The sequence below is a fragment of the Rhipicephalus sanguineus genome, chromosome 1, assembly GCF_013339695.2.
Source record: "Rhipicephalus sanguineus isolate Rsan-2018 chromosome 1, BIME_Rsan_1.4, whole genome shotgun sequence".
Lineage (NCBI taxonomy): Eukaryota > Metazoa > Arthropoda > Arachnida > Ixodida > Ixodidae > Rhipicephalus > Rhipicephalus sanguineus.
Genome location: NC_051176.1, coordinates 248,782,901 through 248,927,079, shown reverse-complemented (window position 1 = coordinate 248,927,079; position 144,179 = coordinate 248,782,901). Strand labels below are relative to the sequence as shown.

The 144,179-nt window shown below is 45.8% G+C and overlaps 3 protein-coding genes across 7 annotated transcripts; 1 reads left to right on the top strand and 2 right to left on the bottom strand.

Moving 5' to 3' along the window:
* Window positions 1-14,112: 14,112 nt before the first annotated feature.
* LOC119376941 (mitochondrial inner membrane protein OXA1L) lies at window positions 14,113-37,404 on the bottom strand. 2 transcript variants are annotated; one of them, XM_037646604.2, is made up of 9 exons: window positions 37,207-37,404; window positions 35,052-35,204; window positions 31,542-31,764; window positions 28,211-28,354; window positions 24,099-24,184; window positions 23,807-23,971; window positions 20,362-20,466; window positions 16,015-16,180; window positions 14,113-14,374 (listed from the first exon to the last, which is right to left on the bottom strand). In XM_037646604.2, the coding sequence occupies exons 1-9, from the start codon at window positions 37,288-37,290 to the stop codon at window positions 14,208-14,210; spliced, it is 1,293 nt and encodes a 430-aa protein (XP_037502532.1). In that variant the 5' UTR covers window positions 37,291-37,404; the 3' UTR covers window positions 14,113-14,207. The 2 variants fall into 2 exon arrangements, with proteins under 2 accessions (XP_037502532.1, XP_037502537.1); XM_037646609.2 differs by having other exon boundaries at window positions 31,542-31,761.
* An 8,778-nt stretch (window positions 37,405-46,182) lies between these two features.
* Window positions 46,183-83,014, top strand: LOC119376897 (probable RNA polymerase II nuclear localization protein SLC7A6OS). Its single transcript, XM_037646571.2, has 7 exons — window positions 46,183-46,476; window positions 46,584-46,746; window positions 51,758-52,045; window positions 53,767-53,918; window positions 59,059-59,222; window positions 70,306-70,389; window positions 82,882-83,014. The coding sequence occupies exons 2-7, from the start codon at window positions 46,597-46,599 to the stop codon at window positions 82,953-82,955; spliced, it is 912 nt and encodes a 303-aa protein (XP_037502499.1). The 5' UTR covers window positions 46,183-46,476; window positions 46,584-46,596; the 3' UTR covers window positions 82,956-83,014.
* Window positions 83,015-83,052: 38 nt separating this feature from the next.
* Window positions 83,053-115,035, bottom strand: LOC119376919 (uncharacterized). Of its 4 annotated transcripts, none has more exons than XR_007414518.1 (5): window positions 87,553-87,709; window positions 87,346-87,486; window positions 85,241-85,297; window positions 83,490-83,607; window positions 83,053-83,428 (listed from the first exon to the last, which is right to left on the bottom strand). XR_007414518.1 is itself a non-coding variant. In XM_037646589.2 (5 exons), the coding sequence occupies exons 1-5, from the start codon at window positions 114,989-114,991 to the stop codon at window positions 83,276-83,278; spliced, it is 534 nt and encodes a 177-aa protein (XP_037502517.1). In that variant the 5' UTR covers window positions 114,992-115,035; the 3' UTR covers window positions 83,053-83,275. The 4 variants fall into 4 exon arrangements, 3 of the variants coding, with proteins under 3 accessions (XP_037502517.1, XP_037502525.1, XP_037502521.1); XM_037646589.2 differs by lacking the exon at window positions 87,553-87,709 and adding an exon at window positions 114,927-115,035; XM_037646597.2 differs by lacking the exon at window positions 87,553-87,709 and adding an exon at window positions 106,305-106,720.
* Window positions 115,036-144,179: the final 29,144 nt, after the last annotated feature.

Below are 144,179 nucleotides of genomic sequence, written 5' to 3'. Positions count from 1 at the left end.
GTGTTAATGTGTACTAACGAATTGAGGAGTGAAATTTTGTAATTTGTCACTTTCCTCCTCATTGTAGAGAACATTGAGAGATTTGTTTGGTTATTTGTTTCTTTTTTTTAATATTTAGAGCCATGACCATCAGCGCTAGTGTAAAGGGCTGTGAATTGTTTTAAAGGAGATGTTGGCTAAGTTAAAAGCCTCCGATTAAGATACCTTTGTTTTGGTATTTAGAAGCGCGACCGTTAGGACGTGTGAGAAGTGCTGTTCGTTGTGTTTACAGAGATGAAGGCTGAATGTGAAAAGCCTCTGTTTAACATGCCTTCTTACGTATTTTGCAGTACGTGTTGGTATGCGCGTCAGTGTAGTATTAACTTTTCACTGAATGCGAAAAGCCTCTGTTTAACATGCCTTCTTACGTGTTTTTCGTTACGTGTTAGTATGCGCGTCAGTGTAATTTTGGTTTCTCCTTGATTTGTGTTAAACGCGTGAGTTTCATTTTCAGTTTATTTCGTTTTGTGTTAAACGCGTGAGTTTGATTTTCAGTTTTCTTTCGTATTTAGTTTGAAGCGCTTTGTTTTCTTAATGTAATACTCATTTGCCGAGTGCAATGAGCGAGAGCGTTTCAGCGCAAAACTAGTGTTGTTTATCTTGAGATGTTTTGTTGACAAACATTTAGAGCGCTTGCGAGTGGTGCCAAGGCGCACGATTTAGGGAGCACTTAGTGAAGTGTTTGTAGTTTTGGGGCAAAATTGAGTCTTCCCCAGCTGCTTCGATCGTCCCTAATCCGCCGATGTCACCATTGAGAATCGCTCGCGAAGAAATTCTGATTGGTTTTAGCAGTGTCACGTACTGACACTTAGCTAGAGGCACGTCCTCACATTGGTATTCTTCCTGAGATACGTTGCTCGTGATGTTTTAGTTTTAGCTTAGCGTAGTCTCTAGGAAATGTTTTGTTCTTTTATGCTGGTCTGGCGATTTGATCAGCATTTGGAGGGCGCTTGCTTTGGCCAGAGTGGTTTGGCTTTGTGTTGCTTCTTGGCAGTTCCAGTAAACTGCTGCTGGGCCGTGGAGGTCACTCCTCAAGGAAAAGAGCTGTACGACCACAGTTGACAACGGTCAACCAGCATCGCATCATCCGAGCTGCGTTTGACAGCTCGAACTCTGGATGCATTGTCTTGTGGCGGGGGTGCTGTTGTGCCAGAGCACCTGACCGAACGGGGAGCCAACACCTGCGGCCGGCGGATCGTCAGGTTAGAAGACAGCCAACACCTGCGGCCGGCGGATCGTCAGGTTAGAAGACCGTCAACACCTGCGGCCGGCGGATCGTCAGGTTAGAAGACCGTCAACACCTGCGGCCGGCGGATCGTCAGGTTAGAAGACCGTCAACACCTGCGGCCGGCGGATCGTCAGGTTAGAAGACCGTCAACACCTGCGGCCGGCGGATCGTCAGGTTAGAAGACCGTCAACACCTGCGGCCGGCGGATCGTCAGGAGACTAGAAGAACGTCAACACCTGGGACCAAAGAGCCACCCTAACAATGGACTGGTCCCCTATTTAAGACCGGCCTGGTCCGTTGTTAGAGAGACGCCCCAGCCGACTTGGTCGTGCTGGCAGGCTCTGTCCTGCTATAACCTGCTATTACCTGCTATACCTGCTATACCTGCTATACCTGCTATAAACGTTGTTACTTGTTTTATAAACGTTTGCCTCTTTGATCTGCCCACAGCGATAGTCCGACATCTCCGGCATCATCGGCTCGCCAGCCTCCTGGCTTTTCATCGACACGCAACCCCCATTCGTAACACCACCATAGTTCTATGAGTGTTGCTGCACGCTGCATCAGCATGGTATTTAGGAACACTACAAGGGCACAACATCAGCCACCGATATGTATTGACAAGGCGCCAGAGCTTGTGTAAAGAATCAATCAATCAATCAATCAATCAATCAATCAATCAATCAATCAATCAATCAAACGAATTGAAAAGTTTTCTTCAATTCCACAAAAGATTGTAACTATATGGGAGCGTTACGTATACGTTGTCGCGTAGCCTGTGTACGCAGACGAAGTCCCCGTGAATCCATCAGCTCATCCCAGTTCACTTTTTCTCTCTCAAAAATTCGGCTCGACACGTGACTGTACGTACGTTGGGCTGACTCGGCCCATGTGTGTTCAGTTCTTCCCAAACGGCGTTAATCAATGAGCACAAAAAACTAAGTTTTTCAGGAGGGGGAGGGGGAGGTCAACCAACCTTTATGTACGTTCGTGCGTGTGTTTCTATGTGTGCGTGTATATACACATGCAAAAATTAAAGCTTTATGGGGGTTTCAGCTCCCCCAACCACCCGAGCCCCCAGGCTACGCCAATGCGGCAAAGGACAGAATTTTTTTTTTCTCGCAGTAGTAGTGCAGGAGGGCAAATGGTCCACAGAAATGATTTTCCATAATTTTTGAACAGAACTTCAGGGGGTCGAGCTCAATGTTTGGGACGTTTGGCATGGAACTGAATGACCCTAAAACATCCGGACACCTCCCCCCTCCCCCTCATTCTGGATCCGCCCGTGAAGCTACGCGAAACCATTGGGAGGTTATAGAGGTAGGATAATCTAAAATATTAGGTAAACTTCAAAAGAGTGCCAGCAACACACTACCATCTGGCCCACCATCTCCTCACGCGCATTAGGAAGAAGTATTTCGCATGTTAATTCGAATGTCTATATTTGTTCATTGATTCCCCAGACATATGCATAAGTCCCTTTTTCGGTTTTCAAAAAAGCGACTCTATTCGCATTCTAGGGCTTGATTATACCTACTACGGCATATTAGCCTCCGTGTAGGTTTCAGTAATCGAAGATGTAAAACGACGCGTCCGGGAAGCGCAAGAGCACGACTACCCACTGTTGGAAAGAAGGTACTTAGCACAGACTGTATTTTGCGGCCGCGCATGGTACATTTCTCATGTCGTACAGCCCCCGTGGCGAATAAGCAGGTCATTGCAATCCCTTCTTGGCTCTTTTTTCTGGTCAGGTGGAACTGAGCTGGTTTGCCGAGCGGTGCTTGGGCAACCACGCAACAGAGGTGGATTCGCGTTCCCATCCGTGTCTGTTCGCTGCCTGTTGCTTGCTCTGCGATTCTTGCTTCGCTTGTTACACGGTGATCAGTGTCCCGCGTCTGATCTTGCCTGCTCTTTCTTAGGCACTAACATAAGCTATTTGTTACCGGGAGCACGGCTTAACTCTGCGCCGCAAGCACTCAACATGCCTGCATTTTACTCCACGGCAGTAGCGTTTTATCGCCACGCTCGGCAGGTTTGTCCTGATGTATACATTCTAGAAAACCGTGTTGTAGATACAATAGCAGCCCTGCTGCTCCCTCTGGTTCCTCGCACGTTCCAGTCGTGTATCGTGGAGCGCGATAACGGCATCCTTTCTGCTTGGCCATCTCCACGACTTCATGTGGCGTTTGGGATGGAGAGTACTCCCAACACGAGACAGAATGCAGAGGTGGGGCATGGTCCCATCTTCCACTTGTCCGAACTGTCCGCAGCTGTCCGCTACAAGAGTCCAACCAGCATGTGCTGCAGCAATGTGTAATTGCAAGGGTATTTTGGAGAGCCGCTAACACTGCTTTCCGTGGCCTCGGAGTTAATCGTTTTGTCACACCTGGTTCGTTGCTCGCGCAGTCGCTTTGCACGCCTTCTAATTGCTGCGGGGGCTTTTTGTTTGTGGCGTAACAGGTGCGAGGCTGTTGCGGCGGGTCACCATCATTGTGCCCTGTTTCCGATTCTGGAACGATTCCGAAATACGTACAGCAGTTGTTCCGATTCTGGAACAACTGCTGTACGTATTTGCTGGCATGTTTACCAAGTCATGCATATTGTGTATATACATCGTCATGTACATACATTGTGTATATTGTGATAAGTGTGCGTATGCTAGTTCTTAGTAGCATGCATTAGGGACACCCTGTGGACTTCGACATTTCTCTTAAAACGTTTTATGTATATTGTGCTTAGTCATTCGTGTATGTTAATTTTCTTGTTGTACACACACTGTTTCCAAGTGTTCCTAGCGTCCTACGATGAAATAAACTTTTTCTAAAAAAAAAAAACCGTTTATGACTGCATCTTGCTGCACATAGCATACTCAGATTAAAAAAAATTCCGGCAGATCCCACGCATCGTGGGAATCGATGTTATGCGAAGCAGTTCACGGTGAGCTGCCTATGCCGCACTGCAGCTCCAGCGTTACTACATTGCCGTCTTTGCGTAAATTGAGTTGCGTGCATAACGTGGGCTTACTGGTCTGACGACACGCCGGCACCCACATACAGGGCCGTACCCAGGAATTTTTTTCGGGGGGGGTTTGCGTGTAGAACGGCTGCCATTTTTTAAGATTTATACTGGCTTATTTTTGTGAATAAATCAAGTACATCGCTTACTTGTAATAATTCGATGGTACTTTTCAATTATTTGTACCCAAATAAAGAAATTGGTATGTCAACCTCAAATTCTGGTTAAAGCAAGAAATAAGTTTGGACAATAGCACCACCAAAGCCGGGGACACCGCGACCAACGGCTCCTGATGAAGTAACACAATGTAACCACGGTACAAAAACGGTATGTATGTGTTACAAGCTGCCACTCTAGCGTCGCCAGCGCGAAGTCGGCGACGGGAATGGCAGCAGGTTAGGTCGTTCCGTACGTAAGCAGAGACAGTGAAGAGATCAGAGACGTGTGTGGGGAAAAACAAAACTCTAGTGATATTGCAGCACGAGGAATCTAGTACAACACTTAATACCAACTAACAAAATACATATAAAATCAATAAATCAGCTTACAAGAGAGAAGTATTACAAACTACACAAAACTAACCAACAATAAAACTACAGATGAGAAAGTCCGAAGGTATAAACAGGTGAAGGGATACCTGTGATGACCGGCAGCGTTGAGTCCACGACGATCGGATGCAAGAAGTCAGAGAGAGTTCTGGCACAACTGCGATGTCGGCGGTGTTGCAGCGCTGGTGTTTCCGGTAGGCTAGTGCTTGAAGCCGATCTCGGGCAGGTTGAACTTACTCGAGATTCAAGTACCGATGCCTACGTTACAGACGTTAATTTCGCGTCACAACTAGACGAATGGCTAAGTTTAGGTGGCCAGCCGATACGGAGCCACAACCACTTAAGGGATACTTCTTGATCTCCTTCTACACCATGTTGGTCAGCAACTAGACTGCTTAGCAAGGCGAAATCCTGCGCTTAAATCGACCTCCGTGTCCCCTCATTCTCGTCCTGGGGGAAAAGAGACCTCTACATGGGTCCAATCATGCACGTTTCATTGTTAGAAACTCCACCCTAAAAATATATTGACCGCGTCCCTTTTTAATTAGGAGAGGGTCCTCAACTGAGCGAGAGTGACAACCTGTTGGGGTTCTCTCATACGGCTTGTCCACAAGCAGTTTTGCCCGTGGGAATGGTCAGTTTCCTTGGTTTCAGCCGGTGCGTCTTGCAGTCTACAGCTGGTTCGGGGTGCATCGCGGCCTTTGACGACCCTGCCGACGCCGCCGTAGGTACAAAGGATCAAACATCGGCGACTAACGTTTGAAGAAGAACACCCCATTCAGTACTTCCCTGCACTAAAGACCAGTCTTTTCATGAGCGAACGGTTCCACCGGTCAGCGGGGGAGTGCGGCGCCCGTTAATTTGCCGTTACGCCGGGTCGCAAAAATGGCAGTCCGTGACAGTATGTATGCAAGCAAACAAACAAGTCGCCCGACATTCCGATCTTCTTGTTACCGTTCGCACATTCTGCTTGCTGGATAGTTTCCTCGTAATTGCGAAAGAATAGAAGGGTTGAAGCTTGGGCTAGCTGGGTTTAGCTTTTAATCGACTCTTGAAACATAGAGGGAAGTTTAAACGAGGAAGTTTTTCCTTCTCGGCAACTTGCAAAATTCTGTGAGGACTTGTTCTGGGGTCACTTGAAGTTCTCGATGGATGCTGAGCAGTGCTAGTCCGGTCAATCTGTCGTTGTTCATATGATTTCGAAGGTAGCTCTTCAGCCTTCTCAGTGTGGAAAAAGTCCGTTCCGGGGTCGACGTCGACACGGGTAAAGTCGCCAGGATAGAAAGTAGGCTGTGGATGTTCGGAAAAAAGTCGCGGTTGCACATCTCTAAGGCCTGTAAAGCACAAGCTGGGCGATTCTTTTCTTCGATCTGGCAGCATTTGTTCACCCACAGTGTGAACTCTGCTTCGATGACATTAGCGGAAGGAATGTCGCCAAGGTAAAACTGCACTGCATCATCAATATCAGAAAGGCTAGCCGATGCGCAGAATTTCGGCAGCAGCATGTTAAGGCCAACCACGACCTTCTTATGGGCATCGAACCGGTCTCTTAATTGATTTTCGAAGTCAGCCAGCAAAGGCAAATACACATTCCTCCGGTAGTACTCTTCGGGAGTAGCAGAAGGTACGTTGCTTCTTTGCATCTGCCTTCCAGTGATGCGTGGTAGGGCCATCTCAACATTTGTGATCTTCAGCAAAGAGAGCGACTTCAGAAAAATCTTATTAAATTCCGTTTCCGCACTAGCCCTTTTTGTGGAAAGAACGTCTATAACATTCTTTACGTGATCGCACGCTTGAGCCAAGTCACAGTCAATTTTTTGAAGAAACTTGCAAAGTGGCAGTGTCAAAGAGAAGAGGTCGCTACAGATCTGAAGCGAAACGACAAACTCGGGCTTCGTAATGGCATTGAGCAGTTGAGAAGCTTTTGATGAAGTATCAGATGACGCGGCCTCTTCTTCCAAATATTCGAGGAATTGTACAATAGGCACGTACAGTTCAAGGAAACGCTGAAGTGCATCGTGACTCTCTACCCACCTTGTTTGGCAAAAGGAGAGAACTGATTTTCTTTTTTCTTGTGTTAAATCTTCTACTTTGTCTCGCAGTTGGTTCGTCCTCTGTGGCGAAGCTCTCACAAACGTACAGGTTGAGGATACAGTTCCCAAACAGTTGCGGATGCTGGGGAGTTTGCATGCGTGAAGCAGAGCAAGGTTCAACGAGTGGGCGCTACAATGCACGTACAACGCTTTGGGCGCTGTTTGACGAATGAAGGCTTGAACACCGTTAAGGTGGCCGCTCATTGATGCCGCGCCGTCGTATCCTTGCCCGCAAAGTAGGTTCAGGTCAAAGCCATGACCTCTAAGGCTGTTCAGGATTGTGCTCGCCAGCGCCTTGCCAGTGAGATCGTACACGGGAACGAAATCTACAAAATCTTCTTTAAGTATGGGCACTCCCGACGTGTCGTGTCCAACGTACCTTACACATAGGGAAATGTGGGCGGTGCGAGATATATCAGTGGCCTCGTCAGCTAGAACTGAAAAACACGAACCTGAGTTGACGTTTTCAACTATCTTTCTTTGTATGATTTTACCACAGAGGGTGATCAACTCATTTTGAATTTTTGGGCTCGTGTACAGCGCATTCGCCGGAGATGTTTCCATGTGAGCTCTCAAGGCGGCATCTCCACATTTTGCTCTCATCCTAAGCAGTGCGCGGAAATTTCCATCATTTTTCAATGGCAGCACTTCAGACATATTTATCGGACCAGAGTCGTCTGTGCCGCGAAGCGGTACTTCTTGCCTGCCACAGAAAAGGATTGTTTCTATTATTGGCAGCAAGTTCTTGCGGTTTTCTTCCGCCTGCTTTTTAAGACCGTGGTCAAGTTGTGTTAAGATGTCATGCTGTGAGCGGGACCGGACTGCTAAAAAGTTCTCCGATATCGTTGTTGACATGGCGTGATAACTGCTGGATGCGTGGCTCTTAAAGGCGTCCATGGCTTTCTTGTAATTGGTGAACTCCTTAGTTACAAAACAGCCCAAGCGCTGGTGCTCCCCTTTTCCTGCACACTCGCTTGCGAAGACTACGCAATATTTGCATAATGCTGCTTGAAGCTTCTCTGAATAAACAAGCCATGGGTAACGATCTACCCAGTGAGGTTGGAACTTCAGGTTCCTTTTCCCTGTGGCTGGATAATCATAGTTAGCCGGAGGGGTCCACGGATTGAGCAGCAGCTTCTCCGTCGTCTCTGGATCATTTACATTATTGCTTTTCGAGACAAACAGTCCCAAGTCCAAAATATTCGCACTCGTCGCACAGAGGGGAGGCGAACCAGAATGTGTAGGTGCCATGCCACTCACCTTCCTTGGGCATTGCCCAGTGGTAAAGGCGTCACTTTGCCCAGCGTTGACTGTAGAACAAAGGTCACTTGGAGTTGCACTGCGGCCACCATCATTTTCCGGCGGCGCATGGGTGTCCTGCTTGTGTTCGTTCTCAGGTGATTCACATAAACCGGTGCATTCTCCTGAGTCGCTACAGAAGTTCCGACGCGCTTGGCTTTCCACCAGTGCTGAGGAGGGCGAAGTTTTATCCTTCGAAGGAGGCGGTTCTTCTCCGTCCGCTTCATCGGTTCGAACTTTCTTGAAGTAAGACGCAAGACTCCTTTGCTTCGTTGTTGCAGAGTGTCTTTTCATTTTGCTGCCGCAATCCTGTGCACGCACACAGAAGTGGCCAGTGGCTCCAAAAAGACGTTTGCGACTGCTTCGACTGCCTGGCGTGAACGGCGGGCGATGTTTTCTTCCTCTCTTATCCACTTTACAGTGGCTAGAATGTAGAAGTGTGATGAACGCGCCGGCTCCCGCGTGGCGCATGTGTTTTCTGAACGCCGCTACAGCTGGTGTGCATGCAGGACCATTATTGTACTCCCGCTGCAGCAAACTGGATTAACGCTACTTAAAGACCTTTTCACAGAAGACTCCATGGGCACTCCATACTCCCCTTAATATACGTGAACCCCCCAAGAATGCACTGCCGAGACATTTGCACTCCCGTGGTACAGTCCAGAAAGCAGGTGTTGCTCCGTTCCTGTGAAAAAGTCACCTTTTCACAGACGGCTCCCTGGGCGCCTGCATAATTCTCTCTGGGCTGCGCTAATTAAATAGCCGTGACCCCCCAAAAATGCACTTTGTAGGCTGTGACGTCAGCCTCTGTACTCCCGCGCGCAGCCCAGCTTGGCGGCGTTTTTTCTCTCCTGTGAAAGTTGACCGCTGGTGCCGGATTGTGTGCCGGCTGTATCCTCGCTTTGTGTGCTTTGTAGGGAGGCGCATATACCTTGTGTGTACAGAAGAGGTAGATTTCCTTGCGTGTGGTTAAGGTTGTTCGAAGTTGCTCGGATATGCCAGTCTTTCAGTAGATGTCATCTTCGATGATTCGTTTCGGTGGCGAAGACTACAGTTTGAGAAAAGTTTACCCTGCAGCCTGCGTCCTCGGAATGCGCCGCTGAGTTTTTCCGCTTAGGGGTTTCGTTCCCTGGCAAATTTGCGCACGTCGTGTTGGTGTTGCCGTTGCTGTCGAACTGTTTACTTTCACAGAAGGAGACGCGCTTTTCGTAGAAACCCAAAGCCGACACGTGCGGTCCGCACAGACGGATAACTTCTCCAGCGGCAATGCACAAGGAAAGCATCTGGAATCAATAAAGGAGCTGCTACGGGGTGAAAGACGAAAAAGAAAAGACTCGAAGGAACGCGAGGGCGAAGTGCAAAGCTGTACAAATAGGGCAGGTGCGCGTGCGGGGGAGGGAGCGCTGAGGTGTTCTGGTAGGTTTGAAGAAAGGAAGAAGAGGGAAGCAATGCCAGGAAAGTTGCAGTGTAACTTTGGCAGCTGGGGGTCGCTGTGAAGGCGTGTAAATATTTTAGTATCACCCGAAAAGTTAAAGCATCAAAAAAATTTCGGGGGGGGGGGGGGTCAGAACCCCCTCAACCCCCCCCTAGTTACGGGCCTGCCCACATACATTTATTTACTACCCCTACCGCGTAGTTGGTTACCTTTGGCCGTTGAAGCACGCTTGTCTGCTTGTGTGATGTCTACATTAAAATCACCGGCGATAACAAACGGTATGTATGTCTCTCTCTTGTTCAACCTACGCGAAGCGTGTTCTTTAAAGTCTTCAATGTGTATTTTGGGTGTTCCTGTGTTAATATATTTGATATATAGGCTGTTCCACTATGTGTGGCGCATACCCACGTACACCGGGCCGTGGTATGCGCCACACGTAATTTGGAGGGGAGGCTTTCATGACGTGCATGGCATGCACATCATGCTACCAATGTCGTGACCTGTCATTCTTGTTCGTCACACACTCATGTCGCAGTAATAAACTATGCCAATTTTGGCAACAACGAAGTCACGGCTACGACCGCGGGAGCACCCAGACGTAGCGGATGGATGGATGGGCGGACGGACGGACAGACAGATAGTTTAAACTTCCCCGAAATCTTTCAATTTTGCACGTGTATATATACACGCACACATACAAACGCACACACAAACATACACAAAGTATGGTGGAACCCCACCGAACCCCACCCCCCTGCCCACATCCGAAAAAAATTTCTGGCTACGCCGCTACTCCCGCATCCTTCCTCGCAGTAAAAAGCAGGGGGTGCTTGCGCTCCACTTTCCGTCCACGCGTCGGCTTTTCAACCTTTTCTTTTCCTTTTCTCTTTCTTTTTATGTGCGTCAACTCGCAGAATCGACGATGTTTTCGGCTGGCGAGAACTCTCCTGTGCAGTCATCAGAGGCGAGGAGGGCGGGTGCGGGAAGGCGAAGCTTTGGACTTTCAAGATGGCGGTGTGGGAAGGACAAAAGGCGCCTCCGCGCGAACACCACTGTGTTTGCGCATTTCTGCGCTCCTGTCTCTCCGTTCGCGCTGATGATTTTTTTAACTCAGAGTGCGTTTAAGACTAAACTGTTTTTTTCAACATAGCTTCGACTTTGCAGACGTTCAAACCAATGATTCTGAAAAAGCGATTTCTGCCCCCGCAATTTTCGGACTCCCAAGGCCCGTATCCCCCCATAAGCAATGCGTACGGGCTGCTTTCATCTTTGCAAGCAATGCGCACTGGTATTGTTGTTATCACCATAGGCGTGCGCAGGGTTCCCCATCAGGGGGGGGGGGGGCGAAGGTTCGTCGCAGCGCCCCCCCCCCCTTCCCCCCTCCTACTAAGTCAATGTACGAGGCAGATTTTGCCCTCCCCCCCCCCCCCCCGCCTCTTAGGTGATTAGTAGGGTCAATGTATGGGGCAGATTTCGCGCCCCCCCCTCCCCTCTTAGGTGACTAGCCCCTCCCCCCCCCCCCCCCCCCCGTGTGCACGCCTATGGTTATCACTGAAAGAGGCGGAAGAAAAAGCTGGTGCACTTCAGTTATCGCAAATTATTAGCGTGCAGTACGCTTCCGACCGCACTACTATGCGCGTGCTGTCAATATTGCGATGCTCGCGAACGGATTGGCGGCGATGGCTGTGAATGCGATGTGTATAACGACCAGCGCAGCGATATGCCAGTGCAGGAAGGGAGCGCACTAGCGTTTTTTCTTGTGACACAGACGGGCGAGTATTGCGGGAAAGTTGCCGCGGTGGGCGGCCACTGCTCTCGATCGCGAGTTCTCGGATGCACACGAGATCGAGCGGCCGGAGAGCGTATTATGCGATCTTAGTTTGGCAATAAACTCAGCGTTGGGTGCCGAATAATAGTGTTTTCCAAGAACGTTTTCATGTTGTCTTGCACTCAAGAGATTTAAAGGGACACTAAAGAGAAAAACAATTTTTCGCATATTAGTAAAGTGCTCTTTCACGATACCAAAAACACCACGCTTGCTGCGAGAAGACGCTCAGTAAGCGAGAAAACGCGCAAAAACAAAATGTGGGTGGCGCCGCCACCTTGAAGTTTCCGCACCATTCGCCGTGACGTCACATGTTTTGACGGCGCCTACTAGAGACTACGTAGTTCCTAATATGTAAAAATGAAGCACATTGTCATCTGATGGGGCCATTGACTTAACATACCAAGTTTGGAGTAATTTTGTTGAACCAATGGCGCCAAAATACGATAAATACACTTTGAAATTCGTGACGTCACGCGAGATTTCGGCGCGAAATTGAAAAATGAAACTTTGAACTTGATTTTCTCCTCTATTAATAAACCCCATATGGCGAAATTAACGACATTAGGGTTCTCAGAGCACAATTTATCGATCTAAACCGATTCATTGTTTCTCTTTAGTGTCCCTTTAAGAGGGGCCCCAACACGACCTCCGATAATTTTTTAACATTTCAAGTAAACGCGCGCACCGAGTTCAGAGTGCTGTCACGATCAACAATAGCGCCAAACGCGGCAGCGCTACAAGCCGCGGGCGCCCCACCAATTCCACGAAACAATCCGTCCTCCTCTCCGTGCCTTTCGGCATTCCTCATCCCCTCAGCGTTCGCCGTGACGTCAACATGTCGTCAGCTCGTCACCTACAACACGTGTTTGTCCGCTCGCAGGTACGCGCGCTTGCTGTTCTTTCTCCTCGCACGGTGAGGAGGAACACTCGGCCAAGAGGAGAGACGAGCCGACGACCTAAGGAAAGAGGGAAACGATCGAGGGCCTCTTTCGTACCATCAAACGCGTGTAACTCCGCTATTACGACACCGTCTCGAAAACTTCTCACGGCTGTGTGTTCGTTCTACACTTGTGCACAACTGCAACACAAGTAAATTGACTAAATTTTGACCTCTGGATGGTTTTGGGGCCCGTTACAGTAAGTGTGTGCTCATATGAGTTGGCAGCACGTCGCGACATCGCCACTGGTATGACGTAGATCGAGGCCCCGTGTTACATTCACATTCCACCAGTAAAGCGAGCGTCAGAGATTTGCGGGGCGCGCACAATACCATGACTGGCACCTTCGCTTAAGCGTACGTGATCATAGGCACGCCCCCACTATGGTGCGCTAGTTTCTAACGATTTTAGACAGTAGAGAGAAAGGACATAAATAAATTGTGGGAAATATAAGGTCATTCTGCTGTAAGAGGCAGAATGCTCGGCTGTGAATTTGTTTGTTTTTCCTATGGTGGATCGAATAATCGAAATAGACAATGTATTAGGCCAACTTGAAAAAAAAAGTTTTTTTTTTCCTTTTGTCAAGCCTGGTGGTACCGTCATTGCCCCGTTACAAAGGGGACGCTCGTAGCACCCATCCATCCGTTTAGGCGGGTGTTTCAAAGTGAAGCTAAAATTGGTCACAATTAACGACACTAGCATTAACTATATGATGCGTTAGACAATATACGATTCTATTTCGGGATTACCAGACACAATGCTACAAATTACAGCAAAAGAGTCACAAACAAAAATTTTGCTGTAAGGGGTCCTTTAAGTCATTCTTTGTGTGTCGGGTCACGAACGTTGGTATTAGGAAATCGTACGAAACGGGAATGCATCAATGATAATAATAATAATATCTGGGGTTTAACGCCCCAAAACCACAATATTATTATGAGAGACGCCGTAGTGGAGGAGGACTCCGGGAATTTCGGCCACCTGGGGTTCTTTAACGAGCACCTAAATCTATGTACATGGGCCTCAAACATTTTCGCCTCCATCGAAAATGCAGCCACCGCGGCCTGGATTCGATCCTGAACGCATCAACGAGGTTCTACTGTAACTTTAGGTAGAAGGGACAAGCATTTAATTCAAAATACCTATGCGTAGTAGTTACATGAGCAATGAAAAAGTACTAACAATATGAACGGAGCCAGCATGACTCTCTTACAATGGCGGGCGCACCGAGGTTGTACATCTTGTGGTTGACAGAAGTTTTAGGGTGCCCAGTGCAGTGTCCACTGCTACGCCCCTGTTGCTGCGGAAACACGTCAACAAAGCGAACACAAGAAGTGACACGGACAAGTGCTTGTCCGTGTCACTTCTTGTGTTCGCCTCGTTGGCACTTTATTCCTTCTGTAGTTACAAGGACATGACGTGCAAGATACACCAATCTCGTGTCACGTCAGCTACGGCCTTGATTTCAAAAATCGGGTCTTAAGTTCACAAGACCTTTCTAACACAGCAGGGCTGATGATCAGCGAGGCAGAACGTCAGTGCCAACATCATAACGTCATGATAAACAAAGTAGTAGAAAAAAAAAACAGCATTTATGAAAAAGAAGTTCCAAGTTAGGACTGTAGTTGAAAGGTAAGAGCACAGTAGGCAATGCCCATAGTAATGAACTAAATCACAGAATTGCTACTCAGGTTTATATATTTAGTTTATTTACAAGCAGCTACTGCTGAAATATTCAATGAGACTAAAAAGGGCACCTTGGAGTCCTGCTGTTCTAAGAAACCTTAACCATTGATTTTCTGACTTGAACCAGCTCCTTTGGCAAAAGCCTGCTTGGTAGGATCATATGTATAAGTCTTCACCACTGGACCTATCCCAGCTTTCTTGAATCGTACCTCGTCTGCCTTAGCCCTTTCTTCAATCTCACGGGCGATGCGGGTGTTTGTGAAGGCTGAAAGTGAAAAAGAAATCAGTAATATCAATCTGTGAACAATTCTATACTGTGACAGAATCTTAGTAAGTCAGTCCATACTTACTAACACCAGGTGACAGTGCTTATTAGTTTACTGAAGTCCCATTAGGGCACATTCAAGACTGTGGGTTCAGGCCCCACTGATGGCGAGTTGGTTTACATATTTGCTTACCCCCAGGGTTACTTACACACACAGAAATAATCAATGTGAATAGGGGAATGACTGCCGCCATAGCGCAGTTGGTAGAGCATGTCATTCATAATGCAAGGTTTGTGGGTTCGGTCCCCACTGGCAAAGAGTTATTTTTTTGCCCACTTTAATTTACTATTTTGCCTTTATTTCAAATTACTGCACTTCAATTAGAAACAACAAATAATATCTCCTGAGCTTTCCTGGCCTTCATTACCTTTTGGTCGAATCAAAACCGAGCCCCTCAATACATTTAGTAACGGTAACTGTTTATATTTTCAGTCTAGGTACCAAAGACATTTCCTTTTGTAAACCTTTTGTGACAGCTCCACTTGGATTGCAAATGTAATATTTCATATGGGTGCTGCTTTATATCTGTACTATCTGACACTAGGCTTTTTATAAGGCCCAATATTTTGTTCAAGTTATGCAATTATGTCCGAAATATTCTTACAAGTAAACGGAAGCAAAGCGGCAACATGAACTTTTTATTTTTGAAGTTTCAATTGCACTATTTGTTTTCTTGAATAGTGAAGTATAGCTTTGCACAGCTAGCCACACATATTAGTCATCTCAAAAGGCCCAGGCTTTCTACAATTTTTACTATGCACTCTGCCAAGACCGCAGAATAAAGTGTTGCCCTCATATCACTGTAAATATATTCCTAGACAGCTGCTTTAAATGTGGTTCAGATAATACAGCAGCGTGGAATCACAGCTAGATTGTGAACACTTTGTTAGATGCAAATTATTCTGTGCATGTACTGAGAATGCAGCATTGCTTTTCTGACGTTTAACCTTATTGCGAACACACAGCCATTTAGTCTAAACAAATAACGATTTTTTGTTTCTAGAAATGTATTAGTCAAGCTTTTAAAAGGCCCCTAAACCACCCAGAGCTCTAAATTTAGTTGCAGTGTTGCAGTTGTGCACGAGTCTACAATGAACGCGTGGCCGCGAGAATTGTGCGACATGGAGCCGTAATGACGGAGTTGCACTCATTTGATGATTGAAATGGGGCCCTCGCTCGTTTCGCTCTTTCCTTCGCTACGCTCAGTTCGTTGGCTCATCTCTCTTCCTCGCCATGCAAGGAGGAAAAGCAGGGAGCATGCGTACCACTGCAGACTGACAAACAAGTTCTTGCTGTTGCCGACATGACCAGCTTCTCCTGGTGACGTCGCGACCAACTCTGAGGGTACCAAAAGGCCTGAAGAGGAATACAAGATTTTTCTTTTGGCATGCCCGCTGCTGCCTTTGGCACTGTTGATCATGACGGCATACTGAAGTGGATGCATGTGCTTACTTGAAATGTTAAAAAAGAAGTACCGGAGGAGGTTTGGGGGCCCTTTAAGAAAGCTTTTAAACACAACACCGCAATACAAGAACATGCACACTTTCAGAAAAGAGATTGAAAGCTTGTGCTCACTCACATTCTCTGACACCTTCCACGAATCCCTTTTTCGAAAGTTTTAATTCACTCTTCGGGTGCTTGATCAGTGCTGGTATGTCTAAGCGCTTCCGCACTGCTTCAATGCGGAGCACACCCACTTGACACAGGGTGAACACGTTGCTTGTGACCCAGTAGCACAACAGAGCCTGCATGTATTATTAAACATTGCACTGCGGTAACTGAGACAGTAGAGGTGGATGACAGATAAAGGCGAGGTGGATGGTCACGCGATGCTATGACAAGATGCTGATTGCAAACACAGGGAGAATGAGTGCGGTGATTGCATGAGAAGGTAGAGCAAGGAAGTTGCGATGAGGCAACCTGTACCATCTGTCGCATAAACCATTAAATAACGAAAGCAACCACGTTCCTGTGACAGCATTTACAGAGACAACATACCATCACCGCCCGTAGTGACATTTGGTACGTAGGAGCGCTACCAACTGTCAAGTCCGTTGCTCCTTGCATAGGCGCAGCGTGCGGCCTCATCAAAATAAAGCTAGGGTCATGACAAGGGCGGCTAGATTTTCTAACACGATAGCGTTGCGGTGCACGCCAGAGCAAAAAGAAGAGACTGCATTTTTGCTCATTTACTTCTGGAAAAACTTCGTTAAATCGGGTTTAGTACTATGATAGCTTCGTTAATTCTGAGTTGAAGACAACATTGAACCCTATGGGTACCTTCCGGGTAACGTAAATTTCTTCGTTAGATCGGGAAATTCATAAAATCAGGCTTCGTTAGATTGAGTTTCAACTGCATTAAGTTTAATAATTCCTGTTCCTGTCCTATGTGTGTTCAAACTTCCTGTTTTCGACACACATTCAGATTTCATTTCTGGTCACGCATTTTGTGCCACCTATGACGCTCATAGAAAACAGGAGCAAGGGTGCTTGTGTTCAAGCACTGGCACTGGAGTTGGCCATCTTTGAAACTACAAGGACACCTGTTCAGACTCCCTTTTACATAAGCAGGTGGCGGGAGGGAGCGGTGGCCGGTGAAATAGAAGCCGTGGGCAGCATTTCTACCGCCGCCTACCGTGGGGAGAACCCAGAAGTAGACATGTCTTAACCACTGGCAGGCTTACGACTATGAGCCCTTGTTAAACTCTGAACTGATGCTGTAAAATAACTTTACCAAAACAAGACAAGCACCAAACGGATATCTTCAGCATATGCAGATGAGAAAACACATCCTGCGGACAAGTAACATGGCCAAATTTTGATAGTCATGCCACAGAACACAATGACTCCGTTCTAAAACGCCCTTTTTCTGAACCGAGGCCCCCTACCAGCGGTGAGCCAGCTGGAGGCAGCTATTCTGTGACGATATTGGGCAGATATTGGGCAGATTCCCCTAGAAAATTGTTATTGGTTGACGGTTGACATGACACAGGCAGAAAGTTTGGATCGGTGCACTCCTTCCTACTATTACCATGTATTGGAATGGCACGATTAACTAAACAGGCTAGAGTGCTCAAAGATATGTGCTTCATATTCTGACGAGAACTGCACACTTCCAAGAGAAATTGACAGTTGTCTGCTCACACTGACAGCTGTCCTCTGGCCCCCCCGATAAGAATAAAATGCAACACCTTAGGACCCACTTCATCAGTAAGGAGGATGTTAAAGGGAAACTAAAGGCAAATATTAAGTCGACGTTAATTGTTGAAATAGCGGTCCAGAAACCTTGTAGTGCTACTTTTGTGCCAAGGAAGTGCTTATCTTAAAATAAAATCACGTTTTAGTGGTCCACATCGCGTTAGCGCACTTCAAATCACCCAAATCACCCACTTGAAAGCGGTCATTCTCACGTCACTGTTGCCATGTCCAACGTTGCCCACCTTTACTGCGCGGCGGCGTGCACCATTCGGGCATCCGGCAACATCACATGCATGCGGAATTTTGTCGAACTTTTTGTCAGAGCGACTTTCACGAGCACGCAAAACACACGCGGCAGTACGCGATACCGAAACTACCACTGAGACGCGACCACGTGAGCGAAGCAGGGTGCCGGGCGAAGCGCAGTTCGGCGAAAACGGAACCTTTGAACCATGCGCGCTGTTCGCCATGGCAACACCAAAGAGGTTCCTTTTTCCACGAATCAAACAGAAACGAACAAGCAGCATTTTATTACGTCTCTTGATGCATGGAGAGTTCTTTTTTTATTGCAACTAGTTTGATTACGAGTGATTAATTGTAGTCGGACTCTCTCACGTCATCGGGATCATTTACAAAATGTCCCGCTCGTAGCACTTACCGTGTGATACATACAGCTTAATTTCTTGGTAAGTGGGACACTGCTGTTGATAATATTGCCGTTTTAGACGTTGTCATACATTGAGCTTTCACTCTGACATAAATTGTTATTTGTGGGCTTGTGCGAATATTCGAAGACTTCAAATATTCGAATGAATAATACAGTATTTGAATTCGCTTCGGTTCGAATTTAAATTATTGAAAATTTCGAAGCATTCGAAATGAACGAATAGGTGCATATTAGTCCGCTTATAACCCCCCCTGTAAAGGTAGTTTCACTGCAGTAGAGGGGTGCTATACCGTGAATACATCTTTCCAAAGAAAATCCGCACTGTCCACTTGTAACCTCCTGTAAAGGTAGTGTCACTGCAGTGGAGGGGTGCTATGCCGTGAATACACCTTTCCAGGAAAAATCCGCACTGCCGCGAAGCCCCACTTCAAAGTTAAATGAACATATTACCCTCACATCGATTCATCATTTTATTGCGATAGCAATTATATGGTCAGTCTCGGCTGATTTTTGCCGACCCCGTCGCCGCCGTCATGCACCGTATATGTATATGTGTACATATATATATAAAAGCCACAAACAAAAATAATTCAGAAAAACTTTCTGATGCGCAGAATCGAACGGATGACCTCTCGCTTCGCAGAGCGCGGCGTTAGACGGTTAGGCCACGAACAGTGCCATCATCCAGCCTGCTAACAGCAAGCTATTTATATACACCATTTACTTCAGCATGCTTTCTTAGTCACCACATAGATGGCACAATGTGCGCGCGTGGCGCACTTTAAAGATTGTCGCTCCGCTCCTGCGAACGCCGTTGCTCTTTGCCCTACAGGGCGTGGTCGCCTCCGTGCGCTTATCTCGAGGAAAGAAGGGGCGGCCAGTGGGGTGGAGCGGGGGGTACGAAGGTCACTTCGCTCGCTGCAGCAGCCGCGTTTGCGAAAGGAGCGCACTGTTCAAACAGAAATAAGTAACAACTGTGACAATTACTTCGCGCTCGCCCTGTGTGTACCTGTTCGTTCGTTTCGTGCGTCCTGCTTTATGTTTGAGCAGTGCGGTTCAAAGTGTCGAGCTGTGACGCATTAGTTCGCGCTCGTCCTGTGTGCGCTCTTTTCGTGCATCCTTTGGGCTCGAGTGACGCGCTGGCAATTTCGAGCTGCTTTCTGTTCTTCGAGTTACATTCAATTTATTGCTATCGCATTCATTGCTTCGCCGTTGCGGCGAAACTGTGACTTTTTTTTTTTAAGTTTAAGAACTTGTTATACCGGCTTATATGCTCCAAGTATAGTAAATTTTAAAATTCAATATATTTTACACGTTATTATTTGCATTCTACCGAAAGCCAAATCCTGCTACTATTCAAAGTTGCTTCCACTTCCTTTGAAACAAAAAGAATGACATTTGCACATGCCTTGTTGCAATTAAAAAAAAATGTTGTGCAGGTTGGTTGGGTCATGACAAATATGCTGATTTTTCTTTATAATATGTGATATATACTAGTATTCAAATTCGATTCGAAATTATTCGACCAAAATCACTATTCTCTTCGAATTCGCTTCGAATCTAAAATTTACTATCTGCACAAGCCTAGTTATTTGCCTTTAGTGTCCCTTTAAGAGAGTTTGGAAAAGGTAAACACTGAGCTTGTAATATCTCTGTTCAACTAGGTCTCTTAAAAAAATTAACATGTTCCTGGGGGCCACCTTACTCATTTGAAAGCATTTTTGAGACTACAAAAGATGGTGCTTCAAGGCCCCTTTAAAATCAAGTTATGTGAATTTTATTAGTTATGCTAGTTCACCTATTTATTCAACAATAAACCATGTATAAAACTGCACACATAAAAAAAATTATCATTTAATTGTCACCAAAGAAGTTTATCCACTTGTATTTTCTTATGTAATCCTTATGAATTCCTATCTGTTACATCTGCAATCAGTGACCCTCAGAGCTTTAGGGCACTAATTAATGAAACCAATACTATCACATATGTCTAGTTAGATAGTTGAAAACACAGGAAAACATGGACTATTAAGAGCATAGTTCCCAAAGTACTTGGCATACCGATGGGAAATTCATGGTGATGGGGAAAATAGCCACTGGCAGACACCGGAAAACATATCTTGTCCATTGCAGATTGTCAGCTCGGACACCACTTTCTGCACCAAGCTAAAAAGACAATGACATATGAGACTCTGTAATGGCCCTTTGCACAGTATTGTCGGAGACACTATGAAATACGTATATGAGAAAAGGTGAGTGAATGCTTGCTCTATGTTTTGACTAAGAGCAGTTAAAGGGACACTAAAGAGAAACAATGAATCGGTTTAGATCAATAAATTGTGCTTTGAGAACTCTAACGTCGTTAATTTCGCCATCATAGGTTTATTAATGGAGGAGAAAAATTAAGTTCAAAGTTTCATTTTTAAATTTACCACCGAAATTTCCCCGCGTGACATCATGGGTTTCAAAGTGTATTTATCATATTTTGGCGCCATTCGCTCAACAAAATTACCCCAAACTTTCAAAGTTTCATTTTTAAATTTACCACCGAAATTTCCCCGCGTGACATCATGGGTTTCAAAGTGTATTTATCATATTTTGGCGTCATTCGCTCAACAAAATTACCCCAAACTTGGTATGTTAACTCTATGGCCCCCTCAGAGGACAATGTACTTCATTTTTACCACTTAGGAACTACGCAGTCCCTAGTAGGCGCCGTCAAAACATGTGACGTCACGGCGAATGGTGCGGAAACTTCAAGGTGGTGTCGCCACCTACGTTTTGTTTTTGCGCGTTTTCTCGCTTACTAAGGGTCTTCTCGCAGCAAGCGTGGTGTCTTTGGTATCGTGAAAGAGTACTTTACTAATATGAGAAAAATCGTTTTGCTCTTTAGTGTCCCTTTAAATCTCTTGAGTGCAAGACAACATGAAAACTTACATGCAAAGTTTCCTAATTACACACAACACCAAAATAGTTCTCAGAACTAAATTTAGTGCTGAGTGCCTTTTTCTAGTGGCAGCCTTTAAGCCCTAGCTAAGAACAGGTGCAGCTCACCTAGGCAGTTATTAAGATTGAAATGATTGCCAAGCTTTCAAGGATGTACTTTTCGGCCAGTTGGCTTGTCATAGCACTGTTTTCCCGCAGCACAGAAATGGGACAACCAAATAATAAAAAATTGTGCCCTGCCTTGTCTAGCACATTTGGTTAGCCACTTTTGCACTTTGGGACATGTGCAGAAAAATTCAGTTATGTTGTTAAAGTGTGAGTTGAATTATTTGCCTCTCCTTAAAGATCTTACGGAATGAAAAGCAGGAGTATGACTGACGGCAAACTGCAATAACCAACAAATCCAATAAACACCAACCAAGGGTTTAAAGTCAAAGTACCTAGGCTTTAACATGACAGTCTCGATTGCAATCGCGATGAAAAACCAAGTTTATCATCTTTAATCTTAGACAATGACTGCCCTGTTTCATTCATTATGAATCTTCTCGACAAGACAAGGCTCCGTCCGACTTGTGACATCAAACTGCATTACTGTTGACTGTTGAAATCACCTGCGTTGCTTGTGAAATTGAGTGCACTTGCCATAATAAACCAGATATGGAGGCGTGGATTGATTTATTATATGTGAATGTTTTCAATAAGTGGACTTACACCAAGGGATGAAAAATGTGACAATATTTTGTGAAGAAAAGTCAGTAATGCAGTTGTTGTCTCAATGCTAACTTGGAAAATAAATTTTTCCAGACTGATTGGAGCAGACAGCTGTTTCTCTTGGAGAGCTCTGCTGCAAACAATTCATAACAGAGATGTTAGCGAAGGAGCGTGACAAGGGAGGGTGAGTGGGGAGGGGAATGTCAGCTCTGATTGGCGCAGAACGTTGTTACAGCCTCTCTGATTGGTTCAAAATTCCACCATAACAGAATTTGACATGATGGCAGTATTTGACAATGTCCAGATAAGCACCCCTATTCACATTTTGATTTACCCAGTCTTAGTTGCCAACTTTTCTGACCTCTTCCTCCATTCAGTGTACACCCTATTAAAGGGGTGGTGCCATCAAATTTTGAGGCTATAACAAACCTTTTGTGGGCTTGCTCTGTATGCAAGGACACTCCACACGATGAGTCGGACACAGCAAACGTTTAGAATATATTTGAATTCACTTCTGAAGTGCACCTAAATGCCCATTCTCCCGATCGAGACCCATCGCTAGCGCGCCAACTGTGACGTAGCTCTATAGGAGGGGCAACTAAAGTTGTAGTGACATCACACCAGATCTGCTGTAGTGACTTGGGTGTCCTACGGACCTCCGCCACCTCCGCAACGTACGTACCGGCTATAGTGAACTAGAATATATTCTAGCCGTGGGCAGCATTGATTGCTACATCACTCGCTGAGTTTCGGTCGCTTCCTGGCTAAGTGCGTCACAGCCTTGTGTGGTCACGTGACCAAGCCCCCTACACTTCGTCACTGCCCAACCTCGCCACCCAGAAACCGAAAGTTGTCCACATAAAAAGGCGATATTAAATTATTTAGCGAGAATATGTGAATCTTGGTGCATGTATCATGCTTCCTGGAGCTATAGGAAACACTTACAGCAAAGAACGCGCAAGCCACAAATTTGGTGGCAACACCCCTTTAAGGTATACTAGATATTTGGCCACTTTAGGCACACAAATTGATCTATGCCTCAGTGACAGTGCCCTCTTGATGAAATATACAGCTCTTAGAGGTCAGTGCTCTGCTAGCTGCATGCAGCAAAAGCGACTCCAGTAGCCAGAATCACGTCATAGATGTGTATGGCATCATAAGTAAACGAGTTAGGAGTGTTACGCTTTTATTTCCTTTTGTCCTCCTCTTGTACACTGTGCCAACAATAAAATCTCCGCTGACTGTTTTCGCCAGTAATGTGCCTCTCTTCCATTGTCTAAAAATAACCACCACTCACAGCCTATCTCTTCCCTGGAGTGCTACCAAAAGCTCATTAAATAAATGAGGCCAGATAAATGTGCACTACAGTAGCATGCTTACCTTCAGCAGAGCCACTCCAAAAGCTCATCAACTTTGAGCAGCCATCGAAATTGTTTTTATACTAAGGATATTTATGGCCTCATGAAAGGATGCCACTAATACAGACATCAAACAGATAAACCTGTTTTGTTTAAGTTAATGCACACGAAATCATTTGGGTAACTTGAGCCACTGATAACAGTTTAATTAAAGGTTCTCCAGAAAAGCATTGGCAGTGTCATGATGACCAGGTCACTGTTTTCCATTCCTCAGCTTGATCTCGATTACCAATTCAGGTACACTAATGACTATGAATCCAACTGAAGCCACTGCAGCAAAGAGCCTGGATAAAAATTTTCAAGCAGTATTATGAGCAAACCACTGAATATCAGTTTCTACCGAGGAGTACTTGCCACGAGGACATCGGTGCATTAAAACCGTGTTTCCTCCCACGTGTGCAGCCGACTTCTTTGTGGAACAAGCAACTCACCTCAAGAGTGCAGAACAATGAAACACTGGTGATTAATGGCAGGATGTATAAGGGATCTGGCACAGTAAGGTCCGTAAACCACAGAAGGCCACCAGTCTTGAAGCTTTCCATGGGCAAGTTGGCCATTCCCCGCAAAGCAAAGAAGAAGCTGATGAACACTGGAGCCTGCGACAAAAGTCACCGGAAAATGTGAATAATGAGATTCTTGACTAAGGGACACAATTATATGCAGTGATATGGATCCATTTGCAAAACCCCCCAAAATTCCAGCTAATGAAGTGACAGCACATACCTGAGCCAATGGTATGATCATGCTCTTCAAGGGGTTTACATTTTTCTCTTTCATAAACATCATCAATTCATTAGCAAGACGGGCAGCTAAAAGGAGAAAAAAAAAACATTGGAAACACTGAATCAGAATGTAAGTCACAGTGGTAAAATGAACTCCCAAATAGCACAGCAGATGGCAAAATGAGTCAGAGAAAGTGTTAAGACATCACAACTATGGCAATGATGCCCTGGAACCATGTGACCACCTTTTGTGTCATGAAGTTATTACTTAACACATGCACCTCCTAGTAAGCAAAAAAGGAAAACCAGTTCATTAGAAATGCTTTGGAAAGTTATTTAGGGCACTCCTGAATTTAAACTACTTTGCACTGGCAAATACTTGTGGAAGTGAAGTGACACATCTAAGCCCCAATTTCGGCTAGAGAAATCTGGAATTATCATTTTTAATGAAATAACCTTTTCACCTTATTACTTAAGTTGCTTACATATGCACTCACTGCTTTGCACAAACCTCTGGCTATTTTATTTTCAAGTTTTTTCATCTGTATATATGTTTCAATGTCTGTAATCAGGCAATATTTACGGTGGTGATGATGTCGTCTGTTTATTAAACTTCAAATTTCTTTATTAAGCCAAGGCTTTTTAAAACATTAACGGAGGTTAACTGTAAACTATTTTACACACCGACATAAATAATCCTTTCAAGCACTGCAGGCCCCACTGGCACATTCCATAACATGTTGATAGCAGAAGCACCAATGAATTTAAAGGGGCCCTGCAACACCTTTCTTTGTTATATTGGAATAGTCCCATTATTGACGTATGACTCTTCACGAGCCATATGCCGCAAAAATTTTTCGAATCCGTCAAGTCTAAGTGGTGTTACCAAATTATAGAGATCACGTTCCGCAGCTTTCTCTCTCAACTCAACGCAGCGAGCGCGCGGAAAGCTGCGCGCGGCGTGAGGGGAGGGAAGGAGGGCGGAGGTGCGAGGAGGCGACGTCAGCGCCGGCGGCATTTTTTTCATTTTTTTCTCTCTGGCGTCTCGGCGCAACCACGTGGTCTGTGCCGCCACTTCCGGTCGGCTTGCGTCGTTCTCGTCGAGCGGAGTCGATCGCGCTGTGTATCGCGCGTGCTTGAAAACTGCGCGTCGGTTTGGTAATGTTGGGTGTGCACCTCGAACGCCGTAGTGTTTTCATCGCTCTGCCAACCATGGAAGCAAACGTGCGCGCTCGTTTGGAACGAATGACAGCTGAGATCGGTTTCGGCCCATACTCCGATACACCGCCTCGTAAGACGGCACTGGCAGACGACCCGAAGCGCCGCCATTACCGGACGCCAGCATTGTTATCGGAGACACGCTGCGCCCGTGCCTCGGTCGGTCGTGAGAACGTGCCGACGATGCAGTTCTCAGCTGACGAGGCAACACTCGAACGGCTGCCACTCTCAACGGCAACCGGCGATGGTCAAAAGCACAGAAATATTCACGTTTTCGGCACTGCGCATGGCGAAGAAAAAGGAACCACGCAACTACGAGCAGACGAGCTGTCGGTGAGACCGGAAGTGCTAATATTAATGTTTGTTAGGTGTTTTTAACGCGATAACATAATATAAACATACATATTATCTACTTATTGAACTAAAAATTAACAACGAAAGTAAAAATGAGGGTGCTATCGTGATCATAACATCAGCCAATGGTGGAACGGCCGACAATCGCGTCATATTTTGCGGACTAATACATCATTTGTCGAGAGAAGAGGGAGCGATTTTCAGCTGACTTTGAGAATTTATTGTAAATTCCAGGCCGTGCGCATCGCTATAATATTTGGCTCGCGTGTTCTCGGGAGCCTCGACTACCGATCGGCAGCGCTTTTTGAGCATGCTCGAAAAGTGTTGCAGGGCCCCTTTAATGGTTTACAGAATGTGCTGCATATAGGTACATATTTTGAGGTAATTCTAATCGGACGTGCTGCAAACTTCTAACCTACCAAAGGGTATTCGCGAAAACAGTTGGAAGGTACACATCTTAGTGTTGTCATGTGTGCATGTGTTCATGCAGTGGGCTGACAAGTTTCATTGTTTTGACACAAATGACTTATACGAAGCAAATTTCATAATTTTTATGTATTTTACAAGCAATAATGCATATTAAATTACCAATTCTCATTCCTACATCTGATGTTTTTCAAAATTCAGGCACAGGTTGCACATTTTGTGTGCTCAGTAGAACAACACTGAAAAACACCCGCAATCCGTTGTGCTCTTACATGCTTTCAATAATGGTGAATATGTAAGCAATACAGTTAAGCCCCTTGATAAGAGGCATGCACTGGGGAACAGTTCTAGTCCTTTATATGAGGTGTCTCTTATAAGCAGGGTACCATGTTCTCATTTTCTGATCAACTCCTATTTCAATGTATGCACACTGGTGTCTCACATACCCAATTGTCTGTTATATCAGCGCCTCCTATAAAGGGATTTAACTGTATGTCAAAACTAAAAAGAGGAGGAAGCACTGCTTCAACACACACTGCTTAACATTCTGCCCATTATTTTGGTGGGACTATGCAGACATTTTGCAGTGAAAAAAATGTTAAGAGAAAAATACAGCTTGCCAACAGTACAGTCGACGACCGATAACTCGGACTCCACAGAGAACGTAAACAAGTCCGAATTATCGAATGTCCGAAAAAACGAATGCGTCAGAAATAAATACTTTTATTTGACACTTCAGGGTCCCGGTGGCCGAAAAAAGTTGTCAATGCGTTGCTGCACGCACTTCCGCTTACGTGTAACCAAGTCCGCCTGTATCTCCGCCAGTGTGATGTGATCGCTGTACGATGACGAGCTGGTTTTGTTCGTGAAGGGAACGCGTCTGTACGGCATACTTCGTCTGTACGGCGCACCTAGCGGTCGCACAAAGAGGCAGCATGAATGGCGGCGCGCCGCGTTTGGGTTCTCGCATATTAAATGCGTGCACTACGCATGCAACTGCACCAGGTCACATGCACTACGGAGCAGTTGACTGAAGATGCTTATCGTAAGGCTTGTCAGCGATTGAGCCGTACTGGCGCGTTTGCCACCTGCCGCCATCACGCCTCCGTGCATTTCCACTGCTTATCCGTAAAGACATCGCCGCACGGCGCCGTGATAGCGGCCCCTTTGAATTTCTGGTCCGCTTCACCCCATAACACTTCGGCATTGCGACAAAGCTGACTTTCGGATTCTGCTACTGTCGCAAACAGGTCGACTCACGAAAGCGCTGGTTCGAACCTCCGAGATGATAGACGCGGCAGAGGTGGGGGCTTCAATTATTGCCTTTCGGACCTGCAATTTGGGCAGAAAGTCCGAAAAATCGGACACCGAAGAGTTTTAGCGTCCGAAATTTCGGACGTTTTTGTCCATTGACATTATGGGGCTGGTGACGGTTCCGCGAAAGCGTCCGAATTTTCGAGCATGTCCGGAAAATCAGGCCGAAAAATCGGGCCGAAAAATCGGCAGTTGACTGTATCTGCTGCGTTTCGTTGTCGTCGGCGCTGGCTGTGAGGGCACCGTTGGCGCCATTTAACTCAGATCTTTTGAGACAGCAAAGCGTAAAATAAAGGAAGTCTCAAAATAAAAATGAACACACGCGCAAAACGCTTTACCGCGGACACGTTCGACTGAATGGCGGCGATAGCCAGTGCAGCGCGGGGATACAGGAACCGGAATGTAGGATGTTCGCGATGTCGATACGATTTCCCACAGTTGACCAGTGCCTCCAAGATCGGCATTTCCAATTACAAATCTCTGAGGCATAAAGTAGCGATCAAAATAAAGCCTCATGGATCACCATTTATCTTTCGTTTTAATCTCTGAGGCCATACTTTGTATGGTACAGGTGCTGGAGGAGATAATGGCTGGCGATTCGGCGGGCGCGACAATCTCGGACAAGGTCCGGATTATCGAATGTAGGTCTGGCAGCTGTCCGAAATATCGGTTGTCTTTACACGTTACTTCTATGGGATCATCGGCGGTGCCGCGCGACTGTCCGAAATAATGAGCATGTCCGAATTATCGGTGTCCGATTTATCGGTCGGCGACTGTATATAGTTTAAATGCTGCATATACCTTCAAGTTGGTTGCCCGTGTTTCTAGCCTCAGTCATTTTGGCTTGTAAATGCTGCATCTGGGGAAGGTTGTTGTTCATATGAATGGAGTTTTTCTGGCCTTTGATGATCAAAGGCAGAAGGAGCACTTTGACGAACAGTGTGCCTATATAATTAGAGGACAAAAATGAAGAGGAAAAAAAAGGGGTGGAATTAGACACTTCGACACAAGCAAGTCAATAAAGCACATCAGTCACTTGATAGGACTAAATTTTTGTGTACGAGAGTTTCAGAATTCTGAACAGATTATGCAAACAGGTATACAGTCGAAACCCGCGATAACGAAATCCCGAGGGAACGAAATTCTCACCGCAACGAAATATTTTCGGAGCACCGGCCAGCGCCCATAGGAGTCAATGCATTTCGTAACTCGCGACTACGAAAGATATTCGTACCGCAGTCCCTCATTAACAAAATTTTTGAAACACGAGTGCGCAAATAATCTATTCTCGCAACATTACCTACATTCGAAAACTGCTGAAATGCATTCATACTACACTTAAATTGTGCAAAACTATCGCTACATCGCACTTGAAAACCAGCCGCCATCATTCTGTACAAAAAAAGATGAAGCTGGCGACAATGGTGATGATGATGGCTTGCTGAAACACCTGCTCGTTATCGCGGAATACGTAGCCAAATCCACATTCCTCATGGAGTTTCGTTCGTTGGCTTGGCTCCGTGCTTGGCTTTGTCGGCTTTGCGCGCACATGGTCGCGTGTGTGGAGCCACTTGTAGAGCGTTTGCTCGGTCGCTTGGTGCAACGTGAACTGTGTGTTGCGATTGCTTCGTCCGATTTCGCTGACTGCGAAGATGCGGCCTCCAACGAAAAAGCGGAAGTTCATCACGCTGGAAGATTAGGCTGCAATCATCAGTGAGGTGGAAAGGGGCAGGAAAAAAATGGACATCGCCGACAAATCCGGGGTTCCGCGCAGCTCGCTGTCCACTATTCTGCGCTGATCCGTGCTGATCCAGCGGAGCCGGAAGAAGGTTCGCCAGTAGGCGCACTTGATGACGATACTGGTGACAGCGCAGTGCCGCCGTCACTGACCAGTGCATGGGGCGAACTTTGTGCCGTGGCAAGCGAGATTCCCGATCGAGAGGCATGAAATTGCTGCATGGTAAGGCCCGCCAAAGCAAACTCACTGACTTTTGGAAATAAAATGTGTTTTTGTAAACTCCATGTCTTTTCTGCCGCATTCTCGCTCGAACGAAATTCCCGCAAGAGCGAAATTTTGTGCTTTCCCCGCCGATTTCGTTATTGCGGGTGTCAACTGTAATGCACCTAATTCTGGAACAGCAGCACACTGGAACTCTCACCCTACCTGTTTTGCTAAATGGATGAGCCAGTTATAACATTTTCTCAGCATGCGTTTAAGAAAGTGAAGCTGTAAAATCGGTCTCCAAGCCACAATTCAATGACTGATAATGTACAACAAGTAATGGCAGGTGCTTACCGCAATGTTCAGCAGATAAACAAAAAGTGCAACACGTTAAAATGTGAATGAACAGTTGATGAATAAATGTCTGCTATGCATTCACTGTAATGAACAAAGTTGCGCTAAACAATACTCAAGTAGGATGCAAGTAATGGGGCTGTGATGCCATAGCCATAGGGTAGTTGCAGAATGTTCCTTAACTTTTAGTGAGGCGACTTGCTCGCATGTTTGAGTGAATATAGTAGGGTGGTTGTGCGAGTGCAAGACCCCAATTCCACGTAAACTTCAGTAAGTGTACATGGTAAAGTGAAGCATAATTAACGGGACAGAAAGGTGAGACAGACAGGACAAGTGCTCACCTCTCCGTCCCATTTGTTGGGCTTCACTTTACAAAAGTATGCATCACCAACTGGCCCAAACTTCTACTCTTCTAAAGTTAGTCCGCGAACCTGTGAATCTAAGTATGGCTGAGTGATTTTTTTAAGTCCATATGAACCAGACTGTGTCTGGCGTGAGTGGGCCCACCTGAGTGCTAGTGCAACTACAGTGAAACCTCGGTGATACGATCACAGCTCATATGAATTTTGGGGTAATACGAATTTTTCGTTTGTCCCGGCCAAGGCACATTGGCCTGCAATGTAATGGAATACGGTTGTTGCGAACCGATTTTCACCCAGCGACGTTTCATGCGAACGTACGCTTCCGCCCAGGTACGAAGAGGTGCTGTCCGCTCTGTCGTGGAAGACGCGCCAAGCAGGTGCACAAGCATGGGCATGCGCGCCGTACCCCCAAATCGTCAGAATCACGGTGTAAGAAAAACACTTTTCTTACGGTCAGAATAAACCTTCAGAGACGCGTCACGGCCTCCGAGATTGTGTGCGCGAATCTTTGAGGCTCTTATGTGCCTCCGTGTGCCTTCGCGTTTAGGTTACAGAGAACATTAGCGCCATGTATTTTTTTTTTCTAACGCGTCGACGCAGGCTGCTGTCGTACTGTGTTTACACGCGCCTGCCTCGTGCATCAGACATCCTATTAAACATGGACGAGGACTGAAAGAAGGCAAGGACGGTCTTGGCGAAGGAGTCAGGCCTCACAACGTCAAAATGCGCGACCGTTGAGGTCGCACTTGTGCAGGCACGGCCGTAGATCTCCCAAAAAACATACCCAACACCTCCGTGATAACAAAATCATAACACAGGACCGTGGTTCCGTAATTTTGTGGCTTTGATCCATCCCGTCAAAGCGCTCCTTTCGTTACTTTCGCTGCAGTACTCCGGTATCATGCAAAAAAGCATACTAAAATTTGGAAGGGGCTACTGCTGAAGAACGTGTTGTTGGGCGAGTTGGTGCTTGCTGTCGCGGGTCACAGCGCACCTGGTTCATTAAATAAATACGCGCATACGGGCCGTATATTTACGAGTGCTGTTATGATTGCCGACATCTAAAAACTTAACTGACAATCATTCAGGGTTCTTCCTGACGTTGCTGCGGCCCTGAAAAACAATAAATGAAAATGTACGGCAGCTTTCTTTTGACGCATGCTAATTTTCCATGCTTTCTGGTGATACGAATTTCAGATGATACGAATATATTTGGTGGCCCCGTGAGATTCGTATCACCGAGGTTTCACTGTATCTGAGAGTCAAGAGTTCAGGCAAGTCTAAATGAGCAAGGCTGAGACTAGAAATATATTTTGCGAGACAGTCTGAGCGGGTTCTTTTTATTTTGTGGACATTTTGAAGAAAACTTGCCATCCAGATGCATTACATACACACATTAGCCATTGTAGTTCTTCATGATGATTTAAAGCACTTATTCAGTGCTACTGGGAAACAAAGGATAGGATGTACTTACTGACAGCTATGGTGGCCCACCAAGGCAATCCAGTACTTGTGTGCAGCAGGTCAAGCAGCTGCTGTACCATGCCTGACGGTGACCACCCTCCCAACCCAACGGACTGTAGTGTAGGCACCACCGTGTCGTCTCCCAGGGATTCTACAAAGCTTTCGACAGGCACTACTGTTGGTGCTGGTGGGACTGCAGGGATGACGGTCTCTGCACTTGTCTGTTCCAACTGCTGGTCATGGTAGAGATAATATGATGTCACCAGCTTATCCAGACTAACAACACATAAAATGTACTCCTACAGACACTTGCCCGCTGCATTTACTGATTGGCAAACAGCTGGCACCTCAGCTGACTATGTTGGGGCACCCAACAGCCACAGCAGTCATAGCCCTGCTAGAGCAGAGGCTATGTCAGGATGCCACACAACTTTTGTCATGCCCGCTTCACTGCACCAAATGTTAACGTTGGACTTCTCAGTTTGTATAACTGAATAAAACCCCCTGGCGTTGTTGCCTGCCTCACCTCATCTGACAAAAGTGAAAAATTGACTATCATAAACATAACTCACCAGTACAGAAGTGAGTCGATGAAGAGAAGTAAGCTGGTTTTATTGCACGTTGATAACTATAAACCAGAATAGAGCAAGCAATAATGCCAAGTTTCTAGTGAACATTGTAGGCCATTAAAATGCAAACCTCTTGCCAAAATTGCAGTAAAAGTAAAGTAGCAGGACATCACAAAAAAAAGAAACACACAAATTCTGTAGTATAACATCTGAAAAAGCCTGATTTACCCCCAATCAGAAAATAAAACCAAAAAAATTGCAGGCAGTTTGCACTAAGCCACGCAAAGCTTGGCACAGCGAAACGCGAGTCTGTCGCCGCTCGTGCTCCCAGTCAACCGACACATCTAACTTCAAGATGCACGGCTTCCTCCATGGGCGTACGCAGCAAGGCTATGCACTATAGAGTGAAGGTTGCGCGCGATGTCTCCATCGGTGGGCGTGGCTTAGCTACTGCGCATGCGCGGCTTGGCCAGGTGGTGCAGTATCTGGTCGCTAAACGATGCGATGCTTGCTTCCTCTTTCTTTCCATCTGTTTTTTTTTCTCTCTCTCTTTCACTGATATTCTCTCTGTCTCTCTTTCTTTTTCTTTCTGCATTTCTTTCCCTCTATTTCTCTCTTTCCCATTCTTTCCGTACTATGCTTTACTCTCTCCCATCCTCTTTTCCCCCCTCCTCAATATCACATCTCTCCTTCTCACACTCATTTCCCTTTTCCACCCCCTTCCTATACCGTACAAGGCTATGCTATGCTCTGCAGGCGTGCCTGGATAGCCGAGTGGTCGGGATGCTCGCCTTCGGATCGAGGGTACGCGGGTTTGAATATATAAAGCAAGTTTCAGCGTTAATGCTGACTTGTTCACAAGAAAATTAGAGAACATGGCCGCTGAAAATTTTTATAAGCAATCGTTAGCAAATATTAAAAAGAACATCTGAAGGACCAACGAGGACACACTGAAAAAGCCTGGCCAGCTCCTTCTACTTACTGCATTTGTTCAATGTTAACCGTTTGAGACGCTATGTAGACAATTGTGTACACCACTTGTTTTTGTCAGTTGTATTGACTAGTGGCTAAGAAAGAGCCAGAGGCATTGAGCATTGGATGAAGTGAATCTCCTGCATAATCAATTTGTCTTCATTTAACTCAATTTTGCAGTGTACTATTGCATACGATCGCTTTGCTAAAGGCACTACCATGTTCGATGTGCCACTTCCCGCGAGCCACGTCCAAAGTACAATATTTCTTTGCTCAAAGTTGACATAACCAAAAACGAACTCGCACTATATTTCTAGCCTGAGATACGATTCTATTTATGCAAGAACAAGGCATGAATGACTTCATAATAAATAGATATTTATTTAGAATTTAATTGGGAATAATTACTACAACGCATATAAATTAGCGTATTAGGACATTATTTTTGTTGTATTAGAATATACAGTGCCTTGAAATAATGTATCGATTTGACGCATTCACAGACAATTCTCCATATGTGACATCTGAAAGGGTTAATGCTAGGAGACAATAACATAAATGTAAGTAATGGATCACATTTTATAAATTATACTTAATCATTTCTGCGGGCAGTAACTAGTCACTGTAGTAAATTACATATTTAATGAAGTAATTGTAACCACTAACTTTTTCTGTTATGAGTACAAGTGAAATTAACGCTCTGAGGGTCAATGAAGTAAATATACAGCGCTGCAAACAAGTCCAAAATAGCCAATGCCGTACATTTACGGCACTGCCTGGATGTTTGAAAAACGCGACAATTTTTCAACACAATTTTTTTTTTGCCCAGCAAGTGCTGTTACCCGGCGGGGATGGAAGGAATTTTTTCCTTGTGTCACTGACCTTCAGTTTCCATTCCAAGATTTGTTTAGGCTAGCACACCGACTATTGCTCCCACATCCATTGAGGCGCATGGCAGTAAGTTTAGTTTTGTTTCAGTGGGAAGTTACCAGAAGTTTCTCATCGTTTGGTTTTTCAGACATGCTCACGACCATAGTTTCATTGCGCGCACTCACATGCACAGTGATTACACCACAGGTGGGCCCACTAGTTTCTCTGCTGCAAATGAGTAAACCAGCGATTTCTTCCCCCGATTCACACTAATACTGCCCAAATCCCAAATCAGAATAAGATTCGTTGAATGTCAACAATTAGGACGAGGAACCACTAATGAGTTAAGACGGGGGAATCTGACTGAGGAGCAACTTTTCGGAAACATGAGCGGCATGATGATTCTGATTGCTACATATGATATAGTAATCTGCAGTGCACATTTTATAAGCCTGTGAAGCACATTTTTTCCAATCTTCTACTTTTTTATTCTTCAGTTTCTTTTCATATTCGTGAACATGCGATGCAGCTATACCTATGACAAATATATTTTTCTCACTTTACGGTCAATCTAAAAAAAATTACAGTAAACCTTTTTTGAAATAAGTCACTGTGAAGGCTTTAAATTTGCAATAAAATATGTAACGTGTGGCGCAGTATTTAGCAAGAAAAATAAATAAAATGAAATAAGAGAAATAAATAAATTAATCAACCCTCAAAGGGTCAATTTGGTCCATTTTAACAACCATGAAACCTTCGTTTTCATGGGCTGGATATTCTACAGGATTTATTCAACTCTTTCTATTGCACCGCAATTGTCGCAAGAGGGATTTCTAGACTGTCCAAGTGGGCACAAATAATAACTGTAGGTAAATGTGACATCCAGACTAAAATGATGATAGAATGCTTCTTCCCACCATTCTTGACATTGAAGTATGCAAGTTGCAAATGAGTAAGTAGCCTGCATACTTCAACAAGCTGAACATTGCACAAGATGAACATCTGCAAAAACGAAGGTAATTGTAGAAAATATGATTTCCTGTGCTGAGCTCCCACACAAATCACATAAAATTTTGTTAATATTCTGCTTGAATGGAAAGCATACACACCCCTACTGATGCTGCGACAGTTTGTGCTTTGCCGGCTTCCGATGACACCCATCGTCTTCGAGATGCTTGGCAGTTGAAAGATGTATATTTTATGCTGTTTGACTTGAACAATGGCATCCTCTGGCAGCTCCTAACTGAAAGTAATCTAGCATGCTAAAAAAGAAAACAGAGTTAACATTCTTACAAAGAAAGAAACCATCACAGTTTACCGTCCTTAAAAGTTTTTGCAGTTTAGATACACATACATCTGCCCGCAAAAGTTTTCAGTGGTCACTAAAAAGCTCAACTTGTACCCTACCCATGCATGCCAACTGAAAGATGTGTGGTTATCAGGGCTAATGATAGACTCAACAACCTTAGCCAGGTAATGTGAAAACACCTAGTTGAGTGCACCGCCCTTGGCAAATCATGATGGAGCTCTGTTCATAGTTTGCCATGATGCTGGCTGCATGCTCGCTCCCTTGTCTAACATGTTCAGTTGACATGTCAGCTAGTTTGCAGAGACTTCTTACAGATGGACCTTTTCATAAAGTGTGGTCCAGCAAATTGCATGTTCCAAGGTCGCCACATGAATATTCACACACTTTATCTATACCAGCCACGGATTGCACTGTCTTGCACTTGCTAGTCACTTTGTGTGCTCACAGTGTTTTTGCAAGACGTTCATTAGGCTAAAAAAGCTCATGCTCATTGGTTTCTTCTTTTCCACTTAGCAGTCACTGCATTGGAGCACTATGCAAGCTGCACAGATAACCATCTTGAATCGAAAAACGGAGACACACCATTATATGGCACCTTAAGTATACCTTCAGTGATGGAAAAGTGGCTTGGGTGGTTCATAAAAATTGTAGACTGTGTTCCCATGATTCTAAGCTGTGACATCAGCAAAAGGTCAGTATCGAAAGAAATGATTTTTATCATAATCGTAATCACTGGGCCGCAGCTATGTGCTACAAGTGCGGAGACTTGCGAAGGTGCATGACAACAATCCAAAGCAAGAGCTTAGTGAAGGACCACATACAAATGCTAATTTTGTCTGCTATAAACAGCTGTTGCTCTCACGAGACACAGCTGACCCAAAGATTGTGGATATGGATCACAGAAAAAAATACTCATGGTCTCACTCTTTCCACTGCTGATATAAAAATCTGTTGTGTGGTCAGTGATAACAAGTGAATGCTTTTGATCAGCCTGTCCTGAAGAGTGCCTCTTCCTGAAAGATGCTGGAATTCGGGGCCCCCTCACACACAAAGCTTTTCTAAAAGCTTTTGCACAGCTTGCATACAATTTCCACGTGACATGGATCAAATGGGTTCAGTGGAAAGAAAAATATGCTATTAACGCTGAAGACTTTTCTGTGCTTGTCTATTCTTTGTAGATTTTCAGGGAAAGGCAATACTGGGCACCTGTCTTGCGGTATGAAGTAGTCCGATTTTTCCGTCGTTAACATGTAAACACCAGCTGCCCGCATACATGCCAACGCCAACGGTGCGCTGATCGCGTCCACTGAGTCGGCGATGACACGGGATGGAAGGGCCCCGAATCCGATGTGGGCAGTATACGACCGCGTATGTTTGAATTCGTCCGCTGGGGGGGAGATCGGCGCTTCTGTCGCGGGCGAAAAATCGAGCTCGCCTCGTCTAGCAGAGTGCGGGAAGAAAAAGAAAAGGCGATCCTCGGGCCCCTCAGCAGAATATGTAAAACAATGTGCCATAATGGTGTCCTCACACACGTCTACGAAGCTAATTCCGAGCTTCTGCGAGCAGTGAGGTGTGAATATGCCGAAGGTGTCTCCAGTATTACAGCGCACCCGAAGGCACGCAGGCTTAATTCTTCAGACAACATCCTCCAAATGAGAAAAAAACTGCGACTGCGCTTTATCATAATTACTAACGGTGATCGTTGAAAAGCCAGCACGTGCACTGGTACTGCGCATCAACACACGTAAGTAGAACAGAAGTGATAAACAATTTAGGACCAGGCAAATGACCAACACGTCCGGATCTCAAACTATAAGCATTAATTCTTAAAGAACATCAAGTACGCATGCCAAAATAGAGCGGCGAAGCAAGCTCACAGCACACATGCAGACATTTTTGCGCACCGATTGCTATGTGCAGACGATCACCGCCACAAGTGATGAAATTTTACTCACTTGACAACGGAGCGAATTCCAGACACTTGGTCTGTTAGTCCAGGCAATCAGAATACCGTACTTTAACGGGTAGTTCGTATTCATCACGCTGTTAATTGTTTTCGTCCAAAGAATTAAGTTACCACTGTACACCTTACGCAACTACCCGGTCCTTGCGTTGAGTTGATGCGGAGACGGGTTACGAGTTAGAGCCGCAGTTGAACACATCTTGGAACCCTCCTTGCATAGAGTTTTCTACCTCCTTGCATACTTTACTTCGATAAAAGTGCAATCATAGAAGGTTTATACTTATACAGCATTAAATACTGCGCATAAGCGTGTCCTTTAGCTTGAAGGTTATTCGCGCTCGGTTGTGCTCTGAGCACGCGCGGCTCTGCAGGCGGGCTATTTGAACCAAGTTGCGGGATGTAAAATTTGGAAGTTTTTGAGTTCGGGCAAAAAAAAAAAAAAACATTTAGGAAAACAGATTTTTCTCTGAATATTCTATCAAGACTGGAAATCCCTCCTAACCGGTCTCAGCATATAGAAGTAAAACTAGCGGCATACAGGGGTCCATGACTGCTTTTCAAAAGTTTCAAAATGACATATTAGGAAACTCTATGGGTGTACCATGTTTGACAACAAATAACACGTGCCAACAAACTGCAAAAGCTAGTGGCTGAATTTTTCTGAAATTACCACGATGTAACAGGAGGGCGCGTGCTTTTGTGTCACAAAGATAAATTGAGATGGAAGATCAATCGAATAGGTGATGCTGCTTTGCTTTGAGGTTGAAACCCGTGCGTTCGGCACTGTCATGGAGACCCACGAAGCGGGAATCTTCTATAAAACGTTTTATAAGGGTTTTGATGCTTCATGGGGAGTGCCTATTCAAGCAGCAAAAAAAAAAAAATCGTATCGGCCATACTTTAGTGCAGGAAAAGCAAAAGCCCCTTTAGACAAAGCTACGGCAGCACTGGAGCTCGGCCAATGTGCTGCGTCATTGCTACATCAGCTACGTCTTAGAGGTCACATGTTCGGCTGATATTGCGAGGAAAAGGGGCTTATGTGTGTGTACGAAGCGCTTGAATGCATGAGTGCGCAAACATGAAACGATGAGTACACGTTCTTTATTTCAGCGTGCACGGCTACATGGTAAAATACCTTTTATCATTTTATATTCGAGCGCGTGCATGTGAAAACAAAGGCACCATATGTTGCAGCCCATATTGAGTGTGACTGCATCAACAAGGGCTCCACAAAAAGTCATTGTGTATTTTGAGATGCTTGTCAATGTGCACAAATATTTGTGCTCTTTGTTCTCAAGCTTTGACAGAAGAGTGCAGACAATAAACAAGTGATCACCACGTATCTTTCTATTCTGTTTTTCTTTAAATGGTTTTTAAGTGTTCATAATGCCTGACAGAGAGAATTTGTTGCAGCATAACGATCGATATAACAAAGTATACATGTCGAGAAAACTTCGCAACATTGTAGACTTTGGTGCACCGAGGTTTTGGTATTTCAGTTTCGCTAATGATGTTGCACATTCCTAAAGCCTTCACATTCTACTACATTTTGCATCATGAATTTATATTAGTATTTATCTCAAGGGAGTTTCTGAGCAAATTACAGATATCCAGGAATCTTTACTGATGGTTGGAGCTAGACGCAGCTGCCAAAATGTTTTGCAACCTCCACGTGTTGCTGCAGTGACAGTCATGATTCGGGTGACTTAACTGAATATGAAACTGAAATGCAGCTGCGGATGCTGTCCAATTATCGTGTCAATTAAGTAACCGTGTGAACAGTCGCCTTCTCCTCATGAACTGATGATTGGGATGTACTGGACATGTACACATAGGCGTGCGCAGGGTTCCCCTTCAGGGGGGGCAAAGGTTCGTCGCAGCACCCCCCTCCTCCCAATGTCAGTGTATGGCGCTGACATTGTGCACCTCCCCCACAAGGTCGCAGCGCCCCTCCCTCCCTATTATGTCAATGTGTGGGGCTGACTTTGCACCACCCCTCTTAGGTGAATAGGGGGGGCGGCCGCCCCCCTGTGTGCACGCGCCTATGCGTGTACAGAAAAAATTGCTGTGAAATAGTGGACTAGTAACCTACCATTAGCCAGCGGCATAGCCAGGGGGGTGTTCAACCACCCCCCGTCCCCGAAATTTTTGAATTTTGCATGTGCACATATATACACGCACACATACAAATGCACGCTCGAACATGCATAAAGTATGGTTAAACCCACCCCCCAAAAAATTTCCGGCTACGCTACTGCCATCAGCTGTCCAATTGCTGCTGGTATGCGTTGTCACAACATATATCTGTGAATTATATCGTCAGTGCTCATTCACAGATGATAAGCCTGAAGCTTATCATACCAAATAAGCTTTGTTTTTTTAAAAGGATTCACTTATCAACTGATTCACTTATCATCATCCTGTCTAATAATTAAAATATGCTTCTAGCAAGTATGCGTCCTGTGTGGCACTGGTACTTCTCAAAATTTTCTTTTCACAGCTTTCGACAAAAGGCTATCTTTTAAAGTTGACAACAAGATTCATCTCACGGTTAGATACATAAACAATTTTTCTATTTCTTTCAAAAAATCGGAATTTATCTACTTTTGCTAAACGTTCTTTCTTTGTTACATCGAAACTGTGGCATAAAACTACTTAATTAAATCGAGAGGAAAAATTCATGCATTACAGTGGCATTGAGAAACAATAAAAAAAATTTTGTTACATTGCAAACTTGGTAATATTGAAAGATGTGTGTTGTATAGACGAATGACTGTCTATCATAAGTTTTTGTGCCATAACTTGCCAACAACACTATCATTTGTTACTCCCTGTGAGCGGTTTTTCTTGCCTGAATAGAATTTCCATGTCCAAAAGGAGATCGCTAGTATTGCTAGTTGTTTATCAAAGCAAACTTCCTCTCAGAACTCATCAAATAAAATTCACAATTAATGTATCTAAAAAATAACATAAAATATTGCTCCCTTCACAGGCTCAAGACAATCTTTGTTCCTCTATTAGATTAAGCGAGCGCATAAAAAAATTATGTTTCACGTAAATGAACAAGAAAAAAACACTAACACGCATGCTGGTCATTCCTACTCATCACGAGCAACACAGCCTATAGCTTTCACTCTAGAATTACGCAATCACTGAAGAAGCCTGCATCACAGCATTGATTTCTCACTGGAAAGTCAAGCTGGCTGTTGATACTTGAGACTCAGTTCCAGTCGCAGTGGAAAATGAACAGCAGTACCACTGACAATACAAATCACCGCAAGTTCCTGACAGCAGCATCTCTGTTCTTCACATGCATTGCTCTTAATTAGCTGCACCAGACAGGATTGCACCTTTGCCTGAGCCAGTACAGAGCAACATTGCTAAAGTGGGGTGCAAGTGATGGTGGCCACTGAGAGATGCTCACTGAGTCTTGACAATGCAGTGACTACCCATACTTGCCAATACTGCAATGGCACTTAATTGTGGGGTGCTTTCTGTCTCTTCTCTGCAAATGACAACAGTAGGGATGGTGACTGTGGGGGCTGGCATGAAGTATGTGGTCATTCTGACAATGCAATTAGCAGTTATACCAGGTAGCTGCAATGGTTGGGTTTCTGTGGGCTCAACTGAGACTGCATTGACTGATCATGCATAGCTGAATGAAATCATACATTTCTCTTTTTTAAATATATATTTGCATGACTGATCGTCATAAGTGTTTGTGTGTACATAAAAGTCCCCAAACCCCCTGTTCCCCACAGATGTCTTTGTGCGTTAAAGGAGAACAAAAAGAGTAATGTATTTGATAGCGCCTCTATAGAATTGAATCCTCCTCAATTCTTGAGATTGAAGAAGAGCCACAAAAACAAAACAAGAAATGAATATAACCATTTGTTACAGCTAGTTGCAGGTCCAATATATTAGAAAACAGTATCGACACCGCCTGAGTGCATCTGAAGTGAAAACCTCCCTGTCAACTGATGTACTACATAAAGGCATGCCTGGCATACGTGCCTGACCCACCATACCATTCTTAAAGTTCAAAATCACTCTAACCCTAGCAAAAATGCCAATAGGATTTCCTATTGGTCCAATAGGAAATCACTATTGGTTCTATAGGACATCTATTGGAGCTGTATTGGTTGTATAAGACTTCTATGGGTACCAATAGACACCAACAGCCACCACCTATTGGTGTCTTATTAGACCAATAGAAGTTGTATTGGCCAAATAGGGGCTGCCTTTTGGTGTCTTATTGGACCAATAGGAGTTGTATTGGTCAAATCGGTGCTGCCTATCTGACTTATTGGGCCAATAGGAGTTGTATTGGTCAAATAAGTACTCCTATTGGTTTCTTAGTGTACTAACAGAAGATGTATAAGGCCAACAGGAGTTTTATTGTTTAAACAGCTACCGCCTATTGGTAGCTGTTTATAACATCTTATGACTGATTGAGCGCGTCGGACCCGATCCCGATCAAATTTCTTGATCATGATTGGCTATATTATACGCAAGCTGCAGACGGGATCAATTCACTTTTGATAAGTCTGATCCCGATTGAGCTTAATCGTACACCCTGAGACACCGTGTGCAGTTAGCAACTCACGCGACTAAAAGAGTCATATAAAAAGGCTGCGTGTCGACCACGGCGGTACGGTGTCTCCGTACATGCCGTGCGGTAAACGGGCACTATAGTAAAACACGCTAAAGAAGAACTTGCGAAGGAATCGACAACACAGACACCACAGAATAATAATAAAGAAACCGCCATGAGATCACAACCGGCATAGAACCAGCCAGGTGACGAACAACAAAAAAAAAAAGTGAGACGGTGCGCGGCGTGGCGACGCTGCATGTGTGAACATTTTTTTTTTACATGTTCCTTGGTTAAGCAGGCTAAGCCATGTGCTAAGCTTTAAGATAAACTTTGGATAATATGTAAAGTTTATAACTATTTATGCTAAGCAATATAAGTAGTGCTGTAAAGATACAGGAGAAAGAATTGTGGATCTGCAAACGCGACCGACCGTGCGTTTGGCGCGCCATCCGCGCTCGGCCGATACGAAGACAAGCCCAGCCTGCGGCCAAGCTAAGCCAAAACGTTGTGTCTGTCGCCATAGCGCGCGCTTTGTGTGATCTCGATGCTTCACGTAAGCCTGCTTACACGATGTTTGCTTTAGTGTGCTTCCGCGACGATAACGTGAAGACTGTGTTCAGCGTGCACCAGATGGAGACGTTCTGAGCCATAAATGTCTTGGATTTTGACCGATTTCGACTCTACAAAATGGCACCAAGAATAATGGCAAGACGAGCAACAAGGCCCATGTGCTCCGATTGTTTGGTGAGTTGAGTGGGCATGGTAGTTACTCCTATTTAGTATTTGTTTGATATCACCTTTTTTTTGTATTCAAACTTGGGACGAAGCTGAAAGGTCGGGAAAACAAGTCCCTCGTCCTTTGTATCCGGTATTTGATGACAGCGAGACCAGCAACGCCTCGATTGCAAGTCCACACGCTCTCAGAAGTTGAATGATTGAGCGCACATATTATTGTAGTTTGTTTTTGTGTTTGTCAGTATGCACAAAGAAACGTAGCATAGATTAGAGGTAAAGGACAGGCGCCCTGCTCGTGAGTGTAGTTGGAGTCTCGCAAGCCCTTTGTAAGTATTTACAACGTGCGTGTTAAGCCGAAAACGCGTTTATCGCCTCATAGTAAAGGCCGTTTCACATGACACAAAAAGTAGCGATTTTCAGGCTGCGAATTCGCTCGCGGCGAAAAAAATGACCGTTCGCTTTCGCCGCAGCGGTCAGTGGCGAGCGACCAACATGTTGGAAATTTTTCGCTCTGTTCGCAGCGGCAGAGCGATTTTTCGGTCTGAACCCTTCGAAATAGCACCGGCTCGGCCGAGCCGTCGAAATTGCGCCAACGAGTTTGTTTTGGTTGTGGCCGTTGTTGCGTATTCCCAAGTGAATTTAGATTGTAAAGTGTTTTTAAATGACAAGACAGGCGCGCTCTTCGCTACCGGTGATGAAAACTTAAGAATATCATAACGGCCAGATTGTTACATTACATTCAAAATTTATGCAGTGTCTGCCACGAACAACGGCAGCAAGCTACTTTGCGCGCCGCGCCAGTCGCAGAGCGAAAATCGCAGACCATTCGCTGTCCATGTGAAACGAAACCGCCATTAGCGGCGGTTGCGAACAGAGCGAATAGAGCGAACCGAGCGATTTTCTTCGCTGCAATCGCGGTATGTGAAACAGCCTTAAAACGCTCTAGTCGATGCTGTTTGTGTGTTGTAGTGCGCGCCAATCGGCTTATCATACTTGTTCGACATAATGTCACAAGAACCACAGAAGGCCACATGATAATTCATTATACAAAATGTGCATAGCATATGTACTGCACTGGTGCGATTTTTTATTTCATATTTTTTATTTTTACATACTGCAGCCCAATTAGGGCTATCGCAGGAGTGGGTTTATTAATGTTGTTGGCTTAATTGCATAAGCACGTAACATGCAGCACGTGTGTTATATCCAACTCATTGCAGCCTGACTGCTGTGTTGGGCTTGCAACGATATGGAATCTAGGCTGCCTTTACTACTGTCTTACATATTACCGTTGCCTCATCGTGAATCTACCCTAGCTTAATTTATTTCATGCCATCTTTAAGTTGAGATTTAGTGGCATGCTCTAGTATGATAGTCGCACCACCATCGTGAAAAGAGCACGTCACAGATAGTAAGTGATTATTGAGTTTGCTGTAATTTAAGGACGAGTTTGCAGTTCATTCTTGGGTACAGCTCAAAAAACACAGGACGCAAGCGTGTAAACGGGATAAGGTGCTGCTTAATTTTTAAAAAATTTTGCCCCTTTCCTTTCCTTCCTTTTTTGCCGCAAAATTTTGCCTATATACTGTTTTCTTCCACGCAATAAGCCACAGTTGGGTGTGTAATATTTCACTCAGTTTTTTGCTATAGTTCAGCTCCTGCAACATTGTGAACATGTGCAGTGAATTAAGGTCTAGATAATTTCTCACTGTGCCGTCTACTTTCTATACATTGCTTTGGAGGTAAACTTTAATTAAACATGTGTTACTGTTTTCTGATTTCATGGCTCTGTTTATTTACAGAATCTTTCAGGCACTTCCTCGAGTGCGGATGAGGCCCGCAAGATCGCCAACATCATCAAGGGCCAGAAGAAGCACTTGTAGTTTTGATTATGAGAATATATTGAACATACGTCTCATTCATCCACTGTGATTATCATTGCAGGGGCGCTGCCACAGTGTGGGCCTTCTGCATGACGACAAGACACCCATAAAACACTTGCGCAAGACTAATTCTAATGGGGCTGAGAAGTGGGCAAATACAAAACTAATACAATGCCAGCAGGCAAATACAGAACCAATAGGCCAATATAATTCCAATTGACTAATAGAGAACCAATACACCAATATAGGTCCAGTAGGCTGATATAGAACCAATAGACCAATAGCCAAATACAGTTCCAATAGACCTATAGAACCAATAGACCAATAGGTGTCAATAACCCAATAGGCTATTGGTTTTTTATTGGGAATTTTTGCTAGGGAAACACTTTATTTGGAGTGTTTTACAAAATGGAAAGGTAATCATGGGGCTTTGCTCTGCACTTTGTACTCTGTGCAAAATTAGCACATTGGCCGGAAACTGGACGTCTTCATTTGGACGCACGTGGGACATGAGAATCTTTCTGCGATGTTGATCCATTTAATTTTCTTGTTCTCTGGCTATTTAAGTGATTTACCTTCCCAAGAACCCCATGACCGGGCCTATTTTTTGGGGGTGTGGGACAGGGGGAACATATGTTTGTATCATTGTCCAGAGTGTGCGCTGCTGTATTCAGACTCATTGCATATGTATAGTCATTTTAATGGTCTCCTTGTTTTGAAAATAAACAAATGTGATATCGTAGAGTCACATCTTAAATGTGATATCGCTAGATGTCACCTGTAGAGAAACAACATTATCTATGTGTGCGCACTCACAAGCTATAGTGTTGTAGTGACCAGAGCATGTAGCTTCCCCATTTTTCAGGGGAAGGAGGGACATACCCTTGTCCCCACCCTGTCACTGAGGCTCATGGCACTGCCAATAAAAAACAGAAGCCATTGGTTTTCACTCCCCATGTGCAACCCACAAATTATGAAGGATATCGCAATCAAATCACGTAAGTGCACTTTACACACACACACACACATATTGAACTCGTGCATTTTTTGCGCATGAAGCCATATGTCAGTGAGTGACTGTGCGAGACTGTTGTTAAAAAAAGAAACTGCATTTCTGATTTAGCATCGGGGCGATGCCCTTTGAGGGAGAGACAAATGATGCGTGTATACTACATGTGGACGACAACGACGATGGGGGGGTTTAACGGACACTGTAGTGGGGCTGCGGATATTCAAGGACGAAGACAACCGCAGCACTTGTGGTGGTGCGATATATATATATATATATATATATATATATATATATATATATATATATATATATATATATATATATATATATATATATATATCCGATCGAAACAGCGACAATTAAACAGTTTTTTAGAAGCGTATACCTTTCTCATATATATATATATATATATATATATATATATAGAGAGAGAGAGAGAGAGAGAGAGAGAGAGAGATGTGGACGAGGTATCACGGCTCAACAATGAAACGGCGCGGCAGGCGTTGCGCGTCGCCCTCTGCGCAGCTATTGGCGCAGCAGACGACGCCCGTGAATGCGGCACTAACGAGCCCGCTCAGAGTAATTTTTTTTCGATGGAGCAGTCAAATTTACGCAAGATTTTGTCTCTCAAGCAGAGCTACTAGTTCTAGCATTATTTTAGAGTTCCTAAATAAATGTAGTCGTACATGATTCTAGTAACGTCAGACAAAGCCGCGCGGAGCCAGATTTGTAGCCGAAGTCGGATCCAGAATGTGCGCCTGGAAACTTCGTAGCGGTTGTCTCTGTTGTAGCGCCGTTGGCGCCGTCAGAGCATATGCACGCGAAAGTGTGATAGGAAACGAGGAATGAGCTATCTTTGCGTGCGACTGCTGGTGAAATGAATAGTGGTCATAGTAAAGTCCGAGCGCGTGCCATGCGGGTGCGTGCGAAAGCGTTCGAAGACGACGAAGTGCTCCATGTCGCGCTAAGCTCGTGTGACGGCTCGTGATAATCCTTTCGATCGCTTGTACTTCGGTCTCTCTTTCGCTGAGCAAGGTGAGTGGTGGAATTATTACTTGGCTACGTTATTTTGCTGGAGAGATGTGCGGCATTGAAATCCAGTTGCTTCACAGCAATTTGCTTCTTCCCCCTATCTTCTCTAGATCCGCAGAAGCCATGACTACCGCCGTGAGGATCAAGCGCAAAGCCGACGAGAGCCCTGCGGATGCTATTGTTCTGGCTGCAAAAAGAGCAAGAGCAACCGAGACCGAAGATGAGCCTGCGCAGAATTTCACATTTCAGTACGCCGGCACGGTCGACACCCTTGTAAGTGCGCCGATATGCAGATATCTGCACGTGATATTCGAGCGACAGTGATAAACTAATTGTTTATATTGTTCTTCGGGCCAAGCTGGGTATACTGTCGCGCTGCTCACCACGACGCGACGGGTGGACCCTCTCGCGTCGCGTTGTCGAAGCGGTTCTCTTTCCTCCATGGGGGCAATGGTTATATTGGAATAACAAAACGTAACGACGAATAGCCACTTTTGCCGCGAGCCCTACTAGATATTCCAGCGCCTCTGAAGAAACGTTCTACATCGCCAGCATCAAATGCTACGGTGCAGTCGGTAAGTTTCTTGGCTTTTAGCGGCGTCTTAAGCTTTATTATCTTCAAAAGTAGCAGCGCATATGAATAACGATAGACGTCAGACTCTGCCCAGGTGGCTCTGCGCCCTCATCGCAGCCCTGGCGCCAACTGGGTAGTGCATAGAGAGCCGCACGGCAGCGAATGTGCGTAAACCACAATAGGCCGCCCCTCTTTTGTTTGTGTCGAGGCACGGTTTCCTGAAAATCAAGACCTGGAAAACGTCTTCCACTAATCCACACTTCAGAAAAGTAGGAAGCTCATCAGAGCGAACTGTGGGCACGATGCAAAAGAAGTTTCAGTTATTTCGGCGCACTGCAACTTGCAAGTGCAAGCAAGCATTGCTTGCATCGAGTACGAGGCAAGCCCTCCGACGTCTGTTCTCTAGCATCTAAATGCATTAAATTTGGGTAAACGCATAATGACAAAGTGATGGAAGTATATACACAATCAATTTAGTTAGTTATGTATCTTATGATCAGTAGTACAAAGCTTGCTTTGTCAGGGACGAAAGGCCCTGGCGATTTCCTCCTTTTCAGTTGCATTCTGTCCGTTCAACTCTCACTTCTTGTGCGTTTGAATGTTTTTTTATGCATCTTCGCATGTTCTGTTGATGGTTCTCTTCCATTTGTATATACTGCAAATGGGGATACGTCCGTGTCCACTTTTGCAGGGTATAACCGAAGCCAAAACAAACCTGAAGGTGGTGACGATCAACATTTTGTGAGTTACTTGTATGACACACGTGTTAGCATTTGCTAGTTAAAACCGGAACATTGAGTCTTCAAAATGTACGTGCACAGTGCTGTGTGGTGATGACCGATTCAGATTATGGGAGGTTGCGGTGTGCGTGATGTTTATCACGCGTCCTGAGTCTGCCTCTAGCTACTCACTGCGTGTTACACGGCGCACACCTTGGTAATACTCTGCTGAGCTTCATAGTCAAGGTTGCCGCGGTTATCCATCAGGGCTATGAAAAACAATAACAGCAGAGCCACATTATCACACTTTCTCATGTGACTGGCTATTGAGAATGCAAGTAATTCGCTTACCCAACTCGTTCAGCGGCCTGTATCCAGTGCTCTCGTTTTTCTGCTTTGTGTGACAGCTATGGAAATTGGTAAAACTGAACATTGTTATTCAGTCCTTTACGTCAGTGGCAATTCACAACGCAACAGTAGCGTTGATTGCGTCGTTTTTTCGTAGCGCGCGAATCTGTCACATTTGCTTTTGTTTTCACCATTGTTCTGGTGACTGATCCAACAAGCACTTCATGGCAGTTCGGACTTGCGGAGGGAAATTTATAGCTCTCATTTTGAGTGTTAAATGCGCAAGACCCATGAAATATTAAGCTAAATTATTGTTTTGTGCTTGCTAGTTGCACCTGGTTCCACAGCACACTTTACAAGGAAGTCGGATTTTGCACTACTCAATTCCTTCCTTCTCGCTCTGACGGGTGGCACTACACGTTTTGTGAAACTCCGGAGTCTGGCGTGTATACAGTATCGCCAATACATTGACGCAGCTTGATACTGAGGCTTTTTTGGAAGGCTGCCATAATTTTTAATGAAATCATGATAGAGGCACCAGTTATCATGATTCATCATGTCACCGGTTACAAGTTATCAAAGGCTGCTATGGCAGTTGTACGAGCAGACGAGCTGCTGGTGAGACCGGAAGTGCTAATATTAATGTTTGTTCGGTGTTTTAACAGCATAACACAATATAAACATACATATTATCTGCTTATCAAACTCAAAATTCACAACGAAAGTAATAATGAGGGTGTTATCATGATTATAACATCAGCCAGTGGTGGAACTGCCGACAATCACGTCATGTTTTGCGGACTAATACATCATTTGTCAAGAGAAGAGGAAGCGATTTTCAGCTGACTTTGAGAATTTATTGTAAATTCCAGGCCGCGCGGTTCGTTATATTTGGCTCGCGTGTTCTCGGGAGCCTCGACTACAGATTGGCAGCTCTTTTTGACCATGCTCAAAAAGTGTTGTAGGGCCCCTTTGAGTATTCCCCTATGCTTATTTCATGATCGCCTCGCAGTATGATCTCCATACCATGTACCAATGATGTGTGTGTGTGTGTCTGTGTACACACACACCTACCTGCACAGCTGTACACTTTATTGATGCATTTTCCATTCAGCTCTCACTTCTTGTGAATCCATAATATTGTCTATTTGATAATGACGATGATGATCAGTTGTGTTTGAGCGCTTTGTAATGTGTGGGCCTTTAAACCACACACTCGTTGCGCAATTCACATGGTGTGACACCTGGTGCCATTCTTTGCTTGGGCCACGCAATAATACGTGTTAACGTGACTCCTCGCACTACGACGCCTGTTTCCGAAGCAGTTTCAAGCATTGACGAGGCTTTGTGGTAGAATACCTGACTGCCACGCAGAATGCCTGGGTTCGATACCGGCACGAAATTTTCTTTGCATTCATCAGGATTTTTAGCTCACAACCGAGGCTGCTGACACTGGAATTTCTGTGACACAGGCTCTTTAACACTATCTTGTTAATATGCTGTACAACACTTCTGTGCCCACCTACACGCGGGTGATCCTCCTCTGAACAGCCGTCTTGGTTTTCTTTACGGCCATGGCACATGGTTATGGAAAAAGAGCAATTTCATTCAATGTTTGATAGGTGGTGCTATTAGCTTCACTTAAAAGCATGTTAATATGCACATTTGTACTCTTTTTACAACTTCATTTAGAACTGCGTTCAAAGTCATGTTTTGAATTTTTTATGTGGTAGTGTCTCCCAGGCATGACAGCTCAGCATCTGTATGCCCATTAGTGCAGTAACATCATTTTTAGTGTGGCAATGAATTGATTAGATAGCACTAAAGAAATGCTTTGCAAATAAACAGCCTTGGTAAACAGGATAAATATTGGCTGTGAAAGTGATCACATTGTTATTATGTTCAACGCAAAAACAGTGCACAGTATAAGCAGCCCTTCAGGACTTGGAATTAAAAAAAGTTAACACCCAATGGGACATACCTATCCCAAAACAATGTCAGGCTTTCATTTACTTCCTTGAAAACTCTGCTTTCCACCTGGAAGTGCCAGGTATGCAGTGTTAAATAAAGGAAAGGCACGAAAAGTATACATAGTTTGGTTGTGGAATACTTTGGGTGCTACATATTGCAAGGTTAACCTGCACAAAAAGACTAACACTGAACGGGACATGCACATTCATTGTTAGTCCTTTTGTGCTGGGTAACCTTGCAATAGACATAAGTGCTTATGAGCCTGCTGAATGAAAAAAGGGGAATTTAAGGGCTCATTTATCTTTGTTAGAAACAACATTAATGAAAACCAACAGACAGAGAAGCTAACGAAAGTATAGGGGATGTTATTTGTAGCAATTACGATATGAATGTGAAGAAATTAACGTGGAAGCAAAGACAACTTGCTGCCAGCAGAGACCGAGCCTGCAATCTTCGGATAATGCGGCCGACGCTCTACCAATTGAGCTACAGCGGAGGTCGTCCTCTTGTCCACTTTATCGGGTATATCTGTGCATGTAAGCCTGGGAGTGTTAGTCAGCGCCACTTGCAGTCATGATAGCGAGTGTGGAACACTTTTTTCTGCCTGCTGCCATCACGTAGCACATGATCTTTTTACAAGCTGGCAGCTGACAAAAAACTCACAGGGTCTCTTATGCATCTGCCCCAGTGGACTCAAAGGTGAAAGCCATCTTCTTTTTTTTCTAAGTCGATGTATTGAACCTCCTGTGCCCCCCCTCCGGAAGCTTTCTGCGACTAATGTGGTTTTGCAATGCCTCCAGGATTGGAAGCATTGTAAGCCTTCTGCACCTTAACTTGTTTTGCACTGCCTCCAGGATCGGCCCACCTTTGACCAAGCAGTGATGTCATGATGACATCATATGGCGACGGCATCGTGATTTTTTTTTTGCATCGCACATGGGACACCGGCCAATTTTCGCGGTTGATGAGGCACCTGAAGCTTTCGCCTTTATAATCCCTCGTATACTACCTGAAGGCATCAAGTCTGCCAGGTCGAGACCCTTGCTATGAATGAACAAAAGAAGGGGAATTTAAGGGCTCGTCTTTCTTTGTTTGACACAACCTTAATGTTAGACACAGCCTGCTGGCAGCAAATTGTCTTTTCGTTCACTTTACTTTCTTCACATTTATATCGTAATTACTACAGATAACATCCTCTACACTTTCCTTGGCTTCATTGTCTGTTGCTTTTCACTATGGTTATGAACCTGCTGTGGTAGCTTAGTGGCTAAGCACGAGGTCATTGGGCCAAATCATGGTCATGGTGGCCCCATTCCGATGGGTGTGAAATGTGTAAAATGCCCATCTAGCATGCATTGAGTGCACATCAGTGCCACCCAAGGGGTCAAAATTAATCCGGAGTCTCCCACTATGATGTGGCTCATGATAGAATTATGATTTTGGAATGTAGAAGCCTAAAATGAAAAACACAAAAAGTATTTGGGGTGTCAAAAAGCGTAAGTGTGAGTCCATGGTTAACAGATATAGTTACCAACTGATCATGTTGCATGCAGCATGTCGCTTTTATGTAGTTTCACCAGCAAGCAGCTGACCATAGTGGCATCAGTGTCAGTCACGTTGCCTGGCTTTTCCTTCAAATGGTCTCTCCACTGACGTTTGTGTGTTTATGCAGGGTGACGTTGAAGCGGCTATCCAGCAGGTGAAAGAGGCAAGTCGTCATAGAGCAGACCCAAAGATCCATCCTGTTGACCTACAGTCAAAGCTGAGAAATGAACATCGTTCAGCTAGTAAACAAAGTCGCCTGCAGTTGCTACTGCAACATCGGGCGATACTCGAGGAGATTTGCTCGGAAGAAATAACCGATGAAAACTTGGAGGCTCCACGTGAGTCGACGCACAGCCTGTTCCGTCTTTACGACGTGTTCGATGAAGACAAAAAGAGCAAGGACACAAAGGAAGATGTAAGTTCGTAAGATGACATTGCTATTGGTGTGCCGTAGATATTGCTTAACAGAAATATTTTGCAGTAGCTCAGTCAGGGGCGTAGCCAAGGGGGAGGGGTTGGGGGTTCAAGTTCCCCCCGAAATTTTCAATTTTGCTTGCGTATATATACACGCACACATACAGATGTAAGCACTAACATACATAAAGTATGGTTGAACCCCCTCCCCCCTCCAAATTTCTGGCTACGCCTCTGAGCTCGGTGTATGGCTGTTTCACATGACGCAATTTTAGCTCTGCAACAAGAATCATCTTTTTGACCACTGGAACTAAAGCTACTGTGGTTGCAGAAATGCAGAGGCTTAGTACCCTCTCTGCACCCTCAGAGGATTGACATATTCTCGAAGAGCTGAATGTGGTATGCAATGCTGACATCTGGCCACTTAGAAATGGTATGATTGTTCCAGTGAACTCAAATGGATGGAAGCAGGTGGACAGGAAAGGCCAGAATAGGTTGGTTTTTCCTGTCTACCTGCTTTCTTCCGTTGTTTTTTGCTGAGAACCTTCATAATATTCCTACTGCAGTACCTATTGCCCAACTATGCACTGAAACTGACCACTTGTGTTTGATAATGCTATGCATATGCACCAGAGACATGACATGACATCCACATAAGCTGTGATGTAAACTAGTGGCATCATTTGTGCAGTTATACCAGCTCTGCCAGATGTAGTGCATCGTTAATATATAGTTGAATGTTTGCATATACCATAGTACACTCCAAATTATTCTTTTCCACTGTTGCTGAAGATTACCTCTCTTTGTGACAAAGCAAATTAAAGCCTCATAAATGGTTTAGAATAATTGCCACATACTTTGAATGGGCTTGCATGTTTGGGCATTAAAGGGGCACTGACACAAAATTTTGAAGGCGAGATAACTTGTGGGGTAGATTTGTGTGGGCACACATGCCATCTACAGAATATCAACGGCGAATATAGCCGAGAACACATCTAAAATCAATTTTAAAGTGTGTTTCGCCTAACTGCACACGAAATGTACGGCATCGGCACCAACTTGGCTTTAGTGTAAACAACCGTCAACCACCTGCATGAGGGGTTTGTGTTGGCTGCCATGATCCTTGCGAGTGTTCTGTCCTAGCAGACATTTTATGGACTTGCACTGGAATACAAAGGCTGATTTTCTTGCCTTGGCAGTGCATTTTTTTTGGGGGGGGGGGGGGGTCACACATATTTGCAACATCCGAGAGGGTATTATAGCTGCCCCCAGGGAGCCTTTCATTGAAAGGAGTTGTCAAGATGGGTACTCATGTGAACGCAGTTTTGTGTGCTTACATGGCCAGCTATGTTAACAATAAAACCACTTGGGGTTCCGCCTCTCTCGGCACTGTCTAAAACCGGAACTGCAACTGGGTGCTATAAAACCGTCTCTAAATAACTGACCATCACATGCTCGAGCAATCGAGGTTTCCAGCCGTGATAAGTGGATCGTTAGCTACTTATTGCAACAGAAAAAAAAAAGATTTAAAATTTTTGTGTCAGAACTCCTTTAACAGTGTATAGCAATTTTTACTTGCTCTAGTTTAAACATGACCAAGCATATAAATCTGAACAGTTCAGGTAGAAGTATTCAGTGCGAGAGATGTAACTTGAGAATCGTGCTTCAGTCACTCATGCGGTGTTTTTTGGGATCTATAAACTCTACGGTGTCTATTCCCAGGAGCAAGCAAAAGAAGGGACTTCAGAAGTTGCATGCAATGACGTTCCCATGGTCCGAGAAGCTGTCAAGGAGACAACAGTAGATGGTGATTATGTGTACGACGTGTACTTTAACAACCTCCTTTGCAACTTCATGAGTGAGGACGAGTTCAGGTGAGTGTAGGCAGCTTGGCAAGCACAATTCTCCTAAGATATTAAGGCACATAGGTGCTCAATATGTGAGGAAGAGAAGCAGCAGTCAGCACTGGGGCTCTACCTTAGGTATGAGGTGCAAGTTTTGCAAACTGTTAGTGCAGACCTCACTGAGACTGCCATCACTGTGCCAATTTTCTGGCTGCCACCTCATGTCAATAAATCCCCTATCCAATGTAACATGTTAGGCCAATACAAGTATGGGTACTTTTCCTTTGCTTCTCCCCTTACTAGGAGGTCTGCTGGTTGCCTTGATATGCCTTATTTAATGTTGGCAGGTTTGGATGTGTTGATAACCTGGACATATGATAGCTTGTAGAAGTATTACTAAGGCCGAATAAGCTTCTTGAAAGCATAAACTTGATGACGTGGTGAAGCGGCTCTGGCATGGCTAGCTTGCTATGGCTGCCACAAATTTGACGTCAGCGGTAGAACATCTACCTTAGATGTTTGCGACCAGTGTTAACTATATACCTGAACTTTAAGAAGGAAAGAGAATGTATATCTTGGGCTGCAAATGCTGCTGCAGCTACAACTGCACGTGCAGGACGTGCGAGACAGTTAACTTGGGACGTTGGAGCATATCGGATCTGAAATCGAATAGAACATGGGTTACCAGATCTTGCACGGTGTAGGAAAAATGCAAAAGAAACAATGCGAAAGTCGTGCATCTGTCACTGAGTGACAAATATAAAGAAACGAAACAAGCGATTGCTGCATATAGTCTCGTTTTTGCTATGTAATGTGCTGTAGGGTTATGGAATACAGACAAGTTGGAAGTTTAGCGCTCATCCTGTTGCCTGTCATTTCCTTCCTTGCTTCTGTCTCTTTCCTACAGGCTCAAACTGAGCTGTGCAAAACGAGATTATGATGCACAAACTTGTCCAGTCTGCAGTACTTGATTGCTGCTGAGCTTTTGGAAGGGCGCAGAAGTAATTCCACTTGTGTTAATTGTAAGCATCATTGCAAAAGATGAATGCTGGTGTGAGTGGTACCACTATGACCTTTAAATGAAGCTAAGTTCCAGATGATGTCCTTGTTCAACTCTGTCTGAGAAAGTGAAGTAACCACCATTGAAAACAAACCTATTGTTGATTGCATTTCGTGATGCTGGAGGCTTGGTGCATCATGTACAATATCCATTTAAACTCTAAATTAATGTGCGGAAACACTTGCAACAAGTGATTCGATGCTGCCATCCTGATTTGTCTTTTGACAGTGGCTTTTATTGCACAATGCGAGGCCGTTGAGGAATGTCTGGCCAAACATCACATTCCTGCTTTGTTACATACCCGTATTCAACCACCTGTTGCCATTTTCATTTTATCTGAAGTTGCCGTTAAGTGTCATGATTGTGCATCCATCAAAACTGCTGTGAGTAATGTGCTGAAGAACATTGCATATGATGCTTTTTCTGCTTGCTTCCATGACATCTAGAAACGATGGCCGCTGTATATAGGTAGTTGAGGCTGTTCTGATAAGAACTGGAGTTCTTGGCTTGCGTGAACTTTTTTTGCAACCTTTATCTTAGGAACTGTAGACGGGTAACGCTCTCTGCCCTTCTTTCAACTCGCATCTCTGGTTGGTGTTGCTTCCCTGCCTCCTTCCACACCCATGCCTACGGGCCTTGTCATGTTCACATAGTGAGCTCCACAACCTCTACCTGTTCCACCTTGTCATGTTCACATAGTGAGCTCCACAACCTCTGCCTGTTCCACAGTAGGGTGTATTTCTACTGGCAGCATTACACATTCTGCATTGGATAGTCCATCTTGTTTAGAAGTATTTGTGTGTGTGTCCTTGACTCTTGCTTGAAGTGTGATGGTTCCCTCGAGAGGAAGGGACCACGGTCACCAGCATAGCCATGCGCAGGGTGCTCATTCAGGGAGGGGGGGGGGGGGGGGCAAACGTTAATCGCAGTGCCCCCCCTCCCTATTAAGTCAATGTATGGGGCAGACTTTGCGCCCCCCTCTTCTTAGGTGACTAGGGGGGGGGGTGCCCCCCTCCCCCGCCCTCCCGTGCACACGCCTATGGTCACCAGTATGAAATTCCAACAGTTTTTGTGTCACGCAGCCACTTCATATTTTGCTGACAAGATGAACACCACATTATCCATATGGCACAGTTGGTTTATTTACAATGCACAAGCACATGTAGGTGCTCTTAGTGCTTTAATATTTTAAAATTTCATTTAGCTCCGCAATTAACCTGCAGTGCTTTGCTTTTTGCTTTGTATGTTGTGGCAGTTTCATGTCCCTGTGGTTTTTGAAGATAAAAGTGTAGACTAGTTGATTCTCTATATTCAAACTAGAAATGGTGCTGAGTATGAGGGCATGTAAGAGGCATGCAAGAAACCAACACAGCACTCCATCTGCGTTTTTTGTGTTCTCTTCTGTGCCCTCATATCTTGAGCAATTTACAGTTTGACGTCTGTGTCATTGCAAGGTTGTTCCAATCAGCACTCCTGCTTGGGCGACACCCTGGCCTGCAATATTTTGTATAAATAAGTTGCAGTGAAAACAAAGCTATTATACATAATAACGCACTTGCGAAATTGTATGTTTTCTCCCATTTTCTGTTGTGCTGAATGTACTTAACTGAAAGGCCAACTCTAGCGATTTTTTTACCATGTTAAAGTAATGGTGATTTTATGTTCCTGGTTCCAATAGCAGAAATACTCAGCAAATTCAAAAATAATTTTAAACAACCTAAAAACTGCATTACGAAGCTAAGACCCAGCCAAGCAGTACTGTCTTCTCGTGACGTATAACATGGTAAAAATCGGAAGTCGTGCAAGGCATGCCGGTCTTGCTAGCACGGAGTATGAAAGCTGCGAAGAGCAGACGCTCAGCGGAAGATGACCACTCAGCCCCAGCTGTACCATGCCTGTGACTAACCGTGCCACGTGCACAAACTCCTCGAAGCTGTTGTACAATGACAGGTGCGATTCGGGTGCACTCGGAGGCCAGTCAAAATCGCTATTTCTCATCAATGAAGTAGAACACGTTTGTGTTGTGCGCGTGCCTGGTTGCACCATTCACTGCCAGATGGCACCACCTGTCCAGACTGCTCAAGTTTATGGCTGCCGTTATCGGGTAAAATACTAACTCTATGAAGTTTGCGAACCAACTAAATTTATTTCATATCGTTCTGGGAAGAAAGCATAAGCTTGTGGATAGTGGCGTCGAACATCGCGTCGATAGGATCGATTAAATTTAATGCAAGCAAAGTACGAGCCACCTTTTTGCGATGCGCAGCTTACCACATACTACAGTACTGCAGTGTACCTTATATGGACAGACCCAGTTATAGTGTACTAGGATATCCAGTACACTATAGACCCGGCATACATCATGGAAAGAGTTTCCGTACGCTTAATTTTGCGCATGTGCACTTTTAATCTGGTATGGTATAACCGTGCTTTTCATACGGTAAACCAACGCTGCTAGCTAAAACACTAACATTGAGACGAAGGGTAAGCGTTAGCTGCGAGTGTTTAGTGACTATATGGGGAATCGTGTGCAGCCCACAACGCAACGCCACTTGCTGCCTGTCGCACGTCCGCTCACGGGGAACTGATGTTTGCATGCTAAACTAGCTGAGCGCTGGCCAAATGCACACAATTATTGACTTGCGGACAGCAAACGCTGTAGGGGCACCTTGGTTCCATCACTTCCATCGCTCAACCATGAATGACGTCACATTAACAATGTGGCCAGTAATTGTGGGAAGCCAGGTGGGTGGCCCGAGGCAATCAAGAAAATTCGTTTGTAAACAATCTGCTTATCTCTCAAGCCTGTAATTTAGCATAAATGACAGAAACATGCAAAGGAATGCACCCAGCTATTTTTATTGAGATCCAGTGACCTCGAAAAATCGCTGGACTTGGCCTTTAAAGGGACTGTCTACTTTCGTTCATTGCCTTTTCAATTTGTGTCGCAATAGAAGGCTTACCATTTGAACTGGCCAACCTTGCAGCGCTTTCTGTGGAAAGCGAGTAGAAATATTTAAAGCAGAATTTTTAGATTTACGTTCTGTCTTCTTCAAACGGTGTAGAGATGCCCGCAACACAGGTGGCTGTATGCGAGGACAGTCATTGTGCTGGTGAAAGTAAAAAACTGAAACTACATGCAGTTCATGCAGGATTAAGTCGTTTTTGTTGAACAATAAAACGAAATAGTGTAATGGTCGTTTAGAGCACGTAGTCTGTCACATAAGGCATTATTACCACAGTCTTTCCCATTTTGTTTAGTAAACATGAAAAACCACCGCAGTCGAGAGGAAAAACTTGGTGTGTTCTAGCAACACTGGCATGGCGGCGTCATGAAACGAGCTATAGTGGTTCCACTCACCCCAAATGTGCAAATAAAACTAACATGCCTGGCAAGAAGGGCCTCACGGGAGAAGGTTCCTGCTGTTTTTCAGTTACATTTAGACAGTTAGGTGTACTGTGTTGCATATCCAACATGACAGCCAACATGGACATCTTTTGAAGGCAAAATCATCTTCACTGTAGAACCCCGGGTAGTTGACCGTGCTTCGATGTGAATTCAGCACCGGTGAATAGTAGTACATTTATATGAACGCAAACTCACAGGCATGGCTCGAAAATTCCATGAAGATAGCAGTGCTGCTCTTTGCCCAGAACGTTTTTTTCTCTTTTGACTGCGTATGATCCGCTGACGCCGGGCGCCATGCTGGCATGGCTCTTGTTTCTCCACTGATGAACTCAAAGGCAACATACACTGGGTGCCACCTTTCAATGAGCAAAAAAAAGAAGAAGCAAATATTACTCTGACACATTGAGAAGCTGCCAGGAGTGCATAAAATACAATTTAAGTTAGGTTTGTTTCCAAGCAAAATAAGTATCTGCGCGGGCTGATCGTGGGTCTCTACTGAACGGTTGACCGACATCACTGTTGGGTTATGCTAGGGGTCATTTTTTCACCACTTTCAAAGCCAAAATAATATTGTAATTCCTTGTTCATTGGGCAAATGCACGCTCGTTGCTGCCGATGCGACAATATTCGAACTTTCACCACAACCCCAAAGATTTTTCCGAGCAGTAGGCAGTCCCTTTAATACTAGTTTCTTTGTTTAGCCTGTTCCGTTGCGGTCCTCCCGATGCCTTTTCACGGGACCACAACACCGCATATGACTCCGATCCTGGCTCTGATGCTTTTGGTGGAGAAGACAGTGATGACAGCAATGCTGAAGATAACTGGAGGAACGACTACCCAGACGAAGAACATCACTTCCGAGAAGGTGAGTCAAGCGAAGTAATACTTTGCAGTTTGATGGGGGCTAATTGCTGAGATTCTTGCGTTTTTGGATTTAGGCCCATGTTCAACATCCTCATGTGGTCAATATACTGGTGTCCTTCACTACAGTGTCCTCTTATGTTCCACTGTGGTGCCGTGGGACATCACATATCACAACTTAATTGAAACAAATTAAAACGTTACCTAACAGACCTTTAAAAGTCACCGTCTCCCTTCGGGAGATTGAAGCATGCTTTGTTTAGGAAACCAGAGCTGGATAGGTGGTGCGCTTAAGAAGGGCACTTGGCGGGGAGATGTGGCATAACTCAGCCGCTCGAACAGACGACCAGCCACATTGTGCCACAGCAAGTGCACACATGTGCATCGTTTCCATGTTAGTCTTTGGCACAAACAGCTCAGTCAGCCATGGTGCCAGTCATTCTGTGCTATGGTTTTGGAAAAATAACTTTTCCTGAAGGCTACTTTCACGAAAAAGCACTCGAAAGCAGAGAAGCTTTGCTAAGCGGACTACGTCCATGTATATGGTGTCACAGACAGTGCCGTGCCATGGCAACGATTGCCTTGTCATTTTCTGGCTGCTTGTTGGGATTCATCACAAGCTGTGCTGGCTGACAAGCTTCCATTGGTAGGTCCATGCTGAGTTGATGCTGTGCTGCTATGTGGGTAGTAAGAGGTAAGCTTCATTTCTTCCCTGAGGATTTGACAGTCCGCGGTAAATATGCTCAAGGAGTTTGATCAAGCACCTTATTTCTAAGCAGACAGAGGCAAGTGAAAGAGGTAAAACAAATGTTAGGCAAATGGAACGATCAGTAAGAATTTTAAGACGTTGGACACTTCTCTAGTAAGGCATTAATTCTGATGTCACTTTGCCACTGTAGCTAATGCAGAAGAAAGCTTTACTGAATCAGTCAACTCTAGCAAGCTAAGCTCCCAGTAGCCTGCTGCTTGATTGATTCGAAACAAGAAACCTGTTCGTAGTATCACGAATTAAGTATAACAGAGGCATCTTGGCATCAAGTCTCCATCGCATGCATATTTTTTGCAACAGTTTGGTGGCTTAGTTGCATGTGCCCCCATGCCCATCTCGTATGACAATGCAGCTTTCCTTCCACATAACTGTTTGCAAATAATGGAGTCTACTTGCCTGTCATTTTGTTCTCTTAATGTGGTAGCATCAGAAGGGGCTTGGCGGTGGTACTCCAACGAAAAAATTTTTGCATATGCCGGGTGGCACATAATATTGCTCATTTTATTCCTGACAAAATGATGGCTACAGATTCTGTTGTTCGGCCGTGGCTCCTGATGCTGGCAGTCTTCACTATTGAATAAATCAGCGACACACAATATTTGCCCTAGAAACTAACATGACGTTGCTAGACAGGAAGTGTAACCTACTCCGCTTGCCTGAATGCTTGGATCCAATACTACCTCTGTTCTTCGCAGCGTTTAGAAGGATGCATTTTCCCCGATTCCTATGTAGTTGTAGCACTCGAATACCTCCTTTTGTTTTCCTTCAGCCAGTGCTGGGCGGTATCGAAGATACATGTATCTTAGATACTATCTTAGATACTCTATGGGTATCTTGTATCTGTATCGCGATACGTCTCGAAAGATGAGTATCTGTATCTGTATTTCCGATACATTCGATAATGTATCATGTATCTTAAGATACAAGATACTTCTGTCGCAACACAACCGTGCGACACAATAATCGCTTGCCAAGCTCCGCTTCTCAAGCTGGTACTGGTGCTACTAAGCCATCTGAATAAGTCTAAGGGCAGTGGCGTTATTTTATTTTTACGCCAGAGTCATCCAGTGAGGGTAGAAAATGAGGAAGACAAGCACGCGGACGTCTACGCCCAGCCCGCGCACCTTTTGTTTTCTCGATTTCTTTTCTTTTTAGTTGCGCCAATGCCGTGACACTTGCTCTTAGCCACTGTACATGCGCCGCATACTCCACTGCGTGCGGCGTCTATCGCGCAAATTCTCATGTTGTTACAGTGTCGTTATTGAAGATTCTCTTGCGTCTTGCTCCGTAACGAAATGTGATGCGTGCAAGAATGGGGTTGCTTTGCGTCGCGTGGATTTTACATATCAGCGATTTGAAGGATCTCGTGGATGTAAGTTTGACTTGCGTGCAATGAATTAACTTATATGCAAATAAGATTCTAACAAATTTAGCACCACCGGTACTGATGCTAGATCTAATAGAGCAAGCGTTTATTTAAGAGAAAAAATCTTAGCGTACCGTATTTTTCATTTCCATCTATATTTATTCAAAGAATTTATGAAATTATAATTTGTTTACTGGCACAAGCGCTTTCTTCGCTGTCATTTTGCATCACATACATTACCTAGGTCTCTGCACTGTTTTTCTGGTCTGGTCACTGCAATATGTATTTTGTAGCGCGCTCCCAAAATAATATTTCTGCTTTAGTCTTCTGTCTGCTTTATTTCTACTACTGTTTACACATTTAGACGTTGCCAAGGCGATTTTGAAAACAAATATATTATTATGTGGGCGTACCTTGAGTATACAGTACAAAATATTCTGCTTACCGCTTAAGAAAATAGCGAAATTGAGTTTGCATTATAATAATGGAAATGTTTAGGAGCCATCTTAAAGATGTTAGGAAGGGGATTCGAGAAACGTTGTTTTACTGAATGCTCCGATTTATTCATGAGCGTCCCAGCGAGCCGTTTCAGGCAAATTTCCGTAGGCACTGAATTTTCTATTCTCTCAACAGGTAAGTGTACAATACTTCATGCTCATAGCTATTAAGAGCGTCATCTGATTGTGTTTCTGTACTGATTCAATGTGAATGTTTGATACACAACCACCTCTCTCTTTTACTTATATTTGTTTTTTTCTGTTCTAGGCAGTCTTAAATATTTTTCCTATCACTAATCGTCACGTAATAAGAGAGTGAATAAGATTAAAAGAAAGGCGGGAAGGTTAACCAGGGCTGAGCCCGGTAGGCTACCTTGCACTGGTGAAGGGGGGGGGGGGAAGTTAGAGAGGAGGAAATGGGAGCTATAAGCGGCAATAGTGCGAATAGCGGCAGTGTCCTGCGACGCTTTGTGCAATTCTATACAATACGTCTGAGACATTTCTATGTTGCATATGTTCTCTCGTTGAAGAAATATTGCTGAAAGATTGCAGGTTAGTGAGCATATCAACAAAAAATTCCTTACGCCAGCAGCTAAGTAGAATCATGGAAATTCATTGCAGTTTTACGTCATCTACGTATACACCAGGGGTCTCAAACTCGGCTTATAGCCGGCGGGCCGCAGTCGCGAAATTTAGCTCCAAGGGCCGGGACAGTGAAGATGGTGGGGTCGGAGAGAGTTTGAACAAAATGACATTGCCATTTGAAAAGATCCGATATCTCATATATAGGTCATTTCTGAAGGGGATTTGGAGTCAGGATTCGAGAAACATTGATACCGATGTACACAACGAGTGAAATCTGGACGCGGATTGAAATGTAGATTTTTTGTTCCAAGGTTATGTTTCAGCACATGGTGACCACATGTTCCTCACGAAAGAAATGCTTGAGACCAGTCATGTCTGTGTAGCTCACGAACATACTTAATTAGAAAACAAACAAATGGGACGGAGACGGTCATGTGTGCTGGCCGGGCCGCTAGCGAACGGTCTCAAACCCCGTATACACCATGCGTTCCCCCCTCCTCCCCCCCCTAAAAAAAAAAGGCCGTTACCAGCATTGTTGCTGCTGTACGCCTGTTCGGATATACGGTATTGTGCAAACCTTCTTTTACGGACAGGGTAAAAGTGCACACCGGTATTTGCGCCGTCGTGCGAAGGCTTCCTATTGACGTTATGTGATTATATGGCAACCCGCTAGCTGGTCGGCAAGCTGAACAGCGACTCCCAACAAATGCAAAAATGACAAGCAAGAACCACTGTCAGCGAAGTGTATAAAGAGTTGTCCTGTGAAGAAGCTAAAACAAGCCCCAATAAGTTGTTTTGGAAGGAAACTAATTCACTTTGAGCAAGAAGGGCAAAACTTTTGAGATAAGAAGACATTTCATTCAAGTGAAACAAAATAGGTCACAGTTAAGAAAGTTTCCAGCAGACATTTTCGTGCATAGGCATTTGCTGCTGCATTATATGGATCTATAACAAATTTGAGAATGTATCGAAGTATCTTAAGATACAATTGCCAAGTATCGTATCGAATACAATTATTGCGGCAGTATTTTGTATCTGTATCTCCAATACTTTTTGCCTGAGTATCTTGTATCGTATCGCGATACAGTTTCAAAGTATCTTTGCCCAGCCCTGCCTTCAGCCATAGAGTTTCATACAATAACCTAGAGAGGAAACTGGCGCTGCGATCGTTCAACCACCATGGGAATGATGGGAAGTACAGGCTTCGGATTAGATAGCGTTAGCTAGCGAACTGTCTACGGATCTTTTTCGACAGTTTCAGTTTCGTTCTTCGCGAGGCGTGGGTAGTGGGGTGCGTTACAAAGCATTCAAGCAGTGCCTTTGTTGTTCAAAGAGGCTGAAGACCGCCAGATCTCTTGATTTGCTGTTTCGTAGCAGCTTTACAGGTTGTATATGGCAGTTTTAGTAAAGTATTGTGCACTCACAGCTGCGCACAGAGGTAGCGTCCCATGCCAGTGCAGGAAATTGCATAGAGTTCACGTCTTTCGATAAGCGCGTCATGCCAAAACTAGTTCAAATCGGCTGCAAAATGACGGCGAAGCTAAGTAGACGCACCGTCACGCTCCTCTGACTTGACTTCACAACAAAACGAGAGATGCGTTGGGGGCAGGCTACTTGGACAGACGCACCTGGCATCGCAGCAGACAGTACGTTAAGTGTTTCTCACTCAATACAGTACTGTTATTTCCATTAATAGATAATGCGTACTTTAGAGGGAAAGACAAGCGCGTTTGTTTGAGGTGTTGTAAAGAAAATAATTCATTATTTTGTGATGCCAAATCTGGAACACAATTGCAGAGCAGTGCATACCCTGGTGGTTGAATTTGTCCAATTTTCACTTTCATCTCACGGTCATGCAAACTTTTTGCAACAAGTTTTACATACAAAAGAATAAAGCATGTTTTAGTTGGAAATAACTTCATATCGCTTTGTTTTACACTCTACAAACAAGCGTCGCGAATCTCAAGAACCTAATCCATCCGAAGCAGATCCGAAGCCTGTACTTCCCATCATTCCCATGGTGGTTGAAGCGCCGCTCAAGGAGTCCGCGTAGACACTAGCGCCAGATTCCCCTCTAGGTATTATTGTAAGAAACTCTGTGCCTTCAGCATTCCGCACCAGCATCGCCTACCAGACGCCACTCTAGTCTGCGGGAACGGCTGAGATGTGCATGTTTTAACTTCCAGGGCGGCGCTGCACGCACCGTGAAAACTCCAGCGCTGCTTCCCTATATAGTTGCTGTATGATTTATCAGAAATAAAAGTGAGGTCATTTGTTCTGTAAGAAAATGCTATCTCAATGATAAAAGCTGACAAAAAAGAGTACTTGTTAAAGTTCGTGTAGTCAGTAGTGCAATGTATTTCACATTGTATCATGGTTACCATCATTATTGATGTTGCACAGCTTATTGTTCATGACACTTCTATGCTTGTCATTGTGGGGTCTGAATATTAGCCGCTCTCGGAACACACGGAGACAGCAGACACTTTCGGGCAACAACCAACACGTGTACATTTATTAAACACTTTTACATATGGCGAGCTCGCCGGCCAAATCTTCTATAAACTAGTCACTTGCTAAATAACCTTATACAATGCTAATGAATACCCGGAAAATATAACACACACTCAAGACAATACAAGACATACAATGCACTGCAAATGCGGCGTCACCGATGCACAACTCACCACGAGGGGCCCACGGGAAATGAGCCGCGGTATCGACCCCCACGGACCCACCGCGGGAGACGTCCATCGACGCACGCTGCCAAATCCAAAGAGACTCCCTGCTGTTTTCTGTCCACCGGCCTAGCTTCTCCCGCAGGCGGCACTGCCGGCGCCACCGCGCTAACCCTAACCCGTGCGAGCACAGCGCCACTCGCTCGCTCGGCAGCCTTTTAACCTGACTGTGGCCTATCCACGGGACACACGTGCACCATGAGGCACAAACAGCTTTAAAGGCGTGATAGCACCCCCACATCACGTCTTTTACGCTTAGTTTACACCAGTGTTTGTTCAGGTCGCATACAGGTCCTGGTCTTTGAAACCCTTGAGGAACCTTGAAATTGAAAATTATGTATTCTAGGCCTACAAGGATCTTAGGATTTTTATGTGTCCATGAAAACCCTTGAATTTCATTAGTAATACCTGTTGGACTGGGTTCCAATGTTACCTTACCTGCCTTCTGTGGTAGATCAGCGTGAACCCAGCATACTCCCAAGATAGATTGGAACCAATGATACAACCAAGCTCTGATGTGTTTGATATAGTTCTGGTAATTCAATATTAGAGAATTGAGGCACAGTTTGGTTCATCCTAACTGCAGTGCTGCTCTTAATGCAATTTGTATTCTTCACCACTGTACCGTAAAATACCGATCTAGTGCCCCCACCCCGCCCCCCTCGATGTGGGGATAATGCAGGGAACATTGGGGAGGGGGCTCTTGCTCAAAACTACCTAAAAATTTAAGATGGCGGCTGAAATATCCCCCCCCCCCTCACCTTAGCAAAAGGAAAAAAAAATAAAGTTCAGTGTGTTGGGGAGCTATTCTTGATGTATCCACCTAGTCGACATCTCCACTTCGTCAGAGCGCATTCAGTTATGTGAACCCGCCAGCACATTCCTAGCATTAAGAGAAAGAGGATGAAATGTGCAGTAATAACAGGACGCTTAAAGAAACTTGGCAAGTCTGAACTTGAGTATGAACGTGTTCAGATGTTTGAGAACAATGCAGGGAATGCAAACCGACCTTCCAGGTGCGTCAGGCGGGCTGCCACGTTAAACCTAATTCAAGGGCTAACGTGATTAGAGCTCATACACGGCCTCCGAGATGTGCGTCCAAAAGCGGATCTCTGGGGGCAGCATTCATTGCGGTGAAACACATTCCGTCCCCCTCATTTGTGTCGAGAGTTGTGAAAGCTTCGTGATGTTAAAGTGGCGTTGCGGAAGGAGGACTGAAAACGGGGCACGCTGCTCGCCGAGCTCCAGCCAAACAGTGGAGGCTGAAGTGGATAGTCCACAAAGTGGATACATTGAGAATTGCACCCCTCTGACTAAACAGCTTTAACGGAGTGCTGACATGATTTTGAGACATCGAAAAAGCGAATGTTTCATTTCTTTGGTATGTAGTGTTAACGCTCACCACACGCCATAGTCAGAAAACATGTATAAAATATTTTACTTTGGTAGTTGTCGTCACTGAGCATCTACAAGCCAGACCCACCACAATGGACATTATCCCGACGAGTCAACGTAGTTCTACTGAGTCTGGAAGCTCTGCATCTTGCATGCAGTCTAAATCACAGAAATCACTGTCACCCCGATAGTGATTTCTGTGATTTAGGCTGCATGACAATTCACTCATCGTTGCTAATGCGCATCACGAACAAGTGACAGATCCGCCGCTAGTGTGTCGCAAGTTGCTGTCTCCCCGTGACGTCACACTGCAGTGACGCGTCACGGAGAAGCCGCCCTCTCTATATCTAAACTGAAAGTGTTTTGTAGCGTTAGCTACACTGGCCGAGGCGGAGCAATTTCGCGTGACAGTTTGAGAGCCATGCTGCGCATGCGTGACGAGCGCTGACGTCACACGACACGCTGGGGCCGCCGCCGCCGTGCGCGCCTTGCCAGTCTGTGCATTCCAGAGGAGTGAGGTCATAGCCGTGGCAGACGCATTGGCACCGCCGCGCGCCCAGCTATGTGCATCCGTCTCGCACTGGCCCTCTGATGTTGTGGCGGAGCCGCTTCATAGCGCCTCTCATTTTGCACGCATACACAGGTGTATCAGTAAGGGTATACATATAGCGGGGAGGAGGAGGAGGAGGATAAGGAAAACGGAAGGACAGGGAGGTTAGCCATTTGTCAGACCGACTGGCTGGCGTTTGCCAGTGTGGTATAGCCATGGAGAAGGAGAGCGCAAATGCTGCTAAGCGACGCAGAAGAGCGGAAAAGCTTGACAACCAAGAAAGCCAAGAATAATCAGCTGAACCTCTGCTAACGCTACGTATATCCTGGCATAGCTGAGCTAAGCCACTGCAAATTTTTTTTTCAGGGTAGCGGTATTAAAAATATATTCTATGCATTCCCAGGCACCACAATACTCGTTTTAGGGTTCTCAACACCAGTGCTTTTATTTAGAGCAATAATCTGAAAATATTTAAAATCCGTGTCAGTACTCCTTTAATCACTTTCAGAGCCAGCAAATGAGTCTTCCGAGTTGAATCCGAAAACGGCCTAGGCACTCTATCTGCAAGCATTGCAAGTTCTGCTGCCACGGCGCCGATGTCAGAGGCAGTGAAGAGCATTGTGAAACTATTACAGGGTCCGGAACACACATCAACTGAAAGACCGGATGGACACATGTATCGGTTTTCCGCCACATGTGTCTGTGCATCGGTACCGCAATCTGCTACCGAGCAAAATGAGAAATGCGCTAGTCACGTGAAGACAATTGTCCTTCGCTAGTTGCGTGAAACGTGTCGCCTACTCGGCTCACGCTGTCAGGGGGGCACTTGTTTGGTAGTAAACGAAAACTCGAACTTGTCATATTATTAGAGGGGGGGGCGCTTGCATGGGTGGGGGTATGTTCGTGTTGCATTAAAGCATATTGAAGGGCCAGTAAACAACCCCACGGTCCAATATTTGTGAGGAAGAGATAACTCCGCACTTGTATGATGTGAACATTGTTTCTAGAATGTATCACCCAATAAAAGAAAGTCCCAACAAGACTTGATATTTCCTATATAATTTCTGCATCTCTTTCGCTACCTGTAGTGTTTTGGAAACATTGCTATAGTAAAGATGTGATTAATGGCGTCCCACTCTGCAACCTTGAAAAAGCTTTGACAGGGTCTTTCTTGAATACCCTAGAATTACTCTTGAATACCCTTGAAGACCTGTATGGATGTTGTTTATACGATTTAGGTGTTGGGTACTCCACTGGGTTGCATTGTAGCATGATTAAATCTTCAAAGGCGTGAAAGATTTGCCCAATTATCTTTGGAGTTAATGCCTGTTGAATAAGAATAGTCTTAATTGATGGAGGGAACAAAGGATGTCACTTGTTGGGGGGAATATGCAGGTTGGGGTAAACAAGTGCAGACTTGCTAAACTAAGGTGGGCTAGTGTGACAAGCTACTCTGGTGTAGTACTTTTGTATTGAGGGAGGCACACAAAAATCTTTCGGATCAAAATTTGAAGTTTCTTTATGCAGTGTCCTTACCAGCAGTATATACTACATGTCTAGAATAAATTCAGCTGTGTGGTCTAGTGGTTATAGCGCTTGACTGCTGACCCGGAGGTCGCGGGATCGAATCCCGGCCGCGGCGGCTGCATTTTCGATGGAGGCGAAAATGTTTGAGGCCCGTGTACTTAGATTTAGGTGCACGTTAAAGAACCCCAGGTGGTCAAAATTTCCAGAGCCCTTCACTACGGCGTCTCTCATAATCATATCGTGGTTTTGGGACGTTAAACCCCAGATATTATTATTAAAGGACCCCTGACAGCAAAATTTTTGTTGATGACTTTTTTACTGTGATTTGTAGCTTTGTGTCTGGCAATCCCGAAGTTAAATCGTAAATGCTCTAGCGCATCGCATAACTCATTCTAGCGTAGTCAATTGCGACCATTATAGCGTCACTTCAAAACGCCCGCCTAAAAACCACAAGAAGCTGGCGCCCCATGCGGGGGAGCGTCAAAGACCACGTGCACACAAGCTGTGGTGACGTTAAAAGCGCGGTTTTCAAATCGGGGCCCAGCGCGCGGCAGAGATTGAAAGTATGTGGATGCCTCGGAAAACTACCTCGAGAGCAGGCCGACAACAAAGCAAGAGGGGTGCTGAACAATAGGCCTCGCCCGGGTGCCCGTCGTCGTATTGTGCACCGCAAACCTTCTGTGACGTCCACAATACTTGCTTTACTCGCGGGGCCTCTATCTACGTCATACCAGGATGTCGCGAGGTGCAGCCAACTCAAGTGAGCACTCCACGCTTACTTTAAAACCAAATTAAGATATCTTAAAGGCAACGTTCATCACTAATAATCGGTCAGATGTGCCCCCGTATACAGGAAAGTCAAACAACACAAACATCTCGAGGTTTCAATTTTGGTGTCAGGGGTCCTTTAATAAATTCAGCTGTATTTAGGTATCCCTGCTCATTAACACACAGTAAAGGTGCACTTCATGCAGCAAATGTGGTGACAGAGCCTCAGAATTACTGCATGATAAATGGCTCAACTGTAAGTACTTTTGCCTTGGAAATTGCTGTCATAAGGCATCAAATTTGCAACCCAGCCATGCAAGTGCTGCACCAAATTTTGCCAAGAAATGCCAATACATGCTACATTGAATGACTTTTATCGCTGCTTATTATTATTTTTTTTTTTTTGCCATGCCTGCACAGAGGCTGCATGAGTGAACCTCCAAGTCGGCACAGTACAGGCTGAATTGTAATGTTTCCGAAAGCGAAAGTGAAGTAGTTGTCCAAATGGCCTAGCCAAGCCGATCTTATCATTAAGCTTGTGCTAATGGTGCATGCACATTGGCTTGCAGGAGTGAGTGTAAAGGTGCCTGCAGTTGTGCCAGCATACTCGGCTATTCTGTGACTTCTTGAAGGGTTTAAGCAGGCAGTGACATTGAAGAACACCAGTTTCAACATACCCGTGTGGGCTCCCGTGTACCTGTTCGCAATACCTGTAAGGATAAAGGGCAGTCCTAAATACTGTGTGTTTTGATGGGCGCCTATAATTTCATTGCACAAGGTTAAAAGTTTTCAAAACCTAAACATTCAGTGTATGAGCCTTGGCCAGTATGTATAGTATTGTCTAATTGTTTTCAATATCTTGCTGTTTCCCTTTTTTTTTTCCTTTTTTTAGTACCTGAGCTGGATGATAGCTACTTTGAGGAGTTGGACACAAACTTTGTGAGCCATCGGCTAGATCACCTGAACTTCTCCGATGGTGAGTACCATTAGCAGTAAAAAATTACAACAGAACCCATCTCATGATGATAGTCCAAGTTAATGCAAGAGACTGGGCTTGTAGAGATGAATTGTTGAACTTGCTTTCTGGTGGCGCCTGGACTGATGTGCACGGTGGCAAGCATGATGACAGCTCTGTTGTTCGTTCAAACTTCATTCAGACCCACTTAAAGGGGGGAAGTGGGTTTTTAGAAATCATCAAGATTCCCTTTACCAAATTTAATGAAAGTGTACAGTATTGTTTAGTTTTCTTTGCTGATTCCATATATGCAATTATTCTTCAGATATGTCCATTAGTTCCGAAGTTAATTAAAATTAATTAGCATTGTTTACGGGAACAATGGAGCAAGGACTACTCATCGAAATCTTGCAAACATAAGCTTCACAGGGGTAGGAATACCTTTTTGATGCGCAAACTATTAACAATTATACATCATATGAAAGCTTTCTGTTCAAGATGTGGCTAGTTAGTTGTTTAATGCACGGACAATTAAAAAAACATTAAAACTGAAATGCAAAGATCTGCTGCTACCCCTGTGGGCAATACTCATGTAGCTCAGTAGTGCAACAAGAATTACAATTCTGTGTGCTTTGATTACTGAAAGACCACTCCCGAAAGGTTGCAAAAAGTCAAAAACTCAGGTTTTGAGAAAATGCAGAAAAGGAAATAATGCCGATTTTTAACCTCATGCAGCACAAAATGTTAAAATTTTTTTGTTAGATGATTAGTAGCCACCAGGGGTATAACCTGCATGAGTACTGCTGCAGCATACATCATTCAACAGCCTCATAGCATCAACAGCTTCATTTTTGTGCTTTTTTTTCATTTAGAATATAGCCTGTTTTTGTGGTATAAATTGATGCTGTGGCCGAAATATCAATCCAAGGTGTAAGAAACTTGGTCAGTACTTACGGCAATGCCTGTATGTTACAAAAATGCTGTTTTGAAAAAAACTGATTTTTTCATGATTTTACATCTTGAGAGACCACTGTCCCCCCTTAAAACGATCCCAGATATAACGATCTGTCACAACCGTATTTTGATGTACTAATGATTTTTCTTTACCCATTGTATACCTGCCAACTCTCCCGAATTTGGACCTAATCTCCCAATTGTACGAATGTCATCTCGAATCTCCCGAAAAGTTGCCACCACAGCAGAGGCGGGTTTTTTTTTCTCTCTTTTTTAAAATCATGCGCGTACGTCAGCCTTTCCTGCTGTGGCGGTGCTGCGGAAGGGCACTCGCCACCGCACTTCTATTTCATTGTAACCATATCGTAGAGTACCGCTGAGTACATTCTAGGCACTGCGCATCTGGGCGAAGGCTGGCCGGCTAGCCGTGAGAAGCGCTCGTCACCGTACCGAAAGAAGGCGAGGGAAGAGGTACAGTCTCAACGGAAAAAGATTGCCAAAAGTGCACGGCGGCCGGAGCCGCGGCGCTGCACGAGCGCTCCGATAACGAGACGGGGAAACTGTCGAGCACATTCCATTTTCCAAAGGAGGGGTGGCCAGCAGACCGGCGGTAAGTAAGCAGCCCCTATTGTGCTTTGCCCTCTCGATATCGGCGTGCTTAGGAGAAACAGCGCCGCGTGTCGCAATCTTGCCGCTCCGGCCACTGTTCAGTTCATTTGCGGCAATCGTTTCCGTTGAGCCTAGCCAGAACTTTTGCGTCTCCATCTTGGCCCCCGCATTTTGTACGCTACGCCGTCTGCCGTGGGGGTTGCGTGTTTCCAGAGTTCAGTTAGAAGGTCGATGACGGCGTCAAAATCAAAGTACTTGCAAGCGTTTCTGGACTCGTACACAGCTGGGTTTCCGTGCTTTGTGACTTCGCGAAAGGGTGACAAGTACGGATTCCGTACCACGTGCGCCTGTGAACTGCCTTGGTGCCTTCACAAGTAAAGAAGTTTGGTTCAAGCAGCTCAAAACAAACATCCTTAACCCTTTCTTAATTAACCCCCCCCCCCCTCCCCCACTGTGGTCTCCCGAATTTTCATGCTGTGAGGTTGGCAGGTATGCCATTGAAACTGCGTCCATATATCGCTAACATTTTTCAAAGTGTCCTACTTTTACAATGAATACTTCACACATGGTTGTGATAAAAATATGGTACATAGGAAGGGAAGAAGTCAAAACAGGCCTTATAGAGGACGAAAGAGGTGCGTGCTCACACATGCTTTACTCCAATTTAATTGTGACGAAGATATCATAAATTGGCGAGCACTCAAATTTCAGGCATTTCTCCAGGGCTAGAATGGCACTGAGGAAAAAAAAAACAAATAGGAGGGAGCATAAAGCCTGGTGGTTAGCTTTTGCAGAACAATATTAGAATTCTGATGCCATTTTCTACAGGTATGACTACCTACAACAAACCAAATGCATCCTTGGCATTCAGAAAGCCAAAAATGCAAGAAGCAATAACCACAATAGCTTTTTTGTCACATAAAAGTGAACTGCACCCCTCAACTCATCGATGCCACAGTGCCACGGCAATTGCAGGAAGCTTGTTGTCGCCGCAATGACCCAACTGGCTACTTGCCGCACTCGTGCATGGTCTTTTTAACATCATACTTTGGCCAATGACACAGCTCCTGGCACGCTCAGCCTGGTGCGGCTGATGCTACTATATAAGCCATTACGGCAAGTGGAGATTTCAAAGACACCTGGGAGAATTTATTCGCAAGCATTGTGCATTTTTGGGTAGTGGAAGATTCTGTTTATTACAGCAGAGCTGTTAAGGTCGAGGTTGGCCGTGTGTCGTAGATAGAAAATCATCATCATCATGAACCAACACGTGCCATCTTCGTCCTCTTCATTATCGCCTTCCTCTTCTTTCACTTCTGCTTTGCTATCAGACGACGTGCGCCGATTTGTCCGGCGATGGAAGCAATAACTTGATGGGCGAGAGAATGAGTACAGAGAGAAAGAGAAAGAAAGAAAAAGAATTTCTTGGCAAAAAAATACTTTCATTGCCGCGATGCGGTTCGAACTCTCGCACCCACTGGCAGAGCAGAGCGTAGCCTTATATAGTACAGTACAGCAAGGTGGTGGGAAAGGGAAGTGAGGGTGAGCGATGTGATGGTTAGGAGGAGGACAAGGAGGATGGGAGAGAGACAGACCAAGAAAATAAATAAATAAATAAATAAATAAATAAATAAATAGAAACAGAAATATATAGAAAGAAAGGGAACAGAAAAGGACAGAAGGCGAGAGACCGACTACAGAGAGAGAAGTAAGAAAGGGAAGAAACAGAAAAAAAGATAGAGAGCGATAGAGAAACAATGACATGGAAAGAAATAGGAAAAAAGAGAACGAAAGTGAGGAAAGAAAGACAAAGAAATACACAGAGAGAGAAAGAGTTAGAAAGCAAGAGAGGAACAGAAAAAGACAGAAAGCGAGAGACCAACAACAGAGAGATGTAGACAGAGAAAGAAATAACAAATGGAAGAAACAGATAAAAAGATAGAAGGTGAGAGATTGACCACACAGAGAGAGAGATGAACAAAGACATAGAGAAGAAAGAGAAGGTACGTGACAGGTATTTTGTGTTATTCATGTCATGACCAGTGAATCGTGTTCGTCATACACTGATCCCCTGCTATGCCAATTTTGGTATGTTACAAGTTATGGAGACGGCCAGGAGAGCGCCCAGACATAGGCGGCTAGACAGGCAAACGGGCGGGCGAAGAGAGTCGATCGATGGCCAAAGTGCCTGAGGTTCGTTAAGAAATGCTTCGCATTTAATAACGGCGCACTCTCTTCGTTATCTTATTCATCGTCCTCTTCTTCCTCTAGTCCACCACCTCTGCTGTGACCCAGCCTTGCGCGACTGTGCAAGCTGCACTAATTTTTTGCAAAGGTGGTTTAAATCGCTTGTAAGCATGCAGTGGGCATCGCTTCATGAAGCAAAAAAAGCTTAACTTGTTACTGTAGGGGTTTTTAGTGCTTTGTAATAAAAATGTGTGACAAAAAAAACTGGTTTGCTAATTTGTGCACGTTTTGAAAAGTGAGTCCATATACAATGAACTAATACTGATATAATGACCAATATTTGTGGCACTTTCGAGTTCGTTATAAACGGATTCGACTGTATTCGATTTCTACAAGGTATAAATTGCCGATGCTGTTGGAGATGGCCATAACTATGTAAACGCCCGGGGGGCAATGTGATGTAGTGTGTAATGTTCTCCCTCTTATATACTGCTATGCCAGCACACCACTTCTCACTTATTGTGTGAAGGATGTGGGTTTACATTGTGGCTATGGCATGCTAGGCATGCTAGGCATCTGTATGTTGTGTCCTTATTCTCTAATATTAAACTCGCCTTCCAGGCTTTTTTTGCGGTGTTGAGGAAAGATACCTGGTTGCCACATTGCGTACCTAGGTTTGATCTGTGGTTGGAAACTGGACTGTTTTTTTTTCTTGACTAGTCATTGTATCAAGGCCCGATACATTGCCAAGCCAAATTGGGTAGAGCTAGCCAAAGAAATCCTTTCATATTTACTAAGGGCTAGTCATACCTTCGCTGCTTTTTGTGGGTAGGTTTTTTTTTTTTGTCAATTTGGGGGGGGGGGGGGGTTATTTGTTATGCTGTAAGCCCCATCCATAATGAATGACACATTCTTTACCTCGTACCAGGTATATTGAAGATGACAGGTTCTTGTATCACTTGTCTCATGCCTCTTCAGTGAAAGGAAAGTGTGCAAATGTCGCATTGAACCAGTGTCCCCACGCACAAAAGCGGAAGCTCTACCAATTAGGCTACAGATGTATGCTTTTTTTTTTCATATCGACTCTCACTAATGCGTTCGTATAACTGGAGCATTTGTCATGTTGCCGAGGAGAGAAATGCATGAATAATTGCCAGTTTCACCCCTGCCTATCACCTGCATCATGTTGCTAATATAAGTTACAGCAGAGCAGTTTCCTTATGTTGTAGCATCTCTGGTATCGATCCAGCTTGCAAGAGAAGGGCTTGTAAGGTTTCTTTAACTAAGAATATTAAGTCAGGGGTCATACTATCACTCTCATACTTTATCTGTTAGCGATAAATATTCCTATGTCATTTGGTCATCAACTAGCTTTGGTGAATTTGCAAAATTCCTGTATAACACTGCATGTCTGTAGTGTGTGGTAGAGCACTGCACGGGCTCGGGCCTACCCGAAAACCTGAGCCCGGCCCGGCCCACGGGCCGGGCCGGGCCGGGTAAAGTAGTTTTCACGGCGGGCCCGGGCTGGGCTCGGGTTTGAAGCTCCGGGCTTAGGGCCGGGCCCGGGTTTGAGGTGGCGGGCTCAGGTTGGGCCGGGCTTGGACTTTGATCAGTTCTTAAAGGGACTCTAAAGAGATGCAATGAATCGGTTAAGACTGATAAAGTAAGAACACGAATGTAACTGGTTTGAAGGCCAACTCCGGCGATTTTTGGGCCATATCAAAGTAATGGTGCTTTTAGTTCCTGAGACGCTCCTGTCACGGGCCCGATAGCAAAAATACTCGGCAAATTGGAGAATAATTTTAAATAAGCAAAAAAGCGCAACACCGAAACCGAAACCCAACCGAGCACACTGTCTTCGCGTGACGTCTAAGTAAGCAAAAGCCGGAAATCATGCAAGGCATGGCGGTCCCGCCAGCGCGTAGTATTAAAGCTGCGAAAGCGGCGAAGAGCAGACGTGCAGGGGTAATTTACTGATAATAGAAGAATTGTTTTTTTTTTCTTTAGTGTCCCTTCAAGTGTGTTCCTCATGCGTTGCGCGTACATATACGCTTCAGATGTTATCTCTATAAAACGATTCTTTTTTTTTTCTTTTCTTATATGGGGCAAGCTGTTTGGACAAGTTTTACGGGGGACAAGTACTGATCTTCTTTTGCCTCTTGCACATGAGGCTACTTGATTTATCTGAAACGGGAGAGCTAAAAGTAAATACACCAGGCGCAAATATAGTTAACATCTCGCTATTCCGTGCTTTGTTTGCATTCGTTATTATTTTATATCACGAATGTTATTCTGTAATTGCTGTAATAAATGTAATATAATAAATTTATAGCTATAACTTATCATTGGAAGTGCGATTACGGAGCTTCCAGGCGGGGAAACGTTCTTGAATGTTCCAGCCCTCCACTAAAACGAAAAGACTTCGCGGAGTCTCGTTGCATAAAATCCCTTTAGAGACATTCTCTTTGCGTGGCTTTGTCTAGGTTCCCAGAGGTCATGTGACGCGAGATGGACATGCACAGCCTGCTTTGTGTGCCCAAATTGTTGACATCTGAGCGTTCGTCTTGTTCCGCTCTATATCAGGGGTCTCAAAGCCGCCTCAGCTAACAGGCCGCATTCACGAAAATGTACTTCCGCAAGTTCCAGGACAGTGACGAAGGTAGGAGTAGAGGGGGGAGGGGGGTGAGGGAGGAATAGGTTACACCCAGGCCCGTATCAAGGACGGGGCCCTAGGCCCCCCCCCCTCCCCGAAATTTTGGTGAAGTAGGGGTTTTTACCAAACATAAATAATTAAAATAGGTGTTTTTCTCAAACAGTCAAGGTTTTCAGCAAATGCTTCCTCCCCCCCCCCCCCCCCCCCAAAAAAAAAAAAAATTTCCTGGCTACGGGCCTGGTTGTACCAGATGTCAGATAGCGTTGCCGTTTGAAATACCTTTTTAATATATCATATATGGGTCATTTCTGAAGGGTATTTGGCGGCAAGTTTCCACCAACATATCGATACCATCTCGAAGACGACTAAAATCTCGACGCCAATTCCGTAATATAGTGTTTTGTTTCACGGGTATATATCAACACATGGTGGCTGCAGGCGGTGCCTCACGAAAAAAAAAATGCTTTAGACCTGTCATGAATGTGTAGCTCAAAAACTTACTTACAAATAAATAAAAAAGTGGGACGAAGACCGTCAGGTGCGGGCCGCAGGCCGCTAGCGAGAGGTCCGCGGGCCGCGTGTTTGAGACCCCTGCACCGTATAGTGCGAGAGCTACATGATAGGGCCACAACAGAGTTAGAATGTGCAGGAATAGCACAAGTCTATTAAACATGTATATTCATGTATAAAGGCAAAGTTTATTAGCTTGACAAAGTACCTGCCTTAAAATAAGAATAAGTTCCATGCCGGGTGATGTTCCCTCACCTCGAATCATATGCATCCAATGAGTAAGCGTGGAGAAGCTTATTCGCACCTTTATTACCAAACTGGAATGAACCCGGAAAATAGATCGCAATCACTTCGTGCATCTACAGCCAATCCTTCCAGTGTAGTCTTACAAGCGTAGGCCACCTTCTACCGGTACAACATCGTTAGGAAGGCATACACCATTATTTTATGAAAAAAAAAACAGATCCCTGTGCAAGCCGTGCATAACAAACACTGCTGAAAACTGCAAGGACAAGCTCTCAGAGGCATTTGTAGATTATATTGAAGAGTGACACAACGTTGGGGAAGGAGAGAAATGAAGGGATCAGCTTTACAGCTATTGTCATTCAGCAGAGGTCCAAAAAGACCTCCTCCATTTGCTCCAGTGGTGGAAGAACGACAACTGCCGACGCCTTCACATTTCGCAAGGCAGATGTGCGCCCCTGGGACTAGCGCAAGCAAGAAACTTTAGCGCGGCAGGAGATGTGATGCAACGGAGCATGGTGTGCTTATAGCGGAATCTTTTTATAATTTGATTTTTTTGTACAATAACATGCGAGCAAATAAACTATAAACTATGCCACGGAAACTCATAGACTGTATATAATGGCAGTGATATATGAAAAGAATGCTATGACAAATAGTTTCTTTTTTTCCATTCGGCTTCTTATACGTATTTCCAAAGTGCATGCGGTGCGCGTGGTTCGTTATAATTTTTATCTAGGTTAGCGTAATTACAACAAATGTAATAAATTTGGCTTTTTCCCTCTATTTCCCTTGATGTGGAAAGGTGCTACTATGATGAAGATATATGTGCTACATATCCAGAAGGGTGCACAATGGGCTTTGTCGTTAAAGCACGCTTTAAAGGGACACTAAAGGGAAAAACGTTTTTCGTCGTATTGGTAAATTACTCTCACAATTCCAAAATCCCCACGCCGGCCGCGAGAAGACTCATGGGAAGCGAAAAAACGCGCGAAAAGAAATTACGGCTGGTGACGCCACCTTGAAGTTCCCGCATCAAACGCGTCATAGATTTTGACGGCTCTGCTAGGCCCTTTGCAGTTCATAATCGGTAAAAATGAAGTACAATGTTTTACGAGGGGGGGAGGCATAGACTTAACGTACGAAGCTTCAGGAAATTTCGACAAGCCAAAGTCGCCAAAGTACGCAAAATACGCTTTAAAATCCGTGTTGTCACGCCTGGAGATTTTGGAGCGATATTTAAAAATGAAATGTTGACCTTAATTTTATCCTTTATTAATGCATCTGTGTTGGTGAAATTAACCACATTAGATTTCTCAGAGTACAATTTATCAATCTAAGCCGATTCATTGTTTCACTTTAGTGTCCATTTAAATTGCAATAGAGAGTGCAATAAAAACAAAGTTCTGTTCTCTCTCCCCCCTGTTTCTATTGCGCTCCTTATCGAAACCGGACTCATCCAGCAAATTACTCTTCTTCCAACGATATCTGCTACAAAATGCTCTTGATGATGCCGATTGCATTCCTAGAAAATTAGGTACAGTATACCACTGCCGAACGAACGTTCATCGTATGATCGCTCAACTATTTCCACGGCGAGCCCGCCCCCTTTTTACAAGAAAGTACCGTAGGTAGTGTATACTACCTACGGTACTTCTACTTACTTTCTACTTCTACTTACTTAGCAAGTATACTTTCTACTACGGTAGAAAGTATACTTGCTAGCGAAGCATGCGCCAAGCATGCGTACATATTTGCCACTTAAAACGCCTTGTGGTCGATTCTATGCTCGGGCAACACCACCTATAGATTAGTGGCTCGGGCCCCTGTTGGGCCCGATCTGTGGTCGGGCCGGGCCGGGCCGGGTAGGCTAAATTTTTTCTCTGGTTTGGGCCGGGCGCGGTTCCCGCTTCGAGTCGCCGGGCTGGGCTCAGGCGGGTAAATTTGAACGAGTCCCGGGCCCGGGCCGGGCCCGGGCCAACAATTCCGGCCCGTGCAGTGCTCTAGTGTGTGGTGTCTGCCCAGTTTCTTAGACCTGGATGACTTTTTAAGTGACGCTGAATATTCAGAAGACTTGATTTGCTCGGACCATAGTGGCATCAATTGTAAACGTTTATTCATTGGTTCATGCAGGATGTGTATTGCATGGTTCGGCTTATACCTCTTGAGCTACAGTTGACTTTTGAGAACTAGGAGTGCACTGTCATTGCTAAACGCATTCATGTATACTGTAGATATGTACTTAATGTGCTTTTCATGATTGGGCGTCTTTCTAAACATTGCTAAACCTCAGTTATAATGGTCATTAAAACCTGCAATTTGACGTTTGAAATTGTAGTAGTCATTGACGGGTTCTTTTTTTGAATGGAAGATGCCACAAAAGATGTCCAAATAATAGGGCCATTTGAAAGAAACTAATTTCAACAGCATTGCTAAAATATTGTTGACTTTGAAAGCTGGCGACCACATTTAGGGTTTGATGTTCCCGAAATGAAGTTTTCAGTCTTGAGACCTGTAGTGTGTGGTGCAAATGCTCTTCACAGCCATATGGCATGTAGCAAGCTGAAAGAAACGCATGTCCTACACACTGTGGTAATCTGTGTAAGTGAAGTTATTGTGCCCTTTCTACCACCACAGCTTGCCATCAAACCGTCAAAACCTTGGATGTTGACCAGTGTGCTATTATACCAAATATGTTCATCAAACTGAACCAGTTCCTCTGCAATATTAAGGTTATCTAACCAAGTATCACTGCTTCCACATTGGCATGTTATTATCTTTAACTTCAAAGGCCATCGTAATAATACATAAGATTAACAAGCTTTTTTTTTTTTTTTTTTTTTTGTAAAGTATGCACGGACCATGCGACTATAGGCCTCGTGCGCAACGCTAATGCGGCCACTTCGCGCATTTTGTCCCTGTTTGCTAACCGGCGTGTAGCTTGAACGTCGGTGCGTGAAAGTAGCAACGCAAAACGAGCCCCGCTGGCTTTTTTGAGGCTACGGATGAATAGGAAATGTTCAGGAATACTTCAGACGAAGTATTTCGCTTCGGGGTGGCGACTTGTACGCCGCTAATTCACTGCGTGAGAGAACTCCACAGTGCCATCGGTCCTTTGGAAAATGCGTCGCACAGATGAAAAACGTGGAGTACAATGTGCGTTTAGAGGCGAGTAAACTTTTTTCTTCGCATAGGATAGAAAATACTTTTTATCAGCAGCCTCCCGCATCGCTTGTCCTATGATCGGCATTAGCAGAAAGCTGGGGCAGTTGAAATGACATACTAGCAACAATAAAGAGATAGAGACCACATAAGGTGCCCGTCTCTTAGTTTTTTAGCGCTGTTAGTACGTTGAACACTTTGCGAAATTATATTTTTGAACATGTGCAACTGTGTTTTTCGTGTAGTGTTTCATCTAATGTGTTAATATTACCTGAAGCAGTAGCGTAGCCAGAAAATTTTTTTCAGTGCAGGTTCAACCATACTTTATGTGTGTTTGTTTGTGCGTTCTTGTGTGCGTGTATACATAACGCATGCAGAATGAACAAATTTGGGGGGGGGGGGGTTCAACCCCCCTGGCTACGCCAGTGTCTTGGATAGAAAGCGAAAGAAACCGTGCGAAGACAGGGCCCGTTTGCTTATCGGGCTCGCTGAACGGCTGCGATCCAACGTTTTCACCGATCAGCCTCGTATGACTTCCATGGAAAATGATAAGATTGCGCCTTGGGCAGTTTCCCGGCCGTGTTCTTGTAGCTGTTATGACATCCGAACTCGCAAGAGCAGGTAGAAGTCTACTTTTTTCGCCGCGTACACACGCTTCTGCTGCTACGGGCCATTGCCAACCTGCTGCGGCCAAGCACGGCTGTGCGGAGGGAACAGGGACATTTCGCCAGGAGCCGCCGCAGTGGTGCTGCATGTCTGATTCGGAACAGCAGCGTACGAGGCCTATTGCTTTTAGCACTGCTTGCCATAAACGGCGTCTTCATGCAAACAAAGTGTTGGACACATAAAACTTTAAATTTAACCACAGAAAAACTTGCATGCCAATAGCGTGAAAGTGGCTTTTGATGTACAGGTCACACGGATAAGCCTAAATGCTTTTGTAGCCCACAGTGGCTTGGAAGTTCTGCCTCTTGCACACATCAAAGTGCTCATCACGCATTTTGATGACAAAGCCAACATAGTTTGGTAGCTTATGGGAGTGTATAGACATGCAAATGTGTGCCCCCATGTGGTCACAAAATGCTGTTTAAACAGCCAATATTTTCATCTGTTGGCAACAAGAGTACTCAACGATGCAGACATAGCTTGCAGGATTTCCCTATTGATTCTCGGGCTTGGTGCACAGCCTCCAATTTCATAGTGTACATTGACAACTAGGTAGTCTTAATGCAGCTGCCGCATGGGTCTTGAGATGTGTAGATGACTTTGGTAAATCCAAAATGCAATGCAGACGCCCTTCTCCCAATGAATAAGTTGTGTGTTAATTGGGACGCATCAGGATCGGATCTCATTCATTCTGACCACTTGCGGAACCTTAAAATGCTCTTCGCAGAAACCCTGGGTTCATGGCAGTTTTTGCGGTAAATGAAGGTCCTGAACTTTGATAACAATGGCAAGCCTCCAAGTTCCTTAGAAAACTTACTATATTAGCTGTTGTGTGAACCAATTTTAGTTTCATTTCCTAGGAGGTGTCATGATGTTGTGGTGATCTATGTTGGGGAGCAGTGCAGGCAACTTTTTGGCACTGACCCGATGATCCATTATCTGCAGCCCTCTGGAATGTTCATAAAGATTACGAATTTGTTCTGCATCATTTTACGAAAAAAGTTTTAAAACCTTGTGAAGGATGGGGGCAACACAACATTGTAAATATTACATTTGAAAAAGAAATTGATGGGATACCTCCTCCTCCAGCCTCTTGTATTCAGCGCAAGGGTTCCTAGTGTGTTGCTAAACCATTTAGTAGCCTTCTAATTGGCATTTTTGTAGAAACTTTACGAGAAATATTGCATGACATATTGAAGTTGCGAGGTGTTATGTGTGCGGCACTGTGTGGGTGGAGATACGAGAACAATTTTTTTTATTATTGGTAGGTTGTATAAAACATAATCTGGATAACTTTAGAATTATGTCAGGCTGAATAGATCGAATCAGCAAGAGGTGAATGTTATTTTTAAATCTCCAACTTGTTAAATAGTTTTAATGTGAATGTTTGTTAAGGGAATGCAAAAAACTGAAGGTGCATTGTAAAGAAATTGGCAGCACCTTAGGACCAAGAAACTGCAATAGTTGATGCTTGGTCATTATTGCAGGCTGTTAAATTGCTTATAGAACTGTGTGTATTCCATTTGCAGATGATGATGGCTCAGCATCGGAGGATGAGGTTGTCTCAAATTCTCTCCATGATTCTCCACCAAAGGACGACTAAGGAAAGTCACATTTCAGAAAAATTGTCTGGTTGTTTGTAATAAAGTTGTGCAACAGTTTCACATTAGTTCCTGTGTTTTATCCAGAAGCTCGAGGTACACTGTATTTAAAACCTTTATTGTGTGATTATGACAAAGACCGTCAGTAGAAACAGCCATTGACTGATGATGGTGGGGGTAAATAAATAGGCTTCATTGTTTCATGGCTTTAGATAGTAAGTACACTCCCTATTGGTTTGGTAGTGTGCACATTTCAGCCTTGCAGTCCTTGAACACTGCAGGGCTGCTGAAGGATGGAATAAATAAGCTGGCAGTGCAGCGCTCAGACGTAGCCACTAGCTTGAAGGCTTGCCACAGCTACTTCGTATGGAGGTGGCTCCAGATCTGATGGTTCTTTCTTGACGACAGCATCGTAGTTTGGAGGTGGCCCACTTGGCATTATTTGAGTTGTCTGTGGTGCCAGGTTTGTTGTTGCCTGTAGGATAGGAAGACTTGCATTAGTGACAATAGTATTAAACAGCTTGATGGCCTCTTACCTGTGGGCGGTGAGCGATCGTGGCATTGTCCAGAGGTGCAAATGCATTTTCTCTCATTTTACGTTGGCAGCAGTAGCATAATAGAAACAGCAGGAATGTGCTGCCACCGAACATGGCCCTGTGTTGGACAGAGTAGCAGATTCTTTTTTTAGAAGCATGCAGTGCTTCTATACTATGGTGTAGGGCAAAAGGAAGGAATACATTTTCACATTGACATGTACTTTAAGTTGAACTGGCTGCGATAATATCCATCTTTGTGGTGTGCTACACAGCATAGGCGAAGAGTTGCATTTATCACTCCTTACTCTTAGAAAAACGGCCCACCAGCTGCTGTTAGTCGTGTAATCGGAGATTTTGTGTTTGTGTAAAGCTTGCCATTTCACTACCACCTCGTGTGGTTTTACCATTCAGCCATGAGCCTACACAACAGCCTTTCCCTTGCTCAAGCCAATAAGCTATACACACACACTTCAGTACCCACTATAGTCATCAGCTTGTATTTTTTAATCTACATTGCAGGACGAAGGCCTTTCACAATGGTCTTCAATTTACCTTGTCTTGCGTGAGCAGATTTCATTACATGCCTGCAAATCTTCTGGTTTCACCACTGCACCCAACTTTCTGCTGTCCTTCGCTGTGCTTCCAATCTCTTACTGACCACCGTTTATCTGTCCTACGCATTACGTGGCCTGCCCTGCTCAGCTTTTTTTTCTCTTAATGTCAAAATATTGGCCACTCCCGTTTGTTCTCAGAGTAGAAAGCACAAATTCTAGAGCCTGGTTCTGGTGTTTGCAGTGCACATTCCCCAATTATACGTCATTCGATTGCAGCGGGCGCTGTAAACACCAAAATTGAGTTATAAGTAAATTATTGAGAAAAAGGCAAAACTTGTTTTGCATTTAAGATTCCTTGGAGTAGTCACTATACAAAATCACAAATGCAGTCTTGCCTTAAGGCATGAGCATACCGCACCAGTTTACCAAATATTGCAATGTCGTCTAGTAGTACTGCTCTCAGTATTCATTTTACTCAAGTACAAGCAAGATATGTTTAGAGAAATGAATTCTATAAATACGGGTAAATTTAACACACTGCAAAGTGAATGTGGATAAGGTATGAGTTAAAGGTACGCTAACATGAATGTAGTGCAGACATGTTTGGATTTACACGTTTGGACTTACACAATTTATACATGTTTCAGCCATGTCCTTTGGGAGTGCAGAAAATTCTGCATGTTTCCTGCCGGTTAATAGTAAATTTTATCTGCTCAAAATTGGCTTGTGCACAGAGGATTTCATGATTGAGGTAACACAGCTGTGCTGTGCTTTCTGCAGCATTTTACCAAGTGAATGAAATGTAAAAACACAACTGAAATGCTTTTTCTCAATTATGGGTTACCCACTTTCAATTGCAAATGGCAGAGTATTAGGAGCCTGTGGAAATAGTGCATACCAGGGGCGTAGCCAAGGGGGGGGGGTTGGGGGGGTTCAAACCCCCCCCCGAAATTTTTCAGTTTTGCTTGCGTATATAGGCATGCACACATACAAACACACGCACGAACATACATAAAGTATGGTTGAACCCCCCCCGAAAAAAATTTCTGGCTACGCCCCTGGTGCATACAGTGTGAACAGAACTTGGGCTAACTCAGAAGGGCAATTATGCTTAGAATGGGTACACATTCCAGGAAGAAAAAAATGCTTTAGAGGCAGAGTTCCTGCTGCTCTGAGCAAAAGTGCAGTGCTACTTACATGAACATGATGACTGATAGCGTGTTGTTTTGCTCCATGATGGTGGCGAAAGATTGACTGGAATGGCAATAAGACACTACTTTATTTGCCACTATACTCTCTTTCATAAAAAGCTTTTTTTTTTTCTAGGAGGAGGGGTAAAGGGGGGGGAGGGACAACCATACAGTACTATAAATGCTTTCATGCTATGTGAGTTGTGTTGTACTGGCTGCTGTTGCTGTTTTTCTTTTATGGGTGTGTCATGCTCAAACCCTGCTGCTACTATTCGTAGGTGTTGGTTAAATATGCCTTCCCACAAGTTCTTTTGATGTGAAGCTCTAGCAAAACTGCTTTTGTGGCCCGAGCACATAGTTTGGAAACGAAGGTGCTAAAGACTACAATTTCCACAACAGAGGTGTTGTGACGGACCTCGAGATTATAACTTGCCCTGGTGGTGTTGTTATTCTACTGGCTTTGTTCTACTTTGTGACATTCAGTGATCTTTTATAGGAAGCATTATTCACAAACCCTGTCAACAGATTTCATGAAGCAGCATAGCAGCATACAAATCTCATAAATGTTGAAATACACGCATGTGTTGCTATAAATAGACTGTTTTAGTTTAGCAGAACAGGAGGATCAAGATGCGCATGCACAGTACAATAAACATCTCATAGCGTTGACCACACGCACGCGATTTCTCATATTTAACGTTATCACGTTTTGTGTGGTTTACGTAGTCTACATAAAAACATGGCAGCGATTTTGGATGTCCACTTCGAACTGAATTTACTGTTGCTGTCAAAGGATTCCCTTCGGGACAAATGACTGTAAAATGACTTTGCATGCCTTTAGACAGTTCATGCTGTCTCATGCTCATGAGAATCATGCTTATAAAAAAGTCTTAGTTTTCTGCCACAATCTTGCAGCCATGTGTACACAGTATTTGTAAAGTAGGCTCTATTTTTAAAGAAAATCAGTCGGTATTGTATAGCCATTGGCTGCCCGCATAAGAACAATTGCAGGGGTAGAATGCAGCAACGTTGGAATGCAGCCCAATACAGGGGCGTAGCCGGAGGAGGGGGGGGAGTTGGGGGAGGGGGGTTCAAGAAATTTTTCAGTTTTGCTTGCGTATAATACATGTGCACATACAAACGCACGCGCGAACATACATAAAGTATGGTTGAACCCCCCGCGAAAAAAATTACTGGCTATGCCCCTGGACCAATATATATATATATATATATATATATATATATATATATATATATATATATATATATATATATATATATATATTAAATACTGAATATTAAGTGCAGCACGATTTTGTGCCACTGGAGTCATTTCATTTGCACACTATTGAAAAGTGCTTGCGTGTAGTGTCGTCGAAAAGCTCCAGTACTACTCCTGTAACTTTGTGTTAAGTGACACCAGGAGGAGTTCTTAGTTCTAAAGCAAAATTTTGACCCAGTTTTGTCGCAGTCTTGCTGCGAAAAAATCGGCGGAAAACTTCATGTCCGTTTATCTAGAAACAGGTCAGAAGGTGTGCGCTATTGCAGGAGAATCGGCAACACATGTAACTACAGCATCTGTGCTTGAAACATATGTTATACGTCTAATATTTCATTTGGCTAGATATTTAAAATTTTCATTTCTTTATTCATATACATTAGCCATAGGCTCATTCTGACATTACATCGGGGGGCTACAATAAGGCAAGCATAATTGCAGCACACGTTCAAGCAATTAAAACATTTACTTCGTTATTTTAATGCGGCTGCAGCGATGAATTTAGTTCGCACAGGGACAGGATGCACGAGCAAATTCAGCGTGTTACTCAACAAAAATGTGTTCACGGCAGCGTGATTGTAAAGGAAAGGCACGCAGTCGACAGCACCATCCTGTAGCCGCGTGAGATATGGCACAAGATTCAGCAACGTGCATTCCAGTGCTAGTCTCGTGATTCGTCTCAGAAGAATGATCTCACGGAGCCGTGCTTCCCACCGTGCGTTTGCACTAGGGTGCGTGGTACGGGGTAGCGCCTATGGTGACGCTGTATGTAGCGATAGCGCGCACATCCTGTTCACAGTATTCTGAGGAAGGAACGGAAAAGACGCACTTACTGTGACCAGCTAGTACGGGGTCCCGTCTCAGCAGCGCGTGTCAGCAGCAGCAGCAGCGCTGGCTCGGTGGCTCCGGCCGAGTGTTCCCGCGAGTGCGCGTCATGCTGCCATGGGACGCCAGCGCTCGACCAGCTGCCCGCCCTGCAGATTTGGGAAACAGTATCTTCCTTCAGAGGCGCAATGTCGAAAGAAACGGCAGCGCCCGACTGTCGGGCCAATGTGACGTCCGGAGTGAGCGTGGCCCAGCCATCTTCGCAGTCTCCGGAGGGAGCGAGGGAGGCAAACACCTTTTACAGCTTTTTCGGCACACTTTACGAGCACTTATCATGACCACCGGGCACGTGAGCATGGGCGACAGAAACGTGAGTCCCTGGAATCGGCGATAAAAAAAGCTCCACTCGCGGCAGGTCGCGCCGCGGGATAAGGCGCGAAGAAGCCATGGATGCTCCGTCCACCTCGACGTGCCCTTGCGCGTCAGCGTACTGTGGGGCATGAGCGAAGGCTTGCTGCTGCCCGCATGACTGCATGCAATCATGCTGTACACACTGCTAGCCTCGCGTCAAATTAACGTCAATTAAGTTCAGTGCTTAAAGTCCCCCTTTGAATAATGCATGTTGCTGGGCGAGTCGGTCGTACATCATTAAACAAGAATGCGGTTTCTGTCGTACGAATATGCGTTTTGTTTTCAATAAAATTCAGTCGCGAGTCCGCGCCCGTCCTCGTTCACTTCCTTGTCCCTGTTTCCTTTGCGTAGCACCTTGTTTAATGAAGCCCCCCTTTGTTGAAGGGCGGTAGGAGGGGTAGGGGGCAACATTGCTCAAGGGGGCCTTACGTGGGCTGCTTGCATCCATGTATGTGTATGAGAGATGAGGATTTGTATTTTACACATATTGGTGATCAACATATGCAGGGAATGGGGCCGGGCCTTGCTTGGGGCCGAACGCGTATTCGACGGCAATGCGTATAATCGCGCCGCGACCTGCCTCGTGCTGCAGCCGTGATCACGAGGACAGTCAAGTTTTGAAAGTGTTCTGAATAGGTGATAAGCTGAAAACCATGTAGTTGGAACAGGTGATGTAGTCTACAACTGGAATTCCCCAGCCCGCGTTCCCGGTCCCTTTTCCACTCGTGATTAAAAACTCGTGCGGGCCGCTAACCAAACGTTCTGCTTATCAGAATCGCTGTGCTTTGTGTCTGGTTTGCTGCATAGACTGACAAGGAAGCGTTATTTGCAGAAAACAACGCAATCTCTAAGGACATTAACCCGTAGGCGAGATAGCCAGTACAGCAGAGAATAAAGCTTTCGATGCGCTGTTTACTCTAATTTTATGGAGGGAGAATCCCCATGAAAAACGGTAACTTCAGAAGGCTTTTCGCAACGTAAGGGATTCTACACACCCTTTTGGAAATACATCCAACATTACGCAGCAAAAAAACTTAGAAAAACAGCAAAATTTGTGCGGCAACCATCGATGATAACTGTCAAGGTACTACGTAACAGGGGCGTCGCCAGAAATTTTTTTAGGTAGGTGGTTCTACCACCCTTTATGCGTGTTCGTGCGTATGTTTGTATGTGTGCGTTTATACATAGGCGTGCGCAATGGGCGTGCGCAGGGTTCCCCATCAGGGGGGGGCGAAAGTTCATCGCTGCGCCCCCCCACCCTACTAAGTCAATGTATGGGGCAGATTTTTCGCCCCCCCCCCCCCTCTTAGGTGAATAGAAGGGTCAATGTACGGGGCAGATTTTGCGCCCCCCTCTTAGGTGATTTGGGGGGCCACCCTGTGCGCACACCTATGCGTTTATATGTACAAATGCAAAATTTAAGTTTTTTTTTTTTTTGGGGGGGGGGGAGGGCTACGCCAGTGGTAAGTAAATAGCCGATTACTTCAGGAAGGACTTTTGCTTTAATAAAATAATGGTGCTTTTTAGATCAGATCAAATAACTTTATTAAGTGCCCTGCGAATAGGATGGGCCTGTACCCCGCCTATAGGCTTCGGCCAAGGGTTGTTGGCCCTTTGCCGTTTCCGACGGCGTTCCAGTGAGGCTGCTTCGGTACCGTCGCGTTATTGCGCAATTCAGTAGAGAACAGGGCCACTAACCAGCCAGCGCATCAGTAGCGCTGGACAACCACGTGTTTTTAAAACACACGTGTCCCCCAACTCGTTTGCGCGTGCGCTTTTGCGTCGGCGTCCTTGTATCGGCGGTTTGTAAGCGACCACGATGGCTGGCGAAAGAGATCAAGCCATATTACATGATAATAATAATTTTCGGAGTTTTACTTCCAAACCCATGATATGATTTCAAGGATGCCGTTGAAAGTGGAGGGCTTCGGAAATTTCGACCACCTCGGCTTCTTCAACGTACACCTAAATCTAATTAGTACACGGGCCTCAAGCATTTCGCCTCTATGGAAATGCGGCCGCCGCGACAGGGATTCGATCCCGCGACATTCCGGTCAGCAGTCGAGCACCATAATCACTAGACCACCGCGGAGGGTGGGGCTATTGGAAGTGCGGAAGAGATTAACGAAGTGGTGAGGGAGGAGAGCGCGCGCACTTGATGCGTAGCAAGGAACATATTCGCGATGTGGACGTGTTGGTATCTCTTCGATTTCTTAAAACAGTTGTCTGCTCCACTGTACCGGCGAAGACGCCTTTATTCCGCACGGGCTCTTTTGAACACGCTGAGAAGCAGTAGCGCACCCAGGATTTATCTGCGAGGGGGGATGGGGGTTGACATGAGGAGGAAGGGAGGAGGGAGCAAGCACCTTGCATAATATGCCATTTCCTTGCTTCAGCTGTAGGATTTATTCCAGCAGCAAGTAAACTGCCAAACAATAATAGCATGCGGTTTGCGCTCCTTCAGTTTAGGAGTGAATGGAAGTCAATCAGCAAGATTTAACCTCAATACACCTTTTGAATTGCAATGACAACCCTGTACAATTGTCACCATAGGACTACAGCGACTACGGCGAAACGGACCGTGAGGCATAGGCCTGGGGGGGGGGGGGGGGGGGGAGCTGCGCCACTGCTGAGAAAAGTGAAACGCACAGCACAACTTAGCATACGTCGAGAAACGCACTTTGCCTGGCGCTGGCGTTGTTTGGGCATATGTCGAAGTCTCTCACACTAGGCCTATCATTGGCAGCAAGTACACGACTCTTTATTTAGGCGGGTCTGCTCGCTAACCAGAAGACGCAAATGGCAAAAGCGCGTTATCCTGACACAGGGGCTAGCCAGGATTATATACACATTATATTTGCGTAGTGAATGTTGCCTCTTTGCAGATGTTCATTCAACGTTATGGCAACAATGCGTGCTACTGATAATTCTTGGTGGAGGAGGTGTTAGACCCCCATGTGTGCGTGTTTAAAAATAATTCGGGAACGTTGTGGAACCCCCTAGGCTAAACAAATTATGCGCCGATGGGTCGCTGTCGAGTGCGTCCTGCAGTGACATGAGTACATGAACGCCTGAGGAATCCCGTGACCTGTGGAATATGGGGGCATATTGATAAGCCACACTGAAAAACGGATAAAGCTTGCGCACAGTGGAAAACATCATGGGAAATCACTATCTCTTCATCATCACTATAACAGCGTCAATCTGATTCTATCGATAATTATATTCGATTGAAGGATATACCTATTTACTTTTCAAATTTTTCTTCGTATATGCACTAACTTTGCGGAACATGGCTGAATGTTTGAAGCAAGGGCGTAGCCAGAAATTTTTTTCGGGGGGGGGGGGTGTTAACCATACTTTATGTATGTTCGTGCGTGCGTTTGTATGTGCGCGTGTATATATACGCAAGCAAAACTTTAAAATTTCGGGGGGGGGGGGGGGTTGAGCCCCTCCTCCCCCGGCTACGCCCCTGGTTTGAAGAATAAATAGAGACGAAGCTCTTGCCTGGAACGAAAACAGCATTGCACACATGTAACAATATCGTATACGGATACTTTTTTTTTTTATTATTCGAGGCGTTCCTGGGGAATCGAAACGCGCGCGAGCAGCGCCGTGGCGTGCCGCAAGGGAATCGCGCTGATAGCTACTTCGCTCTGCGTTTAGGGAGTCGCGTTCGGGCTCCGCGTGGAAGCATGGGACGCACACGGAGGCAGCCGCAAAATGCTGCGGCGTAATTGCATTTACGCACGGCTTGGCAGAAATTTACTGAAATACGTGGTGGTCCCGTGCTAGACGATAAGGGGCAGTCTCTCTAAAAAACGTGTAATTGCTTTCTTTGTGGGTTTCTTTGCGTACTTTACGGCACCGGCATGGAACTAGAGAACTGAGGCCCCACCTCGAGAAGTAGCGATGCGATGCATATATAGCGAAAAGAACTGCCCGACGATGCAGCGACAACCACAAACGCACAATGTACAAGAAATATATATCGCAGTCGTCCAACATGAAGCTCATAAAAAAAAAAGAGCAGGACAACGGTGTTAAGAAGCACACCTGGAGCTCGTGTGTTCTGGCCGGATGAGCAGCCGGGCTGCGTTCATATACACTCATGAGCCATGAGTATATCAACGTATATGCGATGGATGCTGGGCCTTGTTTGGAAATTATGATCATATTTTACTATTGATCTCACTGTTGCTATTTCGTGTCCCGTACACACGGGGCATGCGACAGCCGCCGTAGTCGAGGGCACCGGAATAGTTTTGACACGGTACATGCGCTTCTTTGACCAATGCTGTATATACACAAGGGCTATTCCGCCCTCGTAGCGGAGTGCGGCTGCCGCGACAACTCTGCACCAGGTCCGCGGTGTGAGCGTGACCAGAACGTGATAGCCACTGAGACATCGCGGGTGAACAAAAGACATACAGTATTTGACCTCAACACACTCGGGAAAGTAGATGCAGCGAGTAATTGAAGGTTGCACCTACTGAACGCGTGTGGAGGGACTTGGTACGCTGTGCACGCACAGAGATGCGCGCCCTGGGCCCTGGCCGCGAGGAAGTTGAGTACATCAGTAGTTAACGTGCGTTTTCAAAAAAAAAAGGAACAAAGACCAACAACTAAACACACACACACACACACACACACACACACACACACACACACACACACACACACACACACACACACACACACACACACACACACACACACACACACACACACACACACACACACACACACACACACACACACACACACACACACACACACACACACACACACACACACACACACACACACAGCTGCGGGAAGCCAGCTGTTGGAGTAAGAAACATCAAAGGGTCGCCCAAGCTCGTAGGGAAAATACGAAAATGACATGCGATGCAGTATGGCTTCAACAAACCTACTTCAGGGTTAAAAAAAGAAAAACAAGAAAAAAAAATCAATGAACGTGGTTGGTCGATACACTTGCGACAGGACAGATATGGCCACATTTCTATCCGCGAAATGCAACCCCTCCTCCCCCCAAAAGAAACGAACAAAAAACAAAATACACGCTCGTGTATCTATAGATTTAAATACACGCTCGAAAAAAATTCAGGTGGTCAAATAAATACCTGGTTCCCCGCTATGCATACAGCGTGCATGATAATTATGTCATGGTTACTGCACGTAAAACCCGGTTTTATTTTTAATATTTCAAACCAAAGCTTCAATATGCTCGAATATATTGTGTATCGTGCAGCCCAAACGTACTTCCGACTATCCACCAACAAAACAATGTAATCTGCGTACACGCATCGAGGCCGGAAGGACGCTGCTCCGCCATCGCGCTCTATAGTTTAAATACGAGAGATATAACCTGTATATGCATCTAGCCATTTTCATGCCCATCGTGTACATCGTAAAGAGCAGAGGCGATAACGGGCCACCATTGCACAAGCTTTCAGAATGTCGATAATTCACCCTTATCCCGCTGTCTGAACTTTATTGTTCTTGCATATTTTCTTCAGTAACATTATGCTTTTTAGGGGCGAAGCTCCTCTTAGTCTAACCTTGTCACGTCTCCGTTTTCCGGCGTAACCACCTTTGCAAACTGCCCACTACTTCGTCTTTGCAAACATCCCACTACGACCCATCACCGATCCTTTGCAAACTGCCCGCTACTTCGTCTTTGCAAACATCCCACTACGATTTATCACCGATCCATCACTTCACCGACCATAAAGCCGTTAGTTATAATGAAGGGGGAACGGAAGCCACGTCTAGCTACCACTTACGATTAATAACATTTCTTGTATAAATATATACAGTGTTTGTCACGTCTTTGATGATGTACTGGGCTATCGCTTGATTACTGCTGGGCGAAACCACTGAAGACTTCACGGTGTAACCATGATTGCTTCAGGAGCTTTGCCCAAGCTCTTCATCATTCACCCGTTGATATGCTGTGATTTTTTTTCTTTCTTTTCACCAAGACCTTCAACCCTCAGAATGCCCCATGGGATTTCCATGTTTCTGTTGTCTTACGCATAATATCCGGAATGACTATTGTACAAACATCTGCTCTCTTCACTGGCTATTGCTGCACTCTACATGTGTGATTACAAATACGTCAATGTGCCTGCTATTCTAAAGCTTCGCTGTACTTATGCTCAAGCCTCGTTCTGTTGTAATGCATTGAAATTTTATAGTTTTATTTCCTAACCTGGAGCAGTAGTGAATGTGCAGTCGCTCTGTAGAAATAAACGATCTTATAAAAGTACTTGAGCCAAAGCATACGGCTACCTCAATCCTTCCAGGCATTGACGCACCCCGCATTGGAACCACCTGCCTTTCGTAGCCGAGACGGACGCCTTACGCACTGGGCCAGGGCTACGGTAGATGATCTCTTACTTTGTACATCAACTCCCTGTTGCCAGCTATCCGGGTTTTGCTTGTCTTGTTTATTTCCTTTTTTTTAACGATGCTTATTTGCTGCTTGGCCCCAGCAGTTGATCATTTCATTGGTGTTTCATCCGGTCCACTTTGACATTTTCTCCTCCGTCACTTTGCTATTGACGTAGCTCACAACAGGCCCGTAGCCAGGTGGGGGGAGGGGGCTAAGCCCTCCCCCACCCCCCGGAATTTGGGTGAAGTAGGTGTTTTTACCAAAAATAAATGAAAATAGGTGTTTTTGTCAAATAGTCAAGGTGTTCAGCAAGTGCTCCCCCCTCCCCCCCGAAAAAAATTCCTGGCTACGGGCCTGGCTCACAATCAATGTTTTTGTTTCCGTTTCCGCGCTTCAAACATCGCTCCTCTCTTGAATAACTCAGCTATATTTCCTCTAACTTATTGAACTGCGTTTCTAACAATTTCACGCGATTGCGAAATATTCTTGTCACGCTTTTGGTTTTCTCGTGTATACTACCCAGCGATTAACTGAGCTCTCGATTTAAGCTGGAGCAGGTTCTGCCCTTTGCGTTCCCTCCGTTGATAGAATCGTCCATTTTGTTTTTCTACTTGCTTTCGCGATGGATGTGCCTTGTCGCCATTCATCTTTTTCTAGCATAGACGCTTTGCGCCACTTTTCGGCGGCATCTCCGATTTCCCTATTCCATCAATATCTACGAGGTTTGCTTTTTTGTTTTCCGCTGCGTATTTGGTTTTTTTCTGTGTATTTCGTTGTCACCATAATGCGCTCCCGTTCACTGTAACGCGAGTCTCTCTCTGTCATTTTGTATGTCTTCTCCTCATCCATGCTATAGCTGCTGTACATAAGTTATTCGACACTGTCTGCGGCCACAACGAGTGCTTGCCGTATGCGTCTACGGCAGGCACCCCCGCTTTTTTTTTTTTTTTTTCCAATCCGACGTGCGATGATTTGGCGGCGCGTCGCAGAGCTGTCCAAGCATGGTTCCGCCCAGTCTACGCTGGCGGGTGCGGCAGCGGTGGCACGCAGTGCGAACGGTGCACCGTTGCATGTGCCGCTATCTCGCAGCAGCACTGCGCACACCTGATGCAGCCACGCAAAGTTGCTGCAGGCAACTGCAAAGCGGGCCGTTTCATAGATAACGCGCAGTTGCGTGCCTGCGGTGCTGATATGTGCAGTTAGGTTGAAGTCCACTGACCACTCGTAACCCATCTAAATGCTTTCCGGATAGTGAAGGGCAAACCGCAAACCGCGCACACATGCCCCTTCGCTCCCTGATTATTCCTTAACCACCCCTTCTTGAACAGAGAACACCGATCGGATTGATAACAAACAACATGAACCGTTGCTTCCGATACAACTGTCACTTTAGATACATCCGCTCTAAAACTAATGTAGAGGATCGCGAATAATTGCGTATTGAAATTGCTATCTTTGGTGGAAAGGTTTAAAATATGACAGTTTTCGTGCAAGAAGTGGCCGCAGGGCTGGGCAAAGATACTTTGAAATTGTATCGCGATACGATACAAGATACTCAGTCAAGAAGTATTTGAAATACAGATACAAGATACCACTACGCTGATTGTATCCGATACGATACATTCCAATTGTATCTTAAGATACTTCGATACACTCGGGAATTTGCTCTATATACTGTAATATAGCACTTAACGCCGGTGCACAAAAATGTTCTCTTGAAAATTTATTAACTGCGACCAATTTTGTTTCATTTGAATGAAATGTGTGTTAGTATCTCAAAAGTTTTGTATTTCTTGCTCAAATTATATCACTTCCATTCCGGAACAACTTATTGGGGTTGCTTTAGCTGCTTAACATAACAGCTCTTTATACACTTCGCTGATAGCGGTTCTTGCTTGTCGCTTTTCTAATTGGGTGGAGTCGCTGCTCTGCTTGCCGACAAGCTAGCGGGTTGCCATCTAATCACAAGAACTTCAATAACAAGCTAGATTCCGCACATAGGTGCAAATACCGCTGTGGGGTTCTACCTTACCCGTAAATGTGTCACGGTTTTCGCAATACCCGATCACCGGTCAGGTAACATCAGTAACAACGCGACATTTCTTGCGACGCATCGCGTTTACGTAGAGGACATAAAACTGTAATGACTTTTATATTCTACATATCTACTGGCGTAAAGCTTTCGTTAGCGACGTACTCAGTAACGCGGGATCTTTTAACGATTTTTCTGCTTTGAGAGGACGTCTGCAGCCCAGAAAACATGTCAGACGTATTCTATAGTTGCACAAAGCGCCGCAGGACACCGCCGCTATTCACACTATATTGCCATTTAGAGCTCCAATTACTTAGTGATTAGTGAAGACTAAAAAAGAAAAACAAATGCAACTAAGTAAAATATAAAAGCGGTTTCGTATCAAACACAGTGAATAAGTATAGAAGCACGACACAGGCGGCACCCCGAAGCGCTAGGAATAATTTTTGCTCTTTACGTCCCAGACCAACGATATGATTATGAGCGACGCCGAAGTGGAGGGCTTAAATACAAGCACACGGGCATCGAAATGTATATGTATATACTCACTCCTGCAATATCTTGCTATGCAAGATGGCAGTATATGTAAATAAATAAAAATAAATAGGGACGCTCAGAGCTCATTGTCCGCCCTCGCTGGAAAAGTCTGGCGGAAAGGCAAAATAATGTCGCTGTCTTTAGCTTTAATCTGGTGGCTTAGTGGGAGCAGTATCAGCTTGAGAAGCGGAGTTCAACCAACGTTTATTGTTTCGCACCGTGGGGTTGCGATTGCAGTATCTTGTACCTTAAGATACACGATAGATTCTTTAATGTATCGGAAATACAGATACTGATACAAGTTTTGCGAGACGTATCGCGATACAGACACAAGATACCCAAAGAGTATCTAAGATAGTATCTAAGATACATGTATCTTCGATACTGCCCAGCACTGAGTGGCCGGTATGAGTGCTACATGAGCGGTTGCATACAAAACAAGAAAGTTTTGCGGTACCGTTTACTGTTTGCTCACAAATGGCCTCGACTTCATTAGACAATGCAGTGATAGAGAGAGAAAGTGGGGAAAAGGGTGTGAAGGTACAAAGGAAATGTTTAGTCCGGACAGAGCCAGGCCGGACGTACTCTGTTGTGGGAAGCGTTGGCGGACGCACGCGCAACGGGATACGGAGAATGTGAGCGTCTCGGTCACCTTCTACTTACTATGGTACAACGCCATACAGATGCACGCATACCCTATCGGCTAGTGGGCGCACATTATGTACTTCTAATTCGATCATTCCATTTCATACGAAGCCACTATACAGCATTTTCTAAATGTCTGTAAAGCTTTCGCCCATTCATTCGGGAATCTATGCGTGATACTTCGAGCCATCTGCGACAAGCTGGCACCTCGAACTTTCTTCAACGTCAGCGAAGGACGGTTTCCTAGAAGTTTGGTGGTGGTGACAGAAGTGCAGCCATATAGTTAAATATTTTGATTCATTACAAAGATTCGCCGCGGCGACTTCGTGGAACTTAAGAAATATCATCTCTTGCGCTTTACACGAAAACTTTACGGTTGTAGAAAATGAACAAAAACGACGGAAAAAAGACAGGATAAAAAAACAAAAGGGGGAGCGGGGTCCAGAACTGTTGGTTGGCTTTAAAGGTCATAATAATTCTTAATTTCTCTTTCGTGATTACTTTCGCATAAAAAGTAATCACGATATTCATGATATAACTCTATAAACTTACTAGCTTTTGAGAGGCTGTGCGCCGATCACCGTAGTGTGCAAACAGCGCAAAGCATTACAGAATCACACGCATAACACTAATAATAATTTCTAGGGTTTTACGGGCCTAAACCACGATAAGACCATGAGGCACGCCGTAGTGGGGGCTACGGATTAATTTCGACCACCTGGGGTTCTTGAAAGTGCACATATATATCTAAGTACTCGGGTGTTGCATTTCGCCGCCATCGAAATGCGGTCGCCTTGACTGGGAATCGAACCCGTGTCCTCAAGCTTAGCAGTGCAGCACCAGGATCATATGCATGCATTGCTATAAAACAGTGCTGCGCACAAACACAGGCAGACAACCGAAAATGCGCGCGTAGCGTTATCTTGTCACTTCTACTGCGGTGTCGCGCAGCCAGCATCCCCATCCAGGTACCGCTGCACAGTGGTGAATAGTTTCTGTTCGGATTATGCACGAAGGAAATCAGTTCAGTCCTGAAAGAACTACTCATACCTGATGAGCTTGCGGCACTACCGGGTTTTGACAAAAATTATACAGTAACACACGGGAACTAGGGGTCGTTATTTCAGGGAAACACGTGGATGTTATCATGAGTCACTTTACGTTCTTCATTGTATGCGCATCTCGAAGCATCTGAAGGCTGCATGTGCGGCCACTGTGTTTGCTTTTTCGGTGGGACGCAGTGCAAGGACGGCCGCGTGCGCGGAGAACAATCTAGAGCCACTTCTTTGCACAGACGTCCTTGACTTCCCACGCCGTTGTCGAAACGTCTGAGGGAACCGGTCGAAGGGCGACGCAGCGCTGGAGAATGGGCGTCAGATCAGCCGCATGCTTCGGCTGGTTATCAAGCCGGTTCGGTTTGGTTTGAGTGGACTTGTTCAGTTCTGTCTAGCAAGCGATTTGATGAAAATTTAAACATGCAAAAAAAGAAAAAGAATGAGATTATATATATATATATATATATATATATATATATATATATATATATATATATATATATATATATATATATATATAGTAAAGGTTTGGCAACAAACGCTTTTAGAAGCAGAGTTCCTTCGGCTCATGATCATAATTTTTGGGGTTTTACGTGCCAACGCCACGGTATGACTATGAGGCACGCCGCAGTGGAGGACTCCGCATAGACATTGACCACCCGGGGTTCTTTAACGTGCGCCTTAATCGAAGTGCACGAGCGTTCGTGCACCACCCCCCCCTCATCGAATTATAGAACGCCATGTATTTTGAGCCTTAATATAAAGAAGCGTGTTATCCGCGATTTCAATATAACCAAGGTCCAGTGCTGCCCCAGAGGATCACCGAGGCGACAAATTGAAACTTCTGTATGGTTGATGTGCGCGCGGTTTTTGTACGCTTATCCTGTATTATCACAGTGCGTTGGACCTGCAGTTCCTTCGGTTTCACGCGTGACCTTCGGCCGCTGTGAAAAGGACTTCTTCGCCGACGCAGCATCAAGTTGCGGTCGCCGGATCTCGGGTTCAAGAAAAAGATTTTTTTTTTCGCATTCTTGAAATTAGTCTTTTGTACTGCCGTATTATTCAAACATCCTTCTGGCACTTCTTGGGCAAAAAAAAGAAGAAAAAAAGGAAAAAGCTTTCGGCGACTGTACATTGCTTAAAAGGCCGATTTTTTTTTTTAATTTAACGAAGTTTCGATACAAAGAAGAGGACTGCCCATTTTACCGACTTCGTTATATCGAAATTTAACTGGGCCACGGAGGATACCTTTGTTCGATTGAGCTCGAACCCTGTTGTTATTATTTTTTTCTTACTGTGCGCGATAGCTGCGACGGACACCGGCGGCGGCGGACAACATTGCCACCAAAATCGAAATCGGGCCCTATACAATTCGTAGTTTCTTTTTCTGCTGCATTTCAAGAACGCGTTCTGCACATGGCTTCGGTGGAGTCCGTCCCTGAAGTGCACGGTAAGTCGGCATGAAAGGAAACAGCGAAATTGCGTTTAGAGCCGGCAATCTCTCGGGGCGATATAAAAAAAAAACTGTTTTAAGCTGGAAACAGCAAACAACCGTTAGTGAGGTTCTCATATTGCGCGTTCGCACGAACCACCGAACACAGATAAAACGTTACATTCCTTATCGGTGTGTGCTTATAAACTTGTGCGATGAGGTTTGAAAAAAAAAATCAACAAAGGCAACACGAGAGCATCTATCGTGCGTTAGTTTTTATTTGAGCGTCTCTTACGGTCCGCTGCGCTCGCACTGATATGCGCCGTCGAAGGGTATTTTTTGGCTTGGCGGAGAAAGGTAATTGATTGTTTCCTCCCTTCGCCGCAATTTTGTGCAGCACCACGCACCCGCCCATCTTAGATGCATTCGCACCTTCTTATCCTGTCGTTCTTCTTAACGCTCCTCCGTTCCTGCCGGGATTGCCTTCATATACAGCGCGTTTTCGTAAAGCACCGAGCAACGGTATCATTCCGATTATTTACGCACGAACGTAAACACCATCAAGAAATCGCAACGCTGACTTTCGCTAAGGTTGAAATGACGGTTGGCGGAGCGTCTGCACTAAGAAGCGCTCGATTTAGACCTTACCCTTTTACTCTCGCGCCTGCGTTTAGAGCACAACGAGCATAACCCCTGTTTAGAGCATAATATTAAACCCCAGTTATCACCTGTCGGCGCAGCCAGCACAAGGACTGCGGGTTTGGTTATAGAGTAGTTGCGTCACAGCCGGTGGCGAGTGCATACTAGCGGAAAGCGTGCGATTAGGGCAGGATGTTCGTTCCAGCTGACTCGCAGGTCAGTCAATAATTTAGAGATAATGTCGGCTAACTTGGATCGCGTAGCTTCTAAAAGGACGATGACTGGAAAACCAAGATGGTTCGCGACCCTGCAGTCCGTGTTCGCCGCGAGGGCAAATTACTGAAGCTGATGTATCGAATTGAAGAGTGGTCGCGGAGGTGACTTGACACAGATTTCGTACGATCTTGACGACACAGCGGTTTGCGATTGCTGTGAAAAAAAAAGAAAGAAAAGAAATTGGGGCAGCTACGCACTAGTGGTGCGAAGACTGGAAACAGCAGAGCCGGTGGCCTTGTCCTCATCCTCACTTCCCTTTCCCACCCCCTTGCTAAACTATACATGCTATGCTATGCTTTCTTTCTTTCCCTTTCTATCTCTTTCTTTCTCTCTGTCTCTCTCTGTCCCCCCTTTCATTCTTTCTTTCTTTCTATTTCGTTCAATCTTTTTCTCGTTCTCTCGCCCATAGCAACGCAATCATACGGTTCCCATAAATGCTTGTTCTGCTACCGTGCCTGGATAGCACGGTAGCAGAACAAGGTAGCAGAACAAGCCGAGTGGTTACGACGCTCGCCTTCGGACCGTGGGTACCCGGGTTCGCATCCCGCCTCGCCAGTAAATTTCATTTCGTTTTATTTATTTCTCCTCCTCTCCTACCCCTTTCCTTCCTCCTCTCCACTTCGCCGAGCGGAGTTAACGTTCGCCTCCCACCTCCTCCTCATTCCCGGCTCCTTTGCCTCAGCACCTGCTGCACTCGGTAGTGGGGCTTGCCCAATTCCTGTGGCACATAGCCGCCCGAGTTTATGTGCACGATTTGCATAGGAACGGCGGCTTAAGCAGCTCCGCTGTTAAAAAAAAAAAGAAAGAGTGGTGTCAGAAACCACTCTATGACGCCTCTTCTCCCCTCTTCATGACACAGTTGATAAGACACGATTTTAATATATATATATATATATATATATATATATATATATATATATATATATATATATATATATATATATATATATATATATATATATATATGGGGGGTGAAAAGAAGGACTCGCGTACGAAATGTAGATTTATCAACGTTTCGGCTGGTGGGCCAGCCTTCGTCAGAATGTATATATATATAGTGAAGAAGAACGACACAGAGACAGCACCCTTGCTGCGGGCAGGCTGTTCTTATTCTCAACCTCGTTCTTCTCTTCTTCGCGCATCCCGCTCTCGCGCCAGAGCCCCGGTGTCGTTCTTCGTCATTACACTATATATATATATATATATATATATATATATATATATATATATATATATATATATATATATATATATATATATATATATATATATATAGCCTGATACAACTTTAGAAGTCTGCGGAATTTCCTCCTCAATGGAGAATGCACACAAGCCTGCCCCAATGACCGCGCACTCCAGACTGACGTATACAGGCGATTTTGGTTGCGTCGCTGTCCGCCGCCACCCCTGCCCGTCGCAGCTATCGTGTGCCATGAAAAAACGCATGATAGCTTGATAGCTATGCTCGTGTGCTTAGATTTAAGCGCGCGTTTAAGAACCAAGCGTGGTAAAGTTAATCCGGAGTCTTCCACTACGTCGTGCTTCATAAAGGGATCATGGTTTTGGCACGGCCTGTTGCTTGACGTTTCAAAGAAGTTGGACCGTTATACACAAAGAGGTAAAAAAAAAACCATCTTGCGATATAATATTGTTCGCGCGGAAAGAAACAGCAGCCAGCTCTCATGTTGGACATACCATAAGCGAAGCTGGCTATTCAATGGCAGGGAGCACTTGCAAACGAAAAAGCTTTGTTAAAGATTATGTTCGGTCAGTGATAACGTAAACACGTCTTTTTTTATGGCATCTTCTATTGTTTTGTCTTGAGTTTCTTGGAGGAGATATTATAAGGAATGCTAGCGCGAACAATGGATGTTTCTTCAAACGTGAATGTGGAACAAGCAAGCAAGCAAGCCAAAAAAAAAAAAAAAAAAAGCGTTTCTTTGTGGAGGACATGACAATACACGTGCTCGGAAGTCGCTGCCGATAAGTCTTTGGCCGGGAAAGCGACGCGGCTTGTTTGTTAAGCTCCATGTATGCTCACTAGAGAATAAACATCGTGACTTTGCCTGCCCCGTTTTGATCGGATCATTCCAAAGAAAGCGTTCCACGCAGCTTTCTGAACATACCGCACCTGTTCAGCCCGGTATTTATTCCGTCTTTCATTAAAACGAAATCAGCACACTTCTGGGTTGCGTGAAGAGTTGGATTAGAAACTGCAACTGCGAAAGTACCATATTTTTCATGCACATCATGGTCGTGTACCATCGGCCACAGTTTCAGTTTCATTCCAGGCATTCACTCACGAAATGTCGGAGGTTCGCCATAAATCCATTCGACTACACTGTATCTTGGCGTATACGACACTTTGTATATTGTGCGTATGCTTTAGTGTATGACGCGTGGAGTTCTATATAAAGATATATAATAAAAAGATATTATATAAAAGCTTTGTTTAAGATATTATATCAAGAGTTATTTGAGATATATCGGTAGGGTGTTTAAAATATTATATCAAGAGTTATTTAAGAGATCTCGGTAGGGCTGGCTATCCATTCCCGCAGTGCTGCAGATAACGCTGTGGCCATGCAAGAAGCAAGCCCGCTTCGGTGGTACAGTGGTTACGGTGCTCGGTTGCTGACCCGCAGGTCGCGGGTTCGATCATGGTCCCGGCGGTCGCGTTTCGATGGAAGGGAAACGCTAGGGGCCCGTGTATTGTGCGATGTTACTGCACGGGAAAGAAAGATGGTCGAAATTACCGGAGCCCTCCACTACGGTGTGCCTCATAATTATATCTTGGTTTCGGCATGAAAAAACCCAGATATTATATTAATATGCAAAAACAACAGCTCTTTGGGCCTCTTTCGGAGTTCTTAGCTCCCTCCCGTCGGACGTTACACGTGCGGACACACTCACGCGGCTTCGATAACCATAAATAGTTAGTGAATTCGGTTTTTTATGGCGAAAGCAGCTGAGCGAAACCGTGAAGCTGAGCGAGCTCAAAACGTTCGTAGCGATTGACCTAAATACAGTACAGAATGAAGCAGCGCATGTTTCAGAGCACGATGCACATTTTGATGACAACGAAGACTATACGAACGTGTACTCCGGTGCTCTGTACCGTCCCAAACGTGTCCCGATTGATTTTCGTAATGTTATCGTCCTGGTGTTCTTTCCATCTGAAATTTATGTGCGCGTGCTCCTTAATGCTCTCGTCGCCAGCTGCCTTTCATCGTTTCGACGTCACAGGCGCATGCTCTTCTGTGGCGGTGAAGGACGGGACTGTTTTCACGTAACACAGCAGTTCGCCAGATGTTACAGACCCGGTGTTTTCATATGCCAGGAGCAAGAACAGAAAAAAAAACGGTGATGAGAAACCTTACACTGAAACTTGCTTTCGTGGCAGGAAAAGTGCAGACTTCATCTTCGCAAGCAGAAACTTTGTATACGTGCTCTATCAAACCGAACGCGCAGCAGTCCAGCTGCGGCATTCAGCAGCAACTGCTGTGGGTGCTTCGGACACTGCTGACGTCCGAGAGTTAGCGGAGCCTGTTTCAATGCAGAATCCGGCGGTGGCTGACTGCATAAAAATGAGCGTCGCGCGCACTTTTCCCATTCCGAACGGCAACCTTCCGTCAGGGTCAGAGCAATGAACCTGTGGGATTGCCGAGGACGTTGTCGTCCTGAGGGGAATAAAATCGCCGAAACAATGGGAAGGTTGTCACATAATCTCGACGCGTGGGGTGAACAGCGTGTGTGTGTGTGTATATATACACACGTGCGTCGGAATGTTTCGACATTACAGAAGACGGCTGCTTATACCACGCGCTGTCGTTTATTTTTTTCCAGTGTTATATGTGGTTTGAATTACAGCTCCTGAGCAATTTTCTTAGTTTTATTCGTTTATCGAGCTCAACGTCGCGGTTTCTATTTCCAACAGAATTCCGGCGAAGGCGGAATGCATAACGGACCCCCTAGAAACTTGAGACAAAACGGACAGCAGTTGGGACATCTCGGAACGCCTCAAAAGTGCTACTTTCAACAATCGTTTATTTGTAAGAGGGATCGCGGGTTTATATAACCGAGACGAGTACAAAGCATGCGCAAGTTACTGTATATAAGAGCCACCTTGAAATGTAATTTATTTTCTTGATTATAGGAGTACTTATGTTCTCTTGGCCGAGCCTATTTGTTGTTGCGGATTAGACCGATAACCTAGTCATTTCGTCCTTATCGCAACAAATTCATGAAACATGAAACAAAGGCGCGCAACCGCAGCTGACCCGCCGTTGCATTCCAGCTTGCTCTCATCACTGCAGTGCTCTCTGTGCCTGTCGTTCAGTCATTGCCCCGTTTGTCCCACGTATATAGCCTCACGAAACGAAAATGGTATCTAAACAACGAGTTTGTCGCCTGTCTAATTGCGCGCGCCCACGTTTCTTATCTCAGCCTCGTCCAGCGATTGAGTTGCTTATTTTTCATATCCCGTGTTCCCGCCTTTTTTTTATTTTCTGGAAAATTTTGTACATGGTTAAAGCATGATGGCGATTCTTCTCCGGCTTTCGGAAGCAGCCGTTGTCGTGTTGTCTCTGACTGCTGAAAGGTGCACGGTTCCCCGCCGCAAAGCGTAAACTTTTTGCGACCGACAGCACGAAAAATATTAATAATCTAATTGTTGGGGTTTTACGTCCGAAAACCACGATATGATTATGAGGGACGCCGTAATGGAGGGCTCCGGAAATTTCGATCATGCATGGGGTTCTTTAACGTGCACCTAAATCTATGGGCATCTATAGCATTTCGCCTCCATCGGAATGCGGCCGCCACGGCGGAGATTCGATCCCGGGACCTTCGGGTCAGCAGTCGAGCACCATAGCCACCAGACCACCGCGGCGGGTCGACAGCGTGAAAATGCGGGAGCACCGGGGCGAATGTAGAAGTGGTTTGCGTAACTCCGAACTAAAGAACAGGGAAAAATCTAGGGACTTTACCCCAAAGAGAAGGCCTCAGAAGTAAAAGTCCGCCTGGAAGGCTTGGCTTCGACAGTAACTGTACCGCCCGTTCTTTACTTTAAATTCAGGTTAAGAACCGAGCGATATTATTCATACGGCAACATTATTCACTTCAAAAGCGAACCATACTGAATTAATGGCGGAGAGTGCACACCTGTGTGCGCCACGTCAGACAGTCGCGCCACATAGTCGCTCCATTTCTCGGACCGTGTTCGCACGAATTCGTGACGCGTCGTTCTGGTAATTCGTTTGTCACGCGCTGTCTGTTTGCCCGGGCGTGAGGGTAGATGTCTTGGGCACTGCTGGTGATTCGAGTGAGCGAAAAAAAAAAAAAAGAATGTGGCGCGTTTACAAGCATGCTTCAAACGAGAGCAAGGTATACCAGTTGATTTCCAGTGCATCAACGGGCATTGAGACTCTCAGAAAGCCACACATCGAACAAATGGCGGGAAGCGTGGAATCAATGCGACGCGGGGCAGGCACCCCGCAATGTGCTAAAGCAAGATGCACAGGGAATAATTAGATGCTCACGTGAAAGGGGATAGCAGTGGCGAGCTCATAGCTGTTCCTCGAGGCCCGTCGGTGCTTTGGTAACCAGTTGAGCACGGCTACTGGAAGACAGAGCTGCACGTTTACTGCTTTCGCTCGAGTTGTCACGCACGCGTGTGGCCGCGCACACACACACACACAACACGACGCGCTGCGGCGATTGAACCGATTGAACTGCTTCGGTGGCGGCTACACCGACGTCCGCGAGTCGTAGTACGTCAGCGTTGCGCGCACCGGCGTAAGTCGATTACGGGATGAAGGAGAAAGAAGACGCGAAACAAGAAAACAGCGCGGGCCTCCTCGCGTCGGCTTGGTGAAACCTCATTAAAGCGATGACTCAGAAGGTCGCGCGCCGCCTCGGACATCGCTGCGGACCGGATTTGAGGCACGCGTGCGGTGGGCAGCAGCGGCCGGATCCAGCCGTCAAAGTGAGCGCTCGGCAGTGGCGCACGTCATCGCATCGCTCGGCGGACAGTGTTCTGACGCGGGATCGGACGTGTGGCGTCCAGGGTTTTGCCCCGCAGATGACAGACCTTGCTCGAGGAAAGTGCGGATCTATATATATAAAGGACCGCGGGGCCGGCTCTATATGTTTCACTCGTCTTGCGATCACTCCACCTGGCTACGTGGTTGATGCCTTGCGCTGCATGAACTGAAAGAATTGAAAAGAAAAAAAAAAAGATTTTATGTTCCTAAACGACCCTTTCTTTTTCCCCCCGCGGTCCGCAGCGGTGGTACAGTGGTAACGGTGCTCGGCTGCTGACCCGAAGGCCGCGGTTTCGGTCCCGGCCCCGGCGGTCGCATTTCGATGGGGGCGAAATGCTAGAGGCCCGTATACTGCGCGATGTCGGTGCACGTTAATGAACACCGGATGGTCGAAATTTCCGGAGCCCTCCACTACGTCGTGCCTCAATCATATCGTGGTTGTCGCATGTAAAACCCCATATATTATTATCTGGGGAATAGTATGGAATATAAGGAATAGTAGAGAAGGGAAGGCAGGGAGGTTAACCAGTTTAGGACAACCGGTTTGCTACCCTACACATGGGAACAAGATGGGGGGGGGGGATTTAAAGATGGAGAGGAAAGAGAGACAGCATAACACAGCGCACACACAGTCGGTCACAGTCCGTCACTCTTGCGTGGTACGCGACATTACTGTCACAGCCGCTTGTCCAAGTCTGTTTTTCTTAAGAAAGCCTCAGTAGCGCCTTCGTTGCATTCAGATGCGATGTCTTCTGTCGATGACATGCAAGAGTACTTTCAACAGACATTCGTCTATTGTCAAGGTGCGCAGAGCGGACGCCAGGGACTGCCTCTGAACATTATATACCCCCGACAGTCGTACATAATGTGTTGTAGCGTCTCCTCGCAACGACAGGTATCGCAAAGAGCGTTGTCGGCCATTCCAATGCCAAATGAATAAGATTTCGTGAATTCAACCCGTAGCCATAAGCGATAAAGCAGAGTGGCCTCTCTTCGGCGAAATCCAGTTGGCATACAGAGATACAGGCGGCAAGAGCAGTAAATGACCATGCCAGAGAAGATAATTTAGCAAATAACCACGCCTGCTTCGCTTAAAAGCTGTTAACGGAGGCCTCTTTCCTTCATAACGGTGGAATGTACACCTAATGGAAAGAAAGGAGGAGTGACAGAACGCGTCAAACGGACAACACACGCGACGTCACATGGCGTAGATAATGCTCTTTCGAAACGACCGCGCATGATTTACGGAATAATAGAAACAAGAGGTGACCCAGATTATATCCGTCCTATTATTCCTCGGAGCCTATAAAGAACGACGCACCTGCATGCGCTAACCCGGCGCAAATGGGCGCTGGATGATGATGCAAACTGTCTGCTGCAACTCGCGCCCTTGCTGCGGCGGCATGACGTGCTGCGTAACGGCGTAACAGCCGTGCAATCTACGCGGTCATGTGCTCAGCTGCAGATGCGTTCGCTTTCGAAATTCGCCCGCGCACTACGGCAGCGCTGTTGAGAGTATACGTGGCGAAAGTATTTTTTTCACAGCCGCATTATAGATTCGCGCTGTATTTTTACTTTATATATGTAGGTATATATACCGATACGCACAGCTCTTGACAGTGATCACGTGAGCGATCTATAGAGTAGCGATGGAGCAGGCCGGTGATCGAACTGTATGGTCGGTTACAACCTAAGAATAAATGTAAGCTCCGCCCACAACCGTCGTTGTTCCACCCAGAGAGAATTCGCATAAATGCCCCAGCCAATTGCAATTGCTTATTTATGTGACGTCAAGCACCTCTCGCGTATTTCAGGTAAATGACTTTCTCATAGAGGTACACGTTCGTGTCGCTGGTTTTCAGTTGAAATCTTGAACTTCCTGGCCAATTCCAGCAAAGATTCTCACTTCATCGCTCAGTCAAACGTAACATTTTAACAACGGACGACGAACCTTAAATTCATGTTATGCATAGTATTTACATTATAGCAGCGAAAAACTGCGCAAAGTTAGAACGGAAACCACCAAGTACGATTCGCTTGCACACATGACAGACGTGCAGCAGTACTGGGGGCGGAGCTTGTATTTATTCCTAGGTTGTAACCGACTATACAGGCCAGCATAACTGAAGGATTCCTTCGGCTGCGTTTGATTCCCGCTCCTGACCCTCCTGATTTGCGTCAACACGTATACGTATACGTGGACGATTTAGTAGTGCACTCGATGTGTTCCATTATTTCTTCTCATTTTTAGCGCAATAAGAAAATATACAGAACACCGCGAGCGCAGTTTTCTACTTGTTTTTTCTTACTTGTGTTCTCGTCTTTTCGCGCAGTCTAATAACGTCTAAATGTTATCTTTAGCGTTCGCGCATTTATTGGCGAACGTTATAGAGTGCAGATTAGTGGGGACATTCTGGATGTAGCGTGGTTTGTCTTGTTTAACGTATTGCAGCAACTCGTAAAACCTTTAACATAAAGTACCCCAGAAAAAGAATGTTTTGGCTCTGAAGCCGTGAACATGATAATGATTTCCTTAGAATGCATGTCTCTTTTTTTCAGTACTACCAATTTGTGCGATCCTTTTGTGTTGCAGTGCCCCAATTAAGCATATAGCGGGTTCATAGAGTAACACATTAAAAAAGTGCAGTATAAGGAGATTTTCGGTTACAGTGGAATAAGTAGTCTTCTTAGTTGTATGTTGTTAAGGTAACACGTTCCCCACCGCCTCCCACAACAAGCATAAGAAGCGCTTATGTCCGTCTATTCTTCTGTGTCGTCCTTGCTACCGATGTGCGCCGACATGTCTCAACAAGAAACACATTGCAATACGAGCAGGTCCTCACCGATAAACTGTATATTATATGGTGCTGACTTAATGGCAGTCTACCGCCGTGTGCAGCTGCGCGAACTACACGCGCCATCAACCTAGCAGGGTCATGAGAGTTAAGCATAGCCTTCGACACTTGGCCTTGGGTCAGTGGGCGCACGATTTTAGACGGATGCGTCGATCGTGAACTTGTATCTCTGGAGGGCGCAGACATCTCGCGTATAGTAGGACGCCGGTTGCATGCGTCGTGAAGTGTGCGTATGTATAACGTCAACGAGACCTTCGGTTATCAGAGGCGGCGCCAGGAGAAGAAAGGGGGGGGGGGGGGGCAAAATTTCCGCTTGTCCCCCCCCCCCTTCCCCGAGAGCAGACATAGTCTTAACACAACGCATAAGAGCCCCCCTTCATCTCCGAAAGAACTCACTTGTCGAGGGTGCCCTCCCTCCGCCCCGGAAAAATAAAATCCTGGCGCTGCCTCCGTCGGTTATGCTGTCCGTCTTCCGTATACACGATAGGCACATGGCTGGGGAGCTTTCTTAGCTACGACAGCGTTCTGGTGTTGCGATGCCAACATTTGACCACAGATTAGCAGAAGATGACCTCGAAAACTGCTTTTTTTTTCTTTTATTACGGCACGCATTCCGTGATCGAAATACAAGGCGTCTGGAGGTCATGGCATAACAACAACAGTGCTCATTACATAGGAGTTGAGTTTCTTTAGCTTTTCCTCGTGTATCTTTTGTCTCTCTATCATCCGACACTTTTTGCGCTTCATTACAACATTCTGATTTCGCCAAGTCACCCATTTTGTTTAACTTGTTTTTTTTTTTTTTGTAGTCAAAGAAGTTAGCGCTTATGAGAACGTACGTCACGTTAGTTGAAAAAAACCAGACCGAGATAAGCGGGATTCTTGCTGTAGATTGTGACGTCAGCATTCTGCTCTTGTCACGTTCCGTTGACATGCAGTCGCAGCTTCGATGCGCGGTCATGTTGGCCGCGTTCCGATGGCAGGGTCGAATGCTCTCTCGAGTACTTAGCGACTTTTAGGCGCACGATAATCATTAGGCGGCACCCCTCATATCCTATATATTGCTTTGGTACACCACCAGCCAATCAGCCATTTCGTTTTCACGCGCGAAATACGGCTGTGTATCGATGCGGGCCATATATGAGCCGCGATGTTCGGGCTGGCAGCTCGTCATGCCGAGCGCGGATTTCCGTCACCTGCAAGTTATCGCTGCCGTTGCTAAACTATGCACCACGCCAAAGGTGTTCGCGAACCAGCAGGTACACATACGCAATAATGACATGTAAATATCCGTGTACACGTGCAACTGCGCGACGTGAGGAAACGTTGTTCCGCTTTTGTTGCAGCTGATCACGAAGAGCCAAGCACATATAAAAAGAAAATGCACGCGAAGAGCTCGTGCTTTCTGCTGCTCTTGCATTGTCCCCCAGTATACGATTGTCGCGTGACAGCGGCCCGCGAAAAAGAAAAATGTAGACAGAAAGAAGAGCGACGTCATGCATACACGTGACCTCCGTGGCCCATGCAAATGGTAAACGCGTGTACGCACGCGCCGGGGCTGGGCCCCGAATTCCTGGCCATCTTCGAAGCCAAGGTCTACCCCCGTGCGATACATATGTATACGCCCGTCGAAAGGCCGCGCAACCCGTACACACACTACACCGCAGCGCGGACGAACCTTTCAACGCAAAACGCGGCGATAGCTATAGTCCCACTTCTGCCGACACATATACGTATACATGCATGCGCGTCTAACTTTGATGGGGGGGCCAAAAGAAAGTCGTGGCAAAACTCCGCGCAAGACTTTCACTATCGCTGTGGATCAGCACAAAAGGTCGTGGGTGCATGGATCGTTACTGGTGGGGTGTTTTTTCAGCCGGAGTTAGAGCTCGCAGATTCGGCTCTGCATGCATGTCGCACCGCCTCTTTCCGTATAATGGACACGTGTCGCCCCGGGCCCGTCAATTCTGTCTCTTGCAGAAATGCGAAGCAGAATGCAATACGCGCCTTGTTCTGCACTGTCCTTCCAAGAAGACTCGGCACTCGTGTGAGGAAGCACTGTTCTCACCATACTGTCGGAAAGCCCCTCCCTGTTTCAACGCTGACAAATTTGCAGAACCAAATTAAGTGTCGCGTAAGGAACACGTGTTGAAACTGATTGCAACTGTTGCGACTTCATGACATGGTGAAGGCAACAGAAAACTTCTACTCGGAACTGTACAGTTCGCAGATAAATCATCAATCCTCCAATGAAATCAAGGCATAAGGAGAAAATTAACTTATGTATGTAACTACACATGAAGATAGAAAAGCCGTAAGAGATATGCTCCGGGGAATATCGGCCGGATAAGACGGCATAACTGTCGATTTAATCAAATGTGGAGGGGATTTTATTTTACAGAAACTTGCGACATTCAATGTCTCAAAACTTCAAGTGTGCCAGTGAGTTGGAAGAATGGCAACGTTATATTAATACACAAGAAGGGAGATGCTAAAGATCTGACGAAATACAGACCAATCAGCTTACTTTCACTATTATATAAAATGTTTACGAGTATTATTTCAAACAGGAGCAACGCTCGACTTCAACAAACCTAAATTGCCGCCCGGCTTCAAGAAAATGTTCTGTACAGTGGATCGCAGTCACGTGATCAATCAGGTGAGTACAACTATCCTCATATAGTTTTCATAGACTGCGAAAAGGCATTTGGCTAAGTAGAGATATCAGTAGTCTTGGAGGCGCTACGGCACCAAGGTGTACTTGAAACATACGCCGGGTGTCCCAGCTAACTCAAAGCGAGGTTTAAAGAAAAATAAAAACGCTGTAGTAAAGTTGTATTTGCTGTATATTAGTGGCAGCCATGTGTACTTACGACCTGTATTTTATGCATTACTAAATATTAATTGATTATTTAACTTTAATTAGCTAAAGTGCTTGCTTGCATCGGTAAAATATTAATTTTAGTTTGTATGCCACCTCAAATAACCTCAAAATCAAGCATTTATTTTGTCCTGAAATCTGCCTGTTTTTTTCCGAGAAAAAAAAACTGCTCGAAACATGCCAAATATGAAATAGACGCGCGCTCGCGCGCCGCTACTCAACCGCTTCCGAGCGTTGCTTGATGCACGGCTGCGTTCGTTCATAGCAGCATTGTACGGGGCATCACGCGCTTTGGTGGAGGCGTCAGCGGCACGTTTTCATGCGGCGTCCATCATCGAGCGTGAAGACCTGTACACTGCGGCGATAAGCGAATGCAGCTGTGTATCAACCAAAGAACGCTTGGAAGCGCTTCACGACAGGCAAAGCGCAAATCATAACAGGCAAACTACCACTGGCCCCCCCCTCCCTCCCAAAAAATATATATGCACCAACAACTCAGGCAGTCCAGAGGGCCCAAGAACTGGCGGAACGCCATCACGTTCCCGCCCCGACTCGGGCGTCGCCTACGGTAGCGGCTGCTAGGGTGTCCCCCCTGGATCCCCCGGCGGCCTAAACTCCTCAGGACCGATGAATAAAGTTCTTGACTGACTGACTGATCATTGTATGCGTCCAGTTCTAACATATGTGGCTGAAACTTGGAGACTATAACAACGAAAGTCGAGAAAAAGTTAAGAATTGTGCAGCACAAAATGGAATGGAAAATGGTAGACGTAACATTAAGAGATAGGAAGACAGTAGAATGGGTCAGACAAGAAACAGGTGTAGCTGATATTCTTGTTGATATTAAGCGAAAGAAGGGGACCTGGGCCTGCTACATAATGCAAGGACAGACAACAGGTGGTCAGTTAGAGCAACAGAGTGCATACCAGAAGTCGAGGATGGTTGCGAGTTAGATGGAGGGATGACATTAAGAAGGGATCAAATGTAATCGGCTCACGCAAGATGGAGCAAATTGTAGATCATTGGGGAAGGGCTTTTTGTCCTGCAGTGGACATACAAACAGGCTGAGAATAGTAATGATGATGAAGCAGTATAATCTAGTCATGTCGTGCTTTGAAGAAATTCTAGCACAAACACCACTTTTAGGTATTTCCGTCCCCAAATCCGCTCTTAAATGCACTTATTAGCATTACAGTCAGCATCCCATTTAACAGCCGTGGGAAGGCTCTTGAGAGATCTACTTAAATATTAAGAATATCAGTGCATTGTTTATCTCATTCTAAAGGGGCCCCGCAACACTTTTTCAGATGGTCAGAAAACGCTGCCGATCGGTTGTCGAGGCTCCCGAGAACACGCGAGCCAAACATTATAGCGCAGCACGCGGCCTGGGATTTACAATTAATTATCAAAGTCAGCTAGAAATAGTTCCCTCTTCTCTCAACAAATGATGCCATAAACCCGAATGACCGCGCTATATACCCAAATTCACGGCCATTGGCTGATTTGAGCATAGTGGGCTGCATGGTTACTGCGGCCGCCGCGGGAGGCCGCCGCGTGCCCGCGCGATCACACTGAAGTAAGCCGTTCGAAAAAGAAAAGGAAAAAGGCTCAAGGTGATGGCGCGCGCGTGATGGAACTTTTTTGCACCGTGCCATCGCTCCCTGCCTAGCTTCCATCGCGTTCGTCGGGACGTGAGAAGAGAGAAAGCAATTACAGCGTGCGACAAATCCCTGTAACTCCGCTCGCACTTGACGGATTCTAAAAATTTTGGCGGCGGTCGTTTTCGTGAGACAATAAACTCCTTTAGTGAAGCCATTCGATGGTTACATGGAAAAGTGTTGCAGGCCCCCTTTAAAGACGGATACCTCGAGAGTGGTGCGCGAGTTTTAGTATTCTCGTTGAACAGACACGGAGCTTCAGTGTTGTACAGTTAATTATAATAACTTTAAAAAATGCATTCCGGCAGAAACCATCTCAGGACGACCGTTGACGTTAATGAGATTAGCATTGAAGCAATGTGTAGCGACACACCGTAGTGCCGCCGCAGAAACGCACTATGTATGTGCGCACTGCATCCGGGCTCTTGTCTCGCACTTTCCTCAAATAATAGTAATGTCATTAAATTAATAAGTGGAGCATAATTGATCAGGAAAGTGAGCATCGCGATTTTTGTGCCTTTTCAGGCAATCCACCCGATGTGGTCGAACATCGCTACATGGCTATGCTGCAGATAATAATAATAATAATACAAAATTATGTCTGAACAAAAGAATCAATATATGCGGAGTGATTTTTTTTTTCACCTCCTCTTGGTTCCATCGTCATCAAGCTAGAACAATGCAAGATGGAAGCTACATGGAATACCGTATAGCATATACCTACAGCGTAGACGAAGGCAGTGACACCGTACATATGCTCCGAAAGAGATCTGTAGCTCCACGCACCATATGTCACGGACGGGGAACGATACGATGGGACGTAGTCGAGACCTTGTGAAAAGGATTCGAGATATTAACCACGTATAATGCATTTGGAGCCAGAGAAAGTAACAGCTGTGCTGTTCGCCAGCTGGTCGATACTGGTACGCATACAATAATGACATTCGAGGCCCCCGCTTGCAAGCACAGATGTTTCAGCATCTTGCCCTACGAATCGCGAGCGTTGCTCTCGAACATCAAGGCTGGATGTGCCCTTGAAGTATTATGCACAAGGGCAAAACTAAACTATAAGCATACAACATAACTATACGAGCCAAACTTGCCGCATTTTCCTCTCCTTTAGCATGCATGTCAACGAGGATTGAAGGCGAGGCGCGTGTATTTGTCCGTATCTCCAGTTCTAAGACTCTTGAAACACCACACACACACACACACACACACACACACACCACACACACACACACACACACACACACACACACACACACACGCGCGCGCGCGCGCGCGCACGCACCGCACGCGCACGCACACACACCACACACAACACACACACACAACACACACAACACACACACACACACCAAACACTACGCCCCCCCCCCACCCCCCGAAATTTTCAATTTTGCTTGCGTATATATACACGCACACAAACGTACGCACGCACGAACATACATAAAGTATAGTTGAACCCCCCCCCCCCCCCCCCACGAAAAAAATTTTTGGCTACGCCTCTGATTACAGCGGTGTAGTTATTCCGCGTTGTTTAACGTATTTGTGCCATGCGTGCTATAATTGCAAGCGCAGCCCGCACGCCCACACAACGAAGTCGGTTGATGGTTGACATAACGGCGCTCACTCACTCTGGACGTCTCAGAAGAATATGGCGATTGCGCTCTTTCACGTTTCGGATTCGGTTTCGCCAATGAATTTGGTTGAATTTAATTACTCGCAATTACTACTAGAGGCCGCTTTTTCTATATATCTCAAAGCTGCGATGGGCTCTTCGCATGAAAGTCTTCAGTTCTCCCATTTGACATAACCGCCTAACTCCACTAAATAGAAAGTTAATTTAGCTTTCTTAATTACAGTACCAAATGACGTCTTTAGCAATCTGGAGATGCCAGAGGTACAGAAGACGTAACTGTGAAGGCATCGAGCAAACATCACATTTCCCTGATTTTTGCGGATCTTAGGACAGATTTCTTGAAACGCCCTGTATACAGTGCGTCTTTTGTCCAGGTGATGCGTCCGAATTACGGTATCTACCGCAGCAGAGCTCTGATCAGATGGTAGTTACATTAAAATAAACAAACCGGTATATCTTTATCGCAGCTGCCGATTGAGCCCACGCCCTCGAAGCGTTGAACGTGTCATCAGTAGCAAAACGATCAAAGCTGCTGCACTGTAATCATGCACTCATCTCTCCTGCGAATCGACGTGACGTGAGTGTTGCAAGGTTGCTTATCTGGTTGCAGTTACATCGTGCCATTACGTAAGACTTGAGCGGCACAGCTTTTGGACGACCATCTGCGCCGACCCTGAAGCGTGTTTTTATGCGAGAGGAGCCTATCTTCGGCAGTGTTGTACACGTTCCTCTAAAACAGGAACGAAAGCTCGTTCCCCGTTCCTTCCCAAATTAGAAACGAGTTCCCGTTACAAGTTCCCTCAAAGCGAAAGGAACGCGTTCCAGTTACATTTCGGACATTGGAACGTGTCGTTACTTTTACGTTACGTTTGATTTGTTAAGATTCAAACATAGTGTCGGATAATAATGAAGTGGAATGAGTGAACAATTTAACGCTGACATCGAACTACATATATTATACGATTTTGAACATCGCCGGCAGCAGGTTATATGGAGATAAAAGAAAATCTAAAGAAACAATCCTAGACGAATTTTTAGAGATCACCGGCCATACTCCAGACATGTCTAACGGCAACTCGGGTGCTCGCCTATTAGAAGTGCAACACATGTGCCACTCTTCACGTCGTTGTTCAAGTGCAGAGTCAAGATACTACGCTTCATGTGTTCAAAGAAATTTCCTAACATGCACCAGTATGATTAAAATTCTTGGACATGAAATCGTGTCGAAAGGGTCAACTCAGGCGTTCAACGAGTACTGGTTCAATATTCCAGTATTAGCGGAAAATAATATCTAGGGTCCATATTCGCAACTTAATAACGTCCCTGTTTGAACTCAGCGAGAGGCGCATCTCAGTGTCGGTGTCCAACAGACGATCGTATTTTAGTTGTTTATTTTGTTTTGTTTTAGACAATGCAGATATTTAATAAAAATACTACGACAGTAAGGCTGCTGTCGTTTTCGCACGTGAACTCTACTTCGAGGCGGAAATGCTTTGTCGCACCTAAAGTTGCATTGAAATGAGCAATTAAGAAAACTTTGTTATTTAGCTATCTAATTATTAATTTCTGGACAGTTGTTGATATAAAAACTTTCATACCTAGTTTTTAGAAATACAAGAAACATGCGTAACTAGAGGTGTTAATAATCGCAATTGAGAGCCCCGATCCAGGCGATATAGAAACTGAGCGCGCCGGGCGCGCGGGAAATGCCACTGCTGTATTACGTCAGACCGGAACTTCACGCGACGAACTTTAAGAAAAGGCGCGTCGTAGTATAATCTGGTCAGCAAAAACAACAAGTCGTCTAAAATATGCAAGTGGACCGCTTATCTATTAAGGAAAAGCGGTAAGAAAAAGCGCGCCCTTTCATTGCGGTGGCCTTACGATGAAGTTCGAATGTGAAGCAAAATCTCTCCACGGTGTGTGCATACTCTAGCACGGCCCATTAGTTGCTGTCAAACTGGCTGCGGCTAAACGAAACAAAAATCGGCTATTTCCTCTTAGAGCACTGCACGGGCCGTAATTCTCGGCCCGGGCCCGGCCCGGGCCCGGAACTCGTTCAAGTTTACCCGCCCGAACCCGGCCCGGTGACTCAAAATGAGACCCGGGCCCGGCCCGAACCCGAGAAATAATTTCGCCTACCCGGCCCGGCCCGGGCCGACCACAGATCAGGCCCGACTGCGGCCCGACACCAGTAATCTAGGTGATGGTGCCCGAACATGGAATCGACAGCAAGGTGTTTTAAGCGACAAATATCTGCGCTTTGTTGGCGCATGTTTCGCTAACAATTATTCTTTAACATACGGTACGGTAATTTCTTGTAAAAGGGGGCTCATGGTGCAAACTGTTGAGCGGACATACTGCATACAATGAATGTTTGTTCGGCAGTGGTATACTGTACCCATTTTTTCTGCAAATACATTAGGATCATGAAGGGCATTTTGTAGCAGACATTGTAGCAAGGAAAGTGATTTGCAGCACGAGTTCAGCTTCGACAGGGAGCGCATTAACAACAAAGGATGAATTGATGGATGGATAAACTTCATTATGGTCCATCGGAACGCACTCTAGCACGTTGCGGGCCGTTCCGACATCGGAACAGAAAGCCCAAGTCTCTCTGCTGCCTCGCGGCCCGTGTGACTGCCCATATAGCTGTTCCTAGCGCGGAGCTGGTAATAGCAGCCTCCCATTTGGACTGCGTGATGACTTCGCCGCCGTGTAACACGGAGCACCGCCAGGGCATGTGTTCTAGATTGGCTTGGCAGAAGACAAAACGCTCACTTCACTTTGTTTTTATTGCACTCTATAGCCTATTGAAATTTATAGCATGCTCTAACCACAAAGCCAATCGTGCACCCTTCTCGATATGTAGCACGTCTTCACCATTGTAGCACCTTGCCACAGCAAGAGAAACAGAGGGAAAAAAACCAAATGTGTGACCGTTGTTGTAAATACACTAATCTAGGTAAAGGTATGGAACCGCGTGCACCACGTGTATGCGTATAAGCAGCCGAAAGGAAGAAAAAAACTATTTGTCATAGCATTATTTTCATATACCACACCACTGCTAGTATATACTAACCGTCTATAAGTTTCTTATGGCATAGTTTATAGTTTACTTCTTCACATGTATTCTGCGAAAAAATCAAAGTATCAAAAGATTCCTGCTTTAAGCACGCCATGCCCTGTTGAATCACATATCCTGCCGCGCTAAAGCTTCTTGCACTGCTCGCGCTGGCCGCACGGGCGCACCACATCTGCCTTGCCAATTGCGAAGGCGTCGGCAGTCGTTGTTCTTAATTCCACCACTGGAGCAAATCTAGGATGTCTTTGTGGACTCTGCAGAATGACCATAGCTGTCCAGCTCATCCCTTCACTTCTCTAGTTCCCGAACGTTGTGCCACTCTTCAATGCCATCTATAAAACTCCTCTTTGAGGGCTTCTCCTTGCAGTTTTCAGCAGTGTATGCTATGCACGGTTTGCACCGTGCTCGTTTTTTTCCATATTATAATGGTTTATGCCTTCTCAACGATGTTGTACCGCTAGAAGGTGGCCATTGGACTACGCGGTTAGGACTGGCAGGAGGTGGACGAATCCATTTCGATATATTTTCGGGGTTCGTTCGAGTTTTGTAATAAAGGCGCGACTAAGCTTCTCGAAGCCATATGCTTCGAGGTAAGGGGACATCACCCGGCACGGAATCTGTCATTGTCCTTTTTCAAGCCAGATATTTCCTCAAGCGAATATACTTCACCCCACGCCTTGTTTACTGGACCTATTTTATTACTGCACATTCCAACGCTGTTGCGGCAGTATCATGTAGCTCTCGCACTATATAGCGCACTGTATAGGGCCTCAAACACGCGGCTCGCGGACCTCTCGCTAGCGGCCCTCCGCCCGCACATGACAGGTCGAAAGCACATTTTTCGTGAAGCACCCCTTGCGGTCGCCGTGTGTTGATGCATAACCGTCAAACAAAAGCTATACTTCAGAATCGGCGTCCAGAGTTTAGTCATTATGGGTATCGATATGTTGTTGGATTCCTGCCGCCAAAGCCCCTTCAGAAATGATCGCGTATATGAGATATGGGATAGGTCTGCTGTGAAATGACAGTAGCTTTTAAAACGACCTGTTCCCCCCTCCCACGCTCCTACCTTCGTCATGGCCCTAGCCCTTGCAGAGGTAATTTCGTGAATGCAGCACGTTAGCTGAGGTTAGTTTGAGACCCCTGATATGGCGCAACAAAACGAAAGCTCAGACGTTAACAATGCGGGCACACAAAGCAGGCTGTGCATGTCCATCTCGCGCCTCATGACCACTGGGAGCCGTCACAGAGTCACGGAAGAAGAATCTACCTTTGTAGGGATTCTATGTATCAAGACTCCATGCAGTCCTTTCGTTTTAGAGGGGGGCTTTACTTTCAGCAACGTTTCCCCGCTCTGGAGCTCTGATTTTATATTATTACATTTATCACTGAGATTACAGAGTAACATTTGGGATATAAAATAGTAACGAAAGCAAATAAAACACGGAATAACGAGTTGTTACATATAAGCGCCTGGTCTATTTACTTTTAGCTCGCCCGTTTTCAGATAAATGAAGTAGCTCATATGCAAGAAGCAAAGAAGTTCGGTACTTATCCCTCATAAAACATCTCCAAATAGCTTACCCCACATAAAAAAGCGTTTTTTCGAGATAAAATGTCGGATATATCTATGCACAGCGCATGCGGAACGAGGCACATTAAAGAGAAAAAGATTTTCTATTATCAGTAAATTACTCTTTTACCGTTCCAAAAGCACTACGCTCGCCGCGACAAGACTCTTGGTAAGAGAGAAAACTCGCAAGAAAATGCAGGTAACGACGCCACCTTGAAATTCACGCAGCAAACGCCGTGACGTCATAGATTCTGACGGCATCTACTGGGCCCTACGTAGTTTATAGTGGGTAAAAATGAAGTACATTGACCTCTGAGGGGGTCATAGACATAACACACCAAGTTTTTGAAAATTTCGTTGAGCCAATGTCCCCAAAATACGACGAATACAGTTTGAAATCCGTGACGTCACGTGCGGAGATTTCAGCGCGAAATTTCAAAATGGAACTTTGACCTTGATTTCCTCCTTTATTAATAAACTAATTTATGGTGAAATTAATGACATTCGAATCCTCAGAGTACACTTTATCCGTCTAAACCGATTCCGTGTGCTCACTTTAGTGACCCTTTAGGAACGGAGCAAAGTCCAAGCCCGGCCCGACCCAAGCCCGCCACCTCAAACCCGGGCCCGGCCCTAAGCCCGGAGCTTCAGGCCCGAGCCCGGCCCGGGCCCGCCGTGAAAGCTACTTTACCCGGCCCGGCCCGGCCCACGGGCCGGGCCGGGCCCGGGTTTTCGGGTAGGCCCGAGCCCGTGCAGTGCTCTATTTCCTCTACACGTGGTCGGTCAAGGCGCCGCGCGCTTCCCTACACCCCCGGCGGGCGCCTTGAAATGAAAACCATGATATAACATAGTCAAGTCACAGGCGAACAGTATAGTTTCTCGCACCTCACGCGCTCGCCAACAGCCCTGCTCCGCATGATGTGCTGCGTGCGTGCGCCTCTTCAACGCAGTGGAACGTTGCCGATGGAACGCCGTTCCCTCTGTCGTTCCTTCGTAAACGTAACGAGTTACCGTTACAGTTCCACCTATCCGTAACGGAACGGTGGCGTTCCTCCGTTCCTCCAAAAGGAACTAGTTCCTGGAACGTCGTTCCCTTGGAAACGCCGTTCCGTACAACACTGAATTCTTCGGACAGCCGCCGCGTCGACTTGTTTCTCGTGTCACGTTACCACGCAGGGCGGTGTAAGTGAATACCCTTCGCCCGAACAGAATGTATATGTCGACGAGAGGTTCTCTTATACGTTTTTTTTTTCTAATGATGCAAAAGTGGCAGCTTATAGGTATATGTTTCGGGCACAATTAATCAAGCAAAGCTTATCATTTGACGCGAGAATGTATTATCCCCTCCGATTATCTTGCTGTTCGAGGTAAACACGCTAATTCAGAAGGAGAGCTGTGGTAAAACTCGATTCGGTAAAGCACTGTAACATAGTGTCTTGTCTCGCATATGAACCAGACCCTGCATTCCGGCGAGAGCACCGGCTTACGCGCGTACAACGTCTCCCTGCAAAGAAAAAAAAGCTTTTAGAGCTCTGCGAAATTATTCCAGCATTTAGCGCTTATCTCGTGTGTTTTATTCTTGAAGTATACCGCGAAGTTGAACAAGTCCAAGTTCGCGCTATGTATACCTTCAGATCATAGGCGTGCGCAGGGGGGGGGGGCAAGGGGCGAGAGGGGGGGGGCGCGAAAGTCAGCCCTATACATTGTAGGGGGGGGGGCGAGAAGAGGGGGGCAAAGGCAGCCGCATGCATTGACATAATAGGGAGGGGGGCGCTGCGACGAACCTTCGCCCCCCCTGAAGGGTAACCCTGCGCACGCTTATGCTTCAGATCATGATGCAAAACCAGGCCAACCTGCCCTCATAGCAGAGGGTTACGTTAAACCACCCTGAGCAGGGGCGTAGCCACGTTAGGGCACACCGGGCCCGTGCCCCCCCCCGAAATTTTTTTTTGCCATAGCATACAGAGCAGAAAATGACACTCGACCACATCTGCCTGCTCGTCCCCACTACAGATCAAGGAGGTGCCCCCCCCCCCCCCCCCCGAAAAAAATTTCTGCCTACGCCCCTGACCCTGAGCAATGGCGCACTGACGGGCCCTTTCCTATACCGGCACGGCCCATGCCGAGGTAAGCCTTTCTTTTCAGATTGAGCATACAGAAAAAAGTATAGATCATGATTTTTTGCCAGAAGTTTATTTAGCGGGCGTCTGCTAATAAATACAGCATTGTTTGTCCATCTCTCATATAATTTCATATACGCGGCTTGTATACGCAAGAGGTCGACGACTTATTTTCAGAAGTTGTGGTATGTAATATTAATAAACGGTCACACTAAAACGGGTCTGACATTTATGTGGCTACCTCAGCCTCGGAGCAAGGAATCGCAATGTGCAGTTAATATGAAGTTCGTCTGCGGACATTCAAACGCTGCACATCGGCTTGGATGCAAACAGCTGCAAAACTCAATAATTTCTGGGGTTTTACGTGCCAAAACCGCGATATTACCATGAGGCACGCCAAAGTGGAAAGGTCCGGAAATTTCGACCATCTGGGGTTCTTTGACGAGCACCTAAATCTAAGTATGCATGGGCCTCTTAGCACTTTGCCTCCGTCGAAATGCGACCGCCGCGGCAGGGATCAAACCCACGTCTTTCAGGTGAGCAGCCGAGCACCCACTATATCCTACCGAGGCGGCTGCACAACCCTTTAACCTGCCCAGCTGTACGCGCCAGCTGCGCGAAAAATGCTGTCGCTGATGGCGTCTGTACACGCTGAGTCCTTGCACAAGGACACTCATTGGATGTTTGCTGTTGGAGACTGGTGCTCCTTTGCTCACGCTATACACACGCCCGCCAAGGATATCGTTTAGTGCCCACTGCAAGTATACGCCCTCTGCACGTAACGTCCGTCGGGGTGGTCGCCCCTTCGAATGCGTCGCGTACGTGGGCGAGCCTCCATGGTCCTTGTGGAGGAGGGGAACATTTTCTGTTACCCTCAGTGTAACTTGACCATTCCTGACTGCGTGTGTCGCAGTGCATGGGTGTGGGCGCTTCGTCAAATGATAAGCGCTCTCCCTGTGATGTTCAATACAGCGAGGCACAGCCGATGTTGATTTTTGGGTTTACTGCGCGTCCTTTCAAGCTTATATCGTGCACGCTGCATGCGTCAGCAGAGAGTGACTGCCTCCGCATCGAAGTCGTGTTATTGCAGAGATGCCAATGTCGGTGAAGTTGCGTTGACGGCAGCCACCCTACACTGTCTCGCCATGCAGGCATCGGCAGTTCACGGTCTCACGGAACTCACGACCATGGACCAGAGCAAGTTCCGACAACGCACAGATTTAAACGACAGCAACGGGTATGAAGAATGCGCTACAAAGTCCGGCGTCGTTTCGTTTACCGAGACGTGCCGATGACGTCAAGTGCGGACTCCCTCCAGAGGCTGGGAGGTATATACAGAGTGCGAAGACAAGTGACCCACATAAACGGGCGTCACTCCTGGGATAGAGGAGGGGGCTCCGTTTACAACGACGTGACCGCGAAAGCGGCTCCGTGGCATAAAGCGCACGTGACCCCGGTCCAGGCCGCATGAGCGGGTCTCGGGAGGACGCCCGGAGGTTTTTTCGGAAGGTTCTTGGCAGCCGACTTTTATCGCCACTGTCGCGTACTAATAAATAGATAAATAAATAACCCTGATTACAAAAAAAAAAGAAAGCATGGAGCCGACGACGTCGGAGATAAGCGACCAAGCTGCGCCTTTCTGGGCAGGCTCTATCAGAGGAAGACCCAGATGACCTCAGCGAACCCCTGATTGGGAAGAGAGATGCAGTTATGGACAGACGTCTTTCTTGCACGTCACTCGCGGCGGCCGATTTGGGAAGTTGCCGCCAAGACACTGTCCGCCTTGTATTTAGCCGCAGGACACGTGCCTTGCACGTGCGACTCGCGGCTTCATTAATGTGCCTATCCGCAGCCTACAACGTGGCCCTTAATGGGCGGTCTAAACAGAAACCAACAATTGCACGCAGTCAGCATCGCTTCTTTTCTTGATTTCATGGACAGCTGGAAGCGGAGTGCGTGTAAGCGAAATGCTTTTGTGTCTTTGTGTCTTTTCGAAGACTGCAACATTTGGCTCGGCTTCAGAAATATATACCGCGAAAGCTTGGTTGAATTGCGTTATTTGATGACGTGTGCTAGCATTTCTTTCGCCGTCTATTCAGCAGAGATTCGTCTATGCATGGTGACACTACCGCACTCAAAGCGCTGTAATGATGACGTTACATTTATGATGATTCTTAGACGCGTATTAGCAGCGAAAGAAAAGCCTCAAATGCTTTCGATATGAGTGACAGAGTCACGCATCGTATACAGTCATGTGGTATCTATACAGTCTTAGCGATCGCGCTCTAATAATAATATCTGGGGTTTAACGTCCCAAAACCACGCTATGATTATGAGAGACGCCGTAGTGGAGGGCTCCGGAAATTTTGACCACCTGGGGTTCTTTAACGTGCACCTAAATCTAAGTACACGGGCCTCAAACATTTTCGCCTCCATCGAAAATGCAGCCGCCGCGGCCGAGATTCGATCCCGCGACCTTCGGGTCAGCAGTCGAGCGCCATAACCACTAGACCACCGTGGCGGGGGCAGCGATCGCGCTCTGAAGTTTTCCTTTTTTTCTCTATAGATTCCCAAGTGCCGGAAATCTTCAGCGTATAAGCCGCCACGGTGGGCGCGCAGCTGGAACAGCATGCGGATAGCGAAAGATTATAGCGGATCCTATTGTTAGTCGCGACAATACGAAACAAAGGAAACAGTAGGGGAAGTTGCAGTTTTTTTTTTTCCTAACATTTGTATCGGACGCAGACGCGGAAAATAACGTGGGCAATAGCCACTTATCCACGGTATGCCTTTCTCAAGCAAGTTAGGCAGCAGCATGCCTTACGCCTTACTGGGCTGCATTACCTATATTGGCGTGACGAGAATGAAAATGTTCGCGAAACGTAGTCGTATAATATAGAAAAGGTGAGGTTGATGTGAGCAAAAGACGCTATTTCTGCAGACCTAGTTGGGAGCACGGAGCAGCGTCTATAAAAGGGTATATGGGGAAGGGGAAGATGAGAGCGAACGCGTCACGACACCTTCAATAACTGTATAACTGTTTGTGTGCCTGACACACACACACACACACATATAAAGTTTTCGCGTCAGCTTTTTTTTTTTTTTTCACGCTTTCGATGGCTGACGTCGCCGCCATATGGGCTTCGTTCTTCTGCGTATATCACCAATTTCGGCTGACATTCTCAACCTTCGCGCAGAGGATCTGCACGTCGACATCGATTTCGCACCGCCAATGTATTTCCAGCCCTGTACTTCCGTGCTTGACATTATAGTATTGGACGCGGAATACATGGATAAATGCCTCTATACGAGGTATGTCCCTTTCAAGCAAGGTAGGCATGTTCCAGTAACTGCAATTAACGCGAAGAAAAGTAAAATGCCAGTAACAAAGAAAAAAGAAGAAGTCGCGTATGCCCTTTTGCTGCTGTTCATAGAACCCTGTGGAACAATAGGTAGCTGGAGATGAATGTCGCCGTCTGGTTATAAAACAGGAGCGGCACAAACACGTTCGCAACATCTTACCCGCCACAGCAAGCATGTAGCGGTGCGTTCCTTTGTTCCAGGTCGCGAGTTCGATACAGCTCATGGCAGCCGCATTCCGATGGAAGCATGTAGAATGGAAACACACTCTCGCCATTCACTGGATGAACATTTACAAAGAACTCCGGGCGGTCGAAATTAATCCGGAGTCATTGATTACGACGTGAATGAGATCGCATAGCGGTGACAAAGCGGAAAACCACACAATTTTATTTAATTATAGGTAGCTTGTCATCGTGGCCACCATCTTGAGGTGGACAAGCACACTGAAAATGTGTGAAACAAGAGAAACGTGTCGGCGCGACAGCACGACCGCATGGGCATGGGCATAAAACATCATGGCTGCTTTATGCGGGTACTAGCAAGGTGAGAAGCTGAATCTGTCACGTTACATGAGAAATGTTTCAAGAAGGAACGTATATTGGCACGTTTTCCGCGACAAAGGCATGATTGTAAAGTTATGGTCTGTAGACTGCAGTCATTGAATTTCGATAACCTTCCCATCATCGACAATATGGTGATCGGCAGATAAAATCCACGCGCAGTTGCCCGCCTCGTAACACCGGCATTTTGTCAACCGTTTGTGGCAATACTGCGGGCAAGTATACTACGTTTCACAGCATCCCGAAGGATCGCCAGATATGCTGCACAACACAGCAGGCTCAGGTTATTTTTCGAGGTCGCGTATGCAGTTGTCAGTCGCGGCGGCCTCATAGGCGATGCGGAAACGCTCATGTGCCTATAGATTCAGGTGAACGTTGAAAACAACCGGTATTGAAATTTATGCCAAAGCTTTTTACTGTGGCATTCTACGTGCACGTCTCACAATGTACTTGCGATACATTAAACCACACAACTTAATTTTTCGTAGCAAATATACAGACAGAGCAGGCCAGTTTTCGTTGTGGCCGTCGCCGTGATGTTCAATATAAAGGCACAATGCTATAACACCGCGCACAGTGTATACTGCGGGTGCGAGGTTGAGCCGAGAAGGATGCTGGTCGTGTTCGTGGACGCCTAATGTTGGAGGTCGAATGATTAAGCGCACGCTTGGGGGCTGGGGTTAAGCAAGCAAGCAAGCGTCTCCTCGTCTATAATAGCGCGGTCGTGGTTGCGCGGCAGAGCGCATACGCGACCAGTGCGCTCTGTACATATGGGTGATCCGCGGAGGCTGAGCGAGAACCAAGATAGCTCGTGACTGTGTGTGCACTGTCTTTCCGCGTGCCAAAATGTCAAGTTTCGGAGACGCGTTGAAGCGACAGCGCGTTGTGAGAGCGAGTGTTCGCGGTTATCGAGCGCTTGACACCATGCTCGTTAACTAGTGAGCGAACGTTTATTGCCATTTGTACGGCCAATAACACCACGAAACCTACTTCCAGTATGGTTGGGCAATACTTTGCAGTCGGTATCAATGCTTCACCTTCTGGCAAGATTAATTATTTTTATTTATCTTGTTCTACGGTGTTGCCTTTATGTTTTCGATATTGTAAGGACAATCACCGTATAAATTGTATAGTGATTTTCATCACGCTATACGCTTGTTCGTGTGCTGTAGGAAAAACACGCACGGGACTTGAGCAGCGGATTTACGGCACTTTCTGGCCCCAAGAGCTATTTCTGTATCTTACGCAGTCAAAGTAGCATACTTGCTACTTTGACTGTCTAAGATAATTTTTGCTTTTTATCGGCACTTCTTTTTTAATCGCAAGCAAGCTCGCGGAGGTTTTCCTGCAGAGTTTAAGCACCATTTATCAGGGACGGCACCGGAGGGGGTCGCGGGGGGGGGGGCAAAAGGGGGGGCAAGCGATTTTTGCTTGCCCCCCCCCCCCCCCGGTAAAAAAATCCTGGCGCCGCCCCTGCCCTCGATGTATATATGCTCGTTCATGCATTCGTATACGTGTGCGTGCATATATGCACATGCAGAATTGAAAAACGTCGGGGGGGGGGGGGGGATTCAAACCCGGCCCCTGGCTACGCCAGTGGAAACAACGAATCCCATGAGCACACAACTCCTAAGCGCTTGATAAGTCTGCAGCGACTGGCTGTCCAAGGCATGACCGACAGTTTCCGCGAATGGACGTCCTTCTGTCTTACCCGACACATTGAGATTACTCCGCGCATGCGTTGTAGGTCACGTGCATTGACCAAATCATGACGCGTGTACACATGGAACCCATAGTCGTACAGAGTCCTTTGAAGAGGACTGCGGTCGTATGCACCCAAATGACTCGGACGTTTTCAAGAGTTAACGACGCGTATAAGACCAAGACTGTTCACCAAAAGAGGGTGGCTCGCAATTATACGCGCTGCACATACATGCACGAAGTTTCAGCGACGCATGGCGTTCTTTGATGGGCTACAGTTCCGCAGGTATAATGCAATGGGCCAATCGGGAATCCTTAGCGATGAAGCTTCAAAGACGCCGGCGAGGATCGAGTTCATGCGTGATGAACCGTATACAGAGCTATTTCTTTGGAGAATGACAAATGTGAGAGTGTGGTGCGCAACTCACTGGTGTTATAATTAACGACGCCTTTCTCGCTCCTGACGGGTTTCGTGGAATTGGCCAACTTGGCTTTCGGCTGCCGCGTGATATGTCTCGCTCCGATGACCGTTCGTCACGCGCTGCGCCGTAGGTACGTAAGGAAAGATGGCGAAAATCTTCGAAAGAGCACCAACGTGTATACGTGAGATCTGTGTGCTGTACATGCAATGCTTGCAAATTCCGATGGCATTATTCAGGTTGTACGAAACGAACATAGAAGGTAACACATAAGCGAGAGATCAGGTTCAGATGTGCAAGTTTTATATTTTATACATTTCGGTCTATACTTCGAACGGCATGCAGAACATCTGTATACGTGAACTATACATATGAGCCGGAGTGAGTAATGAGCGACACACCGACGCTCATCCGTTCATGATTCGGTCGCTCTAAGGCGCTGATATATTTCTGAAGGTTCAATCTGCGGTTGGTGGTGGCACAGGATTTTATACGGCGAACAGTAGGTTCTCGAGTTTTGGAAATGGGCCTTGATAGTGCTAGCCTGTCCCTCATGCTTAGTCTCAAGCACGGCGAGACGTAACCGTTAGAGAAAAGAAAGGATGAAACATCCTTGAGTAGATATAGTATAGTGCTGATCGAGCCATCCATCATTCGCGGCTTCAAGACGAGCACGTTCTGGCCACGCCACGACCGTTCTTTATATATATATGTATAGACCGCAAGAGTATCTTGCTGCTATAAAGCAGGACACAAATTCCTCTCGCGAGTTGCGCAAGCAGATAAATGAACGAAGGACAGTCTCTTTCACTTACCAAGCTACATAAGCTCGTGCAAACAGCCCTATAAGATATTGTCACGTCGTCGACGAAGACAGCAGGCGACGTGTCTAAGATGAAACTTTTTATTTGGCCGAACTTGTGGCCGAGAAACGGAAAGTTAATTTACAGCAATACACACGGTATGCACTGATAGCGGCGAACAGAGCGTCGGCCGTCGATCAACTGACAAGCGGTGAAGCGCGTCGGCATTTATACACGCGCCATCGAATATTCCAGCGTTATCGCTGGCTGTCGCGCAAGCTCTAGAATAAGCTTGAGTGTTCGCGTCTTGCGCGCAATCTTAACAAAACGATCTACAATAATCTCGAAGCTTCTCGAACAATGAGGCGCGGTTTGCGCTGAGCTTTGCTGACAGTCTTTGTGGGCGAAAACCGAATACAGCAAAAGTGATAATAAGAAACGCACGTGGCAATATCCTATTCATTCCATGCGCCACCCAGGCAACGGTAAAACCTTACAGGAAATGCTGACACAGTGGTAATAACAAACACCTTGTGCCAACGCAAAATGCCACTAATGTGGCTAAATTCGATTTGACAGCGTACGTCTTTCAGATGGAAAAAAAAATTAGCCCAATTAATTGCATGAAATTAATGGTATCTGGATTCTGCAGCGCCGTCTTCTAAACGCAGAAGACTTCGACTATCAAGACTATACGATTCTGCCTATGGACAAAAAAAAACAACAAAAAAACAAAAAAAAAAACAACAAGAAGAAAACGTCTTTGATTTTAATGTCTCACGAAATAGCCATATGTAAAAAAAAAACTGCGCTTGTGTATGTTAGGAACAGGCCTTGTCTCTGCATGGCGGTCCCACCGTCTCCGAAACGTATCGCCCGCGCAACTCCTAGTGCAACGAATACTTCGCGGAAGTCGTACATAGTGTATACAATACTTCACCTAAATGAAGTTCGCCGCAATTTTCCTTTTCCATAGACCAGAGTTTATTGCCTAGAGTGTGAGATAATCGCTGAACCAAATTGGTTGGCTTCGCCTGATAACACTTCCTCAGACAACATTGAATGAATAGGTGTTCTAAATATCGCCGTGCTTATCATTCTTATTACGGTGAAAAAAAAAAGAACCTAAATAAAAGAAAGAGTGATTTTCGTGCATCGCAGTACAGAAACGTGCACCAAATGAACGGCATTATTTCAACAGCGATGTCACGTATAGTTCCACGTGCTTCTTGCCGGTGAACCTGTAATGCCGAGCATAATTAGGATGGATTTCGACCGCTGCGGGACGATTTCCTTCAATATATGAAAATTGCGCTATAGGCAAGAATTCTTGGCGCAGTTTCATGACCGCGCTTCTGCAGGAACTTCGATGACGAATTGTGTCTATGCCCCGACAGGCTTTAGGAACCTACCAGTAACGTAACCATCTAAACGCTGAATGCATTTCAGACGTGTTTCCGGCATGGCGTCGGCCAGTGCAGCGGCGCGTACAAATTAGGCCGCGCGATAATCGCGCCATTCAACTGTGGTCAACACAGGTGCTATCACGCGGTTTTCCACGCTTCACCGTGTATAAGTCGCGCCTGTACAACAAACAACGTGGTGACCACGCAGCATGGGATATCCGTTGCGATAACGCGCGAGCGACGCCGCGCTGAAAATGCGGCGGAAAAACGCGTTCCTTATAATTGCCGCTTAGCATCACGCCCACGCCGGGACCTGCCACCTCCTATGCGTTCAATTACCGGGGCTTTTCTTGCTTGTCTAAACGTCGCAGCGTACACGCACGCGCCGACAACATGCTCATTTTCATTGGAACCACTTAGCAGCTCGGTCACACCGCGTCCAAAGACCACGCGGTTGGTCCGGGTCATTTACACGCGCGCGACACAAGGAAGCGCCCTGTGTATACTGTGAACATGTGTATTGATCGCACCTATAGCCGAGTGGAGCAGTGCCTGAATCGAGCCGTGGATGTGAGCCCGAGTCAGGGGTCGTTAAACCCGCGAACGAAAGGTCCCGCCCTCGGCGAGAGGTCGACAGCGGCCAGAGCTTCTCGACGCTGTGAAACGACGCAGAAAGAAAAAATAAATAAATAAAAGAAAGTTGCGAGAGTCCACTGGCTGCACCGCACTTCTCGGAAGTATACCAGACTCCAAAAGCCCCGCTTCTATTGGTTATAAATGACGGGCTTTTGTAACACGGCACACACTTTGAGTGGTATATAATGCAGATGGGTCCGGGCGACCACGGTGTTACATTTTTCAAGCAACCTGGTACGTCAACACAATATATGGTTACGAGCCACATATACATAGTGTTGATATATTAAAGGGACACTAAAGAGAAACAATGAATTGGTTTAGATTGATAAAGTGTGCTCGGAGAACTTTTGTGTAGTTTATTTCACCACCATAGGTTTATCATTAGAGGAGAAAACCAAGTTCAAAGTTTCATTTTTAAATTTCACGCCGAACTTTGTAATTCGTGACGTAAAAGGTTTCGAAGAGCATTTAACGTATTTTTGCTCCACTGGCTCGACGAAATTTCCACAAACTAGTTATGTCAAGTCTCTGGCCCCCTCAGAGGACAATGTACTTCGACTTAACCGATTAGGAACTACGTAGGCCCAAGCAGGCGCCGTCAAAAATATGTGACGTCACGGCAAATGGTGCGGGAATTCCAAGGTGACGTCGCCAACTGTGTTTTCTTTTTGCGCGTTTTCTCGCTTATTAAGCGTCTTCTCGCAGCAAGCGTTGTGTTTTTGGTATCGTGGAAGACTACTTTACTAATGCGAGAAAAATCGTTTTGCTCTTTAGTGTCCCTTTAAGGCGAAAGCCTTAGATGCCTCGTCAAATTCGATCATTGACCGTCGGCGTCCCGCGTCGGCGGCGTCAACACGAGTGGTGCAAAAATTACCGTCGCGTGATGACGTCACAGGTCGCTGAAATGTGTGACGTCATCATGACGTCACTATGACGTCAGATGGGGACGTCATCACATGACATCTTCGCTTGGTCAAACGTGGGCCGATCACGGAGGCAGCGCAACACAAGGTGAGCTTGCAATGCCTCCGATCTTGGAGGCAGTGCTAAATATAACGCCGTTAGGCGCAGAAAGCTTTCGGAGGGAGGCGGGGGAGGATCAATACATCGAGTGAGAAGAAAAAGAAGATGGCTTACGCCTTCGAGTCGTCTTAGGCGACTACATAAGTGACCCTGTGAGTTTCTTTACTTCAGCTAAGTTCGTTTCAGCTAATAACTATGTGTATACCCTCGTTGTTTCGTCTCACTTTCGTCCGCTGCGGTGGTGGTGTAGTGGTTACGGTGCTCGGCTGCTGACCCCAAAGTCGCAGGCTCAATCCCGGCGCGGCGTCAGCCCCATTTCAATGGAGGCGGAATGTTACAGGCCCGTGTGCTGTGCGATGTTAGTGCACGTTAAAGAACCCCGGATGATCTAAATCTTCGGAGCGGCCCTCCACTGCGGCGTGGCTCATATTCGTATCGTGGCTTTGGCACTTAAAATCCCACATTACCATTATCGTCTCGCTTTCCAATCGCACTTTCGTCGGGCTGTAAGAAAGAGGGCCGCTCGCGGGAGGCTCGCTGCCAGACCCGTCTGTCACGAGCTAAGTGGAAGATATTCAACGCATTTCTCGGTAGCGTAGGCATAGGCGAAGGACACAAGACTCGAACGCACGCGCGGAACTTCCCCAACTATAACAGCATGTACTCAAACGTATATGGCGCGCATAAAAGCGAATTCGCCCACGTGGTGTCACATTGTGTTCATACACTGCGTATATATATATATACACAGACGCTCTTGGGAATGCCTGGAGGGAGATTAGGAGTGACAGTGTCGCCCATTCACTCCAATTCACGGCTGTTGAGAGGTGCGCGCAGTTTCGCCATGAATTGGAAGTCGAGTTTTCACGCGCTCATTCAAAAGAAGGCTTCCGGGACGCCTCAAAGTATATCGAGTAGCCCCAGTGTCCAGGATATGAGACTGCAGTCACTCGTCTTCAGCGCGGATGTAGCAAAAGCTCTCGTCGTCAACTTGCGATGAATGGGCGGCCGGCGCGGACGCTGCACTGACGAGCCGCACACGGACAACGAAGGAGAGCTATTTTCTGAGGCATGCACGGCCGTCGATATACGCAGTGCGCACGTGCGCCTATACTCACGTATGTATACATACGCGCCGCGTTTCTTCTCATGCCTCTCTGTCTTGTCGCCCTGGATATATTTTATCGTCGCATCGACAAGCGTTGCCATGACCACAGTTACGATTCTCGCGAACGTTAATGGAACTCGCCCGGTATACTGGGAAAAAAAAAAATTAAGAGAGACACTTCGTGTTCTGAGAACTCGATATGGTCGTGCTCAGAAACTCACGACAGCTTCTCGAACAGCAAGCTTTACAGATATACATGGAGCTACTATCTAAATATGTTATGACGGAGAAATCGCTTCTCTCGGCAACCACTGTACCGCATTTGATGAGACTTGCTGCACATAAAAGAAAAAAGAAAAGTTTGAATGTAATGACTGCACGAAGCAATATTTTATTCAGGTCGTCAGTTTATCAAAAATAATTCGTTGAAAACTGCACCGTTTCGGAAACGGTACCTCAAGTTTACAACTCTATAATTCGGTAATAAAGAAATTCGCAATTCTGCATGCCTCCACTTAGCAGTGCATCTAAATCGCCCAGGGGTGATGCAGTCTACAACTCTCTGAATAAATCCACTAATTTGATTGCGGGGCCTTTGTAAATTCCTCGTAGACACTGTAGCACGCTCACGACAGCTCTAAATTCATATAACGAACGTGTGCCACTATTGATGCTCTAAGGAATGCAGTTTACAGAACTGCGATATCTGTTTTGCATGCAGAGATGCGGATTTGTAAACTTCGTGCTTATATCTGAAAAAAAAAAAAGCAAGAATACGTATATATATATATTTAAATTCTCGGGCTTCTGTTTTTCCAAATTCAAGACCTTATACATCAAAACTTTGCTATCAACAGCGATAGATTTCATATCGCCCCTACAGATACCCCAAATTTTATTCATTTGGATCCGCCAGGGGCCATCGCATAAAAACATTTTTTTTAACTTATGCGCCTTAACGTGCAATTGAATAGGCCTTTCATCGTAGCTGGCCCGGCCGGCCAGTGTTTAGGAGCTAAGCACTGTACCTGAAGTGCGGGAAAATAGCCCGTTTAGCCTCTGTCTCGGACTCGCGTTGGCTCACTTTTTCAAGTTTATGCGAAGGGACGGGCGAACACGTGTGCCCGCCTGTTTTTCGACCGGCCTATCGTTGAAGAAAAGCGGTGGCTTTTCAGGAGAAGCTAGCCGAGCCACGCGAGCTACGTTCAATATCTTCAACGACTAGTCTAGCCGTTCAAAATCAGAGAAAGAACACGTGCATGAGTCCACCGTTGTCTTCGTAATGCAGGCACATTCCTGGTAGGATGAAGAAGAGGCGGACAGCGCGCTTCCTTTAAAAAAAAAAAAAAAAAGCAAGCGCTTGCATTCTGAGTGCGCCGACGGATAACACTTCTCAGGTTGCAGTACGTGCACGGTGAGCAACGCGCGCTTCTACACTGCGGCTCGCAGTTTTTATTATTCTTTTTTTGTGTGTGAGTATGTGGTCGCTATGCGCGCCGATGGAACCGAGAAAAAAAATAATACGCTTTCGCGGAAGCCGGCCACAGAAGAAAAGAAAAAGGAAAGTTTCAATACGCAAATAATGGAGATATTTTCACGAACAGTGGATAAGCGAGCGGCCTAATGTATATGCGCAAGTTCTAAAGTGTCAGCGGCGCATGCGCAATGCCCGCACTGCACACGAGTTCTTTTGTACGCTGGCCGATGGCGAGCCCTCTATCCCCCCCCCCCCCCCCCAAAAAAAAAAAATCTCGTAATTACGCCGGTGTTGGGTTTCTAACGTTGGTACACGCGCTGGCAACTTGAATAGATGGAAACGAGAGGCCGCATGTCATCGGGACAACATGCAAAAATAAAATAATTGGAAAAAAATGAGTGCATTAGGAGCCGCATTTGAAAGAAGTTTCTTGTTACCACCGCACACTGTGTTTTTAATTCACCTTCTCTCGCTAATATGCGCTTCGCTCGGTGCACACAGCGCACGGCAACAGCCAAAAAGGAACGGATGTCACACGGGCTTGCAAATTTTTACTTAGTCACTCTTTCATATTTTTCTCTCGTTTGTTCACTTACGTTGCAGACGCGATTTTTCTATCTAAACAACAGAGACTTTGCTTTCCGCAGAATATACAAGGAAGTAAGCGTTTGTCTAGACTTGCTTATCTGTATAGAGAGACAAATCATTCACTCTGATTTACCAGTCACCCTTTGTGATCACTGCAGAGGCAACGCAAATAAATGGATAACGATGATGTTTGATTCCAAGACGCGGTGGCGGCCGCATTTAGATGGTGGCGGAACGCGAAAGCGCTCGTGTCTTTAAGAGCACGTTAAATGATCAACCGGTGGTCAAAATTAATCCGGACTCGCGTTCCACAAGACGTATACGTCGCCCGCGTGAACACTGCAGTGTTCAGATTCGGGACGTTAAACTCGACAGTTTAACCTATGTTCCCATGAGTCGCGATCATTCAAGTGTCGCGCGGAAATCTCAATGCAATGCGCGACAGTTCCCTTGCGCACCTATCCGCGGTCCATCCGGCAATAGAGCTAACTGTTCTACGGTTCTTCTTATGCTCTCCGGAAGCGTTTCCTCGCTTGCAGGACCGGATGGAACTGCTCTGACATCCCACCGTAACATACACGGGGTCTACGAGAGGTGCCACGTAATGAATTACTTTTGACCACTTGGTATTGTTTAACGTTGTTGTTAAGTAAAGTGCCGTTTATAAATTCTACTCAAGCCACACTGTAGAGTCTGGCGATGTTGCTCAAATTGGGAACAATGGGATAAGACTTGACCCATAGGCTCTATACATATGTGCGCTAACATATGCAGTTAGCGCACATTGGTGGATCCGCCGTTCCTGTGCGATATAGTAGCTGTATGAGTTGCAGAAGCGTAGCCAGAAATTTTTTCGGGGGGGGGGGGGGGGGAGTTCAACCCCACCTCTGGCTACGCCCCTGATGAGTTGGTGAGTGTTACGCCGACCCACAGCCGACACAGAATTGTGGCCTCGTGAGTCATGGGGAGCCTGGCCTCACAGCCTATCAGCCCAGAAAGCCATACGAGCACTTCTACAGTTCTTGAAGGCAACTAATTTAAGTGATCGCCTGTCTGCACTGTGCTTGTGTATTGTGAATTGTACGCACTCATGGTTTCTCTATCTCTCTCTTTCTTTTATCCCCTCTTTCCCCTCCCCACGTGTAGGGTAGCAAACGGCATGGACAAAGTCTAGTTAAACGCCGTGCTGTCTTTTTTTCTCTCCCTCTCTCTCTCTCTCTATCTCTCTCGTAGCTCGGTTGAGTTTTTTTTTTCCTTTTCTTTAACCTTGATGATGAGTGGCTGGTTAAAGGTTATGAACGACGCGTACTTCTGGGAGCACGGCGCAGCATTGCGGTGGGGCTGAGGGATAGAGTAGAGCGGGAAAATGAGGCCACTTTCTCGAGAAGACAACCCTCGCCATCGAGCGCCAGGTCGCGGTGCTCCTCTCCAATAGCAAAATGAGAAAAACTGGCGGATGCTTGTCGGCACTCAAAATCGAAGCCAGTATTTCTCACACTAACAACTCTGCGGTGGCTTGGTATGCGCATCTTATGGTGTGCACGCCCACATGCTCTCTCTCTGTTTCGGTCCATTTATCCCATTTCATTCTCGCAGCGCAGGGTAGCAAACAGGGCGTGTGCCTGGTTGACCACCTTGCCTCTCCTCTCCCTCTCTCTCTGAGCATTTTAGCCGTACTTTGCGGCCGCGACCGAGAATCTAGACCATATACGACCACGCGCTTCGCAGCTGAATGTCATTATCGGTCATATTCACCACGGAGGCTGAGAGAAGCTGACTTTAGATCTCGGACTTGAATTCTGTGTTCGATGCAGAGTTGCTCTTTCTTCTCTTCCTTCTCGCTGCAGATAATATGGAAACGACTCGAGACAGTAATTATAAAAATTATTAGGCGAAATTACACTAATAACCTCTTGAACCAAAAAAGCTGTTCGATTGATCCCAGTGCAAGACTCGAAGTGCGCCAACTGAGGAGCTCATAACCGTTTCGAGAAATACAAAAATGAAAACCTAGGCTGCTAGTTCTTGCAGCTTAGCGAATTCCGGCCAATTTTGCACTGAAGGGCGAAACTTGACTGACGGAGAAGCACAGGTGTCACGCCCCTAGTTGACGTAGGAAGGGAACTTTTGGGGCTCGTTTCTTTGTTGATACAATGAAAACCAACAGATAATGAAACCAAGGAAGGTATAAGGGACGTTAATTGTACTGTTTTAATTGCATTGTACTAATTACAACATAAATGTCGAGAAAGCAAAGTGGACGAAAAGACAACTTGCCGCTGGCAGAACCTGCAACCTTCGGTTCTGTCCCTGCCGGCGGCAAGTTGTCTTTTCGTCCACTTTACTTTCTTCACATTTATGTTGTAATCAGTACAATACAACTAAAACAGTACAATTAAAGTTCCCCATATCTTCCTTGGCTTCATTATCTGTTGGTTTTCATTAAGGTTGTATCAACCGTAGTTGGCCTGACATACACAGGCGCGCGCAGGGTTCACCATTAGGGGGCCAAGTTTCACCGCAGCCCCCTCCCTTCCCTCCTTTTCCGTATTGGTCGAGTCCGAAAGAAAATGAGCTTCTGAATGGTTGCAAAAATGAAAATGAAGCGATGACGTGCTTCTCAAAATGGCCTGCATGCCTTTCGTCCCCGGCTTAGCTAAAAGTGCATGGCAAGTGAACAGTTGCAATGCAACATCAGGGGTCCTCGCGGTTGCCGTTACCGTCGAAAATCTCCGTGGCCTTAACCCTGCACTTTCAACAATGACGACACAGGCCCGGCTGAGTAGAGGTGTGGACAGACTTGGCGCCCCCCTTAGAGGATTAGAGGGAGGCTGCCCATCCTTGCGCGCACGCCTATGGTGACGTAATCGGTTGCGCCTCACCACCGGGCGAGCATGAAGTGAGATTTCGCTCGAAGGATCTTGTGCTTTCTCTTTAATACTCTCTCTCTCTCCTTCTGCCCTTATCAATCCGCAATCTCGGTAGCGTCGTGCTTGCCTAACGGTGAGGCGTGAGCATTTGCATCATTCGTTTACTAAGGGCGGGAGAGTTGCGCTCTCCGGCAGTTTAGCTTCGCTCTTCAGTGTAAAATTAGCCGGAATTCACTACACCGTGAACTTCGCAGTCTGAACTTCTTGTATTTGTACAAATGGTTATAAGCACCTCCGACGACGACGTGCTCCCACTGCGGTCAATCGTTTGACGCTTTTGTTTAAGTGTTTAATTAGTCTCACTTCAGTAATTAGTTATAGAATTAGTTATAGAATGTCGAGTCGTCTCACTTGTATATATACCTAAGTTCAAACAAAGTCATTTAATCGTCTCTTCATCCTTACCTTGAAGGCATTCAAGCGCATTTCGTGAAACACCTTATGGAAAACGATGCAATGTTATAAGTTCTTATTGAGTTTTACGCCAATAGGACACGTGAAGGAGCCTAGCCATAACGAACGGAGCTAGAAGTGCAGGCGCCACGCAGCCGTTATGTAGAGTAGTTTCAATCTTTAAAGGGACACTGAAAGTGAAAGAATTAATCGGTTTAGATTGATAAATTGTACTCTGAGAACTTTAATGTCGTTAATTTCACCACCATAGGTTTATCGTTAGAAGAGAAAATCAAGGTCAAAGTTTAATGTTTAAATTTCGCGCCGAAATCTCCGCGCGTGAAGTCACAAATTTCAAAGCGTATTTTTCGTATTTTGGCGACATTGGCTGAACGAAATTTCCTGAAACTTGGTATGTTAAGTCTATGGCCCCCTCAGAGGACAATGTAATTCACTTTTACTGATTGGGAACTACGTAGGACGTAGTCGACACCGTCATAATCTACGACGTCATGGCGTTTGGAGCCGGAATTTAATGGTGGCGTCGCTACCCACAATTTCCTTTCGCGCGTCTTCTCGCTTAGCAAGCGTCTTTTATAGCGGAAAGCGTGGTGACATTGGAATTGTGAAAGAGCAATTTACGAATGTGAGAAAAATCGCTTTTCTCTTTGGTGTCCCTTTAACATGCATGGGCACGCACCAAGTTGTATTCTGCGGGATCTTGTTGTAGTATAGCGTGAATATATCTAGCACGATGTGAACGCAGTGAAACATGGCAATAGCGCAAATTTTAGACAACAGAGTTATGTTGTCTTGCCTCATCTGTTCATCATGTTCCAACAAGCCCATGCTGCTCTCGTGAGTATGCTGTGTGAGTATCTGGTACAACACTGCAGTCACACAAGGTTGGGAAGCTGAAAGAAACGACCCTCGCCGGGTTATCCGGCCCGTTTAGCGCCCTTCGCCGCAGCGCTTTTATCGCCAGCCAAACCTCGCGCCAGACACCGGCGCCGCTGTAAGATACTGCATTCCTCATCTTTGCACAAAAGCCCTTGTTGCCTACCGAGGTTAAAATACCGACGATTCTACTCGAGTAATATTTATCTTCACCGCTATTGGAGTTCCCCCAGCAAACACGATCTGGGACAACAATGCTCTCCGGCAGTTTTGTTATGTATTTTAGGTGTCAAAGAGCGCTAGAAAGAACAACAGGTTAAGTACGTGGACATGACTAGACACCATAACGCGCACATCCAGCGAGAGAAACGTGTTGCGGGTTTCAGTTGGCACTTGATCGTATTGAAGTATACATGCACTGCAAAGGACATGACAGAAGTTAGTCGCAGTAACAGGGACGTAACAAGCGCACAGTACGCCCTCGTACGCCTGCGCTTGTTACATCTGCAGCATTCGTTAAAAGGCCTGTCAAACAGCTATCTTTGACTCTGCGGCAGATCATCTCGCTCGCGCGTAAGAGCACACAACTGGCACTTACCGTTGCGATAACGAGCAAAGATATGATACATGACGAGGTGGGGTGCCTGCACCTCTCCCCATCAGTCATGCGAGACCTGGAAGAAGCGCCTTATCGATGCGCCGATAATGGCATATACTCACCATGCGCGATTGACGGCAGTGGCAAAGTTGACGCCTGCGGGACAAGTCCGTGCTCCGGCTCTGGGAGTCGTCGCGGGTCTATGCGGGCGGGCGGTAGATGTGCTCTGGATCGGGTCGTGTATAGTGGCGCGGCGTCGGCTAGATGGGCATGCTTGCGCGACGGCGTGCGCTGCACGTGTTGCCCGCTTTTTTTGCGCTACGAGGCAGTTCGCGCGCCTGAGAGCAACAGACGCTTGGTCGGTCGCGTCGCGCCGGCCGAGCGCACCTGGGGCTGCGAGGCCGACGCCACCTGGCGCAGCGCGGCGTGCGGCAACCAATGGGACGGCGACCGCCTACGCGCGCGGGCTACGCGACAAGTCGCGGGCCTCGGTCCGGCAGAAGATGCTCTCGGCGACGAATTTCTATTTGTTTATTTTTTTTACGACGTTTTTATCTTATCGGCGGTCCGCAGGGCCGCAGGGCGGGGAGGCGAAATTGCCACCCCTTGTTTCTTGCTGGCGTTTCGGCACGAATTATGTTTGCCGCGTTAATTGCACGCGTGCTGCGCTCACTTGAGCGTGGCACCCCTTGGCTGTAACTGATAACGGTGGGTGCCGGTTGGCATTGTTGGTGAAGACCCAGCGATACGTATTGGGCACTGCTTGCGCTGTGTGGTTTTCAAGTGAGTATACTGGTGCACCGCCGCCGCGCACGTTTGCGCATGTGCAGCCAATTCTACATGTCACAAGGAAAGCGGCGCTACTTATTGCTAAAAAAAAAAAGGAAAACCACACTTGAGTGTCGGTAGAGGGAAATGAGGGGAAAGAAGACAAACACTGACGGAAAAGTACAATGCAGCGTATGACCAAGCTTGATGACGGCGTGAGGACGTAGAGTAGTGAGTGCCTGTTCGGCTCCGTGTTTCAGTGTGCATGGTTGCCCATTTAACATAGACTGCTGTACAAAAGTGTACAGCAATCGAGGTATACAGAGATAACGAAAAGCAGGGTGCGAGAAATTAATCCTCATACTGAAATATTGGCAGCGCAAACTAACGGGACACAGAAGCGCAGACTGAAACTTGGATTTATTCACAGAAGATAATGCATACCAGAAAAACACGAAGGGAAAGGGAAATACAAGAGGGAAGGTTCCACCATAATCAAGTGACGTCCAGGAACGAGATTTCACAATCTAAAAGCGATATAGAAGATGAGCTGACACAACTATCGATATTCTTTTTTTAATGAAAAAGGCTTCCGCAATCTCCCTAGCTTTAGTGCCACGATGGGCGTATAAAACAGACGTGCGCGAAAATTCAGGTACGCAACCACACTTTGTGCAATGGGTGGACAAATGTAAACCCGGGGCAGACTTCAGTGTAACCCGGCGCCGGCGAGCGTACAGAAATGCGGGCTTCGATAGTGCACCGGTCATATGTGCATTTGTATATGCGCCGTTTTCCAGTGGTTGGTGTTCTCTCGATCGTGGACTTGGCGGCGATCGACCGTTTCTGACATGGCAGTCTGATCTTTTATCGAGGTCCGTCATTTACACTTTGTCACATTTCACTGTTGCCTGCATAGGAAGGAACGCACGACTGTCGTTGTTGCCTGTAGCAAGTGAAGTGTTGCGCAAGCGTGTGGATGAAAGGCCAATCGCCGGCATGCATGGAGGAAGGAAACAGTTGGGAGGCAGCATTGCGCAATGAGAAAGACAGTAATAATGCAAGGAAGAAAAGTAGTACACCATGTATGTGTAAGTGGGGCCAAGCTTCGCTTGACCCCATTTGCCCGATAGGGCCTGGGCTTCTGAATTGTTCCTCTATTATGAGCCCATAGGAAGAGCCAAAGGCGAGGATTAGTAGATAAATTTCATCCCTCTGCCCTTTTTTTTGTTTTCAGTTTGTATGCGTTACGTACACGAGCGCCAATACACATGGACATTCCACTGCGACCCAGATGGAAGACCAGCAAGACCATTTTCAGGAAAGTATATGGCCCATTTTATAGAAGTAGAAAAAACAAAGGAATGTGTTCCATCCTGGTTGGCCAGGTTAGAGGTTACCATGAAGGAATTTTAAACGGCAATGTTATTCACGTAGTGATTGACGGCGGATGTGTGCTAGCAATTTTTCTCCTCTCGTCCAATATAATCCTGTTGGTCCCCGTGTGTGTCACGTACAACCGCAAAAATAAGAAATGGCGTGGATTTGTGATTGAGCGCCTGCTTTGCGGGCAGAAGGCGTGGGTTCGATTCCCACTCGGAACCGACAACTTTTTTTAAAAATTTATTGCATCTATCTCGAATTTTCGCTCACGGGGCTGATTTTTCGCTCGCAACCAAAGACGCCGACATCGACGGCGACCCCGACACGGGAATTTCTGCGAAACAAGCTCTTGAACACTATCGCATTTAAGAAAAAAGATAGAAAGAAAGGAGGGGAAAAATGGTGTGTAGCCCAGTGGTTAAGACACTCGCATTCGGAACAGTTATGTTTTTCTTTTGTTCGTTTTCTCCTTGATGTGGATTGAAGTCCCGTCAAGGAGATGATCGACGTCGATGAAGCAGGAGGCAGGTTGGAGGTAATAAAAACTTGAAGGTATATTGCAGCGAAATATTTACAGTCATATGTACATTTTGCCGAAGCACACTGATGATAACATAGACATCAACAGCGTCTTACTCTTCTACTTAACTTTTCTTAAGTTAGAGCCTAGAACACTGTTACTACATACGAAGAACCGAGTCTCACTGTTCGACCACCAAGTGGTTACGGCCCAGACGAAAGTTGCATCGTACGGAGTCTTACTGATCAATCAGTTAAGTGATTACAGCCTAGACTGAAGGGAAACGAATTCCGTCCAGTCTTAAGTACCTTGCGGTAACAAAGAAAAAGGGGAGGCGGCCACTGGTGGTCCGCCTCGACATTCTGTTATCCAATCTGCTTATCCTCAGATTAAGCCGCTCCCTACTGGGCTGTCCCTAATCTCGACAGCAGTGTCTTTACAGCGCAGACAGGCGTTTTGGCACTCTTTCCCATCATGGCTCTCCCTCTCCTTCCCACGCTCTCAGGAATTCTCACGGTCGAAATACATCGGTATCTTAGCCCTGGTGCATTCACGCCATTTTCCCATACACACCGAGTTGAACTCGCGGAGCCAGTCGTTAAACCGTTCCGGGAAAGAAAAGGCGTCTGCGTGACCCTGCCTCCCACGCATTCGACCTTGCATTGTTGCAAAAGCACATCTTGGTCCGTGTTGGGGTCACGCATACTGTCGCCTCGAGCGACTGCTTAGAGCGGGGGATGTCCTCCTCATTTTCCCACACATTCAGGCCGCCGACCTCTGAGAACGGTCGCCTGACCGCAACCCATGCTGGCCATCGGGGTAGACAAGCTTGCTCAAAGGAAGCCGTTTGCTTTCTCTTGATAATTGCCCAGCGAAAAGACCAGGCAGGGGGAGAGCCGAGAAAGAAGCTTTGTACGACGTACCGTGCCGCGCCGTCCTGTCTGCAGGATCGACTTATGAGCGGCAAACATAACACGT

What these genes read in the sequence shown, in the direction of transcription:
- LOC119376941 (XM_037646604.2), bottom strand. Translation starts at nt 37,290, where the DNA reads ATGAATACGAACTACCCGTTAAAGTACGGTATTCTGATTGCCTGGACT. An exon ending in CTGTCGCAGCATCAGTAGGG is followed by an intron (nt 31,765 to 35,051) that starts GTGTGTATGCTT and finishes TACCATGACCAG; the next exon opens with CAGTTGGAACAGACAAGTGC. An exon ending in CGTGGAAGGTGTCAGAGAAT is followed by an intron (nt 14,375 to 16,014) that starts GTGAGTGAGCAC and finishes TTTCACTTTCAG; the next exon opens with CCTTCACAAACACCCGCATC.
- LOC119376897 (XM_037646571.2), top strand. Translation starts at nt 46,597, where the DNA reads ATGACTACCGCCGTGAGGATCAAGCGCAAAGCCGACGAGAGCCCTGCG. An exon ending in CCGGCACGGTCGACACCCTT is followed by an intron (nt 46,747 to 51,757) that starts GTAAGTGCGCCG and finishes GTGTTTATGCAG; the next exon opens with GGTGACGTTGAAGCGGCTAT. An exon ending in AGAACATCACTTCCGAGAAG is followed by an intron (nt 59,223 to 70,305) that starts GTGAGTCAAGCG and finishes TCCTTTTTTTAG; the next exon opens with TACCTGAGCTGGATGATAGC.
- LOC119376919 (XM_037646589.2), bottom strand. Translation starts at nt 114,991, where the DNA reads ATGGTGCGTGGAGCTACAGATCTCTTTCGGAGCATATGTACGGTGTCA. An exon ending in CCCCGTACTAGCTGGTCACA is followed by an intron (nt 85,298 to 87,345) that starts GTAAGTGCGTCT and finishes TTGCCATTCCAG; the next exon opens with TCAATCTTTCGCCACCATCA. An exon ending in CGATCGCTCACCGCCCACAG is followed by an intron (nt 83,429 to 83,489) that starts GTAAGAGGCCAT and finishes CCTATCCTACAG; the next exon opens with GCAACAACAAACCTGGCACC.